At 38.9% G+C, this 117,938-nt stretch overlaps 1 protein-coding gene and 1 pseudogene across 2 annotated transcripts; both read right to left on the bottom strand.

The window, feature by feature from the left end:
* Window positions 1-7,738: 7,738 nt before the first annotated feature.
* On the bottom strand, window positions 7,739-54,658 carry IPO7 (importin 7). The gene is made up of 25 exons (XM_079929178.1): window positions 54,390-54,658; window positions 40,260-40,341; window positions 37,107-37,260; window positions 35,818-35,976; window positions 32,221-32,377; window positions 30,347-30,436; window positions 28,053-28,147; window positions 27,847-27,931; window positions 25,896-26,030; window positions 25,148-25,247; window positions 24,311-24,387; window positions 23,808-23,924; window positions 21,007-21,096; window positions 20,430-20,595; window positions 20,076-20,236; window positions 18,864-18,992; window positions 16,997-17,063; window positions 16,788-16,913; window positions 16,263-16,360; window positions 15,014-15,109; window positions 14,101-14,321; window positions 13,799-14,004; window positions 12,410-12,616; window positions 10,918-11,034; window positions 7,739-9,871 (listed from the first exon to the last, which is right to left on the bottom strand). The coding sequence occupies exons 1-25, from the start codon at window positions 54,471-54,473 to the stop codon at window positions 9,774-9,776; spliced, it is 3,117 nt and encodes a 1,038-aa protein (XP_079785304.1). The 5' UTR covers window positions 54,474-54,658; the 3' UTR covers window positions 7,739-9,773.
* Window positions 54,659-105,475: 50,817 nt separating this feature from the next.
* Window positions 105,476-105,946, bottom strand: LOC307190925 (large ribosomal subunit protein uL23-like; annotated as a pseudogene). Its single transcript has one exon. The product of its transcript is annotated as a large ribosomal subunit protein uL23-like (transcript).
* Window positions 105,947-117,938: the final 11,992 nt, after the last annotated feature.

Raw genomic sequence — 117,938 nt, forward strand, 5'->3', positions numbered from 1 at the left:
AGAACCGCTCGTCCCAGCGCGACACCGCCTCGCTGACAAGTGAATTATGCAGAGTCTGTGGCCCCAGCAGGAGGCGCCATTTTGTAGCGAGGGAGGGAGGCTGGTCCTTGTGACTAGCCGGGAGGGAGAAGGGTTCACAGGCGCCATTTTCCCCACAGGGGCTAGGAGGTGGCCTTGGCGCTCCCGGTGGGCTTGCTGGAGCGCGTTCTGGAGACCGGGTGGGCTTTGCCTAGCAATTGCCGAGTGTCGTCCCGTTGGGAGGGAAGTGGTAGGGTGGGGTAGGACAGGATGGGACGCCTCACCGCTCCCTGGGGGCTCTCGGTGCCAGCTGAGGCCTTTGGTCTTGGGCGGAGGCTCTGCTTTTCCGAGAGCTGCTGTATGCCTGTCACTGGCTGCCAAGTCTCCCTTTGCTTTTCCAGTCGCTGGGGCATCATCATTGGTAGGAGGATGAGCCTCCTGCCTCAGCTGAAGCTCCGGCGTAGCTCGACAGCGGGGTGGTGGTCTTGGACTCTGCTGGGAGACACTGCGGTTGCTTTTGCGCTTTCATGTTCCTTAGGTTCAAATTTTGAAGTCGTCTGTAATGGTGTTGCTAACTTTTTTACTTTCCCTTTTGTGTGTGTCGCAAATTAAAGGAAAGTCAAAAGGCTGAGGAAATCATTGACTCGGTCTCCCCAGTATTAAGAATGGATACAAATTAGTTGTGAAGTTTAGGTAGTGTTTCTTGTAGCTCTCAACCCAGAATTTTTCTTGAGCCATTGGAAATACTAGTCATTTCAGGAGTATTCAGTATGTATTCATATGCTTTGGCAACCAGGCTGAATAAAGATGAGGTAAAGTGTGTAGACTCAAGATTTGTTAAATCTGGTGTTCCAAATGTAGATTTGAGTTACTAAGAGATTGAGAAGGATGGTCCCGTTGTAACTGGAGATTTGTGTCCTGCTTACAAAAGCTGGACAGAGCTGGATGATGTTTGATCTAGTGTCTTTGCATTTCAGGTGATTATGGAATGGCCTAAGTGAGGATAATTAAAGTGTTTTGATTTACATTCGAGTCCAGTTTGAGATTTTTAACGAGACCTTCTTTTAGGTAGGGAGTGAGGGGCAGGCTGCAGACCCTAACCAAGGTATAGCTGCGTAATTGGTGCCCAAATGCCATTGGAAGGAAAATAGGACGTTGAGTGTCGTTTGAATACATAGTCTTTAGAAGTTTAAAGTAGTTTTTATATTTTATGCCCTTATAAGAATAAAAGATGTGGCACATAAAATTGGATTAGGTTGCTTGAAACTGGAGGAATTGGCTCATTCAAGTCTTGTACCCAATCGATAGATTTCCCTTTTTCACAGAGAGTTCAGATGACAAACGAGGTGTTTTAATTTATACTTTCTGTACCTTCTAGATGTTATATCTGTATTTTATAGTCAGAAATATTATTAAAAGAATCAAAATACTTTTATGCAATATAGTCATTTATTACTAAGTCCTGAATCTCTAGTCTGTTAAAACACGGTAATACAGAATCTCAAAAGGAAGTTAAAAATCACCCTGTAATCGTAGTTTGCAGTTACAGGACATCTTTTTATCCCCAGGACCTACTGAGTGGTTGTAAACATTGAATGGTGGTGGTGGATAGGATACTATAATTCTAATCTGATTCAGGGAGAAACCTTAATAATGATTTTGTCATAGGTAGTGGAACTTTGTGTTACAGTATTTACCACTGACTATATATAGAACAGAGTTCAAATGTACATACTATTCAGGGCCATCCAGAATCTTCACATTTTCCCTAAATCACTTCCTATCCCTCATATCTTATTACATGTTAACAAATTAATGGCATGAAAACATTTTACTGCCAATCAGTACTAGTCCATGCTCTTACACAAAGCTGGACCTTTTCCCCAGTTTTCTAAATAGGCTAACTTATTTCTAGACCCCTTCAAAAACTGTTGCCATCAAGGTTTTAAAAACATTTCTTTCAGTAACTAAAAACTTCCTGGAGAATTGGTTGATTTTGGTATATTTGTACAATGATATAACCATTAAAGTATTATATGTATAGGGCTTCCCTGGTGGCGCAGTGGTTGGGAGTCCGCCTGCCGGCGCAGGGGACACAGGTTCGTGCCCCGGTCCGGGAGGATCCCACGTGCTGTGGAGCGGCTGGGCCCGTGAGCCATGGCCGCTGAGCCTGCGCGTCCGGAGCCTGTGCTCCGCAACGGGAGAGGCCGCAACAGTGAGAGGCCCGCGTACCGCAAAAAAACAAAAACAAACAACAAAAAAGTATTATATGTATAGAAAAAAGATACGAAGAGAATTTCCTGGCAGTCCAGTGGTTAGGACTCCGTGCTTTCGTTGCCAAGGGCTCGGGTTCAATCACTGGTTGGGGAACTAACATCCCACAAGCCGCAGGATGCGCCCGAGAAAAAAAAAAACAAAAAAACGTAGAAATAATGCATTCAACTCTTAAAAGTAATTATGTCTAGGAGAAGGTGATTTTGAGTTATCAAATTATTTTCATATAGGTTTATAATAAATTTTTATTATGAATTTGTAGCTTTTGTTTAAACACTGAAGAATTTTTTTTTTTTTTAAACTTCTTATTTCTCTTCTGTTTTTTCTTTTCTGAAAACACTAAAGAATTTAAAACCAACTCTCTCCATTGGAAGTTGTGGCTGTTAGATGTGTCACTTGTCTTACAAACTGTAGCGCCATTTGTAAAGTAGAAACACTTATTTCACAGTGTGACTGGGAGGATATGTGAGAATGTAGATAAATGTAGCACAGTGCTTATCAGAGATACTTTTCAAGTGCTTAATAAATGTTAGCCCATCTCTCTCCAGTCCTCACTTTAATGGTCAACAGCAGTGATTCTTAAGCACTTTGACAACTCCTTTGAGATTCAGATGAAAGCTATGAAAAATATACTAAAGACTGCAGTTTCATAGGACTCCTGGACCCAGAATTAAGAGTCCTTGGTCTGTAGAATAAACTCATTCAGTTAATCAGCTTCCACACCGAAAGCATTAATCAGAGCTTAATTAGAACATACTTTTGGAAGTGTATGAGGAAGTTACTTAAAATGTTCCTTTCCAATCTCAGATATATAGTTCTCAGTATATATGCTGACATAGACATAGGTATAATACAACTGGTAATGTTTTGTTAGTGGCTAATTGCATGATTCTCCTCATTTCAAGCTATCTATAGTGACTCCAGTGTGTGCAATTTTTCATTTTACCAACTCTACCCCTGGACCACGTGTTAACCCCATTCATTCATTACATCTTTGAAAATATCACCCAGTAAGTGAGCTCCAAGGTTACTAGTTGTGGTTAATGTGTGTTAGGTTTATTTTAGTGGGAAACTAAGAGGAGAGTAAACTCAATTTACAAAATGTTATCAATCTAAAGCTCCTGAAGATTCCTCCTGCTACCCACCCAAACTCGCACCAGCTAGGGCTATTTGATAGGGTGATGGGATTTAAAAAACAAATGAGCAGCTGGTAGCAAAACAAAGTATTGGGGGGAAGAATACTTTCCCTATAATAAGGGGATAGCTAGATCTTAATTTGTATTTAATAAATAAACATTTTATGTTACTTTTTAGAGAACTTTAAACAAATTTGAGGCTTAAGAAAACTGAAAATTGAGATAGTCATATATCATAAAATTCGGGCTTCCCTGGTGGTGCAGTGGTTGAGAGTCCGCCTGCCGATGCAGGGGACACGGGTTCGTGCACCGATCCGGGAGGATCCCACATGCCGCGGAGCGGCTGGGCCCGTGAGCCATGGCCGCTGAGCCTGCGCGTCCGGAGCCTGTGCTCCGCAACGGGAGAGGCCACAACAGTGAGAGGCCGGCGTACAGCAAAAAAAAAAGTTTGTAATCTCATGTATCATAAAATTCATCATTTTAAAGTGTACATACACTTAAGTAGTTTTTAGTATATTCACAAAGCTGTTCAACCATCACCATTATCTAATGGAAAACACTTTCATCATGCCCAACAGAAACCCTATGCCCAATAGCACTCACTCTCCATTCCCTCCTCCCTCCCCACCCCTGCCCAGTGTTCCCTAACCTATTGATTTGCTAATTATAGATCTTTCATGTAAATGAAATCCTGTGACTGACTTCTTTCACTTTGTTTTCAAGGCTTATCCACATGTAGCATGTAATTGTACTTCATTCCTTATTGCCAAATATCTGATTATTTAGATATACCACATTTTGTTTATCCATTCATCAGCTGATGGCTGTTTGGGTCGTTTCCTCCTTTTGGCTATAGTAATGCTAGTATGAACAACTGTGTACTAGTTCTTGTGTGGACATATGTTTGATTTCTCTCAGATATATGCATCATCTGGGAGTGGAATTGCTAGGTGACACTATTTTCTACCTTTTGAGGAACTGCCAAACTTTTACACAACAGATAAGCATTTTACATCGTATCAACACTATGAGGGTTTCAATTTCTCTTCTTCCTCACCAATACTTGTAATTGTGCACCTTCTTGATTATAGACATGTTAGTATGTATGAAATATCGCATCATGAATTCTGATTTGCATTTTCCTAATGACTAGTGATGTTAAGCATTTTTTCCTATGATACTGGCCATTTATTTCTTTGGAGAAACGTCTACTTGGGTTCTTTACTGTTTTTAAATGGGGTTTTTGTGTTGTTGAGTTCTAAGACTTCTGTATATACTCAAGATTAACAGATATTTTCTTCCATTCTCTGGGGTCTTTTCACTTTCTGGAAAAGTGTCCTTTAAAGCACAAAGTTGTAAGTTTTGATGAAGTCCAAGTCATCTGTTTTTTATTTTTTTATTTTTTTGCGGTACGCGGGCCTGTCCTGTGGTGCTTGTTGCTTGTCCTGTGGTGTTATATCCAAAAACTATTACCTAATTCAGTCACGATTTACACCTGTATTTTTTCTAAGACTTTGAGATCTTATATTTAAATCTTGAAACCACTTTGAATTATTTTGTATATAGTGTTAAGGGTCCAACTTCATGTTCTTACATGTAGATACCCAACTGTCTCAGAGCCATTTTTAAAAAGATTCTTTCCTACATTGGTTTTGGGACCCTTGTTGAAAATCAATTGACCATAAATTTAAGGGTTTATTTCTGGACTCTATTTTATTCCTTTGGTCAGTATAAGGTATTTATCCTTGAGAATTCCCTGGTAGTCCAGTGGTTAGGACTCTGCACTTTCACTGCAGAGGGCACAGGTTCAGTCCCTGCTAAGGGAACTAAGATCCCACAAGCCGCGAAATGCAGCCAAAAAAGAAGAAAAAGAAGTATCCTTACTAGTACAATCATGTTTGCTTTAAAGATTGTTTTGACTATTCTGAGTCCCTTGTATTTCCATACAGATTTTAGAATGTTTGTCAATTCCAGCAAAAAAGGTAGCTTTTACAAGGATTACACTGAATCTGCAGATCAACTTGGGAAGTATTGCTATCTTCACAATAGTATGTCTTTCAATTCATGAACATGGGATGTCTCTATTTAGGTGTTTTGTAGTTTTCACAGTGTAAGTTTTTCACTTTTGTTTATTCCTAAGAATTTTGGGGATGCTATTGTAAATGGAATTTTCTTAATTTCACTTTCATTTCATTGCTGCTGTATAGAAATACAACTGATTTGGGTATATTGATATTATATCTTGCAACCTTGAAGAAGTCATTAGCTCTTTGTGTTTATGGATTCTTTAGGGTTTTCTGTGACATCATGTCATCTGTGAACAGTTTTACTTCCTCCTTTCCAATCTGGATGTCTAATTGCCCTGGCTAAATCCTCATGTACAATGCTAAAGAAGTGGCAACAGTGGGCATGCTTGCGTGGTTCTTGATCTTAGGGGGAAGTGTTTAATCTTTCATCATTAAGTCCATTAGCTTTAGGGTTTTGGTAGATGCCTTTATTCAGGTTGAGGAAATTCCTTTTTATTTCATTTTGAATTATTAAGAGGATGTTAAAAGAAACTTTTTAAAAAAACTCTGGTAGGAAGCATTTAAATATAGGAAATACCAAGTGTAATTGGCAAATTTCTATCTATACATGAAAGCAGAATCTATAAATACATAAAGGAATTATCACCTGTGCTTTTATTTATTATTTTATTATTATTTTTTTTTTGCGGTACGTAGGCCTCTCACTGTTGTGGCCTCTCCCGTTGCGGAGCACAGGCTCCGGACATGCAGGCCCAGCGGCCATGGCCCACGCGCCCAGCCGCTCCGATGCATGTGGAATCCTCCCGGACCGGGGCACGAACCTGTGTCCCCTGCGTCGGCAGGCGGACTCTCAACCACTGCGCCACCAGGGAAGCCCTCATCTGTGCTTTTAAAAAACCTCGAAGGGGAATTACGTCTCAAAAAGTTACTTAAAATATATTCCTCTCGGGCTTTCCTGGTGGAGCAAGGGTTGAGAGTCCGCCTGCTGACGTAGGGGACACGGGTTCGTGCCCCGGTCCGGGAATATCCCACATGCCTCGGAGCGGCTGGGCCCGTGGGCCATGGCCGCTGGGCCTGCGCGTCCGGAGCCTGTGCTCCGCAACGGGAGAGGCCACAACAGTGAGAGGCCCGCGTGACCAAAGAAGAAAAAAAAAAAATATATATATATATATATATTCCTCTCATAGTAATAAAATTCTGGATCTCCAGCTGGATGTCTAGTTTCCCTTTGTAAAAACCACATGCACCAAAGTGTGAAGTGCTATTATTGCAAGGGTGGCCAACTTCATCAAGGGTAAAACCTAGAATTCAGGAGGGATACTGATAAATATTCACAGATAATCTTCACCAAGATTTAAAATTATATAGAACAGAACTGACATTTTTATAACCAATATGCTTTAATGTAATTTTAGGTCATTCATTTTACAAACACTTATGGAATGCCTACTATGCTTAAATCATTGTGCTAGATCTTCCCAAAGACACGGTTTATATTAATACAATTCCTAATGACTTTTTCTTCATGCTTGCTTCAGGGACTACATCTGGGACTGAATAGCAGCACATAGCCATAGGGCTGCGGTATGGCCACCCCTGCTCTACACTCTGGTCTCTTCTAGAGGTGAACACAGCAGCCACTATCTTGATAAGGTGTGTAGATTAGTAATCACCATTCTGTTACCTGCAGAGAAATAGATTAACATCCTTTATTTAATACTGATAAACGAATAGCTTTTATAAAAATGGATGGCTTAAGTTTACAAAAAAGTGAAGATTTTATGCTAATGTCAGCCATTAAAAAAGACAAAATACTGAAACCCAGACAAAATCAGAATTAACTTGTATAAATTAAAAAATAAGTTATAGGTTAGTGAAACTGTGGGAAAGGCTGTATGTTAAATAAATAAATAAAATCTACATGCAACTAATTACAAGTTTATAAATACTACTCTCGAAAAGTTATCTAAAAGTCCTATAACCTTATTTAAAAACACTGACACATATCAAGATCCATAATCTATAAGAAACTCTAATTTGATGTTATATTTAAGGAAATACTGAAAATAATCGAGGTATATATTTGATGTATTAGAAACTACCATCTGAACAATATTTAATATTAAATATAGTTTAATTTTAAGGTCTTTCATTTCAAAAATCCATAAACGTAGATTAGTTTGGACTGTATGACAGAGGAGACAATAAAACGTGTTCTCAAATACATGCCAATACATTTTCTTGAAACAAAACCTCAGCAAACGAGAATTTCCATACTGTGCATGGGAATAACTAAAACCTTTATTAGATATGGTTTCCAATAACAATGTGAAAATTGGAATTATCAATTCAAAGAGCAGTGAAGTTTGAAATTTAAAAAAGTAGACTAGATATTAGGTAGGGGATAAAAGGTAAAGGAAGACGAAAATGTTTAATACTATTCAGTATCTCCCCTCTGTACACAATGTTGCATATATACAACTACTCCACTTTAATTTTACTGATTTTATATAATAGTGAAATCTCCTGAAGCAACCTAGGGTTTACAGATGGTGTCCAACTTGGGGGGAAACAAATTAGGAACACACTTGATTAACAGTTTTCACCCACACATTTTAGACAGACATTTTTTTTTCTTTTTTTGCCAAGATTTTCATAGTAAATTCATAAATATAGGAAATACTTTCACTCCTTCAGTGTTAAAATAGAAAACCAAACAGTGCCAACAGTAGTGGCTTAATTACTGGCATACAAGAAAAACACACCACCAATGGGTTTTCTTCATTATGCATTTTAAATAATGTGTGCATGTTTCATTTTTACAGTTATAAATTTTCTGGTCTGTTTTGACAACAGCACTTAATAGTCCTGAATCCATTGAGATGTTGCTTTCAATTTGAAATATTGTGTGTATAATGTATATAAAAAATAAACCAATGTATGACTCTTCTGACAGATGTTTCATATCAATAAAAGCTTATTTTTGAACATGCAGTTAGAAGAGAGGGAAGCAAGCCAACCTCTCTACATTGTCTTGTTGCTGGCCTGTTTCTGCAGTGGTATCAATAGTGGTTTTTGGAGGGAACCCTGTGCCTTCAGCCTATCTAAGACCAGATACCACCATCAACAAGAGGGGGAGAGGAGATGGGAAAAGGGAGGTGGGCAGGTGTTAAATGTCAATTTTAAAAGTGTACATTTTGTGTTCTTTCTAGGTATAGCATAAAAACAGATCAATGAGGAAAAAATTTATAATTAGGAAAAAACTGCAATCAAATGAAGACATAAAAGCCGAATTAAGTTCTTTTAATAGACTGCATATATAGATGTTTAGCCATACTCTTTTATCAACTCTTTAAGAGTAGAACTTTATATCCAATTTACATGCTTCAAATATCATCTTTCCTATTTGTTACAGTAAGGTCTTGTATCCAAATATCCACTTGTACACTGAGAGCTTTAAGAAAAAACAGGACACAGAGGGAGTTGCCATTTTTAGCAGCAATGAAATATCACTAACCCCTTTTAACATACCGAATTCAAGTCACTATCAGAGGTGAGTGCACCACAAAGTCACCAGGTACAAAATTGCTAATTCATTTTTAAATTAATAACTTGAAATTACCCCTGCCCCCCACCCCATTACATCCCATCTTTTTATAAACAGCAAACATTTTGCTATTTTATACATAGGCTAGCAGGCTTGTTTCAATATGAAAGTGCTAATTCATTTACAGATTTTTTTTTAATCAGTTATGTAGTGCTACAATAAATGTCCAATAATCTACATAGGAACAATCTTTGATGATGAAAATGATGAAGATTGAATAAGGCTATCGATTACCTTATCTTATTTACATATAAAGAATAGATACCCAATGGTGAGGAAGAGACAGAAATCGGACAAATACTCATAGGTGTAAAAATTACATCTACCTCTGAGCTTATACTGTAAATGAGACATTTTAAATAGTCCTGTAGCCCATGCCTATTTTTTCCTCGGAAAAAGAAAAGCTGCCTTCATGACATCCCCTCTTGTTGCAGATTTCCACAGTGTCACTTGAACTTTCAGTCAGAATCTTACTTTCTTCAAAAAATAAAGAAAATACTCCCTGCCCCCCAGGTTACCTCCCTCCCCCGCCAAAATTCCTCTGGATTCATTTTCAGTGCCAAGTTGCATGATCAGGTCCCACCTCCTGGGTTTTTTTTTGTCCATCTATTCATCAATTAGTTTAGAGTGGATAACATGAACCAGTTCTGGAACCGCTACTAGGAGGAACACAAGCTCTTCACTACAATCACACTGCAGGAAAGTGGTAACTCAATTCATCCCTGGTGCCGGGCCTCCAAAATTGAAAGAACTTGGCACAACTGGAGCACTGAATTTGTATCCTCCATGCTTCTCAATCATTTTGGATTCTAGAAAAACAAATATGTGAATGTTTAATAGAGCATTCGATCACCTTACTGCTTTGGAGAAAAGAAGGAATTGACAGACATTAACAATAGCTTAACCACCAGTACTAGCCAGGAAGTTCCAAACTTTGGCCTCTGTTCTCCCTCCAAATGTATAGAAGAAAGAGTATATTATGTAGAGAAGACGAACTCTCTTGTATGCTACAGACTTCTTAGCCAACTTTCACTTTGCATTGTTTAAAAAGAAAAATCTTTACTCTATTTTGAGTCAAATACTAAATCAGAAGGATCCAATCTCCAAAGGTAATTACAGCTAATGAATCTAATGCAGGCAAATTCGAATTAAATACTTTAGAAAGCTGTGCCTTTTTTATAAGGAGGAACCTCTTTGAATATAAAACTAGTCTGACGCAGTATTAAGACCTCTAGAAAACTACTAGGCTGTGTATTATCTGAAACATCCTGTATTGAAAGGCATACTGAAATGTTTAACGATGAAAAGAAATGATATGTCTTTAATATAGTTTTTAAAAATTGCAGTTTTCAAAAAAAAATTGCAGTTTTCATAACTTTAAAATTCACAATTTTAATGGAATTTTCTACTATCAAACCAGCCCCATGAGATTTAGCGACCTTATCAAAGCTACTGCACACTGAAAGTAGTCTTCAACTATACTTAAAATCAGTAAATTATGGCCAAAACCAAAATTCCTTTTTTCATTTCTACAGATTGGAATGAATTTCTTATCACCTCCAACAACTGTAGCTTTTATGTAATTTTAAATCACTTAATTTAAATTTTAAAGCTGTATCAAAGTCATTAATTGCATTAAAGAGGGGTTGAGGTTGGGACTTCCCTGGTGGTCCAGTGGCTAAGACTCTGTGCTCCCAATGCAGGGGGCTCAGGTTCGATCCCTGGTCAGGGAACTAGATCCCAAGAGTTTGCATGCTGCAACTAAAGATTCCGATGCTGCAACTAAGACCTGGTGCAGCCAAATTAAAAAATAAATATTAAAAAAAAAAAGAGGGGTTGAGGTCAATTAACATACCATGGGCTGCTCTTCTTTGATCAGCTAGAGTTGCTATATCCTGTAACTGTTTTCTTTGTTCTTCATTAAGACCATGAGTCAGAGCCTGATACCACACGGGATTACGATTTTGTATAGCTATCAAAAAGAAAACAAGGGAAAAAAGGGCAATAAGAGAGTCCTGGTAGTTCTTTTCTGTTCTATTCCCTCTACTCCACCTCCAATACTGAAATTCTGATCTAGTTTATATTCTCCCAATAATAATCTAAGGTATTTTAAATTACTTGTGAAAAAAAGATACAGGGGGAAAAAAAATTCTGGTTTAGCATTATGCCTCAAAAATCTAATCATAGTCATAATTCTTATCTCTAGTAAATAAGGATTTAGAGCCTAATCCAATTGTTATATAATAAGTAACAAACTAGGGAAACTAGAAATAAAGTTAACCCAAACCCCTTAAAAGATTAAGAGTTAAAGCAACTTATTTTTTTCTGCATTGCTTATTCTGCATTGCTTATTCAAAAAAACACTTTCTTAGATATATATACTGTCTTTCCACAGAAAGGTGCTCTGCAGTATTTAGTTAAAAATGTTCTCTATAACATGATTTTCTACTTCTACTTTATTGCATTTACTGTGGATGAGCCTTCTATAATAAACCATCCTTTAGGGATTAACATGTGTTTAAGTATACAAAATACCAAGTCATGGACAAAAGCCAGTCAGTAAGTTCTTGGCACTTCAATCAATCCTTACAGCCTGCCATGTAGCTCAGAAACAATTCCTTGTGTTTCTGTAAGCTTGCATCACAATTGCTTTGTCATGGGCTTGGAAGATTAATGCTTTGGTTATCAGAGAATTTATTCTACATCAACGTTCATAATGCATAGGAATGATAAAATAGCACAGTAGTTAACTCTGGAGGGAAAGGATGTTCAAATATAGTGCCGATTCTAATTTTTTAAGTTGGGTTAAAGAACACAGATGTAAAAAACAAAAACTGGCACCTAGTATTCCGTAGCCACACACTGTGAAACAGGAGAAAAGAATAGAGATTCCAAGACCATAAATGTTATATAAATGGTCAAATTCTCAGACAGGTAAGCATGGGTTTAGCCAGGGGGAAAAAAAAGATACACAAATACATAAACGTAAGAAACAGACATAACAGTAGATATTTCTGGGGAAAGCTGGGAGGTTAGAAATTAGAAGTAGGAAAAACAAACTTGTTGTGTAAACTTTTTGAACTATACAATTTTCCTATGACGTGCATATTTCAAAATGACAATCTAAATAAAAGCAAAATAATAGGATGAGGAAAATACACTGAATCTCTAAGGCAACAGTAGAAGTAACTTTGGTTACTCTGCCTAACAATCCTAAATCACATTTTAGTTTGGGTTTGATATACCCAAAACCCCTTCTTTAAGGGGCAGACGTAAATAAGAACAAATTGATTCAGGAAAATGGATCATACGGAGCTATCTGAATTACATATAACAAGTTAACTTACTTTGAAATATAGCTTTAAATATCTGATACTCATCAACAGGGTTATCTTCATCATCAATGATCGTGGAATAGCCTTCCAGGGCAGTTTCTTCAGCGTCATCTTCTTCCCAGTCTTCATCATCTCCATCTTCGCCTGCTTGCTTAGCCAGGATCTCCAAATATTCTTGTCCATCTTCATCAATATCATCTTCATCACTCCCCAGTTCCTCTGCCAAGTCATAAAAAGGTGCTCTTGTTAACACTGGAATATTCTGTTACTCACTGTAACTCAGTGACAGTGATCATTGTTGGTGAATTACAAATCACAACTGAATAAATTCAAGGAAGAGTTCCAGGAATTGGTGTTTAAATACATATTCAGCAATAAACAGAAAAAAAATTCTCATAGAAATCTAAGAAAACTAACCACAACTGTTAGTACTAGAAGTCTGAAAAAGGACTGCATAATATGAGAACCAGCACTTGGTGTGCTGAGACTTATGGTATATACCAAATCAAATACCAACAGTACAGTAGAATAGTTTATTATATCCACAGAATACCTTTTATGAGATTTTTTTTTTAAAGCCTCGCTGGCTAAGATAGTAAATGATAAAAGACAAAAATGGCAAGTGTTATATTTTGAAACCTTTACAATAATTTCTTTTAAACAACATCCTATCAGTTTATATTCTTGTAGTCTATACTGTCTTACAGGTGAAATGTATTAGCCAACATCTAATTAACTTAATTTTACAGTGTAGATATAGCTAGATTTTAGCACTAATAGACAGATGTTTACCAACACTAAAAACCTGCCAACAGGGCTTCCCTGGTGGTGCAGGGGTTGAGAATCCGCCTGCCAGTGCAGGGGATACGGGTTCGATCTCTGGTCCAGGAAGATCCCACATGTTGTGGAGCAACTAATCCCATGTGCCACAACTACTGAGCCTGTGCGCTCTAGAGCCCGTGAGCCACAACTACTGAGCCCGCGCTCCACAGCAAAAGAAGCCACTGCAATGAGAAGCCTGTGCACTGCAACAAAGAGTAGCCCCCACTCGTCGCAACTAGAGAAAGCCCACATGCAGCAACAAAGATGCAACACAGCCAAAAATAAATAAATTATATATATCTATATATCTATATATATACATATATATATATATAAAAGCACACACACAAAAAACCTGCCAACACTGGAACTATATACGCCTAGAACTGCTTTACATAATGGTGATACAGCTGAAAGTTCCTGCCTTCATGGACCTTACACTCTAGTTCTATGAATGAATGAACATGAAAGCATTTGGCTATGATCCCACATTTCTTTAGGAGAAGGGCTAAAAGAACAAGTCCAGTGATATTTCTAACTGGGTAATAAGACTGGCTTTCTCCATCGCAAATCCCTTACCTGTTTCATCATCATCTTCAGCTTCATCATCATCATCACTGTCATTCTCGTGTTCTGCATGGCAGGCATATGCTCTTTTTAATCCATTAAATAAAAGAATAAAAGCTGGCAAAATCTGTCCAGAAACCTGATTTAAAACTTGTGGTATTTGTTCCATATCAATAAGAGCACATAGGCCCAGAACACACATCTTTCTGTCGTGAAGCCTAAAAAATAAAATAAAATATTTCCTTATTTTCCTTTAAAAAAGATTTTGCAGAGTTCCTTACAAAGTAAATAAAGATCCAATATATGTCACTTACCCCAAGAAACAATCAACATCATTAAGCCACTGTGTAATAAAATGATTTGTAACTGGTTCAACATTATTAGGGAAGCGAAGATTTTCTAAGGTGTTGAGAAGTAGGTGTGGATTATAATACAAAGCTGCAATGGCAACTTGCAGGCACATTGTTCGAAGTTCACTTGTCTTCACCTCTCTTGTCAGTCTCTCTAAAGCTGCTTCCACAAATAAGGGAATACACTGTAGAGAAAGACAGCGAAACATTCCAAAACTGTAAGTAAAGCAGCCGTTAACTACCCACCCATATTAACTTTCTTGTTGCCTCAACTAACCCCCCTTCCATTAAATGATCCAATTTTTACTGTTGAGCCAATTCAGTGGGAAATACAATTTTAGAGAAAAATTGGTCCTCACTGAGCTATTAGAGCCCCACCACAATAGCAATATTGGATTCAAAATATCCCTACTGACTAACCTTATTGTGGTAATCATTTTGTAATATAAACATTTATCAACTCATCACACCATATACCTTAAACTTATACAACGTTATCTTTCAACTATGACTCAATAAAGATGGATTTTCAAAGTCCCGTTGAAACTGACCATGGAAATTTAATGACTAAATCTATCTTATTGCAAAGTGATAGTGTAGCAAACAATACTCTCACAATATACTTAAAAAAAAATCTTGTCAAAACTTACCTTGCATAACAAGTAGCCATAAAACTTGCCAGTCATATTTCCATACATATTAAATATACAATCATTATTAAATTGGTTAAATTTTAAATGAACAATTTTAACATGTTATCTAGGTGTCATAATAAACAACATACAAAATATATAGAACAAATGCCCAAAATGAAAAAGTGAAGGGAAAGATTCCCTCTCTGAATCCTCCAACACGAATCATTAATAGCTTCACTGACCTGGTCAATGCCACGCCCTTTGCACTGCAGAATGATGACCTCTAACAATTTTGCTGCATGACATTCTGCATCTTCTCCTGCAACTCCTGTAAGAACCTGATCAATACAAAATATAAACTGCAAGGAGGCATCACAAAACCTTGAATCAGTCTATAGCTGCTGAAGTATTTAAGGTATTCTAATTAATATGAGTGACTGCAATAGTCATTGTACAGACTATAGTCTAAAGCACCCGTAGGATTTGGAGTTATTCGTCTGTAATACTGGTCTACATAATCAAAGCACATCCCATGTAGTGCCATTCTGGACCATAGCAAGTTGACAACCACTATGTCTAAAAACATACTGACAATGGAGAGTGAGATGAGCAGGAAGTAGAGGCAATCTGTTGATGGCAAAGGCTGTTTCCAGACAAGAAATAAAAGCATGGACTTGATGTGCTCATTAGCACTAGAGGAATGTAAGGGTTAAGGATAACGGTTTTGGAATAGGAAAGTAGATGGTATAGACATCTCTGTTTCCAGCGTATTAACATAAACAATATAATTTGGCAATAAATAATAACATAACTAGATGATTATTTTGTGACTAAGTGTTCAGAAAGGAATGACATCGATGAGGACAAACACATCTGAAAACTTCATAAAGCGAAATCATTTTTTAAATGCCTGGTGTTGGGACTTCCCTGGTGGCACAGTGGTTAAGAACCCACCTGCCAGTGCAGGGGACACGGGTTCGAGCCCTGGTCCAGGAAGATTCCACATGCCACGGAGCAACTGGCCCCAGGCGCCACAACTACTGAGCCTGCACTCTAGAGCCCGCGAGCCACAATTACTGAAGCCTGTGCGCCTAGAGCCTGTGCTCCACAACAAGAGAAGCCACCGCAATAAGAAGCCCGCGCACTGCAACAAAGAGTAGCCCCAGTTCGCCCCAACTAGAGAAAGCCCACACACAGCAAAGAAGACCCAATACAGCCATAAATAAATAAATATATTTATTTTAAAAACCCAAAACCCAAACATTTATAACTCCAATTAAATGTCAGAGGGCAGACATAAAACAAATACTTGTCAAAGCCATTACTGAGAGATCTAGAAATCAAAGCCATTTTCAGTTTATAACTCTTAAAGCTCTTATTCTGTCAGACCCGTATAATATGTTCACCATAATGTGGTACCACGTCTCTTCACAATTTTTTACTTTTTATAGCACCAGCCTCACATGCTTATATTAACTAAAAATGACCTACCTTTTTGCACATACTGTATATCATTTCAAGGTACTTGGTATCAGACAGAAGTGTGTCTGTATCAACTGTTACATAATTATGAAGCAGAGGCATCATATCTGTATTAATAAAAAAAGCATCAGTTAAGTATCTTTACTAACATATATGCTGTGTTTCTGAAAAAAATCTCAGAAAAAAAAAAGTCTGAATGTTCTGTCCCTAAAGTTCACTTTTAATTATTCACTTATAATTAAACATAAAAATGAGGCTATTATTAAAGTGCATTCCTTCATATTTAGCAGTTAAAAGATTATACAAAGAAGACTGACAGGGGGCAGAAGGTAAGAATCTGTGTTAAAGAAAAAAATCTCAAGTGATAACTAAATCAAAATGTATAATGGGTCATCTTTGAGCACTAATTGCTACTGATAACTTATCCAAACAACAAAACACTTAGAATATTCAAAAGTTTGTATTCAAGTGATACACTAAAATTGAATACAAATGGGGAGGAATCCTTAGTATTTCTATGATGACTTGACTTACCTGTAAAGTAATCAAAGCCATCTTGCTGAAAAACCTCAAATACCAGAGGTAGTAGCTGCCACATCTGTGGAGACACTTGTTGACATGTCAAACTATGTGCTAAAGAGAAGATCTCCTCGTAGAATTCTAAAAGAGAATACTGAGTCATTAGGACAATGCTTGCTCATATGAAATAGTAGTGTATTCTTAACACAATCAGAGATATATACCTAAGACATGCTGTTGTAAAACAGTTCCAATGACCTGTAAGCAGATTCCTTCAAGCTGCTGGGTTATCTAAAAGAGAAGAAAAAAATCATATGGAATTGTAGCACACTGAATGAATTATTAAATAATGTATAATAATTCAATGCATTTCAATGTAAAGTCAATATTGTGAACAAATTAATATTTTAAACCTGTTTCGAAATGACTCATATTATGAAATTATGAATCAATATAGGTATGAAATTTAATGAAACACCATTACAATGAGACGAAGAACATGCATAGTTTACCTATAAAGTAAAGGAAAAAAAAAATTTCCTGGAAAAATGCAGGTAAGTAAGAAAATAAAGGAGCCACATCATTCTGCAGAGACTAAAATTTTTTTGTGTGTAAACATAGATTAATTCAGGCCAGACATAATAGAGTGTAATTGAGATGTAAATCAGTAGCTTACTGAAAAATTATTTAAAATAAGGCATTATTCCTACCACTCCCAATAATTTTTAAGCCACCTCCATTTTATATAACAGTGAGCTAGGCCCCCAAGTCATACAAGATAGACAGAAAATACACACTCCCCTTTTGTCAGTATGGTCCTCAATTGGATCCCAAATCCCTGGAAGTCATCAGAATGTTTAAAAAGTGGGGGAGAGGAAATGAGATAAAATTTACTAATCAGGGGCTTCCCTGGTGGCGCAGTGGTTGAGAGTCCGCCTGCCGATGCGGGGACACGGGTTCGTGCCGCGGTCCGGGAAGATCCCACATGCCACAGAGCGGCTGGGCCTGTGAGCCATGGCCGCTGAGCCTGCGCGTCCAGAGCCTGTGCTCCACAACGGGAGAGGCCACAACAGTGAGAGGCCCGCGTACCACACACACACACACACACACACAAAAATTTACTAATCAGATATAGAAGCAGGATATCCATTTCGAATACATATACTCAATACATCTTCAACTCTTCAAATATAGTAAGCAATTGATTTGTTAACCGTAAGGATTAGGATTCCTCATGGCTTCTAGCTATCTCCAATTATAATCTACAAAAAAAATCTGAAAGTTTACTGAAACTCTCAGGTTGCAAAAGGCAGTTTGTAGATAATCTGAAAACATGATTTATGGATTTAAATATCTGCATTGTAATTATAAACACCAAATTTAGAACAATGCTTACTTCTATGGGAAGGAAGTAGGGAAATGAGATTAAGAAGTGGTGCCCTAATGGTTTCAATTACATTATCTGAAAATTTTTCTTACTGGAAGTCTAAGGATATACCATGGAACGTTAAAAATCTAATAAATTTAGGTGGTGGGTAAGGGGTACTGGTTAGTTTTCTATGTTTTTTACTCTTTTCTGTATGTTTTAAATAATTCCACTTTTAATATTCATGATTACAATTCGCTTACCTTTCCAAAAGACAACAGTAAAAGAAGAAAACTAGGAAGATGATGGTAATGGTTGCACAACGTGAATGTACTTAATACCACTGAAATGTACACCTAAAAACAGTTAAGGTGGTATATGTTATATGTATTATACCCTAACTAAAAAAAATTTTATTAATAAGGAAAACCAGGAAGAATATGTTTTCCTAGGAATCACCATAATTTTGGATCTGAAAAGGTAACCCTAAGAGGGAGCCAAAACCCAGAGCCTTGAGGGTAAAGATACGGTGATACAAATACCTCCTTCCTATTCCTTCTAAAATATCTGTCAGGTACCTACACAAGGGTACTAGTTAATAGATAGCAAAATCAAGGTATGTGAGAAGATGACCAGAGAATAGGTAAGTCAGAGCCCTCCAAAAAGCATAGAACAGTTGGCTTGAAATTCCCTAAAACCTTTACAACACTGGATCGTTTTCTTACTTCTTTATGATCTTCAACTACACTAAGAAGTGTGTCGATGGTATTCAGGATTCCCATAGCAGTAACTGCTTTGTCATCACTTCCTTCTTCATCTGGCCCAGTCTGGATTACTTGATTAAATGTCATTGCCTACATTCAAGAGAATGTAATTAAGGTTTGCCATTAAAGCAGTATAAACACGTTTTTGTCTAAAACTTTTAATTTTTAAAATGTTCTCACTGGGACAGCACAACCGATCAGCATTTCCAAATCAACTAATATTACTTAAGAGCTTGGGCTCTATAATCAATGGTACTGCTCTGCCACTTACTAGGTCACCTTAAACAGATTACTTGACCTCTTTTTCCTGACATCTCCATAGATACTGTGGGCAAGGCATAGAAAGTGCTTAATATTATGAATAGTTTTATTTAAATTACTGGCTAACATTTGACAATGCCCAAATACTAGTCATCAAGGTTTTTGTTGCCATTGAATTCAATCATTTTGAAAAATACTGAGCAACTGAGCAAAGTCATTAGTTATGAGGAATCATAATAATCAGCTTTTTATAATGCAATATACTTTTAATGAACACTACTACATTTATCCAAATGTCTTTACCCACTTCAAAATCAGCTGTTAAAAATACACACAGCAAATACCAAGAGTTAGATTCTTCAAACCTCAGTATTTAGCAAGAATACAAACTGCACCAAGTAAACCATTGTATAGAGAATATGAATGGATAATTGTTGGGTACATGTCCATATTTTCTATTACCCTTAAATAATTTATGTTGTTAATTCTCAGAAGTTCAGGGCTATGTACAATAGACAAAGGTCAACTACGAAATAACTATTTACACAAATTTCACTTTAAAAATCTATTTATAACGATTATCTCTATCTTTCAGTTGGTCCAAAGCATTCCAGGAAACCACACAAACAAGGCAGTCATGATGCAATGTGAGTACAAGTAAACAGCTCTGCACTGTAGAGGCATACAGCTCAGGTGTGAATCCCAGACCCACCCCTCCTAATTTGAGCAAATTACTTAAACTTCTTATACCTCACATATTCTCTCAGTATAGGAATATTCCTCATAGGATTGTGTGAGAATTAAATGAGTTAAAATATATATCAAGGGCTTAGAATGGTGCCTGACATACAGAAGCTCTGTGAAAATACTGTAATCTAAGTAATGCATAAATGACTGGTTCAGATAACATACCAAATGTTGTGTCATTTCTACTGCAATAGGAGTAACTTCTTCACTATACTCGCAGATCATTTTCTGAATTACATTGGTAAGATCATCATTTTCTGTTTCTCTTATAATATGAAGAAGAGCCTGCATGACAGGTCTGATGAATGGTGTGATGTATTCTTTAGCTGTAAGAGACAGAGAAAAAAACTTTTGGCCAAAACAGCTAAAACGCCTTAAAACCTGACACAATATACACCAAAGAGTAAACAAGAAATCGTTTCAAATAAAAAGGAAGACAATGTATCACGTTTCTATGATTATGCCTTGTACAATTATGCGTAAGCACATTGCACTATTTTTGAGATATAAATCCTTTACCTTTCTCTTGATTGCTGATCAGCACTTGAAGTGCAATGGCAGCTTCCACTTTAACAGGCATTTCCCTATCATCAATCAGACATCTTCGTGTCAGCTCTAGGGCTGTTTGCAGGTTCTGGTCACTTTTGAACTTCACTTCACAAAAATAGTGAAGGACCCAGCAAGCCTTTTTTTAAAAAAAATGCAGTGAGTTACTATAGGTATCTTACATTAAATTCCACCATGTGACAATATCTCTAGTGTCAAAGTGCTATGTGTGGGAATTTGGAGGCTGGCCAGTGGTAGATATGTCCAAAGACACAACACTCGACCAGTACTATGATCCCAACTTACTCTTTGGCTACATGATGTTTGTGTGGATAGCAAGACCTGAATGCAAAACACAGACAGACACTGCTATCAGACACAGATGAAAACTATGCACACATTATGAGCAGCCATTTAAAGACTTATACGAAAGTCTAGAATAAAACATGGCTTTAAAGTGAACATTTAAAAGTTTCCATATAAAAGTCCACACAAGCAGTTATTCATTACAAGACATAAATGTATAAATCAATACAGCTTTAAAACATACCCTCGCTCTCATGTAGCCTAGTTCACTGCTGAAGAGAGGGAATACATGATTCTGCAACATATATTCCATCTGATCTTTGTAGATCTTTTTCTGTAAAAATAAAGTTCCAAATACAATCATCTCAAATGCCAAATAGATACACAAGTTTTAAAAATGACTACTGATGTCAAAACATACATTTATTCTGGAATTTTGAACCACAAGATCCACATCCATTTTCTTATTCTCGAACGTTACTATCAAAAATCACTGGGTACATTTTTTTAGTCCTTTTACATCATTTGTTTAGAAAGCAATTATGCCAAATCTTAACATCAATGGTGTTTAAGTAATGGGAAGAGTGGTTAATTTTATTCCTTAGCTTATTAAACGTTTTTTGTTACAAAACTATTTATATAAAGTTATATTAATATAACTATAAAACGTTAATATAAAACTATTATAGTGAAAGAACCTCTCTGGAAAGGTTCTAAATGAACAATACAACATAGATTGAGAAATAGCCTGCTCTCAGAGTAATAATCTGGATATCTAAAGATACTCCTGTAAATCTTAAAATAGGGTCTTTTCTAAATGGTAACAAGTTTTTAAGAAGAGTTCCTTGAATTGCATATTAGGATCAACATTAAAAATTGACAACACTTTAAAAAACGAAAGTGACTAACGAGACATGATAACTAAATGCAACGTGGGATTCTGGACTGGATCAGGGACCAAACAACAAAGGACATTAGTGGGAAATCTTATCATATGTGAAAGGGGTCTGTAGATTAGTTAATAGTATCATATCAATATTAATTTCCTGGTTTTGAGAATTGCGGCATGGCTATCTAATATGTTAACATTAGAAAAAGTTGGGTGAAGAGTAATGGGAACTATTTTTGCAAATTTTCTCTAAGTATAAAATTTAAAAATATAAAGTTAAAACAAAAACCTGAATGTGAGAACTCACTCAAGATTCCCAGACACAACAAATAACCACGTAATTTACCCTTTATAAACGAAGAGAAGAATGGGTGGACAGATATAGAAAAGCTGAAAGATACACAAAATATACCCACAAGTTAATGGTGATGAATTCAGTGGAGCATCATATGCAGCAAGGTTTCTGGGAGTAGGATGAACTGTTGTCTAAATATTTACTTACACTTTGAAATAGTTATTTATTAACTTTAAAGTGAAAACAAATTTCAGATCTTATGAAGTCAGACGAAATGTGTACAATTAAGGTGAGGTTTCTAAACATACATCTAATCCAGCCAGCCATTCTTTACCAGAAAATGTGTGCCACAAAAGCATGATGTTCCTAGGCTGTGAACGGATATATTCAAGCTTACAAACTTCCTTAAAGATCAATTTTCTGAGTAGAAAAAAAGACTACTTTACAATTGTCTTGCAACATGAAAAGAAGATAACTCATATGCAAAAAGAATTACCTTCAGCTCAAGCAACAGCAAAAAAGTATAGAGGACATTATTTCAAAATCAAATTACATGTGTACTTCAAAGGACATCAGCAAGAAAGTAAAAAGATAATCCACAGAATGGCAGAAAATACTTGCAAACCACAAACAGTTGATCTTTGAATAACGAGGGGGTTGGGGTGCTGACACTCTGCGCAGTTGAAAATCTGCATTTAATTTGCAATTTGACCTGCATATCTGTGATTCCGCATCTGCAGATTCAATCAACTGCAGATCATGTAGTTCTGTAGTATTTATTGTTGGAAAAAAATCCACGTGTTAAGTGGACCCAAAAACAGTTCAAACCTGTGTTGTTGAAAGGTCAACTATATATGAAAAGTTTCTAGTATTTAGAATATATAAAGAACTCTAACAATTCAACAATAAAAAGACAAAAAACCCAATATAAAAATCGACAAAAAATTTGAATAGAAATTTCTCCAAAGAAGATATACAGTGGACAATAAGCATATAAAAAGATTCCCAACATCATTAGCTATTAGGGAAATGTAAACCACAATGAGAGTACCATTTGACACCAACTGGAATGGCTGTAATTTAAAAAGACAGATAATAAGAAGTGTTGATGAGGACATAGAAACTGGAACCCTCACACACTGCTAATGAATATATAAAATGGTACAGCCACTTTGGAAAACAGTCTAGCAGTTTCTCAAAATATGACCAGCAATTTGACTCCTAGGTATGTATTACCCAAGAGAAATGAAAATGTATGTCCACAAAAAAATGTGTACAGAAATGTTCATAGCTCCATTGTTAATAATAACCCAAAAGTAGAAACAAATGTCCACTTACTGATGAATGGATAAATAAAATGCAGCGTATCAATACAATGGAATATTATCTGGCAATAAAAAAAGAATGAAGACTGACACATGCTGTAACATGGATGAACTCAGAAAATATGATAAGTCAAAGAAGCCACTCAGAAAGGACCACATGTTTTATCATTCCATTTATATGAAATGCCCAGAATACACAAATCCACAGAGGAGACAAAAAGTAGATTAGGGCTAGGGCTGGGAGATTTGGGAGAAAATGGGGAGTGATTGATAAAAGGGTTTCTTTTGGGGATGATGAAAATGCTTTGGAATTAGAGTTGACGATTGCACAGCTCCTTGAATATACGAAAAACCACTGAACTGTACACTTTAAATGGGCAAACCATATGGTATGTGAATTGTACCTCAATTCTGTTTTATCTCAACTGCTGTCATTAAAACAAACTAACTGTGCTTGTGCACGCATGCATGCATGCACGCGCGCGCGCGCACACACACACACACACACACACACACACACACACACACACAAGTACCTTCAGAAGTATTTCAGCTAAAGAGCCAATCATATGTAGGGCTCCATCTTTTTTTCGAGGATCAGCATTTGGTTCTGTAAGAATCTGGTAGCAAAATCCCATAGTCTTTTGTAGTACCTAGATTAAAAGAGAAAAGTATGCTTTACTGGATATCCAAACAACCCTTTTAAAACATTGACAACAAAATGACCTATATGGCTACCATTAAAAACTAAATGTTCGGGATTAGCAGATGCAAACTATTATATACAGAATGAATAAACAACAAGGTCCTACTGTATAGCACAGGGAAATCTATTCAATATCCTGTGATAAATTATAGTGGAAAAGAATATGAAAAAGAATGTATGTATATGTGTAACTGAATCACTATGCTGTACAGCAGAAATTACCACTGTAAACCAACTACACTCAATAAAATAAATTAAAAAAAAAAACCAAGTGTATATCTGAACATATTTTAAGTATTAAAGCAAAAGTTATCCACATATTAAATAACCTACCTCTTTCCTCTTACTACAAGCTGTAAACAAAAGTGTCTGGGCAGCAGTGGTAGGAGAGATGAAATCCTCAAACACATCTAGAGAATAAATTTAAAATTAATACAGAAAATAGTAATTTCAATTTTTTCAACAAACATTTTCACATAATTTACAAATGATGCTCTGTAACAACAAAAAAGGACCTTAAATTTTTGCTAAATCTTCACAGAAAACAAGCATGAAAACAAACCCAGATCCCCATATAACTTTGCAAAAGCCTAATTCCTTTTCTTTCCTGTACAAATTAAGTCTTAATCCATCAACTTCTCCCAATGATTATTTTCTTTCATACAAAACCCCACTACTGTGAGAATTTTCACAATGCGGTCACAACAGTACAAATGACTGAAAGTACATAAGATTTTGGTACAAAGAAGGACTAATACTCAACATCAGCCAAATTACAATTCTTTAGTCCCATGCAGAGACTCTAGCTTCCAGTATGCGTCGTCTCCATTTCCAAACACGATGACTGACGTCGAATCCAAAAGTATAGTTTAGACACTTAGTGTTTAAGCTGTAACCTTGAATTTCTAACAGATCTGGCATGTGCCAGAAGCATATCCAATAATCATAACTACTAACACTACTGTATTTGTTTCTGCTAGAAATGAAGATTATCATTCTCAAATGCCAAAACTAATGAATAGCTTCCTGAAAGTCTAAACAATGAATAAATTGCATTAAAACAACAGAAGGCTTTTCAGTTCCTAAGGTGAGGCCTTAATATTCAAAGTTTACTATATACAAATTTAACTACCGACATACTTTGTTTCTAAAAAAGTGAAAATTCGTTACCAAACTTCATGCGTATATATTCATAGGGGTCTTCTTGCCAAAGTTCCTCATCAGCATCTGTATAGCACATCAATGGAAAAATAACATCTTGGATAATGCCCTGCAATTTAAAAGTTAAGATAAGTCGGTCTTCAAATTTAAACTTTCAAATTTCCGTTAAGTGCTAAAACAAAAGTAACTCTCCAGTTTGTGTTTTAAAGCTTAACATCAAACTTCAGTAAAGCATTTAATGCATTCTCAGATCGACTATCAACGTACATATTCTTACCCTCTGTGCAACGAGTCATTGTAAGACATGTGTACATAGGTAGCAATTAAGTATTCCGAGAAAATGCAATATGAAATTTTAGTCCATCAAACCCTACAGTTCTAAATAAAGCAAATAAATTACATTGGAAATAGTACATAAGCAAATTAGCCTCAAAAGTAATTTGGTGAAATAGTCCTTTGCCTATTCCAAATTACATGATGTTAGCTAATCATGTTAAACTATAATCATGATCCAACAGTAAGAACTTAAAAGCAAATTTTAAGATAACAGTTTCAGATTAAAAAATAATCTGAATATCCACAATATACCTTTTATAAAGTTTGTCAGGATGTTGCATCATTTTCCTAATGTACAATTACCAGAACTAGACTAAGTAACATAGGTCAACAAAAAAAAATGCACTTTTTCAACCTTTTGGTAATTAATGTTATTTCTATTACATTTTCTAGAAAAATAGTTCAGATAGAAAATTATTACTTGTATATGAGGCTTCAGATTCTTCCAGGTGAGAGCATGAGAAACTCCTTGATTAATATAATTTAATGTCTGTTGTAAAACTCGAGGAGCCATATATTGCTTCTCCTTGTACTGATACAACACTTTCAATAAAACCTTTGAAAAAAAAATTTTGATCAAAAAATAAAGTTTAAATAGAAAGTTTAACCACTTACAAGCTAGCAAAAACATCTGACACTTCTTACCCAGGTCATTATCATAAAATAACCACCATATTCTTTTTAAAAGAAAGTAATTTTTTAAATTATGTATTGGAGAACCATATTTATTCCCAAAGTATTTAAAATAAACAAACTGAAGTAACACTGTGTGTCAAAGGACTAGTTTCTGATTAAGTATAAAAAGAAGAGAAAACCATATGCTACTTGTGGAACATACCACAATATTCTGAGACAGCACTATATTGTTAAAATCAGCTTCTAGGCAAATCCTACCCAAACCATTCACCTACTTATTTAACGTCTGCCAAGAGTTCTAATTCAACTTGATACTTGAGAATAGCAGTTGTCAAAATATGGTCCACAGACCTCTCAGAAGGTCTGACAGGTCAAAACTATTTTCATAATAATGCTAAAACATTATGTGACCTTTTTACTGTGTTGACATTTGCATCGATGGTACAAAAGCAGTGATGGTAAAACTTCTGGTTCCTAACATGAATCAAAGGAGTGGCACTAAAGTGTACTAGCAGTCATCATATTCTTTACAGCCACATAATCGCAGAATAAACTTTCCTTAGGAATGTCCTTAGTGAACCAGAAATATAAATATTAATAAATGGGAAGTATACATATAGCACTTCTGCTACATACCAAAGTACGATGGTTGGAAGAAAAGCTGAAATAGTAGCTTTTCCCACCAAATATTATCATAAGCATGAAAGAAAAACTGATAGACAAATTATGATTATTTAGACTTTTGTGTGTGGCAGATTTTTTTCTCAAAAATGAACAAAATGAGCCTCTCCAAGGAAACTGACAATATGTTACTGGTGTTAAAATTTGAGCTTTCAAGCAAAACTAGAATTCTCAAAATCTTACATCCACTACTTAGATCCACCTGACAGCTTTCCAATATTTAAAGACAGTTATGAGATCAATGGTGATATTAATGACTGTAATTTTTTAAAACTACATAAGGAAATCTATAAACATTTAGAAAATCGGCATAGACTCAATAAGTCAATATTTTCCAATGACCAGGGCAGTATGTTATAAAATCATATATGGATAAAAGACCCATTCAAAGTGCAATGGATGTTAATATAACAGAAGATGAAATGTTTATTGTTACAGTTTCAAACTCTAAATTACAATTAACCTTTAAGAAAATACCATTGTCAAATGTTGGTGTGATATCAAAAATTTCCCCAATTATATGAAAAGTATATTAAAAGTCTTTCCTTTTCCAACTTCTTATCTTTGAGACCAAATTATCTTTATTTACTTCCATTAAAACAAATTGAAACAGAATGAATACAGAGGTAGACGGGTATACAGCTGCCTTTTATTAAGGCAGACATGAAAGTCGTAAAAATGTGTAACAATGCCATTTCCTCCTGCTAAAAATTTTTCATTTTGGAAAACAATTATTTTTAACAAAAACATGTATTCTGTTAATATGTAATAGGTTTGTTATTTTTTAATAACTTAATACCATTAAATTTAGTTTCAATTTTTAATACAGTACATATCACAAGGTATAACCCCCATAAATGGAAGCTTGTCGATGTTCTCAATAATTTAAGAGTGTAAGGAGGTCCTGAGACCATAACATTTGAGAACTACTACAGTGTTCAAAATGTTAAAGACTGCTACATGCAATCTTTGAATGCCAAAGAAACTAGAAATAAGCAAGACAAATTAACATAATAGTGTCATGTTTCTACTTGGAAAAATTATCTTAGACTTACCTGTTGGACACCAACAGCAAATGCCTTCAGAAATACTTCAGCAAATTCATTATACTCCTTGGAAACATTGCCAGGGCTTCCATATCTAAAAGAACATTCAAATGCCCATCATGTCTTCATAATGCTTTATATCAGCACTTATAAAAAAAAAAAACAAATTCTTGAAAAAAATAAACTCAAATGATCATATATTGAGAAATGCGTACCTTTCAAAAAGCCTTGCTAAGATATGTAAAGCCCACTTCTTACATTTCCACCATGGTAACTCAGGTCTATCATCTTCTTCAACTTGAAGTGTTTCCTTTAAAGAGACATTTATTTAATGATAGACAATACAATCTAAAAGGAATAGTGTGAGTTCAGAACAGACTCACAAAAACATGAATCCTCCTCCAATGATGGCCTTTCATAATAAAAGGCTAGAACAGGAAAAGTATTAACCCTTATTTAAATATAAGAGGCACTTCACTTCACTACTTAGTTACAAAGGACATGCTTTCTCAAAGTCTTATAAAAGTTTAAACTCAAACATTTTAGTCAAGATCCAAATAATATAAATCAAAGTCATGGCAAGTAGCTTAAACTAGTATAGTTCAAATCAAAAGGGCATGAAAAATTTCATTTTAGAAATCCAGTTTCAAAAATATTAGTATACATACATAAATATGTATGTATGAGAATGTTCATTTACAAAACCATTTGTAACAGAAAAAAACTGCCAAGAACTAAACATTCATTAACAAGGGGATGTTTAATTATGCAACATCCATTAAGAGAATGAATTGGTTCATTATATATTGACCTAAGACATCCATGACATATTTTTAAGTTAAGACAGAGAAATGAGACTGTGGAACAACCAAAACTCCCATACACTGCCAGTGAGAGCGGTGGTACAACCACTTTGGGAGTTATTTATAAAGTTAAACATATACATTCATAGCAGCCTTATTTGTAATCTTAAAATCTTAAAACCACCCAGATGTCCATCAACTTGTAAATAAATAAACTGTAGTACATTCATACAATGGGGTACTACTTGTCAATAAAAAAGAACAAACTACCATAGCACAACATGAATATATCATAATATTAAGCAAAAGAAGGTAGATACAAAAAATTACCTTTTTATTAGATTTTAGAATAGGTGAAGTTAATCTATGGTGCTAGAAATGAGAATGGTGATGGTAGGGATGACCAGACCCAGCCACCAGCCAACATTCTAGGTGATGGTTACTCTGGTGAATATGACTCTCATAACCCACTGAACTGTTTACTTATATGTGCATGTTTATGATTACAAATTATACCAAAAAAGGTGCAGAATGTAAGTATGAAAACTCTTAAAGCTGTATTTTATACCTATTAAATGTGTACAGAAAATAACACATCAAACTAGTTTCCCATGGAACGCAAGAAACGTCCTATTTATTTCTTCTGCATTTTTTTAAAATAAAAATTTGAACAATAAACTACAAAACAGGAGGCTGGTCTCACTTATTTCACTAATAAAATTATGTTGGATAAATTACATAACCCTTCCATGTCTCTGTTTAAAATAAATTCAGAAGGAATTATTTTGAGGATTAAATAAGCAAAGTATATAAAAGTACTTAAAACACACTAGGGATTCAGGCATTGTAAATTTCCTACCTCTCTAGAAAACTAGATAATAAAGAAAAATTGTGGTTATTTTAAAAATCGTTATTATATGTAAAAAAATAACATAGTTGGACAACTCTGTATGTACTACTGGAAACCGCTGAATTGTACACTTTAAAATTGTAAATTTTACGGTATTTGAGTTATAGCTCTATGAAGTTGTTATTTAAAAAGCAAGTAATATAACTAACTACAAAGTTTGACCAACTTGTAAATCAAGTTCTACCCCTGTTCATGCATGTCTAACAAATTATTAGCCTAAAATCCAGCTATAGGCTCTTTGTTCCTTTTTGAGAAATAATTGATATTGTTATTAGTTTAATGTATAAACATAATGATTTGACATATGTATATACTGTGAAATGACTACCACAGTTAAGTTTTAGAAGATGGTGAAAAGGTACAAACTTCCCGTTGTAAGATAAGTAAGTCCTGGGGATGTAATGTAAACACGGTGTCTATAGTTAAAAATACTATATTGTTTATCTGAAGGTTGCTAAGAGAATAGATCTTAAAAGTTCTCACTACAAGAAAAAAAATTTCTAACTATGTCAGGTGACATATGTTATGAACTCAATTAAAAGCTGAAGAAACAGAATTAGGATGGAATAAACAAAGATATAATACAAGCACTTAATAATATACAAAATAACCCTTTACAATTTTTCACTTAATATATTCACATATGTAAACAAATGAAATGGTGTCTCTATCTAGAAAAATCTGCCTCACAAATAATATAAATTCACAAAGAATGTTTTAGGAAATATCAGTTAAAATTCTCAAAAGGTAACTAAATATTTAAGCTTAGTGATATAAGAAATACACAGAGACTTACATTAGGTACATCCCTGTTCACAACAGTCTTTAAAATTTCTATCCATTCTGTCAGGTTCTGTTGGTTTATCAGCTCCAGTGGTAGTGTATACTAAATTAAAATCAAGAATCAATATTTTAAAATCCTTACAAAAGAAAATCCAACTTCCTTTTACTCTTCACAAAACCTACAAAAAGTACTTCATTCAGTCCACATTTCCTTTTTCAGTACATAGGCAAATTTCTCATCTGGCTGATTTGGTTAGTTATGTACAATGGTGAACTGTGGCACCGATAGTGGGCATCCTTGTCTTATTCCCAAATTACTGGGAATGTATCTGATTTTCACCATGAGGTATATTTATTGTGATTTCTAGTGAACATTTTTTTTTTTTTTTTTGCGGTACGCGGGCCTCTCACTGTTGTGGCCTCTCCCGTTCCAGAGCACAGGCTCCGGACATGCAGGTTCAGTGGCCGTGGCTCTCGGGCCTAGCCGCTCTGCAGCATGTGGGATCCTCCCGGACTGGGGCACAAACTCATGTCCCCTGCCATCGGCAGGCGGACTCTCAATCCCTACGCCACCAGGGAAGCCCTCTAGTGAACATTTTTTATCAAGGTAAGGAAATTTCTATTCCAGGATTCTTAAGTATTTTTGTTTTGTTTTGTTTTAAAGCAGAAATGGTTATTAAATTTTATCAAATACTTTATCTGGCATCCTTAAAGATTGTTTACAGGTCTCTCTTTTCGTGTAATATAAAAGTTAATCACAAAAACTGGTTTTTTACTCTTGATCCATTCCTGTGTTCCTGGGATAAATCACATCACTTAATAGGCTCACAACATCAATATCCTATTTAGGATTTTAGGACCTCTATTTTCACAAATGAGACAGTACTATATTTTGATTTCAAGGTATGCTAGTCTCAAAAAATTAGTTGGGTCCTATGCCCTAGAGTAATTTATAAAAAGAACTTATTTTTATAATCTAGAAGTTATGATCCTACCAGTTAGAGGGAAAAACAATTAAAAAACAGTACATTGTCTATCCAAATCATTTTTTAAAAAATTATATAAGAAGCAGCCATTAAAAAGATATTAGATTATCTTTAAAGATCTAGCAAGGGCATGAAAAATCCAACCAAACAATGGAGTGAGTCAGTTATAATAATCTTAGTGGAAATAAAGTCACAGGTCTATTTAAAAGAGATTTAAAAAAAAAATAAGTAATGGCATGAATTGAACCAAAGGTCCTGGTGGATGAGATGAATCTTTCTTTGGCTATGTGGCACAAAAAGAGCCAGAATTTTAATCCAAATCAAAAACTCTGTTTCATAAGTAATTATAGTCCACTGAGACTATAGACACAACCATTTCTTTAGTGAGATCTTTTATCCCAGGAAGATTTAGAACAATATACAAAGATAATAAGGCCCATTACAGTGTGCCAGTCAAGCCCACAGTATTAGTATTTTTCTATCAAGCTTAGGAATAGGTTTTGTAATTACTGCGACAATCTATGCATATTTGGCATAACAGAGCATACGTTAGATGTAAACTCTAATCCAGTAAACTGATTTTCAGACTTGTGAATTCTTAAGGTGAAAGACATAAGAAAATTTTACTAATTTTGTAAATAGTATTAGATGGTTTAAGAGAACTTAAGATTGCCCACTTATAAATTAAGATTTATTAGAGCTATTTGTGTATTTGGCAAAGTATGCTTGGTTAGACTTTAATGTATTTGTAATTTTGGCAATTTATATTTGACTAGCAATTTATCCACTTAATGTAGATTTTCAAGTGAAATTATTATTCAGATGCTGACATTCTTTATCATTGTTTAAGGTGGCAAATGATAGACTGACTTTACATATAAAAACTACTTTATAAAATTACCTGAACAAGAGCATAGAAGATCTTGAAAATCTGTTTCTGGATGAGGACAGATTGATCAGACTGATCAGAAAGAAGCTGGATAAAACGGTCCTTTAGAACTGGCAGGAAATGTTGCATTGCTGCTACCAATGGACTCCGTTCCTCTGGTTTCTTATACCTTTGGGTAGGAATACAAACTAATTCTGTGAGAATTTATTCACAATTATATATATACATATAGATAGGTAGGTAGATAAATATATATATATATACACATATCTATTATATATATATTTATATCTTATATAATGAAATATAAATTTAAACTACTTGTCTGTTCATACAAATATAAGCAAATACTTTCTAAGCAATTTTATATTCCTAGAAAGAAGAAAAACCTACTATGGAATCAAACCACAGGCAAAAAGCAACTTGAAAAAAACCTCAAATAATAGTATCTAAAATTTACTGAGCATTTATTATGAGGTAAATAATCTTCAAGGCCCCATTAGTATTCTCACTTCTATAGTTGAGGAAACTGAGGGACAGAGAATTTAAGTATCTTTCCCAGTACAGACATCTAGGTATGAACCTCAGCAGATTCAGGATCTGCCCTTTAACCACCTCACTATGCCATCTGTAACTGTGAATACTGATACAACTAAGGAGCTACAACAATTTGGCTTTTAAACATTAGCAGCTGATCAATATAAAATTGATTACATATAACCATCCTTAAGTAATTTACATACAAAGTGCATTAAGGCAGAAGTGGCATCTATAAAGCAGAAAATATTCTATTTCTAAAAGCACTATAAATCAGAAGTTCTTTGGTAACCTTTTGGCAACAAAACCTGACCTCAACAGGCTATTTATGATCTCTATTTATCCCATCTGGAGTGAATATTCACATATTTTATATCAGATATAATAATAATGTTTGATCCCTGGGTACTGGTACATAGGAGTGTATTATGTGAACCTTGTTACCTTCCTAAAATCTGAAAAATCCTAAATTCTGAATCACATTTTGCTCCAAGGATACGAGTGAAGAATAGCTAATTGAGACATTCCCCCATATAGATTCCTTAGCATTTTAACAGAACTGTTAAAAAGTCTGTTGGCTTTTTTTTTTTTTAATTTTTAAATAATTGATTTTCCCTACCAGACTCCAGTTTTATCTACCGGTAGCCTTTTTGAAGGGAGAAAATGTATCTAAGAATGGAGTATCTTAGCACAGTTTTAAAAGGTAGACACTCTTAAAAGACTGGATTGTTTTTTCCTACTGGGAGAAATGAGAAGCAAAGTAAATTGCCAAGAATAAAAAACACCAAGAGAAATGGTCACGCTAATAATGACTGAGATTATTAAACAATTAACTGACAGACTTCTAAATATTATTTAATGTGCTGAGAAATTACACTTAGCATACATTTTAAAAGGTTACCTGTACATTTCTTTGAGTCAATAAAGCAATAACAATTTACAAAAGGAAGCCATTTGCACTCTCCAATCTGATTAGACAAACTCTATTAATTACTGACAGTATTATCTTTTAACAATAAAGGTGAGGACTATATTATATTATGCACCTCTCTCCATTATCCAACCCAGGTGATCACCCACATTAAGAGGGCTTGAATACCCATTCCATGTTAGATATTGTTCTCTCCTACCTCCTTCTCTACACTAAGTAGTGGACTGGAAGTTGGGTGGTACCATATCCAAACTAATGGGTATGAAAGTAATTTACGCAAGGAAACAAATATTATTTCATACGACCTGAAAGTTCCTGAAAGCGTGAAAATGTGACACTAATAAAAGCCTAGGGAGTGATCAAGATGGTGGAGGAGTAGGATGTGGAGCTCACCTCCTCCCACCAATAAAAGTCTACTACCACAAGGCTGCAGTGTGTCAAACTGGTGAACCATACTCACAGGAATCCTCAAATACTAGCCCATCACTGTTCTGTTAAAAAAAAGTCAACGGTTCATCATGTAAAAGATCACATACAAATCCCCCATCATGGCATTCAAAACCCTCTTTTAACACAGTCCCAATTTACCAATTCAAAATGATCCCCCTCTACCACCAAAAAAAAAAAAGAAGACAAAATGATCCCCGATTTCAACAGAAGTTATCCATACCGTTTAGTGGTCTCCTCACTACCCACTAAAGACAGTGTCACATTTCCACCTCTGTACCTTTCTTTCTTTGCTCATACTATTCCATGTGGTGTGAGATGCATTCCTCTTCAAATGTTCCTTCTATGCTCCTTCACCTGACAAGCATTTCCTGAGGATCTATGCTCCTGAAGGCCATCACAACTTCCAATTTCTCCATGAATTTTCTTAGAACTGCTTCAGTCCACACAGATCCCTTGTGAACACGCTGTGCTCCACAATCGAACACTAGCTGAAAATGAACTGTAATTCCAACACTGTAGCAGCCTATGTCTCCCATTTTAAAAATCCCTGTCATACTCTCTCCTGCTAAGATTAAGGACAGGAGAGACAAACCTCCTCCATGACAATGACAGCTTATTACTGTTATTCTCTCTCAGTTTAGTCACTCACTTACCAGAACTACAACTGGCACTCTGACAGAGGTTGGAGCAACAGCTGGAACATTCCTTAGCAGGAAGATGGGTAGCTGGTGGGAACACAAGAAAACACCAGTACCAATGCTGTAAATGGTTTATTTCTCTCCTGCTCAGAACAAAAGCAGCAGTTCATCAGCTACTTTGAGTTGGGACCCAAAAAGGGTATTGGAGGCTAACTACAAGTCCCAGAATTAGAGGGCTCACAATGGCATCTGTGTAGCTGTTAGGGCTGGAAATAAAGCCACCATCATGGTGTAAGTGTTCCTTCCTCATAATTTGCTAATATCAAAACTTTCAAGTGCCTACCAATTTCATTACTTTCACCACACACTTAAAAGAAAATCTCTGCAACATTGGCTTACTACTTTTAGTGCTATACCTCAACTTCCAAGGTTAGATTTTTTTCTGATCCTTAAGCCCAGGTCTAAAATGATCCCTAAATCTTTCTTACTGATACCAATTACTTACATGAACTATAATTTGCTCAAGTATGCCAACACTGAAGCAGATGACTATGAATCCCTCAAACACAATGATTAAAAATGATCATATGAAATTCCAACATATTCTTCTTAAAAAATTAGAGGTAGGTTCTTGAAACTTCACAAGAACCCAAATTAAGATAAAAATTCAAAGAAAGGCAGAATAAAGAGCTCTAATGATCAATGTACTTTGACCCCCTTCACATCTTAAAATCTTATCTTTAGGCCTTTTATCACCACAAATTGAGGAGCCTATATTGAGAAGTTAGGGATAACTTGGGTTTTGAACAGGGAAACAGATCATGATTAAGAAAAAAGGGCACAAAGAGTTTCATAGTTGAATCAACAGAAGAGACTGCAGAATTAAAACAAGAATGCTATTTCAAAAGGAAGACACAATTAAAATCAACATGTAATTCACTAACTTTAGTATATATACCAAATGAAATTTCAAGATGTTCAAACCAATTAGCTTAAATTTCCCAAGCCTTTTCTACTTCTCAAAACTCTACAGGAATTGAGAGAGATACTTACTCATAATTTTTCACAAGCTGATAGAGGCAAAGAAGAATTCCTAGCCAACATGCACTGTTATCAGACTGAAGGTAAAAGCCAATTTTGTCCACAATGGCAGTCCAGCGACTCGGATAATCATGCTTAATGATATGATGAATGCATGTAGTAAGCTGTACCCTAAAAGTCAAAAATAAACAATAAGGAGGAAGAAATGCTACCTCAAGTTTTGTTAACTCATATAAAGAAAAAGGCTGTTTAGACAAAAATAAGTAAGTCACTAAGCAAAAACTGTTACTACTGACTCAAAAGAAACCCAACAATGTTACAAATGCAAGTGATTTTATTTTTATTTTTCATCCCCATCATCAGCTGACAGGTTTCATTTAGAACATCAACTATTCTCATTAAAAATTCTACAAAATCGGGCTTCCCTGGTGGCGCAGTGGTTGAGAGTCCGCCTGCTGATGCAGGGGACACGGGTTCGTGCCCCGGTCTGGGAAGATCCCACATGCCGCGGAGCGGCTGGGCCCGTGAGCCATGGCCGCTGAGCCTGTGCGTCCAGAGCCTGTGCTCCGCAATGGGAGAGGCCACACAGTGAGAGGCCCGCGTATCGCAAAAAAAAAAAAAAAAAAAAATCTACAAAATCAAGGGTCAGGACAGTAACAAAGACGCAGATATAGAGAATGGACTTGAGGACACAGGGAGAGGGAAGGGTAAGCTGGGACAAAGTGAGAGAGTGGCATGGACTTATATATACTACCAAATGTAAGCTAGTGGGAAGCAGTCGCATAGCACAGGGAGATCAGCTTGGTGCTTTCTGACCACCTAGAGGGGTGGGATAGGGAGGGTGGGAGGGAGACGCAAGAGGGAGGAGATATGGGGATATATGTATACATATAGCTGATTGACTTTGTCATAAAGCAGAAACTAACACACCACTGTAAAGCAATTATACTCCAATAAAGATGTTAAAAAAAAATTCTACAAAATCATACACAATGAGCTTTCAAATATCAAAAGACTATACAATATAAAGTATATGACAGTATTCTATAACTTTCTATACCCTCTTTCATCTGATCATAGTATGTTTCACAAGTTTTACATGAAGTTTTGGTTTTTAATAAATATAAACTGTAGCAAGAAAATAAAACAAAAAAGAATTCCCCTGTAACTGCATTTGTTAAGTTTTGTGCCACAAAAAATGACAGATTTTTATGTTCTGAAAAGATCCCCTCTTCTGCATCCCTCCAAAGCCCGCAAATTATATATCTGCAACAAAGGTTAAGTTTAAAACATATACATACCTGATGAGCTCAGGAGAGTGGATAATGGCTTCTACAATATTTTCTCGAATACAATGTCGATCTTCTTCTGGAATAGTATAAGGGGATATATCCCCTGGTGCCGTTTCCCGATCAGGCCAATACTGTGTTATCATATTTTTCAAATAGATAACACCTAAAATATAGATCAATTTGACAAAAGAAAGTGAAAGCACTGTAAATATCCCTGTGTCTACACCTCAATTTATTTCTGTCAGACCAAACATTGCTAGAAAAGCTAACCTTTTAAAATCAAAATACTATACTCTATAATTTTAAAAGTTGATAAAACACAAGTTTAATGCTCAGCTACAGTAATCACCCACAAAGTTATTATTAAACATACAGTCTAAGAGAACTCTGCAAACTACAAACAAAATTGTTTTTACAACACATTTATACACAACACTTTTCATCCCTGTTTTCTGTAGGAAAGCTGTTTTACCAAATCTGCTTTCTAAATGAAGCCTCTAAAAACAAAACCACACACATATACCAAGTTTCTATAATTAATAACTCTGTCATACAGACTGAATGTATAACCCTAACCCCCTAACCAGAAACCCTAACCCCCAATGTGATGAGGGGATGAGGGCTTTAATAGGGTGATCAGCTAATGAGGGCTCTGCCCTCACGAATGGGATTAATGCCCTTATAAGAGACCCTAGAGAGCTTCTTCCTCTTCTACCATGCGAGGGTCTATGAACCAGAAAGTAGGTCCTCGGAGACCAAATCTGCCAGTGCCTTAATTCTGGACTTCTCAGCCTCCAGAACTGTGATAAATAAATTTGTTGTTTATAAGCCATCCAGTCTATGGTATTCTGTTAGAGCAGCTCAAAGTGACTAACACACACACAGGTTGTTATTTTTAATCATAGAAAAATTACAGTATATAAAGATTCTCAGTCAATAAATTTAAGTATTTCAATCATACACCACAATCATACCAATTCAAATTTGTGTTATTTTATGGGAGAATTTGCTATGTTCAAAAATTACAGACTACTACCTTCTGTCAGTTATCATACTGCCGCCTTGCACATTGCTAGCTCCTTCTGTCAGTTATCATACTGCTAGCCTGCACATTGCTAGTTAACTCTAACTGAACTACTTGGTAATAATGCTTTTTATCCTGACCCCTCCACCCAAATGAGAGAGAAAGAGAATCCTCGAACACAAATGTACAGAATGTATAGGAAAGGGAAATTATTCAAAATTAATTTCTAAATTCTGCAAAACACTGATTCTTCTCTGATTAGTAATTAACACTTACCTGGAGTCTTGTACCTATTCAAACAAGGATAACTGATACAAATATGATTTTTATATTCTACTTTGGTTTATCTTGGAAATTAAAATAATACCCCATCTTACAGCATTTCAAAAAACATTACAACTACATATTAAAATATCCTTCAACAAAAGCTTTAAGATAACCTACATCTACAGTCAAGAACACTGATTCAGCATGTGGGACTGACATATTTCAGATTAATACTATTTTATTCTTTAGTTCCAAAACAGAACAAAGATAAAAATTAAGACTTGATATAGCCCCTATGTCTTCCAGATATAGCCTCTGAGTACTTCTTTCCAACAAAATGCACAAAGGAAGTGAATATATATACTTATTTGTACACTTTTGATTCAGTATTTTTAAAAGTGTTTGCTTGAACAAAACACATAAACAGGTGAGAACTGCACTGAAAGAACCTCGTGATTCACAGTCTACTCCATCCAGAATGCTTGAGTTCTACTACAAAGACAGAATGAATGCATCTTTCAAAGTCTAGCAGATAAAACCATCATATACCATGTACTACAAAATATCATTCAATTATTACAAGGATGTAATAAATTTTAAAGTAATGATTATATTTTGAAAATTAGGACCAATTTCATAGTTTGGTTGCTTCTGGTTTTGTACATACTAATAAACAACTTTCTAGAATTTAATTTTGCTAATACACATAATCAAGTTTCTAATGTGTTAAGGTCCCTCCTAAATGCCAAATGCTTTCAACATCTTAGTAAAATTTTGAGATTTAAAGGCAAAGATTCTTATCTAAAAAAATAACTAAATGGGAAAATGTTAACTTCATTAGTAAAAAAGAACTGACAGTTACAATAAACGAAGCGACCTTTTCCTATTTAACTAGAAAAATTTTTTAAAGATTTACTGCTGACCAGGGTTCAGCAAAATTACTGTATTTTATAGGCACAAAAAATGTCCCATTTTTGTGCTACTTATATACCAATTTAAAAAAATCATAAACAACTTACATTGATTCATTCATTTACTGAGTACCTGCACTGTGTCAGGCAATACCTTAGGCACTGGGAATATAATTGTTAATCAAACAGACCTGAGATTAAATTCCAACAACTGAGAAATGGTTCACTGCATATGGCACATTATTGTAAATTATTTAGCCATTAAAACATAACTTTTAAGATAAACACTATGTAGAGAAAAGGAATGTGCTTACTATACATTAAATATCGTAAGCAAAAAAAATTCTTTTAATAAAACTGGTGTAGGGAAAAAGAACAGCAAGAAATAACCCCAGAATATAACTGGTTTTTCTAGAATAGTAAGGTTATTGGCACTTTATATTTCCTATAAGAAATACATCTGCAAATAAATTAAACAACAAGCATTAAAGAGGTCAATTCCATTATTCTGCAGACTAACAGATGATATCAGGAGCAGTATGCCACATTTTCATAGACTCTGATACTGAGGGAATTACTCAATATTTTGTTGAAACTGGAACTAAGAAACAGTACCTTTTAAATGGTTAAAATAAAATAGTAAAAGCAAACAGCTGGAGGTTTGTATCTTAGAATCATCCATCATGGAAGAAAACAGGGAATATGGAGACTCTTTCAATAAACCCCATCAATTTCTCCTTCCAGCTTCTTTTTTAATTCAGTGAAATATCACATTCCTTTAAACTCTGTCACCAGATATCAAGGCACTTGTGGCAGTTTGTAGTAAACACAAGGGAGCAAACCAATTTTCAGTGAAGAAAATCACTGAAGGGCCTTCCCAGGATACTTCTGCTACTCAACTATGAACCTCTGAAATGATATTATTTACATATATCCAAGAAAATAATTCAGGAAACTTGCCTGCCTGTCTCACAGGTAAATCCAGTTGTTCCGACATAGTAATCTGAAGCAGTGTTGAAACAAAATTCAGAGACTTGTGTGCCTACAAATAAAAAAATACATTTTAAATTTCTGCAAATAAATATTCTCAGTACTCTATTTCACTGCTTGGCTGGCACAAAAGGCTCTCCTCCACAAGTTGATTCCAGCCTTATTTCCTATCACTCACATATAAGGAACTCAAAAAATTCAGTAACCTAACTCCTAAAACTTTTGTATGTTTGCATTTGCCTGTGTACCATTGCACTTCTGACCTACACTGGTGGCAGCAGCTCAAAAACAGTGTCTTTTGTGATACCTATTTCCTCAATTCAGTAATAATTTCTCCAGAGACATTCTATGAAGTGGCTAGACAAAAATTAAACAAGTAAAAATTAACAGCCTGAGGGGCGGTTTCCAAGGTGCTAATAACGTTTCTTTCTTTTTTAAAAAAAATCATTTATTTATTTAATTATTATTTTGAGGGGGGGCGCTGCGTTGGGTCTTTGTTGCTGCGCGCGGGCTTTCTCTAGTTGTGGCAAGCAGGGGCTACTCTGCGTTGCGGTGCGTGGGTTTCTCATTGCAGTGGCTTCTCTTGTTGCGGAGCACGGGCTCTAGAGCATAGGCTCAGTAGATGTGGCGCACAGGCTTAGTTGCTCCGAGGCATGTGGGATCTTCCCAGACCAGGGCTTGAACTCACCATGTCCCCTGTGTTGGCAGGCAGATTCTTAACCACTGCGCCACCAGGGAAGCCCGACGTTTTATTTCTTAACACGTCTGTTTTATAAAAGTGTGTCCAGTTTGTGAAAACTAATCAACTGTATCCTCACGATCACTTTTCTATATGCATATTTCAATAGGAAATTTAAATGAAGAGCTTTGAACATACAATAAAAGTAGGATACAAACTATACGATAATTTAGCAAATATATTTACATGAATATACAATGCAACATATACAAAACACAAGGAAATACACCAAAAATGCTAATAAGTTGTATCTGGGATGGTAAGATTATAGAGGAACTATTGTATATGTTATTTTCTATTATCCAAATTTTATGCTATGATCCTGGGTTACTTTCATTAACAGTATAAAAGTTATTTAATAATTCCTAAATTTGCCATATTTGATTTTGATTTATTAATAAAGAACTGAAATCTCTTCTCATATGTGCTCTCATTCCCTCTCCCCCAATATAACCATTTCCTATAATGTTATCTCCTCCTTCCAGCCCAAGTTTTAGTATTTTTCTGCATGTGTTCGCATGGACACTAGTGATTTTTATTTTAGTTTCTTCCTTACAGACTTTTTTTTTCATATCTTTATTGCAGTATAAATGCTTTACAATGTTGTATTAGTTTCTGTTGTACAACAAAGTGAATCAGCTATATGTATACATATATCCCCATATCCCCTCATCCCTCTTAAGCCTCCCTCCCACCCTCCCTATCCCATCCCTCTAGGTCATCACAAAGCATCGAGTTGATCTCCCTGTGCTACTCAGCAGCTTCCCACTAGCCATCCATTTTACATTTGGTAGTGTATATATGTCAATGCTACTCTCTCATGCATTCTACAAACACATTCTTAGAAACAGAAAAATTTCCCTTTGGATATAAAAAAATGTCTTTCACATTAGACCCAGAGTGATACTTTGCTCATTCAGTCACTCCAAAAATTATTTATTTAGGTGTTCTTGGTGCAAAACACTATGCTAGGAGCTGAAAATACAAGGTTGAACGAGACAATGAATGAGTCTCCATGACCTCATGGAAACTTAACAGTGAAGGAAAACAAGACAAACAGGTAACTGCCATAAAGTATAATGGAAGAAACAGAAAACACTATGGAAGAATCAAAAGTAGAACTTCCTAACCCAGAAGTAATGCTTAAATTTAAGACCTGGACAGGAGCAGTTAGATGAAAGGGAGGAATTTACCCTTTCCAGTACTCCAAATAGATCTGAACACAGTTAACCATTATCACTTTCATGAAACACCCTTCCACCTACATAGTTCATACACCACTCTTCCTGGTATCTTCTCAGGCTCCTTTGCTTGCTTCTCATTCTATGTACAAATGCTAGAACATGGTGCAAGAACTCAGTCACAGGCCATCTTTTCTGCTCCCTAGCTGATTTCATCCAACTCCTGTCTTTAAATACTATCTATTATTCAAATATGTCATTTCCAGTCCAGGACACTCTAACAGACCTATTTAACATCCCTACCTTCACTGTCTCATAGGATTCTCAGACTTACTATGTTCAAATCATTTTTTTCCCCTAAAAGCTGTGACTCTACTTCCTTGTACCACCTCTCCCAACCCTTGTCATCACCATCCTCACAGTTATTCATGTCTGAAAACTGAACGTCATCTTTAATACTTCCCTCCTTTTTACCCCAATACAATATATCAGGCCCTATCAATTCTACATACAAAATGCTTGTATAATTATTATATCCACTTTCTCCATTCCCATTATCACCAACATAGTCCAAGTGACTATCATCTCTCTTGATGTAGCCATCTGCCCATTCTCTATTTAGCAGCCAATAATCTTTAAAATTGTAAACTAATCCCCTTTAACCAAACCTTTTAACAATTTTCTACTCTATCTCCTAAAGCCTAAAAGGCCCTGTGTTATCTTGCTCCTGCCTATATCTTCAGCCTCATTTAAAGAAACCTTCTCGGGGCTTCCCTGGTGGTGCAGTGGTTAAGAATCCACCTGCCAATGCAGGGGACACGGGTTCGAGCCCGGGTTCAGGAAGATCCCACATGCCATGTAGCAACTAAGCCCATGCACCACAACTACTGAGCCTGTGCTATAGAGCCCACGAGACACAACTACTGAAGCCCGCACGCCTAGAGCCTGTGCTCCACAACAAGAGAAGCCAATGCAATGAGAAGCCCTCGCACAACAAGGAAGACCCAAGGCAGCCATAAATAAATAAATAATAAAGAAACCTTTTCACCCCCCACTGCCCCACCTTAGCAGCTTTCTTTAGGTCCTTTCAACAATACACATTACCCCATTGCAGAGTCTTTGTACATGCTGTGACTTTCTACCTACAACACTTCTCTCCAGTGCTCCACCAGAGTTAACTGGTCCACAGCTTCACATTCTTTGGGTCTCAGTTTAAACATTTCCTTAGAGAAGCATTTCCTCACTGATCACACTAGGGCTAAGCAGGGCTCCCTATTACTCTCATAAGCTCCAAGGTATTTTTACTTCATAATACTTATTACATATTTGTAATTATTATATTTGTAGCTGGTTTTATGTCTGCCTCTCCTATTAGACTTTAAGCTCCACTGAGAATAAGGACTTTACTGTATACCCAGTTCCTCATATGTTTGACATTCAAAATACTCAACGAATTTATTGAAAGAATAACAATGAATCAACAAAAAAAGGGGCTTTGGAAGCAGTTCTGATCACCTAGGGGCTGTGCAGAGTGAAAAAGCGTATTTATATTTTTAGACCGATGAGCCCACAAAGACCACTACTATGTCACTTTTTAGGCCATTAATATTACAGTAGGGGGCTTCCCTGGTGGCGCAGCGGTTGAGAGTCCGCCTACTGATGCAGGGGACACAGCTTCGTGCCCTGGTCCAGGAAGATCCCACATGCCGCGGAGCAGCTGGGCCCGTGAGGCATGGCCGCTGAGCCTGTGCGTCCGGAGCCTGTGCTCCGCAACGGGAGAGGCCACAACAGTGAGAGGCCCGCATACCGCAAAAAAAAAAAAAAAAAAAAAAAAAAAATTACAGTAGGTATCTTGTCTCCCACATCAAACTGTGAACTCCTGGAATGAACTGCTAGAATCAGACAGTTATAAACATAAGTGATGTCACTTCCTACATTTTTAACTCTTGAGCAAGTTTGATTCAGCAAATCTAATTCTTAATTACCAAGTCAGTATAACAAAATCTACTTCACAGGATAGCTCTAAGGAATAAACACGGAAAGTATTTTGGCAAATATCAAGACATAACAAATGGGGAGTTCGCTGGTGGCCTGGTGGTTAGGATTCCGAGCTTTCACTACCATGGCCCAAGTTCAATCCCTGGTCGGGGAATTGAGATCCCACAAGCTGCGCAGTGTGGAAACACACACACACACAAAGAATTAGTACAAGTGGACAAGACAATCCTACCACAAAACAATATATGCAATACACCAAAGCACTGGTCAAGATGGGGGAAAAAAATGGAACACAGTGCTGGTAGACGTATAAAACGGTACAACCATTTTGGAAAACTGGCAGTATCTGACATGCACCTATCTTACAACCTAGCAATTTCCCCCTTATATATCCAAGAGAAATAAGTGCTTATGTTCACAATAATACCTGTCCATTAACAAGTGAATGTATAAACAAACTGTGGTACAATTCATACAATGAAATACTATACAATAAATTAAAAAAATAAAACCAACCTACAGAATCAAGCAATAATACAGATCTCAAAAATATGTTGAGAAAGAAGCCAGACTATATCACATACTATGTGATTCTATTAATGTGAAGTTTAACGACAGGCAAATCCAAGTTATAGTTAACAGAAGTCAGAAAAATGATAACCTGAAGACAAGTCTGAAGAGAAAATTCTAGGCCAATGGAAATGTTTTATCTATCTTATCTATCTTCCTACCTACCTACCTATCTTAATCTAGATGGTGGTACCTAGGTAAAAGCTGACTGAGCTGTACATATTTTTGAGCTCTGTGTTATATGTAAATTAACCCTCAATTAAAAGAAAAAGCCAACAACACTACTTTTACTTGAACATTCACAGCATTATTCATAAAAAAGTAGAAACAACCCAGATGTCCATCAACTGATGAATGGATAAGCAAAATGTGGCATATCCATACATTCATGTAACGTTATTCAGTAATAAAAGGAATGAAGTACTGACACTTGGTACAACATGTGTCAACCTTAAAAACATTATGCTGTGTGAAAGAAGCCAGTCACAAAAGACTACAGATGGTATGATTTCATATATATCAAATGTCCAGAATAGGCAAATCTATGAGCAAAAAGTAGCCTAGAGGGCTTCCCTGGTAGCGCAGTGGTTGAGAGTCCACCTGCAGATGTGGGGACACGGGTTCGTGCCCCGGTCCGGGACCATCCCACATGCCGCGGAGCGGCTGGGCCCGTGAGCCACGGCAACGGGAGAGGCCCACGTACCGCAAAAAAAAAAAAAAATGTAGCCTAGGACTGGAGGTGTAGGGCGGAATTAGGAGTAACCGCTTAATGGTATGGGGTTTCCTTTAGGGGTGATAAAAATGTTCTAAAGTTTGTAGTGATGGATGCGTAACTGTGAATACACTAAAAATCACTGAACTGGATACTAAAGTGGCTAAAATCAATAAATTTATTTTAAAAAATCAACAAAACTAAACACTGAAAACAAGCACTTAGTTTATTACCCTATTATTTTAGGTCACTTTGAATGCCTTCATAAACAAACCAGCATAAATCCAAAAAGTACAACTGACCAAAAAAAAAAAAAAAAGTTACTTTCAGACAACAGAGCTAGACTAATGGTAAGAAAGAAAGGATATTTCTGTCAGCAGGAATAGCACAAGCAATCTCAACCTGGGACATCTATCTACTGGCCTCATCCAGCTGAAATCCCTAGTGCAGGTAGCCTTGTATTCTCCCTAAGAAGGTAACAAATGGACTTAAATTAGTACTAAATATTAAAGATCAGGTTCTCAAGAAAATTGAGACAGGAAGTAGGTTCGTAATCACTTAAGACTGGGATGGGGATTAACTACAAACTGCAAAGAGGCATCTTACTGGAATAATGGAAATGTTCCAAAACTGGATTGTGGTAATAGTATTATCTACCAAAAATCACTGATTCCACTTAAAACAGGTAAAGTTTACGATATGTAAATTATACCCCAATAAAGTTTAAAAACGGGAAAAAACCCCCATGGATCTGTACAACTGTAAAACACAGGACAAATAAAGATATATACTAACTATACAAGTTAGGAAAAAACTCTTTCAAGCATTGGGTAATCTCTAACAACTTTCTGGCATTCTTGGATATAGCAAACTATCACATATTTAGAAGAATTCCTATCACATGTTAACTATTACTATATTTATTAACTATCATAAATTTAAAGGTCTTCATGTTTTACACTATAAAAAATAAATTTAAGTAAAAATATCACTAGCATCAATTTTTATCACAAAGTTTGGCAAACACTGATTAGGCTTGAGAAGATGCTATAATAAATCTTTTATTAGTCAAAGTATCTGGCTTCTAGCAGTCAGAGAACCAGGAGAAATTAAGCAACAAATGGGTCATTATATATCATTAAGTAGAGCTAGAACTGCTAATACTCAGGTTTAAAAGCTGCTCACCATAACACAAAACTACCTTTCCAGACAACTTCTTACCTTCTCATGATCTGTCATCATGCCAAATAATTCAACGTTCATCCTTAACCCACCTCATCAAAATTCTTCAATAGCCCCAACTCCATCTCCATCTCCTTTAACTCCACTCCACTTACTAGTACTTACAACATGCCAGATACGACAGAGATAAAAGATCACCACTCTAAAGTAGGTTGGGAAATTAATTCTAATTAGACTGACAGGTTAAGTATTTTAGTTAGACCCTAAAGGATTTAAACCCACAGAGATGGAGAGAAAAGATTTTTAAAAGGAAAAGAAGTATGGGTTATGTTAAAGAGATTACTAGAAAAATGAAAGATAACAGTGGAAGACAAAAATGAATAGGTAGAGACTTCCCTGGTGGCGCAGTGCTTAAGAATCCGCTTGCCAATGCAGGGGACACGGGTTCTAGCCCTGGTCTGGGAAGATCCACATGTCACGGAGAAACTAAGCCCATGCACCACAAATACTGAGCCTGTGCTCTAGAGCCCATGAGCCACAACTACTGAGCCTGTGAGCCTCAACTACTGAAACCCGTGTGCCTAGAGCCCGTGCTCTGCAACAAGAGAAGCCACCGCAATGAAAAGCCCGCGCACCGCAACAAAGAGTAGCCCCTGCTCGCCACAACTAAAGAAAGCCTGCGAGCAGCAACAGAGACCCAATGCAGCAAAAAATAAAAATAAATAAATCTATAAAAAAAATTATTCTTTAAAAAATGAATAGGTATATTGTGACCACATCAAGATCCATTAAGTGTGCACTTTTTTTGCAAGTTTTTACATGATCAGATCTATGCTGCAGGAAGAGTAAGGTCCTGAAGCAGTATGAAGAATATAATTCTAGGATAGATGACTATTAAAACATTACAAGGGCTTCACTGGTGGCGCAGTGGTTGAGAGGCCGCCTGTCGATGCAGGGGACGCGGGTTTGTGCCCCGGTCCGGGATGATCCCACATGCCGCGGAGCGGCTGGGCCCATGAGCCATGGCCACTGAGCCTGCGCGTCTGGAGCCTGTGCTCCGCAACGGGAGAGGCCACAACAGTGAGAGGCCCGCGTACCATAAAAGAAAAAAAAAAATTACAAGTAGAAAATTATTATTACAACAGGTAATAACAGGCCTGAAAAACTTCTACTCCACAGGTAGCTCCCCTTACTCCCCAAAATAAGTCAAACTACAAAAGAAAAAAAAAACGAAAGACATACATATCACATAAACAAATTTCCCCTGACCCTACTACCTTTTTAACCTACAAACTTATTCCTACCCCCTTACTAGCATTTTACTCACTAACTCTGTAATCAGAAATTTTCTCCAAGGTTGCCAATATTTTTAAAGCTCCCCTCCCCTGCCCCCACCAAACTCATTTTGCTTTAACTTCCCTCATTTAGAAATATCAACAACCCTTTCTTTTTCTAACAGCTTTTTTACTTATTACAAAAGGAATTCATGTTCACTGGTAGAAAATTTATGAAATTTATTTATGGAACAAGGAAACTAAACCTACAACCAATCTTCTTACTTGAAATTCCTTTTCTTGGCGCCCTTTGGCTTTTCTGTACAATTCTCCCATCTCCTTTTCCCTATGTTTCTCAATGTCCCCAAAATGGGCATGGCCCAAAGGGTATGCAGCCCTCTAGTCCACCCCACACCTCTGGATCACACTCCCTTCCTCTCAATTCACCTGCAGAAGAAAAATCACTTTTCCGTTACTGCTTTCTCTCCTAAACTTCAGTTCCACATTCCCAATTGCCTACTAGACATTTTCTCCTTGGTGTTTCCAGCTCCTCGAACCAGACAGACTGTAGTCATGCTTTCTCCAATATCAATTTCCCTTCTAGACCCACATTTTCCAATGTAATCACCTAATGTCAATATCTTTTAAAGCTTACTTTAAGATGTAACTTTTTATTAATTCTCACCATTTTGTAATGTAACCAAACAGACCTTCAATTAGTTACTGTACTTTACATCATTTATAAGGAAGAGAGGAGCTTAAGGGCACTATGACATCAGAGTTTACATAAAATGAATACAATCAGGTAATTTCAAGAGCCAAGGAATTTCTACCCTCTGCTTTACTAGAGAAGTTGACAAAGGCAATTACTGTATCTATTTTACCTACATGAAATATGAGGCATAGTGAGGTTAAGGCAGTGTAGTGGTAAAACCGGGACCAGGCTGAGGCTCTTCACTGTGTCCTCCTGCCTTTCATTAAATTGCGGTAATGCTTTCCAACTAAGTAGTTTTTAAAAAACTTAATTATAAATTACTTAGCAACCAAAAAAAAAAAAAAGCGCCCACTTTAAATCAAGCTCATCGTTAACATGCCACTGACAGAAACAGTAAGTAAAATAATGCATGCATCCATTTCTGAAAAAGAAAATTTTCTTACAAATATTAATATGGTGTTACCTTTCTTTCAGATCTTTAACATGCTCTGTCACTGAATAACTTCCTGTCTAACAATCCAAGAATCCAGGAACTTTCCCTCTCCAAAATTCACAACAGGATCTACTTCATGATATTCCTAATTAAAGAATGTTAACCTGCTCAGACTACAAACTATTCTATCTTCCAAAAACATACACAATAACCTCATAAATATTTGCTGAATTTCTAGACTTGCTAAATTGTCCTATACATGTGCCGTCATTTTGCACTTTTCCAGACCTAAGATTTTCACTGATTAAACATTTCATAAGCCTTTAATAAAATAAAATCAAATTAACCAATTATAAATAATCACTTTCGGTTGTAATAGTAACCATCTGTGAAGACAGCAGATGTGACTTAGGTAGTTCGTGAATTTTAAAGATAAACAAAATATCAAGAAACTTATCAAAACTATGTCCTCTTACTTTTTTTCACATAAAGCACGTGAAAAAGCAGCATTTCTGCCTACATAAGCATTTTACAGCAATTAAGCTTAGGAACTGAGGGTTTAAAAGAGATTTAAATGAGATTTATGGTTAGGAAAAATTTCAGTTTAAGGAGGTAAGAGGTTAACAGGAGGGGTGAGCAGCATGAGTAAAGGTTTGCATATAGAAAGGCTTCCACTGAAGAACACTGGCAGCTAAAGCAGGAAGAGAGCAGCGATATTGTTCTCTGTTATAATAATCTGCCAAAACCCTCCAGACATTATTTTCTTTATCTTACAAATGAAAAAAACAAGTATTTCTGAGTGTGTGTGTGTGCGCGTGTACAGATAGGAAAAGACAGTCTTTGTATTCAAGAGCAAATAGTCTGGAATATAAGAAACAATGTTGAATGAATACCAAATGCACATATTTTAGATTAGCTAAACAAATTTTAAAAAATTGCACTTCTAGATATACTAGAATATATAGTATAGAATTTAAATGAGAAGTGACAGATGTCTGTAACACAAACCTACTTTAACAATTCAAAGATGAGTATTCTTAACATTCTTAACATTATTCAAGGGCTTCCCTGGTGGCGCAGTGGTTAAGAATCCGCCTGCCAATGCACGGGACACTGGTTCAAGCCCTGGTCCGGGAGGATACCACATGTCGCGGAGCAACTAAGCCCATGTGCCACAACTACTGAGCCTGCGCTCTAGAGCCCACGAGCCACAACTACTGAAGCCCGAGTGCCTAGAGTCTGTGCTCCGCAACAAGAGAAGCCACCGCAATGAGAAGCCTGCAGACCGCAACGAAAAGTAGCCCGTGCTCGCCGCAACTAGAGAAAGCCTGCATGCAGCAACAAAGACCCAACTCAGCCAAAAATAAATAAATAAATATATTTAAAAAGAAAAACAAAAAAAATTTCTATTATTCAAGTTATTTCTCTTTGCACTCAACAAACATTTACTATAGAGAACCTATAATGTGGCAGGCACTGTGTTTATAAGAGTGCCAATTTTCATGCTGCAATAATGCTATCTACTAGTGAGCTCACTGTCCAAATAATATGTACTTGTGTTCTTTCTCCATCAGTGCTGATCATCTGCCACTGAGATGAACAACTACAAAGTTAGCAGACTGAGGTAGGAAATGAAATGTATTGCATGTCGGATTGGTTAATCAATTGGCACTTAAACAGTAATTCAAATAATCTGGAGAGAACTTAGTAGTTGCCAAACACTTTCCTAAAATTTTTACATTCATCGTCTCACTCAACCCACACAACACAATGACATACCATGCTAACATAAGGAAAATGATGGTTAGAGGTTAAGTAACTTTAACACCCCACAGCTAGTGCAGAAATCTTTAGTTTAAAAAAAAAAAAAAGAAAATGGTTTTCTTCAGTCTTTGAGGCAAAGCTTGTTATACAAACATATTTCAAATTGGGACATGAGAGAGAACAATGGGTTCCAAATTACAGCAGAGGTTCAAAAAAATCAAAATTCGTAACACACTACAGAGTAAGTGGGGAATACTAAAACAGATTTATCTTGAAAATATCTGCCAAAAAGAGTGTCCTTACTGTGGTCTTTAACAGTCTTATGGAACTTTATCTATATGTAACATAAAAAACATATAAACAGGGACTTCCCTGGTGGTACAGTGATTAAGAATCCGCCTGCCAATGCATGGGACACGGGTTCCAGCCCTGGTCCGGGAAGATACCACATGCCGCGGACCAACTAAGCCTGTGCGCCACAACTACTGAGCCTGCACTCTAGAGCCTGCAAGCCACAACTACTGAAGGCCGTACGCCTAGAGCCCGTGCTCTGCAGCAAGAGAAGCCACCGCAATGAGAAGACCGTGCACAGTGACGAAGAGCAGCTCCCGTTCTCCGCAACTAGAGAAAGCCCGAGCGCAGCAACGAAGACCCAACACAGCTAAAAATAAACAAAATAAATAAATAAAATTAAAAAAGAAAAAAAGCACCCTTAAAATCCTTGAAGTGGAGGTGGTATAAGACATCTAAAGCCTATACTGTTCTCTATTATAACAGGAAGTCAGTAAAGCCTACCATTAACAAAGAATTGCAGTAACAAAACACAGTAATTCCTGACCTCATGAAACTCAAAAATTATACTGGGGAAACAATAAGTAAAATACATATGATAAATAAGTGACACAGAGAAAAATAAACAAGTGAAGGGAGACAGGGAGCATGGTAGTCAGGCCACTCCTTAGGGATACGGAGACAGTTGAACAGTGATAGAAGTTTCTGGGAGACAACTGAGTAAAAGGGGTTCCAAGCAGATGGAACAGTTAAGTGCAATAGCTGAGACAAAGGCACTTTTCGTTTTGTTTTTAAACCATCTGCACTCTAATACTTGGATAACATTTACAATTTTTATAGAGTTAGTGATTACTTCACTTAGCTGAAGAGATCCATTCAAATGGCAATGATCTTTTTCTTTTAGCTAAATGAACCAAAATGTAGCTTCAGTTGAATGAGACATCATGGACTGATTGGTTCACCCTATTTTATCTAAAGCAAGAAGAGCTTGCCAAAAATAAAATGCAACTTCCTCCTTCTTACTACAGTAAAGCTTCTTCAAGACTTATCTGGGATCTATTTCCTAAATCAAGGTTCTGCCACAAGAAAGTCAAAGCAAAAAGTATTCAAATGGAAGCACTTCATTAAAATGGAATCAAGATTAGAAATGAGAATAAATATTCTAATTAATAGAAAAGTTGTCTTAGGAAAATTACTAAAAAATCTAGGTGTAATGACAAAGAAATTTGCAAAATGTAAACATTTAACCATCACAGAAATACAGGTCAGATATCAAATTTTTTGAAAGAAAAGATAAGCAGTGTTCACTACTCCAGAGTATTTTAAAACCCTAACAGCAGCTTAAGGGTTAAGTAATAAATGCTTTGAATACTATTTTGATTTATCTTCTAAAAACTAGCTTGTGAAATACTTACCCCAGGTCTCTACCACAAGATGTTAGTACATACAACTGAACATTCAATAACCTGATTGAGGAATAAATGAATTTCTAATTTGCAGAAAGTATCACTTACCCAATTTTTCTACAAGGGAACCAATTCTTTCAAATAACAATTTTTAAAATTAATAATTACACACAAGTATTTTAGTCAAAATAATATGCTTTTAGGGCAAAGTCATGGTAGAAATCACTATGACTAAACTTTTAGTGTGTCTAGGTTTACATATGCATTAGCACATCATCAACAAAATAATGTTCATCTTAACCTGTGTCTATCACAAAACAAATCAAAATAAAAAGCAATCCACAACTCCCTCTATGGTTTAGTAATGGTTCAAAGTGGGAATTTCTTTCAACTCACTATTTTATATCCAAAAGAAATCTATCCTCCTCCCAAGGTGTCTTCGAGCCTAAGAATTTCAGCATCATTTTTGGCAAGATCTAATGGTCTTATTTACATATAAAATAGATTTAACTTTTCATTTTTAAATAATTTTACACTTAATTTGTCTATACTCCGTGGGAGGTCTTAAAATTTAAGTTCCTTGAGGCCAGGAATCTCTAAAACAGCATTGTACACTGAAGATGTTCAATTATCAGTATTCCTGGAAGTCAATATAAATGTTTTTAAATAATTTACCCACCAGCTAAGAAGAGCATAAACTAACTGAATTTCTATTTTAACGAGGGACTTCTCTTTATGTAAAAAAAAAAAGTACACTAAACGTCTCTAAAGCTGGGCAAATTCATAGGAAGGCATAGGAAGTGACAGCGATCCTTTAAAGAAGCCTTTAAAATACTCACTAAAATATAAGTTACAGAAATTTAGAAACAAAGAATGAAACTGAAAAAAGTACAATAAAATACCCACATAATAAGGCTCTTTTCCAAAGGGTGGTCTCCTCCAAAAATATGGGTAAAAAAGAAACCAACGCTCAGAGAGTTGACATGGAGCTTGGCACGTTTCAAGGCACTCTGTCTTACATCGTCTCCCTTGACTGTCACAGCAAACCCTGTGGCCTAATTTTATGAATGGGAAAACTAAGCGTCGAAAGGTTAAGAGACTTGCCCAAGGTCAGTCAAGAAATTAGTGGTACAGCTCTAACTAGAAGGGTGCACTTCACCTGACACCTTGCACTAAATCGCGCTGCCTCCCCGACCGAGGCGTTAACAGAGTAGAAGAGCAGTGAATCAGACTCCCATGGGTATCCCGCACTCCCCGCACCCTGCCTAAGAAGCGGGGGCTCGCCTCTGAAAGCTGTCCCTAGCAGCTCAGCCGGAGAGGAGAAAGTTGTGCAGGTCACCGATCAGCCCAGGGAAGTGACAAGCTGACAGGCACAGCCCCCAGTGGGACTAGCTCTGCATTCCCAGGAGCCCCTCAGAATCCGGCGCCAGCGGGACTGCTACCGGAAACGTCTGAAAAACCTCCCGGTGACTTTCGCCCCCTCCTGGGCGCGAGGAACGAGCTGGGAATGAGCCAGAGGGCGGCCGGCCACCCGAGCCAGCCATGTGTCCAGCCCGTCACGCCCGCCTCGCCCTAGCCGGCTCCTCATGCCTCGACCGCAGCCAGAGGCCCAGCTCAGGATCCAACGCAAAGGCTGCCTTGGCCGCCGCCGCCACCACCGCCGCAGCAGCCTGAGGGCCCCGGCGTGGCACTCGCCGTCAGGTCCCCGCCCCACGGCTCCAGTTGGGCCCCTCAGCGACGCCGTCCCCGCCTCTGGCCAGGCCCGGAGGGCTCGGCCTGCCACAGTCCGCCCGCCCGCCCGCCCGCCGTCGCCGCCGCCAGCCCAGCGTCCTTACTTCATTGAGCTGGCGCTCCGCGGCCTCACGCAAGGCTGGGTCCATGGTGCCCCGCAGGGCCTCGATAATGGTGTTGGGGTCCATCGCAGGGCGGACGCAGTCAAACCCGGAGCTCGGGTGCTACTGGGCCAGGAATAGCGCCCCTCACTGCGCACATGGACCCGCCGCGCTCCGCAGCGGCAACCGGCGCGAAAGGAAAGAGAAGCGCCAAGGCCCCGGATAGAACCTCTTCTCTTCGGCGTGGAGGCGGGAGATGCTCCGGCCACTTCCTGTCGGCGCTCCCGTGGAGCACTTTGGGAGATGTAGTCCACTTGGGCAGTCCGCAGCCCACGTGGCCCTGAGCTGTCGCTCCTACAGACAAGACCTGTTCTTCAGAAAGAGAAAAATGTTCAAACTTCACAGGAAGAAAATTAAAACAATCAGTTACACATAGATTCCACATAATAATATACCTTTGGTAACCATAAGGTAAGGCTGATGCAATGTGTGATGCTAGTAGCTGTGTAATTGAAGGAAGCCTTTTGAAAAGCAATTTGAGATGTGTTACTAAATGCCATAAAAATGTTTATAATCTATGACCCAACTAATCCCATTTATGACACTTTATCCTAAGGAAATAACATAAAGGGTTAAATGACCTTTATGTGTAAAAGGTGTTTATCACATTACATATTTATAATCAAATACTAAAATTATGGGGGTTTTGGTTTGTTTGGTTTTTTTGTTTGTTTTTTGAGTATCCAAATTTTGGCACAGATCACCTCTAAATGCAGAATAAAAGTATAATCCCTATTAAAATCCACCTTCTTTAAACAGGCAAACATTTTCAGAAAGGTTAAATTAACTCGCCCAAGGTCACTTAGTAAGAGGTTTGCCTAGGATTTCAAACCAAGGATGTTTCTGTTTTCAAAGTTTTCATTCTCTCCAATGAATCACTCTGCCTCTCGAAAGAAATGTGGAACCGTAGGGGAATGGTTAAGCAAATTACAGGAATCCAGTCAATTAAATTTTTCACAGTCACCAAAATTACAAATGTAACAACACTAAAATATTTATATATAGATACAGCTTTGTTACATAGACAAAAACTGGGAAACAAGGCTGGCAAATGAAAGTAACTGATTTTCTAGCATGGTGAGATTTTCAGTAATTTCCTTTCATACCTGTTATTGTTGTAATACAGTTATGTAAATGTATTTACTTAAAATGAATTATAAGCCTTCAAATACAATTTGTTAAAAGATCACTTATTGTTTTTACTTTACCAAAAGGAAAAAGGGAGACACAAAAGGCTTTCCCTGGAATAGTGGGCTTTGCAATATTAATCTCTTATGTGCCAGCCACTGTGCCTGGAAGTGAGGTATAATTATTCCTGATTTACCAATGCAGACTCCAGGGCTTAGATTGTGAAAGGTCATAAGGTTTTCATAATATAACCTGTAAGATCTATCATTGTATTGATACAATCTGTTTAAGAATTTCATCTCCCTATTCCATCCCTCAAATGAAAGGGCCTTGAAAATAAAGATTATGTTTTAATTCACTTTTGAATCTTCACCTCCTATCACAGAGCTTGAATATCTACTAGGAGTTCAATAAATATTTTAGTGAATAAATGAAGAAAGGAATGAGTGAACTAGTAATGACTTTTAGTTGTCAGTGGCTGAGCCAGAATTGAAACCTCAGTCTTCATGATTCCAAAGCCAGTCCTCTTTGCATTACTACATAGCTATTTTAGACTCCAGCATTGACTTGTACATAATGGAATTGTGAAAATTACAGCATAACACAATGTATGTAAAAGCACTTGACACAAAGAAGGTGCTCCAAAAATGTTAATTCCCTGTGCCTGAAACTGAAATGGTGAAGGAGTATTGGGGGAAATATGGTTTTTAAGCTATAGTGCTGGGAACTGGGAGCCGGCAAGGTTTGCAGGTCTATAGCTGGAGTGGGGGCCTGTGTCTCATGCTTCAAAGAGAGTATAGCTCATAGGGTACTAGAACCTGTCTAGGGAGCCAGAGTTCCTTTATCCATACAAGGAGCTTGGCTCCACGACCCTTCAGGAGTTTAGTTGGCAGAGTGATTAGCACACCCAAATAATTTGTAGCGTTTTTTTTATTTTTAGCTAGTAACACACAAAATGTGACTTATATGACTGGAAATTTAGATGTCAGCTCCTCCAGGGCAGGGACCATATCTATCTATCTCTTTGTGGCAGACAAAGAAATGAGTGTCTGTTTGGAACTCCCTGGTGGTGCAGTAGTTAGGGCTCTGTGCTTCCACTGCAGGGAGCCCAGGTTCAATCCCTGGTTAGGGAACTAAAATCCTGCATTCAGCATGGTGCGGCGCGGCCAAAAAAAAAAAAGAAAAGAAATGAGTGTGTGCTCAATAAATAAGTGTGTGAAGATTAAAAGAAAAAGCACCATGTTAGGGCTTCCCTGGTGGCGCAGTGTTTGAGCGTCCGCCTGCCGATGCAGGGGACACGGGTTCGGCCCCGGTCCGGGAGGATCCCACATGCCGCGGAGCGGCTGGTCCCGTGAGCCATGGCCGCTGAGCCTGCGCGTCCGGAGCCTGTGCTCCGCAACGGGAGAGGCCACAACGGTGAGAGGCCCGCGTACAGCAAAAAAAAAAAAAAAAAAAAAAGAGGAAATAATTCCATACCAGGCTCCCAAAATTATTCTCAGAATCCAGTGAGGTTGGAAAGTGCTTTGTAATTATAAAGCTCAGTACAAACATAAGTTGTTACTGGTATTAAGGAAAGGGCCGAGGAGAAAGGAAGGTAAGAGGGCAAGGAAGGAAAGTTAAAGAAAGTGAAGAAATGGGGACTTTCTGCAGAGCATCTTTCCCAGCAGTAAGTGTGCACTTTCAACAGTTTGGTACACAGATGTCCTTATAAAGCTTAGTATATGCAAGGAAAGGTAAAACACAACCTTGTATTGATACTGTCACATGAAGACCATTTTATTGCATTTCTTTTAAGTACACTGACCTACACAAAATTGAAGTTTATGACCTAAACCATATAAAAATTTTTAAAGATCAACTTCATCAAGGTATAATTTACATAAAATTCAATGAGTTTTCACAAAGTTATACACCCATGTAACACCACCATAATCGACATATAGATTCTAGCCATTAGCCCTTCCCAGTCACCTCTTACGTGCTCAGCCCTATGACACATATGCTTTCTATTCCTGTCAGATTTGCCTTTCCTAGAGTTTCATATAAATGGAAGCATTCAGTAAGCACTTTTTATGTCTGGCTTTTTTTTTTTTCCACTCACTGTAGCACTTCTGAGATTATTTCTACGATGTTGAGTACATCAGGTCATCCTTGTTGCTAAATGGCAGTCCATTGACTGGACGTACAACAATTATCCATTCATCTGTGGCCCTTTGAGTCATTTCCAGTTTTTGCCTATTGTGAATAAAGCTGATATGTACATTTGTTTACAAATCTTTGTGTGGATATATGTTTTCATATCTCTGGTAAATAGCTAAGAATGGAAAGGCTGGTTTGCATTGTAAGTGTATATGTAACTTTATAAGATACTGCTGAACGATTTCTAAAATTGGTTGTACAATTTTACATTCCCACCAGCCATCATGGACATTTCATTGTTCCACATCTTCATCAACAGTTTGAGTTCTCAGTCCTTTCAAGTGTGTCTAGGGACTTTCCTTTTGGTCCAGTGGGTAAAGACTCCATGCTCCCAATGCAGGGGACCTGGGTTTGATCCAGGGAACTAGATCCCGCAGGCTGCAGCTAAGACCTGGCACAGCCAAATAAATAAAAACAATAATTTTAGTCTATCTAGTGCACTGGATGTGTAATGGTATGTACAAGATGCATTTCTCTGATGAGTTAATAATGTTGAGCATCTTTTCATGTGCTACTATATCTATTTGTATCATCTTTTGAAAAGTAACAGTTTTGCCTGTCTTTTTTTTTTTTTTTTGGTCATGCCACGTGGCTTTTGGGATCTTAGTTCCCCGACCAGGGATTGAACCACCAGGCCACAGCAGTGAAAGCGCCGAAAGCACCAGGGAATTCCCTGTTTTGCCTGGTTTTTTTGGTTTGTTTTGTTTTTAATATTTATTCAGTTATTTATTTGGCTGTGCCAGGTCTTAGCTGTGGCACTTGGGATCTTCGTTGCCACACGTGGGATCTTTAGTTGTGGCATGCAGGACCTAGTTCTCTGACCAGGGATCGAACCCGGTCCTCCTGCACTAGGAGCTCCGAATCTTAACCACTGGACCATCAGGGAAGTTCCTTGACTGTTTTTTTTTTTTTTTTTTTTTTGCAGTACGCGGGCCTCTCACTGTTGTGGCCTCTCCCGTTGCGGGGCACAGGCTCTGGACGCGCAGGCTCAGCGAGCATGGCTCACGGGCCCAGCTGCTCCGCGGCATGTGGGATCTTCCCGGACCGGGGCACGAACCCGTGTCCCCTGCATCGGCAGGCGGACTCTCAACCACTGCGCCACCAGGGAAGCCCTCCTTGACTATTTTTAAAATTGGGTTGTTGCCTTACTGCTCTTGGGTTGTAAGATACTCTGGGTACAATTCTTTCTGTCAAATTTCTGTTTTGTGAATATTTTCTTTCGGTTTGTGTCTTAATTTTTTTAACTGATCTTTCAAAAAACGATTTTCTATTTTGATAAAGTCCAATTTATCAATTGTTTCTTTCATAACTGTGCTTTTTGTGTGCTATGTAAGAAATCTTTCTCACCTTAAGATTGTAAAGATTTTCTCTTATGTTTTCTCCTAGAAATTTTACAGTTTTAGCGTTTATGTTTTGGTTTATGATTCAATGTGAATTAATTCTTTGTGTGTATGGTGTGAGGTAAGCACTGAAGTTAATTGTTTCTGCATATGGATATCCAGTTAGTACAGTGCAGTTGGTTAAAAAGCTTACCCTTTGACCATTGACTTACTTGGCCATTTTGTTGAAAAATCAGTTGCCCAAATACATATGTGAAGATCTATGTTTAAATTATCTATTCTGTTCCATTGATCTATTTATCTGTCCCTATGCCAATATCACAATGTCTTGAGTCTTTTTTTTTTTGAGAAGAATTGTAAAGTCTTTTTTTTATTGTCTCTGCTGAGAGGCGTCTACCATCTGTTAATCTGAATATTTGTGCTTCCAATATTTTGCTTTTTTTTAAATTTAAATCACTTAATTACCAAAAAAAAAATTATAGTCTATGTCTATGAACATTTCTAGACTGATAACTGGGAATTTTCAGTTGTGCTTGTAAGTTTCTTAAATAATGCCAACTGATATGACATCACTAACTTTGATGCCCTATTATTCTTATTTTCTGCTTTAAACAACTGTAACCATTACCTTTTAAATAACCTGAGTCAAGTAACTTAACTGCACCCGATTACAATTACACTCTCAAACTGGGCAAAAGTTTTGTTTAGCTGTTCATACCAACATTTCCTCTACCTTTCCCCTTCCCTACAACCCCTGTGTGAATTCTTTTTTTTTTGTGGAAGTGCAAAGTTCTGTTTACCTTGAGTCCCATCCCCAAAGGCCTGTCCTTCAGAGTCACAAAGACAGAGCCCTAGAACTGATATGTAAGAACTGTAACTTATGTTATATGAATTCCATTGAAACAGACACACAAAACAGTCTACAGGGTGTCCATAAAGCTGGAAACATAGGTAAATATATATAATGCAATTGAAGATATTTTCAAAGTGTAAAATACACACACACACACACACACACACACACAATGCTTCCAGACTTTATGTAGAATGGAAATCAAGTTCCGCATACCTGGAATCCTGTTAAGTGTCACCCAGAAATGTTCATCAGGAGAGTAGGTGTCCTTCGACCACCCAAGTAAATCAATGGCCCTCTGGTCCTGGAGAACAAAATTAGCAAATTCTCTTGTAAGGGCTACATAGGTGGAGCCAAAGTAAACGATGAGATTATGGAGAGGAGACATTTTTCTTATCCAAGTCCACAGCATGAAGGAAAACAATTGGTACTTCTGCTCCAAGTGCATAAATCTGGTTCTTCTGATAATATGAGGTGGAGGCAGCACCCCTGGGGTGACGTTTTTCCCTTTAAATCCTCTTATATACTGAATGATCTCCCTGTTGGTTTTCAGGGGGAAGTCTTTTTTTTTTTTTTTTTAATATATAGGAGGTTCTTATTAGTCATCAGTTTTATCCACATCAGTGTATACATGTCAATACCAGTCGCCCAATTCATCCCACCCCCACCCCCACCCCCCCACGGCTTTCCACCCTTGGTGTCCATACGTTTGTTCGCTACATCTGTGTCTCAATTTCTGCCCTGCAAACCGGTTCATCTGTACCATTTTTCTAGGTTCCACATATATGCGTTAATAAACGATATTTGTTTTTCGCTTTCTGACTTACTTCACTCTGTATGACAGTCTCTACATCCATCCACGTCTCAACAAATGACCCAATTTCATTCCTTTTTATGGCTGAGTAATATTCCATTCTATATGTGTACCACATCTCCTTTATCCACTCATCTGTCGATGGGCATTTAGGTTGCTTCCATGTCCTGGCTATTGTAAATAGTGCTGCAATGAACATTGGGGTGCATGTGTCTTTTTGAATTGTGGTTTTCTCTGGGTATACGCCCAGTAGTGGGATTGCTGGATCATATGGTAATTCTATTTTTAGATTTTTAAGGAAGCTCCATACTGTTCTCCATAGTGGCTTTATCAGTTTACATTCCCACCAACAGTGAAAGAGGGTTCCCTTTGCTCCACACCCTCTCCAGCATTTACTGTTTGTAGATTTTCTGATGACGCCCATTCTAACTGGTGTGAGGTGGTACCTCATTGTAGTTTTGATTTGCATTTCTCTAATAATTACTGATGTTGAGCAGCTTTTCATGTGCTTCTTGGCCATCTGTATGTCTTCTTTGGAGAAATGTCTATTTAGGTCTTCTGCCCATTTTTGTATTGGGTTGTTTGTTTCTTTAATATTGAGCTACATGAGCTGTTTATATATTTTGGAGATTAATCCTTTGTCCGTTGATTCGTTTGCAAATATTTTCTCCCGTTCTGAGGGTTGTCTTTTCATCTTGTTTATGGTTTCCTTTGCTGTGCAAAAGCTTTGGAGTTTCATTAGGTCCCATTTGTTTATTTTTGTTTTTATTTCCATTACTCTAGGAGGTGGGTCAAAAAGGTCTTGCTGTGATTTATGTCAAAGAGTGTTCTTCCTGTGTTTTCCTCTAAGAGTTTTATAGTGTCCGGTCTTACATTTAGGTCTCTAATCCATTTTGAGTTTATTTTTGTGTATGGTGTTAGGGAGTGTTCTAATTTCATTCTTTTACATGTAGCTGTCCAGTTTTCCACCACCACTTATTGAAGAGACTGTCTTTTTCCATTGTATATCCTTGCCTCCTTTGTCATACATTAGTTGACTATAGGTGTGTGGGTTTACCTCTGGGCTTTCTATCTTGTTCCGTTGACCTATCTTTCTGTTGTTGTGCCATTACCATATTGTCTGGATTACTGTAGCTTTGTAGTATAGTCTGAAGTCAGGGAGTCTGATTCCTCCAGCTCTGTTTTTTCCCTCAAGACTGCTTTGGATATTCGGGGTCTTTTGTGTCTCCATACAAATTTTAAGATTTTTTTGTTCTAGCTCCGTAAAATATGCCATAGGTAATTTGATAGGGATTGCATTGGATCTGTAGATTGCTTTGGGTAGTATAGTTATTTTCACAATATTGATTCTTCCAATCCAAGAACATGGTGTATCTCTCCATCTGTTTGTATCATCTTTAATTTGTTTCATCAGTGTCTTATAGTTTTCTGCATACAGGTCTTTTGTTTCCCTAGGTAGGTTTATTCCTAGGTATTTTATTCTTTTTGTTGCAGTGGTAAATGGGAGTGTTTCCTTAATTTCTCTTTCAGATTTTTCATCACTAATGTATAGGAATTCAAGAGATTTTTGTGCACTAATTTTGTATCCTGCAACCTTATCAAATTCATTGATTAGCTCTAGTAGTTTTCTGGTGGCACATTTAGGATTCTCTATGTATAGTATCATGTCATCTGCACACAGTGACAGTTTTACTTCTTCTTTTCCAATTTGTATTCCTTTTATTTCTTTTTCTTCTCTGATTGCCAAGGCTAGGACTTCCAAAACTATGTTGAATAATAGTGGTGAGAGTGGACATCCTTGTCTTGTTCCTGATCTTAGAGGAAATGCTTTCAGTATTTCACCATTGAGAATGATGTTTGCTGTGGGTTTGTCATATATGGCCTTTATTATGTTGAGGTAGGTTCCCTGTATGCCCACTTTCTGCAGAGTTTTTTATCATAAATGGATGTTGAATTTTGTCAAAAGCTCTTTCTGCATTTATTGAGATGACCACATGGTTTTTATTCTACAATTTGTTAGTATGATGTATCACATTGATTGATTTGTGTATATTGAAGAATCCTTGCATCCCTGGGATAAATCCCACTTGATCATGGTGTATGATCCTTTTAATGTGTTGTTGGATTCTGTTTGCTAATATCTTGTTGAGGATTTTTGCATCGATATTCATCAGTGATATTGGTCTGTAATTTTCTTTTTTTGTAATATCTCTGTCTGGGTTTGGCATCAGGGTGATGGTGGCCTCGTAGAATGAGTTTGGGAGTGTTCCTTCCTCTGCAATTTTTTGGAAGAGTTTGAGAAGGATGGGTGTTAGCTCTTCTCTAAATGTTTGATAGAGTTCACCTGTGAAGCCATCTGGTCCTGGACTTTTGTTTTTTGGAAGATTTTTAATCACAGTTTCAATTTCATTACTTGTGATTTGTCCGTTCATATTTTGTATTTCTTCCTGGTTCAGCCTTGGAAGGTTATACATTTCCAAGAATTTGTCCATTTCTTCCAGGTTGTCCATTTTATTGGCATAGAGTTGCTTGTAGTAGTCTCTTAGGATGCTTTGTATTTCTGTGGTGTCTGTTGTAACTTCTCCTTTTTCTTTTCTAATTTTATTGATTGGAGTCCTCTCCCTCTTTTGCTTCATGAGTCTGGCGAACAGTTTATCAATTTTGTTTATCTTCTGAAAGAACCAGCTTTTAGTTTTATTGATTTTGCTATTGTTTTCTTTGTTTCTATTTCAGTTATTTCTGCTCTGATCTTTATGGTTTCTTTCCTTCTGCTAACTTTGGGTTTTGTTTGTTGTTCTTTCTCTAGTTCCTTTAGGTGTAAGGTTAGTTTATTTATTTGAGATTTTCCTTGTTTCTTGAGGTAGGCTTGTATGCTATAAACTTCCCTCTTAGAACTGCTTTTGCTGCATCCCATAGGTTTTGGATCATCATGTTTTCATTGTCATTTGTCTCTAGGTATTTTTTGATTTGCTCTTTGATTTCTTCAGTGATCTCTTGATTATTTAGTAACGTAGTGTTTAGCCTCCATGTGTTTGTGTTTTTTACGTTTTTTCCCCTGTAATTCATTTCTAATCTCATAGCATTGTGGTCAGAAATGATGCTTCATATGATTTCAATTTTCTTAAATTTACTGAGGCTTAATTTGTGACCCAGGATGTGATCTATCCTGGAGAATGTTCTGTGTGCACCTGAGAAGAAAGTGTAATCTACTGTTTTTGGAATGTCCTATAAATATCAGTTAAATCTATCTGGTCTATTGTGTCATTTAAAGCTTCTGCTTTCTTATTTATTTTCATTTTGGATGATCTGTCCATTGGTGTAAGTGAGGTGTTATAGCTCCCGACTATTATTGTGTTACTGTTGATTTCCTCTTTTATAGCTGTTAGCAGTTGCCTTATGTATTGAGGTGCTCCTATGTTGGGTGCATATATATTTATAATTGTTATATCTTCTTGGATTGATCCCTTGATCATTATGTATTGTCCTTCCTTGTCTCTTGTAACGTTCTTTATTTTGAAATCTATTTTATCTGATATGAGAATTGCTACTCCAGCTTTCTTTTGATTTCCATTTGCATGGAATATCTTTTTCCATCCCCTCACTTGCAGTCTGTATGTGTCCCTAGGTCTGAAGTGGGTCTCCTGTAGACAGCATATATATGGGTCTTGTTTTTGTATCCATTCAGGAAACCTGTGTCTTTTGGTTGGAGCATTTAATCCATTCACGTTTAAGGTAATTATCAATATGTATGTTCCTATGACCATTTTCTTAATTGTTTTGGGTTTGTTTTTGTAGGTCCTTTTCTTCTCTTATGTTTCCCACTTAGAGAAATTCCTTTAGCATTTGTTGTAGAGCTGGTTTGGTGGTGCTGAATTCTCTTAGCTTTTGCTTGTCTGTAAAGCTTTTGATTTCTCCATCAAATCTGAATGAGATCCTTGCCAGGTAGAATAATCTTGGTTGTAGGTTCTTCCCTTTCATCACTTTAAGTGTATCATGTGACTCCCTTCTGGCTTGTAGAGTTTCTGCTGAGAAATCAGCTGTTAACCTTATGGGAGTTCCCTTGTATGTTATTCGTTGTTTTTCCCTTGCTGCTTTCCATAATTTTTCTTTGTTATTTGTTGTTTTTCCCTTGCTGCTTTCAATAATTTTTCTATGTCTTTAATTTTTGCCAATTTGATTACTATGTGTCTTGGCATGTTTCTCCTTGGATTTATCCTGTATGGGACTCTCTGCACTTCCTGGACTTGGGTGGCTATTTCCTTTCCCATGTTAGGGAAGTTTTTGACTATAATCTCTTCAAATATTTTCTTGGGTCCTTTCTCTCTCTCTTTTCCTTCTGGGACCCCTATAATGTGAATGTCGTTGCATTTAATGTTGTCCCAGAGGTCTCTTAGGCTGTCTTCATTTCTTTTCATTCTTTTTTCTTTATTCTGTTCTGCAGCAGTGAATTCCCCCATTCTGTCTTCCAGGTCACTTATCCGTTTTTCTGCCTCAGTTATTCTGCTATTGATTCCTTCTAGTGTATTTTTCACTTCAGGTATTGTATTGTTCATCTCTGTTTGTTTGTTCTTTAATTCTTCTAGGTCTTTGTTAAACATTTGCGTCTTCTTGATCTTTGCCTCCATTGTTTTTCCAAGGTCCTGGATCATCCTCACTATCATTATTCTGAATTCTTTTTCTGGAAGGTTGCCTATCTCCACTTCATTTAGTTGTTTTTCTGGGGTTTTATCTTGTTCCTTCATCTGATACATAGCCCTCTGCCTTTTCATCTTGTCTGTCTTTCTGTGAATGTGGTTTTTGTTCCACAGGCTGCAGGATTGTAGTTCTTCTTGCTTCTGCTGTCTGCTCTCTGGTAGATGAGGCTATCTAAGAGGATTGTGCAGGTTTCCTGATGGGAGGGACTGGTGGTGGGTAGAGCTGGGTGTTGCTGTGGTGGGCAGAGCTCAGTAAATCTTTAATCCGCTTGACTGCTGATGGGTGGGGCTGGGTTCCCTCCCTGTTGGTTGTTTGGCCTGAGGCAACCCAACAATGGAGCCTACCTGGGCTCTTTGGTGGGGCTAATGGCAGACTCTGGGAGGGCTGACGCCAAGGAGCACTTCCCAGAACTTCCGCTGTTCTTGTCCCCACAGTGAGCCACAGCCACCCCCCGCCTCTGCAGGAAACCCTCGAAAACTAGCAGGTAGGTCTGGTTCAGTCTCCCCTGGGTTCACTGCTGCTTCCCCTGAGTCCCCATGTGCACACTACTTTGTGTGTGCCCTCCAAGAGTGGAGTCTCTGTTTCCCCCAGTCCTGTCGAAGTCCTGCATCAAATTCCACTAATCTTCAAAGTCTGATTCTCTAGGAATTCCTCCTCCCATTGCCAGACCCCCAGGTTGGGAAGCCTGACGTGGGGTTCAGAACCTTCACTCCAGTGGGTAGACTTCTGTCGTATAAGTGTTCTGCAGTCTGTGAGTCACACACCCAGCAGTTATGGGATTTGATTTTGCTGTGATTGCGCCCCTCCTACCGTCTCATTGTGGCTTCTCCTTTGTCTTTGGATGTGGGGTATATTTTTTGGTGAGTTCCAGTGTCTTCCTGTCAAAGGTTGTGCAGCAGCTAGTTGTGATTCTGGTGTTCTCACAAGAGGGAGTGAGAGCTTGTCCTGCTACTCCACCATCTTGGTTCCCCTGTGTGAATTCTTGCTCTTATACATAAAGACACCAGAATTCCTATCCCCTGATCCTCTCTCCAGCCTGTTCTCTTGGTGTAGGTTTGGTTATCCCAAGAAAGGACCACTCTTGTAGCTTCAATCTCAGGGCACCAAATGCCACACGTCTTGAGTCTTAAAATCAGGTAGCGTAAATCCTCCAACTTTGTTACTCCTTTTCAAAATTTTTAGACTATTCTAGGTTAATTGCATTTCCAAATACATTTGGAAAGTTCAGCTTGTTGATTTCTAATTTATAAAAAGTGTGTTGATTAGAAAAAAAAAAGTGTGTTGGGATTTTGATAGATACTACATTTAATCTATATATCAGTTTGGGTAAATTAACATCTTAACAATATTGAGTGTTCTAATCCATGAACACGGTATATCTCTCCATTTATTTAGATATTTAAAATTTTTCTCTCAGTAATATTGTTAGTTTTCCAAGTACAGATCTTGTACATATTTTCTTAAATATATGCCTAAATATTTCATGTTATTGTTAATCATACTTTAAAATATCATTTTCCAACTGCTTGTTGCTTGTATCTAGAAATGCAATTTATTTTTGTATTTTGACTTTGCATCCTGCAGTTCTGCTAAGCTAGTTTATTGATTTTACTAGTTTCTTTTCTATGTTCCTTAGAATTTTCTGTGTACATGATTAGGCCTTCTGCAAATAAAAACAGGGTTTTTCCCCCCATTCTTTAACCACTGGTTGTTCACTGATTCTCTTTATCAGATTTTAAAAGTTCCCATTTGTTCCTAATTTTCTTAAAGTTTTTAACGTGAACATGGTGTTGAATTCTGTCAAATATTTTTCTAGAGCTATTAATATCATCATATGGATTTTCTTGTTTATTCTGTTAATGTGGTGAGTTATATTATTTGATTTTCACATGTTGCTTTCCTGGAATAAACCTCACTTGGTCATAATGTATTACCATTTTTATATATTGCTGTACTCAATTAGCTAAATTTTTTTGGAAGATACTTACATCTATCTTTGTGAGGCATATTGGTCACTAGTCTTTTCCTAAATGGCTTTACCTGGTTTTAGTACTGTTTGATGGTAACACTAGCCTCATAAAATGTCCTCCTTTCTCCTTTGTTTTCTGGAAGAATTTGTGCAGGACTTGTGTTATTTCTTCCTTAAATATTTTGTAGAATTCAACAGTGAATCCATCTGAGCCTTGGAGTTTTCTTTTTGGAAAGATTTTCAATTATGAATTTAAGTTTTAATAGATATAGGAATATTCAGATTTTCTACTTTTTCTTATGTCAGTTTTGGCAATTTATATCTATCAAGGAATTTGTCCCTCTCATCTAAGTTGTCTAAATTATTCAAATAAAGTGGTTCATAATATTCACATGTTACTCTTTTAATGTCTGCAGTATCTGTAGTGATATTCCTTCTTTCATTCCTGATATTAGGAATTTGTGTCACATTTTGCTACTTCTTGCCAGGTCTGGTCATTTCTTTATTGGATGCTAGATATGGTAAATTTTATGTTATTGACTGAGTGAGTTTTCTTGTCTTTCTTTAATGAATGTTGAGCTTTGTCCTGGTAGGCAGTAAGTTATTTGGGGTTCAGTGTGACACCTTCAAGCCTTGTTTATAAGGTTTCTAAGGGTAAGTCTAAGTTAGCATTTATTATAGGGCTATTTTACAGTAAAACTAAGGTGTGGCCTTTTGGGGTTCTATTGATGTCCCAAGTGATCAACAAGGTCTTTGCAGTCTGGCTGGTGGGAACTCTATGGTCCCGGCCCTGTGTGAACTGTAAGAACTATTCAGGTCACAGCTTCCTGGTTACTATTTGCCCAATCTTTGAAGTTTCACCCTATGTATAAACACCCTGGGACTTCCCTCGTTCTCCAGTGGGTAAGACTCCATGCTCCCAATGCAGGGGGCCCAGGTTCAATCCCTGGTCGGGGAACTAGATCCTGCATGCATGTCGCAACTAAGAGTCCACATGCTGCAACTAAAACCCGTTGCAGCCAAAATTAATAAATAAGTCTTAAAAAAAAAAAAGATTACAATCCTGCTCCTTGTTTGAAGTCAGAAAACAGTTGTTTCATATATTTTGTCCAGTTTCTAGTTGTTACAGCAGGAAGTGTTCACTGTTACTCCAACATGATTGGAAACAGAAGACTCTCTGTGCAATTTTTAGCTACTATGGACAGGTGAATACTCTCTTTATCACATAAAGTAGTCAGGATAACCATGAGGACCAAAAGAGATTATTATTTTAATTCACAGGGGAAATTTTCCTTTTACCTGCTCACTCATAATGTGGGGGAAATATGCTACTTACTTTGCACAGTCCTTTTATATGCAGATCAAGCCCAACAAGCAGATTGAAGGGTGGAAAATAGAATACATGTGAGTTAGCTTTGGCCCCAGTAACCAGAAAACTCTGACCTGAGGTCAGATTACCCCATTTGTTGGGAAAGAGGTCTGTGGTTTGTTATTTGGTAGACTTCATTTTCCAGGAAGGCAGTCTAATGGAGAGCTGACCCAGAAAGACCTAGCTCTTAGATGGCAAAAATTATTCCAGTTAGTCATAGAGCTTCAATACCATTATGGTTTAGTAGGAGCATTAGTGTCAAAGACAAACAGACTTGGGTTGAATCTCGAATTTTGTTTACTTATTTTAGTTATTTATTTTCAGCTTTGTTGGTTCTTCATTGCTATGCGCGGGCTTTCCCTAGTTGCAGCGAGCAGGGGCTACTCTTCGTTGAGGTGTGCAGGCTTCTCATTGCGGTGGCTTCTCTGTTGCAGAGCACAGGCTCTAGGCACGCGGGCTTCAGTAGTTGTGGCACGTGGGTTCAGTAGTTGTGGCGCATGGGCTTAGTTGCTCCGTGGCATGTGGGATCTTTTGGGACTAGGGCTCGAACCTGTGTCCCCTGCATTGGCAGGCGGATTTTTAACCACTGCACCACCAGGGAAGCCCCAGACTTGGGTTGAATTTTGACTCTACATCTTCCTAGTTTTGACATGACTGAGGACCTCAGTTTTTTTTTGTTTTTTTTGCTGTAAAATAGGAATTTTATCATTAGATTGTTGTAAGGTCATGTATATCAAGCAATTAGTACAAGCCCTGCACACAGGGTACACAGAGTACAAGTAACTCAGCTAATGGTAATTTGAATAGACACCTCACCAAAGAAGATGCACAGATGGCAGATAAGTATATGAAAAGATGCTCAATATCATGTGTCATTAGGGAATTGCAAATTAAAACAACAACAAGGTGCCACTGTACAACTCTTGTTGTATATGGCTAAAATCCAAAACACTGACAACACCAAATGCTGACAAGAATGTGGAGCAACAGGAACTCACATTCACTGTATGGCAATGCAAAATAGTACTGCCACTTTGAAAGACAGTGTGGCAGTTTCTTACAAAACTAAACATATACTTACCATATGATCCAGCAATCACAATCTTTGGTATTTACCCAAAGGAATTGAAAACTTATGTACAAACAAAAATCTGTACATGAATGTTTATTGTAGTTTTATTCATAATTGCCAAAACTTGGAAGCAACCAAGATGTTTTTCAATAGGTGAATGGATAAACAAACCAACAGTAAATCCATGCTGTGGAATATTACTCAGCAATAAAAAGAAACAGGCTATCAAACCACAAAAAATATAGAGGAAGCTTAAGTGCCTATAGTTAAATGAACAAAGCAATATGAAAAGACAACATACTATTAATATATGATTCTAACCATATGACATTCTGGAAAAGGCAAAACTATGAAAAAAAGTGAAAAGGTTAGTGGTTGCCAGAGGCTCAGGGGAGGGAGAGAGGGATGAATAGGTAGAGCACAGGGGATTTTTAGGCAGTGAAACTATTCTATATGATACTGTAATAGTGGATATATGTCATTATACATTTGTCAAAATCCATAGAATGTACAACACAAAGAGTGAGCACTAATGTAAACTGTGGATGTCAGTTAATAATATGTCAATATCAGCTCATCAGTTATAACAAATGTACCACACTAATGCAAGATGTTGAGGATAGGGGAAACTGTGTGGGGAGAGGTGAAGGGATATATGGGAACTCTCCATACTTGCTGCTTACTTTTTCTATTATCCTAAAACTGCTCTAAAAACTAAAGTCAGTTTAAAAATCAATAGGGCAAAATGATAAAATTATATAAGTGGAGAACAAATTAGTGGTTATTAAGGGTTAGAGATGGTGGTGGACAAGGGGGAAAAGAAGTAATGTGACTATAAAGAGGATAACACAAGGGTGATGTGATTATGGAATAGCTCTGTATCTTGATTGCAGTGGTGGCTACATGAATCTACACATTGGATTATATGGCATAGAACTATACACACACACATTGTACCAATGTCAATTTCCTGGTTTTAATATTGTGCTAATGTGAGATGTAATGGGGAAACTGGGTGAAGAGTACACAGGACTTCTGAAGACTAACTTCGCAACTTCCTGGGAATTTACAATTGCATAATAATAAAAAGGTTTTTTAAGAATAAATATCATAACCAAGAGGAGTCTAAGTAAACATGAATGTTAAATGCCATGTAGCTGTACCACAATGTTCAATGCAGCACTATTTACAATAGCTAGGACGTGGAACCAACCTAAATGTCCATTGACAGATGAATGGATACAGAAGATGTGGCACATACATACAATGGAATATTACTCAGCCGTAAAAAGAAATGAAATTGAGTTATTTGTAGTGAGGTGGATGGACCTAGGGTGTGTCATACAGAGTAAAGTAAGTCAGAAAGAGAAAAACAAATACTGTATGCTAACACGTATATATGGAATCAAAAAAAAAATGGTACTGATGAACCTAGTTGCAGGGCAGTAATAAAGATGTAGACATAGAGAATGGACTTGAGGACACGGGGTGGGAGGGGGAAGCTGGGGCAAAGTGAGAGTAACATCGACATATATATACTACCGAATGTAAAACAGTTAGCTAGTGGGAAGCAGCAGCAAAGCACAGGAAGATCAGCTCGGTGCTTTGCGATGACCTAGAGGGGTGGGATAGGGAGGATGGGAGGGAGGCTCAAGAGGGAGAGGATATGGGGACATATGTATGCATATGGATGATTCACTTGGGTATACAACAGGAAGTAACACAGTATTGTGAAGCAATTATACTCCAATAAAGACCTATTAATAAAAAAGTGCCATGTAGCATCCTGGATGGGATCGTAGAAGAGAAAAAGGACATTAGGGAAAAACAGGACATCTGAATAAAGTATGGACTTTAGTTAATAATAATACATCCATAGGGCTTCCCTGGTGGCGCAGTGGTTGAGAGTCCGCCTGCTGATGCAAGGGACACGGGTTCGTGCCCCGGTCCGGGAAGATCCCACATGCCGCGGAACGGCTGGGCCCGTGAGCCATGGCCGCTGAGCCTGCGCATCCGGAGCCTGTGCTCCGCAACGGGAGAAGCCACAGCAGTGAGAGGCCCGCGTACCGCAAAAAAAAATAAAAATTAAAATTAAAATAAATAAATAATACATCCATAGTGGTTTATTAGTTGTGACAAATGTACCATACTAATGTAAGGTGTTAATAATAGGGGATTAGATGTGGAGTGTAAGGGAAATCTCTGTTCTATCTTTGCAGTAATTCTGCAAATTAAAGTTATTCAAAAATAAAAAGTTTATTTAAAAATAATAAATAGGGCTTCCCTGGTGGCACAGTGGTTGAGAGTCTGCCTGCCGATGCAGGGGACGCAGGTTCGTGCCCCAGTCTGGGAAGATCCCACATGCCGCGGAGCGGCTGGGCCCGTGAGCCATGGCCACTGAGCCTGCGCGTCCAGAGCCTGTGCTCCGCAACGGGAGAGGCCACAACAGTGAGAGGCCCGTGTACCGCAAAAAATAATAATAATAAATAAATAAATAGTGGCAAGCTAATAACATAAGTCCAAGTACATAATGACATATCCAGAATATATAAAGAATTCCTACAAATCAGGAAAAAAAAAAAAAAGACGGACAATTAAAAAATCTACAAAAGTCTAGTGGCTTCCCTGGTGGCACAGTGGTTGAGAGTCCGCCTGCCAATGCAGGGGACACGGGTTCGAGCCCCAGTCTGGGAAGATCCCACATGCCGCAGAGCGGCTAGGCCCATGAGCCATGGCTGCTGAGCCTGCGCGTCTGGAGCCTATGCACCGCAACGGGAGAGGCCACAACAGTGACAGGCCCGCGTACCACAAAAAAAAAAAAAAAAAGAATCCACCTGCCAATGCAGGGGACAACAGGTTCGAGCCCTGGTCCGGGAAGATCCCACATGCCGCAGAGCAACTAAGCCCGTGCGCCACAACTACTGAGCCCGTGCTCCGCAACAAGAGAAGCCAGCGCAATGAGAAGCCCACTCGCCACAACTAGAGAAAGCCCACTCGCAGCAACAAAGACCCAACACAGTCAAAAATAAAATAAATAAATTTATCAAAAAAAAAAGTTTGGGAGTTCCCTGGTGGTCTAGTGGTTAGGATTCCGGGCTTTCACTGCTGTGGCCCTGGGTTCAATCCCTGGTTGTGGAACTGAGATCCCACAAAGCTGTGCAACGTGGCCAAAAAAAAAAAAAAAAAAAAAAAATTTTACAAAAAACTTAGACATCTCACTACAGAGAAAAAGAGTAAAACAAAATGAACAATAAACTTATGAAAAGGTGTACAACATCATTAAAGTCATCAAAGAAATACAAATTAAACAACCATAAGGTAGATTGACCCATGCAAAAAATGTCTAAAATTTAAGTGATTGACAATGCAGTGTTGGTGAAGATGTATAACGACTAGAACTCTTATGCATTGCAGGTGGAAGATAACTTGGTACAATCACTTTGAGTAAATGTTTGGCAGTGCCAACTAAAACTAAGCATTCATATGACATTGGATATATACTCTAAAGAAATTAGTGTTTATGTCTATCAAAAGACATGCACAAGAATGTTTGTGGCAGTGTTCTTTGTAATTTCTCAAAACTGGAAATGACCCAAATATCTATTAATAGAATGAATAAATAAATTCATACACTGGGATATTACACTGAAATGAAAAAGGACAAACTATTGATACACACAATATGGAAGAATCTCCCTGAGAATGTTGAATGAAAGAAGTCACACACAGATACAGTATGTATTGTATGACCCCACTTATATTAAATTCAAAAGTATAGGGACTTCCCTGGTGGTGCAGTGGTTAAGAATCTGCCTGCCAATGCAGGGAACATGGGTTCGAGCCCTGGTCCGGGAAGATCCCACATGCCGCAGAGCAACTAAGCCCATGCACCACAACTACTGAGCCTGTGCTCTAGAGCCCATGAGCCACAACTACTGAGCCCACATGCCACAACTACTGAAGCCTGCACACCTAGAGCCCATGCTCCGCAACAAGAGAAGCGACTGCAATGAGAAGCCTGCACACCGCAATGAAGAGTAGCCCCTGCTTGCCACAACTAGAGAAAGCCCACATGCAGCAGCAAAGACCCAATGCAGCCAAAAGTTAAATAAATAAATAAATAAAATTTGAAAATAAATAAATAAATTCGTGCGCTGGAATACTACACTGAAATGAAAAATAACAAACTATCGATATACACAATATGGAAGAATCTCCCTGACAGTGTTGAATGAAAGAAGTCACACACAGATACAGTATATATTGTATGACTCCATTTATATTTAAATTCAAAAGTATAGGGACTTCCCTGGTGGTTCAGTGGTTAACAATCTGCATTCCAATGCAGAGGACAGGGGTTGGATTCCTGGTCGGGGAACTAAGATCCCACATGCCGCAGGGCAACTAAGCCCAAGCACCACAACTAGAGAGCCCGTGAGCTGCAAAGAAGAGCCTGTGCGCTTCAGTGAAAGATCCTACATGCCACAACTAAGACCCAATGCCGCCAAATAAATAAATAAAATTTTTTAAAAATTCAGAAGTATACAAAACTAATCAATGGTTGTAGAAGTGAGAATAGTGGTTACCCCTGAGGATACTGACAGGGAGAGGGAAAAAGAAACCTTCTGGGATGATGGAAATATTCTATGTATTGGTTTGAATGGTGGTTACAACAGTTATATACACAAGCAAAACTTATCTAGCTCTTCACTTAAGATTTGTGCACTCTATTATATATGTTATGCCTCTATTAATCTTCCCTGGCAGTGCCCTGGTTAGGACTTGGTGCTTTCACTGCCAGGGCCCAGGTTCAATCCCTGGTGTGGGAACTAAGATCCTGCAAGCTGCGCAGCACAGCCAAAAAAAAAAAAAAAAGAGAGAGAGAAATAATAACATTCACCTATGTCAACCACAGCCAAGTAGAGAAGATAATAGAAAATAACATACGACTCACAATAACACCATATTGCCTTACCATAAAAACCATAGCATTAAAAGCGTGTATGTATGTCACTGGCTCAGAAACAGACAAATAGAGAAATGGAACAGAACCAAAAGCTATAAACTGGACCCTCATATAAATGGGAATTTCATATACAACAAAGGGGACACCTTAAAGTAACTGGAAAAGTACAGGTGGTTTAGTGGGTAGTTTTGGAAAACCTGACTCTTTTTAAGGACAGAAATAAAACTGGATCCCTACCTCACACCATATACATAAGTGGATCCCAGATAGATTACATACTATTTTGAAAAGCACAACTGTAAGGCTAATAGAAAAAGTGTAAGAGAATTTTTTTTATTTTATTTAGATGAAGGGAAAGACTTTTAAAATCAAATCCAAAAATGTATCTACATGAAAATAAAGATTTCTATCCTATAAAAGATACAACAGACTAAGTTAATAGAGAGATAGCAGACCCTATAAAGATATTTACCACATCTGAAACCCACAGAGGGGAACTTCCCTGATGACACAGTGGTTAAGACTCCATGCTCCCAATGCAGGGAGCCTGGGTATGATCCCTGGTCAGAGAAATAGATCCCACATGCATGCCACAACTAAGAGTTCCCATGCCACAACCAAGGAGTCCACCTGCTGCAACTAAGACCCAGCACAACCAAATAAATAAATAAATAATTTTTAAAAAGAAGTGTCCAAAAGTATTTGATTGATTGAACCAAACGCAGTACTCAGTGACAGTAAGGCCAGTCTCCTGCGTGAGACACTAGATTGCCCTACTTGTAAAAAATAAAATAAAATGAAATAAAATAAAACCCACAGAGGGTTATTATCAAGTATATATGTAGAATTCCTTCAAATCAGTACAACTAAGACTCCAAAGAAAAATGGAAATATATTACTTAGAGGCAATTCATAGAAGGGGAAGCTTGAATTGCTAAATGGGATATAAAGAAATGCTCAAGGTCACAAGTAATTAGTGAAACATAAAACAATGAAATACCATTTTTATTCCACTGGAATGACTAAAAATAAAGTTTATAATACCAAGTATTTACAAGTATATGGGAATATTGGCACTCTTGTCCACTGCTTATGAAAATATAAACTGATTCAACTATTCTGGAAAATAATCTGTTAGTATTTACTTAGAAAAATCAAATAATGCTTACACACTATAAGGCAGTACTCCCAGTCCTAGGTCTACATTTCAGATCATATTCTTCATGGCTTTTTGTTTTAGGGGGAAGTAGGAGGGAACCCAGATATCTATCATTAGGGCAGTGGAAAAGACAAAAGTAGTAAATTCACACCTTGGAACACTATGCTGCAGTTAAAAGCAACAGTCTCAGTGCACCTACAGCAATATGAACAGATCTGAAAAACACAGTGTTGTGTGAAAAAGGAAGCAACTTTATGAGATTCATAGCATAATGACATTGATGTAAATTACAAACCTATACACATGCCACTTCTGACCATAATAAAGTAACTACAGGAATAGCCATCTCACTGTAAACAACTATAAAATTGGGAATTCCCTGGTGGTGCACTCTACGCTTCCACTGCAGGGGCAGAGTTTCAATCCCTGGTTGGGGAACTAAGATCCCCATAAGCCATGTGGTGGAGCCAAAAAAAAAAAAAAAAAATTGGATAAAATATATGAAGCATCCATTTTGAGGTAAAGGAAAAGAAAAAAGTATAAGACTGTGATCCCCAAGAGAAAGGGAACTTACAAAGTGAGCCCCATGATTGTCCATCTATCTGTCTTTTTTAAAAAATTTATTTTATATTGAAGTATAATTGAATTACAATGTTGTGTTAATTACTGCTGTACAGCAAAATGACTCAGTTATACATATATAAATATTCTTTTTCATATTCTTTTCCACTTGGTTTATCATAGGATATTGAATATATTTCCCTGTGCTGTACAGTAGGACCTTGTCGTTTATCCATTCTATACATACAAGTTTGTATCTGCTAATCTCAAACTCCCAATCCAACCCTCTCCCACCCCTTGGCAACAATCAGTCTATTCTGTCTGAGGATAATTCCTAACTACAACTTAAGGAAGAGGGTTCTGGAAGAACACCAGATCTGAGGAGGCAGAGATCAGAGTTCAGGACAGGAGAAATTGCTGGAATCATTGGGGTGAGATTTCCTAGAGGAGGGAGCTGTGTAGAGGTGAGCTGTGGAAGTCTGGGTAGTGGTGGTCTCCCATGAGAACATGGCTGAGGGTTGTGCTGTACACTCACAGAGTGAGACCATACAAGGCTTGCTAGATAGAAGCTCCCAGGAGCTGGAGAATGGACCAGAGATACTAGAGATCAAGCAGTCTGGGAGTCACAGGAGTTCCAGTCCCGTCAGAGTGAAGAGATCCCATTAAACATCTCTGGACTTCAGATGAGACACTAGAAAATCTATGCCTTAGGAATAAGGACCATATCTTAAAGAAAAATCTATGCTAGATTCAACTTGATAAAATATAAAAGCAAATCCTCAAAGATGACCCAATATGTTTTTAGGAAATACACATAGAAGAATTTAGCATTAAAGGGGTATCATGTGAGCTGCTCTCACTTCTGAGAATGACTGCATTCTGCCTATAAAATGAGTATCTCTCTAATTAAACTCACTTTCAGGACTTTCCTGATGGTGCAGTGGTTGAGAATCTGCCCTGGTCCAGGAAGATACTACATGCTGCATAGCAACTGAGCCCATGCACCATGTGCCTGTGCTCTAGAGCCCGCGTGCCACAACCGCTGAAGCCCACAATCCTAGAACCCATGCTCCGCAACAAGAGAAGCCACCACAAGGAGAAGCCCGCGCACCACAACGAAGAGTAGTCCCCACTTGCCGCAACTAGAGAAAGCCCGTGCGCAGCAACGAAGACCCAACGCGGCCAAAAATAAATAAATAAACTCACTTTCACTTTAAAAATAAATAAATAAATAAATAAATAAATAAATAAAGGGGTATCATGTCTGCAACTTACTCTCAAAAAAGAAATATATGCAGAGAGAATAATAAAGCAAATGTGATAAAATGTTAACATTTGAGAAGTCAGGGTAAAGGGTATATGGGAATTTTTGTACTCTTTTTATAACGTCTGAAAATGAAAATTAAAAATAATAACAAATACAATTTAAAAATTAAATTAAAAGTTAAAAAATAATGAAATAATAACCCATGTTGTCACATTCCCCCACACACACCCGCCCCAAGCAACATAAATTTATTTTCTCATAGCTCTGGAGGCAAAAAGTCCAAGATCAAGGTGTCAGCAGGATTGGTTTCTTCTGAGGCTTCTCTCCTTGGCTTGGAGATGGCTGCCTTCTCACTGTGTCCTCACATAGTGTTTCCTCCATGGACATTGTGTCCCTGGTGTCTCTTTTTGTGTCCTAATCTCTCCTTATAAGGACACCAGTCAAGTTGGATTAGGCCTTGCCCTAATGGCTTCATTTTTTTTTTTTTTTAGTTTATTTTTGGCTGCGTTGGGTCTTCGTTGTGGTGTGCAGGCTTCTCATTGCGGTGGCTTCTCTTGTTGCAGAGCACAGGCTCTAGCTGCGCGAGCTTCAGTAGTTGCAGCACACGGGCTCAGTAGTTGTGGCTCGCGGGCTCTAGAGCGCAGGCTCAGTAGTTATGGTGCACGGGCTTAGTTGCTCTGCAGCATGTGGGATCTTCCCGGACCAGGGCTCCAACCTGTGTCCCCTGCATTGGCAGGAAGATTCTTAAACACTGTGCCACCAGGGAAGTCCCCTAATGGCTTCACTTTAACTTCACCTCTTTTAAGGCCCTATTTCCAAATATAGTCACATTCTGGTAGTTAAAGCTTCACCATATGAATTTTGGTGAGGACACTATTCAGCCTGTAACATCCTCAGTCCCGCTTTTTCTTTCCTAATTCCTCTTTGTTTCTTCAAATATTTGAAAAAATTAAAATCACCTATGATTGTGGATTTCTAAATTTATTCTTATAATTCTATCAGTCGGTTTGCATTACATATTTGGGGCTATGCTATTTACGGAGGAACTGAAACTTCTATCATTATGAAATGATTCTCTAGCTCAGTAATTTTTTTCATTAAAGTATATATAAATTTTTTTTTTAATTTTTTTTTTTTTTTTTGCGGTACGCGGGCCTCTCACTGCTGTGGCCTCTCCCGTTGCGGAGCACAGGCTCCGGACTCGCAGGCTCAGCAGCCATGGCTTACGGGCCCAGCCGCTCCGCAGCATGTGGGATCTTCCTGGACCGGGGCACGAACCCGTATCCCCTGCATCGGCAGGCGGACCCCCAACCACTGCGCCATTCTATGTCCCCTGCCTGTGTGTCCCAAGCTTGTGCTCCGCAACGGGAGAGGCCACAGCAGTGAGAGGCCCGCGTACCGCAAAAAATAAATAAATAAATATCGGGGTATATCTTTGTGATGCCCAGTGCATAGGATATCATGCTGACCTAGATATCGAGTAAAAGCTGGATCTTGCATTCAGCAAACATATATTGAAATTCTACTACGTGCAAACCAGTTCTGGTTCAATGCCGTGTTCTTAAAGATAGATGACACCATGAATGAACTAAGACTGAGAAATGGGGAGAAGATAGGCAACGTATCAATAGGAGAAGTAAATAATTAAACACCTATTCTACGCATGGCTTTATGTTTAGCTCTGCTATGAAGGTAACAGAGATGAGACAGTCATTGTATTTACTTCAAGGTACTCATCTAATAGAGGTGATGTTTTTCTATAACAGAGTTGGGAGTGAGAAATATTCTTAAAAGAAGTAGAAATGGGAGCTCCAAGGACAGAGGAAGCCATTACTTGCAGCTAAGATAACAGGATGGAGGAGATGGTGTCCGAGCTGGACTCTGGGTACATAACACTGAGTCGTGCAATAACGAGACCGTGGGGCAGAACATTGTAAACAGAGGAAACGGCAGAGGCACAGAAATGGGAGAGCATGATTTGGAGAAGCTGGTAGTTGGGATCTTTGGTTGCAAAGATCATATTACCGGGCTTCCCTGGTGGCACAGTGGTTGAGAGTCCGCCTGCCGATGCAGGGGACACGGGTTCGTGCCCCGGTCCGGGAAGATCCCACATGCCGTGGAGCGGCTGGGCCCGTGAGCCATGGCCGCTGAGCCTGAGCGTCCGGAGCCTGTGCTCTGCAATGGGAGAGGCCACAACAGTGAAAGGCCCACGTACCGCAAAAAAAAAAAGATCATATTACCTTAAGTGATAAAGATTTCCTCCAAGGCTATGTGGGAAAATAAAGAAGACAGGAATCTCAATCATGTAGGACTGAGGCCTTGTGGGGGATTAAATTCCATCTGGGAACGGGAAAGTTATACTAGATCCAAGGCAGCTCAAGGGAACAGGTATTTTGTGTGGACACCTCTCTAAGGCTGCGCCGCTGTGTAGGGACGCTCGTTCTGCATCCGTTGCTCCTGCTCCTACTACTTCTCATTTTGCTTCTGGGTACTCAAGACGTCTGTCTACTCCTGCATTATGCTGTGTCATAACTTCTGGTTACAGCCTTTTCTCTGTGTGTCTTTCATCTTCTGACCCTGCCATTAACTAATTGCCTGTCTGGGTCTCAAATTCAATCTTTGCAAGAGAAAATTTGATTGATCTGGTTAATTATTATCATTCCTATTGAACATCTCTCTTGGGCAGTTGGACAGACTATGAATAGACTGGTCAATTAGATGTGGCAAAGTTGACAGAGCCCAGTGGCATAGGACAAGGTGACCTCAGAGCATTGGGAATAGAAGGCACTGCTCCAAAACTGGGAATATCAAGTGAAGCAACTTGGCCTGATCCTAGGTATAGCAAAGAGAAATAAACCTGAGACAAGACAATGATGGCCATAAGTGCCAGGATGAGTCATTTAGATTTATTTGACTAGGCCAGTTGTTCTCAACCTTATCCGACCTCTTTTTGTAATGTCCTCTATGCTATTCTTAAATGAGGTCTATAGATACTATAGTCTAAATACACATATTTTTAAAGAATCAATATAGTGCTTTAACTATAATACAAGGAAGAAATAAAAGGAAAGTGAGGGGGCTTCCTTGGTGGTGCAGTGGTTGAGAATCCATCTGCCAATGCAGGGGACACGGGATCAAGCCCTCGTCTGGGAAGATCCCACATACCGCGGAGCAACTAAGCCTATGCACCACAACTACCGAGCCCGCGTGCCTGGAGCCCGTGCTCCGCAACAAGAGAAGCCACTGCAGTGAGAAGCCCGTGTACCACAAGGAAGAGTGGCCCCCGCTCGCCACAACTAGAGAAAGCCCACACGCAGCAATGGGGACACAACACAGCCATAAATAAAAATAAATAAATTTATTTTTAAAAAAGGAAAGTGATTTACAATAAAATAATCTGTATTTTAATATGCAGTTGTTCATGGACAGCTACACTAGAAGTCATAAAGCAGTAGTCAGATGCTTGCAACAATACAAAAGCACAAAATTATACAAGTACTGGCTACAATTCAGACCAATATAAGTGCGTTGTGTTGGTGACTCAGATGCCATCAACAATATTGGAACCAGTAACGGTAATTTTTTGAAATGATGTCGTCATACCCTAGCATAGTGTCCAGTACTCAGTTAGATTTAGAGTTTTTTGAGATAAATAAAAAACTTTTCAAAAACAAAAGAGATCCATTCAAGATTTTTAAAAGAGAAGTACCTGGATCAGAATAATCTTCAGGAAGATTTAAGACCCTAAAAGATAATAAGCTTCAAGGTCTGGGTTGTTTTTATATTTGGCTCATCTCCCACTCCTACCCCAGTGCTTATAAGCAGTGGGTACTCAATACATGATTTTGAATTGAATTGATTTGAATCAAAGAATTTCTCCAGCAAAGTGCCCACGGAGCCCTTTTGTATAACATTAGCTTTGGGCAGAGCTCCAGAAAAGCAGCGTTGGCGGAAGAGATTCCCTTACCACAGGGCCCAAAGTTAGTCCTATCTCTATTTCATATGTGCAGGATTCTGGAGTCTGAAATAGAATGTTCTAGGTACAGCTCTATTGCAAAGAAAGCTACATTCTGTCAGATCATCTCAAGATTCACTAGCAACAAGCGCAAGGACCAACAATCACAGAAGTCTTTAACAAAAAATCCATTCTATGTAGCTGGCACACATGTGTTTCAAACTTTGGTTGCCTGTTTGAGGAATGTCTTCATTACCAAGTGTAGTGCCTGGCACATAATAACCACTTAACGAATATATGTTGAATGGATGAATGAATAGCAGCAGTTGAAAACAGTGCCTAAGATAGAAAAATGGAGAAGCAAAATTCTAGTGTATGTTACACCAGAACCACATCCGGGACTCCATTAGTTTTCAGTTTGAAGAACCATCTAACAGACTGACTCAAAAGCAAGCATTTAGGCTACACATCCAAAACAAAACAACAGTGAAAAAGTAAGTAATATATGTGCATGGTGACAAAGTAATGCAGAAGAGCCTAAGATGAAAAGTAGCAGCTGCTTCTTTTTTTAAAAAAATAAATTTATTTATTTATTTATTTAAAATTTATTTTTGGCTGTGTTGGGCCTTTGTTGCTGGGCGCAGGCTTTCTCTAGTTGCAGTGAGCAGGGGCTACTCTTCGTCGTGGTGTGCAGGCTTCTCATTGCAGTGGCTTCTCTTGTTGCGGAGCATGGGCTCTAGGTGTGCGGGCTTCAAGAGTTGTGGCATGTGGGCTCTGTAGTTATGGCTCACGGGCTCTAGAGTGCAGCCTCAGTAGTTGTGGCGCACAGGCTTAGTTGCTCCGCGGCAATCCCACAGCAGGGCTCAAACCCGTGTCCCCTGGCAGGCAGATGCTTAACCACTGCGCCACCAGGGAAGTCCCAAGTAAGAGCTTCTTGATCTTCTCCCCACACCTTTCAGTCTCATTGCCCCAGATAGGTCCAAGTTTCTAAAAGTAAAACTTTGTTCAAAAGATCGTATGACATTATACACCTATTTTCAGCTTAAGCCATTTTCTCTAACTATGAAACTACTGATCTGATTAAGAAGACTTACACATGGAGTTGATTTTCAAATGGTGGGTAAAGTTTGCAAGGAAACACTTATACCATTTCAACTTTGGTAGCCATGGCAGATGCTGTCTGTCATTACTCAGTATAAAGCCATTGTTCTCTTTAATAGCAGAAAGACAATAATATTTATTTATAAGTAAACATTTGTTGAGCATTATGTGCGGGGATTCGAAGCACTCACTTTACAAATATGATCTCATTTAATTCTCACAATTTATGAAGTATGTACTATTATTATCCCAATTTTTCAGATGAGAAAACTGAGATTGAGGTTAAATAACATGTTCTGAGTCATACAGAAGACAGTAAACAGTGGCACTTGAACACAAACTGCTTGAAGAAAATCTGAAAATGTCTCACAACACAACTCTGAATCCCACTTCTGTCAGACTCCTGGAAAGTTCTGGTCTTTTAAAATGTATACCTTACAGCATTAAAGAAAGGCTGTGATTATCCAAGTGGGATAAAATATCAAGACTATTTGGGAAAATGATGCGAACTCTTAAAAAGAAAATAAGCTTTCCTGTACTGAAATGGTTGGCAGCCACTTTTCCTCATAAGGGTCCTCATTTTGCCCAGTGAGAACGTTTCCAATGGAGGACAAAGGCTGACAATCAGAAACAAGTAAAGAGCAATAAACAACCTACAGTCAATAAAACAACCTACAGGGACTTCCCTGGTGGCACAGTGGTTAAGAATCCACCTGCCAATGCAGGCGACATGGCTCTGACCCCTGGTTCGGGAAGATCCCACAAGCCACGGAGTAACTAAGCCCATGCACCACAACTACTGAGCCCGCAGTCCTCAACTACTGAAGCCCGAGAGCTCTAGCACCCACGCACCACAACTACTGAGCCCGTGAGTGGCAACTACTGAAGCCTGCGCTCTAGTGCCTGTGGGCTGCAACTACCAAGCCTGCGTGCTGCAACTACTGGAACCCGCAGGCCTAGAGCCCGTACTCCGCAACAAGAGAAGTTACCACAATGAGAAGCCCACGCACCGCAACGAAGAGTAGCCCCCGCTCGCTGCAACTAGAGAAAGCCCGCGCACAGCAACGAAGACACAACACGGCCAAAAAAATTAAAAAATAAAAATAAAACAACCTACAAGCACACCAACAGGAGGATAGCAGTTTATGTGGTGAGCATAATGCAGTTATTTAAAACAATGATCCTGAAGATCTGTGAGCCATGGACCAATGTTTACATAACATTACCTGAAAACAGTAAAATAGAAAGTGATAGCTCTATTGTAGCTATGTAAAAATCTCTTCTTTGTGAACATTAAGTAAAGAGAGAAGCAAAAGTAATTGTGGCTTCTGGGGCCACCCTGGTGGTGCAGTGGTTGAGAATCCACCTGCCAATGCAAGGGACACGGGTTCGAGCCCTGGTCCGTAAAGATCCCACATGCTGCGGAGCAACTAAGCCCGTGCACCACAACTACTGAGCCTGTGCTCTAGAGCCCGCGAGCCACAACTACTGAAGCCCACGCACCTAGAACCTGTGCTCCACAAGAGAAGTCACCAAAATGAGAAGCCCGTGCACCTCAGTGAAGAGTAGCCCCTGCTCACCACAACTAGAGAAGGCCCTCAGGCAGCAACGAACACCCAATGCAGCCATAAATAAATAAATAGTAATTGTGCTTTCTGGTTGAGGGACTGTAATTAGGTGTAATTTCCAACCCCCCATCCCCCAGCAATTTCTATAGTATCATTTTTAACTAAAAAATAAATTTGAGCAAAAACGATAAAGCATTATTTTACTAAAATGGGTTCTGGCCTCACTATTGTAGAAGTGGGGAGAAACAGGAGAAAGACCTTGGGATCACGTTTATCAGGGATCTCTAGAAAGTTCCCTCTGCCACACTCCCATCTTGTTTAAACTGTCTCAGAAACCAAGGTTTATTTTCTCTTGGAATTCTAGAAGTTTTGCTCTTGCATTAAAAAAAAAAAGTGAGTGTTTTGTTTTCATTATTATTTACTAAATTTGGGAACTGGGTCAGGCAAACCAATTCTGTTCCTGGGCAAGTCCCTTTGATCTTCAAAATCCACTCAGTCTTTGAGACACACAGCCTGTCTCCTTTCACAGGTCAGGAGCTTCCACTGAAACCTGCACAGAGCATCTGTTGCTTGGGGCGACTTCAAGATGTCAAATTTCGGTCTCAGATTCCAGTCCCGGGGCGGGATATTCGAAAACTTGCGCCTAATCTCTTCTGGGCCGTGGTGCCGGGATGGCCTGGGATCCGCAGGCGCAGCCCTCGGCGCAGGCTGCCCGGACGCGGCGCGCAGGAGCCGAAGGTGCGGGGGTCCTGCAGTCGCGCGTCCGCCCTCCACACAGGCCTCCGCGGGCGTGGCCTGCGCTGACTCGGCCTTTCCGGTCAGTGGTGGCTCCCCACTGCCCCGCACGTGCGGCCGCCGAGCGTCACAGCTCACTATGCAGAGCCGCGGGCGGCCGGCGCTCTCCGCGCTGACCTCGTTCCGGCCCCGCTGTGACCAAGCCGCTTCCGCCTCGGGGACCGTTCAGCTCCTGCAGCCACTGCCGCCGCTGCCACGCGCCTTCTTCCGCCCGCAGCCGCTGGGCTCTAAGGTCCCGACAGGGCTTGGCAGCTGGATAAAGCATCCCTGAACTCCAGTGCCCTCTGCAAGGCTCTTAGTGAAGAATTGAGGAGCTGAGGCCTCAGGTCGGGAAAACGGCCCTCACCGCGCAGTGCAGAGTGGGTGACTGGGGTTGAGGCAGCGGAGGCCTCGGCAGCCCCATGACCTGCGTTGGAAGCTCAGCATAGCTGCTTGCTTGCCGGGTGTGAGACCCCCTAGAGAGTCGCTCAATCTGACCAAATCTCATTTTAAACATGGGCGAGATGGGGATAAGACCATACCCACCTTGGTGGTGTTGGCCCAGCCTAGCAAATAGCGGGAACTCAGCAAATCTAACTTTTTGTATTATTTCTTTTGAATTTACCTTTTGGATGTAGTTCTGTCTCTCCACGCCACCGCAACCATCTTGCACTTCTTAACATCTCAGTGCAGGGTCACCGCGGGTGACTTCCTAACTGGTTTAGCCACATTCCCATCCGACTCTCACACAATGACCTGGCACATTTTTAAGGCACACTACATTCTTCAAACAGATTGCCCTGCTTCAAGAAAATGGCTCACCTCCCTGTTGTTTTTGGTTTGCGTAGAAAGTCCCTTTTCTGGTATTTAAGCACTAGAGTGTAGCCTGGCTCACCCAAACCCTCATCCCTCCTATAAATATTTATGCTTACTCTTCATCCTACATTGTGGCTCATAGATTCCAGCCCTCTCAGAGCTGGGGTGTGTGTGTGTGTATACTATGTAATAAATGCTCTCATCTAAGTGCGAACAAGAAAGGAAGCAACTGAGAGAATAGACGGGGATGAGAAAAGGTTTCACGGAGGAAGTAACATATAGGGGTGTGTGTGGTAAGGGCAGTGGCTCGGTGGAGTTTGCCAGCACTGTGATAGATAATATATATATCAGTGTCCTGGTTGGTGTAGAACCCGGACATCAAGTTGGGCTCTGCACTGTTGTGACAGGATGCTTGAAACACCTAGTCCCTTCCCTTGATTTTCTTGGGTCCAGAAGAAGTACGTAAAATTTGAGTTTTTAAAATTAACATCACCTGATGAAACACAGGCTGTGGAAAGTAATAATGGATTCCTTAAGGGAAAAATCCCCTACTGAAGAAGGAGTTTTCATAGAGGGTAGAATCAGCCACAGGGCCTGAATGTTAGAAAAGGGTGTTTATGAAGATTTTATAAAGCTGTATTTGAACCTGCTCCCTACTCAGTCCTAGGAAGGAGAAGGCTGTGTACTAAAACGGAAACAGCCGACTCACCAGGAGCCCAGGTACCCTTCTGGATGGCTTGCTGAAAGAACTGAATTGTTAGGAACTCAGCTGTGAGATCCCCCATGAAAAGAGCTTTGCATAAGAAAGGGACAGGCATTTGCCTACTGACCAGAGAGAGAAGGGCAGCACAGATCTGCAAGTTGGCAGAGACAGACTCGAGATGGCAGTAGCAGAGAGAGTGGATGCTCCAAGGGACCTCGGCGTTCTAGGACACCTCCGTGACACGTTGCAGGTAGCCCAGGTAGCATTGATTGGGTACTTGGAGAGAAGACAAGGAAGCAAAGTGGTGGCAAGAGGAGCAGTTTACACAGGGACTGCGATTACAGTCGATCTTAAGTTCTTTCTTTTGATGTTTCTGAATTAAAATCTCCATCATGAACATGTTTTAGTATCAGAAAAGGAAACAGGGGACTTCCCTGGTGGTCCAGGGGTAAAAAAATCTGCCTTCCAATGCAGGGGACGTGGGTTCGATCCCTGCTCGGGAAACTAAGATTCCCACATGTCACGGGGCAAATTAGCCCAGGTGCCACAACTACTGAGCCCGCCTGCCTCAAGTAGAGAGCCTGCGTGCCACAAACTACAGGGGCTGCAACTACTGAAGCCCGCGTGCCTAGAGCCCGTGCTCTGCAACAAGAGAAGCCACTGCAATGAGAAGCCCGCGTACTGCAACGAAGACTGGCCCCCACTTGCCGCAATTAGAGAAAACCCATGTGCAGCAACAAAGACTCAGCGCAAGCAAAAAAAAACAAAAACAAAAACCAAATACATCATGATGCCATTAATATAAATTTAAGAATACACACAATAGGGACTTCCCTGGTGGCGCAGTGGTTAAGAATCTGCCTGCCAAGGCAGGGGACACAGGTTCAAAGGGGACACAGCAACGAAGACTCAATGCCAACGCAGCCCAAAAATAATTTTTTTTAATAAAAAAAAAAACACACAACATCACAGTCCATTGGTGATGGATACATATGTGTTCGCAGATAAAATTACAGGGAATGGAATGGAAAGATGCACACCAAACTCATGGTGGCAGTTTCCACTGGACATTGAGAGCAGAAATGGGACTGAGTGGGAGAGTATGTGGTTAAAGAAGACAATAAAATTATCTATAATGTTTTCCTTCCTTTAAGAAGGTGAATGCAGGGACTTCCCTGGTAGTCCAGTGGTTAAGACCCCATGCTTCCATTTTGGAGGCCGTGGGTTCAATCCTTCATCAGGGAACTAAGATCCTGCATACTGCCCGGCGTGGCCAAAGGGAAAACAATATATATATGAATGCATATCCTGTAATAACCTATAACGGAAAAGAATCTGAAAAAGAATATGTATATATACAATATGTATATATACACAACTGAATCTCTTTGCTGTACACCTGAAACATTGTAAAGCGACTATACTTCAATTAAAAAAAAGAGAAAGGGACTTCCCTGGTGGTCCAGTGGTTAAGGCTCCGCACTTCCAATGCAAGGGGTGTAGGTTTGATCCCTGGTCAGGGAACTAAGATCCCACATGTTGTGCAGTAAGGCCAAATGAATAAATAAATAAAATAACAGATTTAAAAAAAAAAAAAGAAAAAAACGAATGCAAATATGAAGCTTAAAAATTGGTGTTTCTGGGTGGTGGGAAAATGTGTGATTTTTATTTTATTTATTATATTGTTTTTAAATTTTTGATTTTTTAAAAATAAATAACTGTGGGGACTTCCCTGGTGGCACAGTGGTTAAGGCACAGTGGTTAAGTGGTTAAGACAATGCAGGGGACCTGGTTTCCATCCCTGGTCAGGGAACTAGACCCCACACGCATGCCACACCTAAGGAGCCCGCCGGCCGCAACTAAGACCCAGCGCAACCAAATAAATAAATAAATAAATAAATAACTGTGGAGTCTTTTTTAAAAAAGCAAATTATGCATGACTAAAGAGAGATATAGGTAAAGTTCTATGGGAGTTCAGAATGCAGAGACATTATCAAAGGCAGGGTGGGAGAGAGAGGGGTTCAGAAAAGGCATCTGAACTATGCCTTCAAGGACGGAGAAGATGAAGATAGATGAGAAAGGAAATGTGGAATGGTACTCCAGGCAGAATGAGCAGCATGAAAGAGGCATGGAGACAGGAAAGCAAGGGACTCTTGAGTAGTTGCTTGGCTGGACTAGAAAATACCTGATGCCAAATAGCAGGAAGCAAGGTTTAAAAGATGGCTGCAGCCTCATTCAAAAGGAGCCTTCTATGGGAAATCAAAGAACTTCAGCCTGTTCTGTAGATAGTGGCTTGTCATAACGGGTTTTGGAGTTGGAATGAAAGCATCAGGACAGGAAGATTAATCGGGCCATGAAATATAAAATAGTTTGAAATGGAGCAGGACCAGAGGCAGAGAAAGCAGCTAGGAGGAAATGACTATAAGGAGTCTAAGTGAGGGATGAATTCAGGTCCTTCCCCATCACCTCCCCCCAACTCCTTTTTTAAAGCAGCTTTACTGATCCTGGTGCCCTTCTGACCACACACAATAGTCTCTGAAATAGTGTTTCTGCCTCTGGGATGATGTTTCCCAACCATTGTTCATGTTCCTGGCTGAGAGTTATAACACGCACTTCTCAGTTACAGTGGTTCACTGAAGCAGGGGTTCTAGGGACATCTGGTTGAAGTATGTAGTTTGAAAGAGGATCCAAGTGATTTCTGATCAATCATAACTTTCATCTTGTACAAACACTATCCTAAAGCATTCAAAGGTTCCCTTTGTCTCGTTCTATTCGAAGGTTCTATTCCCTGAGAATACAATAGAAGCTCCATGCCTCAGCATCCCACCCCCCACCCCAGGTCTGGTAGCAGCTAACTTCTGCACCTTCTCCTATATGGATACCAACTCTAGCCATGTTGATATGCTCTGTAATTCCATAGGCATAGCCATGCATTTTGTCATTCCCCCAACTCTTTTATTTTTCTGGGACGCTCTTCCTCCCAATCTCTGCTTATCAAAAATTCTCTTCACAGTCCAAATTCCACTTCTTCCACGAAGCCTTTTTTGTTCACCCCAGAGGAAATTATCTCCTTCTTCTCAGTTATCAAGGTTTCTACCTGTCACATGACAGCTTATTTTCTCTCTCTTTCTGTCTCTCTCTCTCTCTAACATTATCTCTTCCTCTAGTTAGATTTTGAATCTCTGGAAGTAGTGACCAAGTTTTTTCACTTTTCTTTTTGTTTTTTAAATCCCTCTAAAATACACTAGCCCAGACTTCCCTGGTGGTGCAGTGGTTAAGAATCCGATTGCCAGTGCAGCGGAAACAGGTTCGATCCCTGGTCCGGGAAGATCCCACATGCCACAGAGCAGCTAAGCCTGTGTGCCACAACTACTGAGCCTGAACTTTAGAGCCTGCGAGCCACAACTACTGAGCCCATGTGCCACAACTACTGAAGCCTGCACGCCTAGAGCCCATGCTCTGCAGCAAGAGGAGCCACTGCAATGAGAAGCATGCGCACCGCAACAACAAAGAGTAGTCCCCACTCGCCGCAACTAGAGAAACCTGCGCACAGCAAGGAAGACCCAACGCAGCCAAAAGTAAATAAATATAAAATAAAATGGAATGGTTGAATGAATGAAAGAATACATTTTTGAACACTTTTTCAACTGGCTTTTCTTTGGTGTATTTCCTTCCTGGAGGTTTACCCAGCTGGTAAAGCAAAAGGAAATACCAGTCAGTTTTTTTTGCCAGCTGTATTAGTTTCAAGTAATAGAAAACCAACTCATACTGACTTACACAATAAAAGTAAATCTCTTGATTTATAAACCAAGGAATCCATTGGTGGATTGCTGGCATTAGGATTGGATCAATGTTGTAACAATTTTTCCTTTCTCTTTCAGTTTTGTTTTCCTCTAAGTTGACTTAGTTACCAGGCAGTCTCTTCCTATGTGGTGTCCAAGATGGCACACAGTAGCTCCAGGTTACATTCTATCAATTTAGTAACACCAGCAGAAAGCACTTCTTTTCTGATAGGGCGCGTAACATTTCCAGGTAAGACTGTCATTGGCCCAGCTTAGGTCACATGCACATCACTGTAATCACTGAGTCCAAGGAGTGTCATGTTGCTCTGATTGGCCAGGGGGTAAAGCTGGGGTTTGGGTTAACCCTACCAGAATGCTGGATTGAGAATAGGAAAGGAAAAATTATGGTACCAGACCAGAAGGGATGCTGAGCAGGCAAAATAAATCTCCATTAAACACACATTCACTTAACTAGTACTCAGCAGTCTCTGATCCAGGTTGACTGTGCCTGAGTAGAGACTGCAGGTGACTCCATGATCTGTCCTCAAATGACTCACTACACAAGGCTGTTCTGATTTGGTCCCAAGGGTTGCACCGTTCTTCAGAGCAGTTATATAATAAAACATCCTACTCAGGGGAAATGGTTCATGCCTGGCTTGAGTCCTATGATGGCCTAGGGCCACTGAGAGGAAAAGACTGCGATCTGATACCACCAGGGGACACAGTGTCATCTGCAATAGTACTGGGCAGGCCAAATCTGCCATTGGGAGGGCACAGGAACAACCAACGAGCAGTAGCATGGGCAAGCAGTTTGTTCCTGGGGCCAAACGGGACCTGACAGGTCTTAATGGGAGAGAGAAAAATTCTGAGATAGGAGATACTCAGGCCTTCAGATGAACAGATAAGTCTGGTCAGCAGGTAGCAGGACTCCAGCCACTGGACTAAATTTCAGGGATAGTCCAGTCTCAAGGAGTGAGGAATTGAAAGGGGCACGCGTGTGCCAGTTGCAGGGGGATCAGGACTCGGCAGAGTATAAGGATTGGATCTAAGGCACTAGGCTGAAATCCATGGACTAGGTCTGGAGTCCACAGCAGGGCTGAGTCTCAAGAATAAGACTGAAGGTCAGTTAACAGATAGGACCGGGACGTAAGTGCAGATCAGCAACAGCCTTGGTAAGAACCCGTAGAGTGAGGGATGGAAGTGCCATAAATTCCTCTTGCCTCTGCTGAGAATTCTGTCCAGTGACTAGATTAAATCTGGGCCTGCAGATGCCACTGAATAGTCTCTCAGCTGAGGGGAAGGAGGGAGACAGAAGTTGGCCCACAACAGGGTCTAACCAAGTAAAAAAAATTGAGACGTGTTCTCATTGGAATGCATAACCTAATAAAAAATCAAATTGAAAAACTTACAGCTGGAATGTATTAAGAAACAAAGCCACCTGGAAAGAAATAGATACAATTGTAACAAGATGTTAACTGAGATTTCCCTCTTTTCTTCTTTTCACAGCTTAGAATAATAGATGGCAAGTACCCTCATATTATAAGAAGACATGTCAGATGGTGTTTGCATGACTTGCTCAGGGGGTGGCCCCCAGATTGGTTCTGAGATCTGTAGCCTGCCACTCCCACTTTTGGTCTGAGAAAAGATGATCAAGAGGAGAGGTTTAACAATGAGGTATCACCTCACATCTGTCAGAATGGCCATCATCAAAAAATCTACAAACAATAAATGCTGGAGAGGGTGTGGAGAAAAGGGAACCCTCTTGCACTGTTGGTGGGAATGTAAATTGATACAGTCACTAAGGAGAACAGTATGGAGGTTCCTTAAAAAACTAAAAACAGAACTACCATATAACCCAGCAATCCCACTACTGGGCATATACCCTGAGAAAACCATAATTCAAAAAGAGTCATGTACCACAGTGTTCACTACAGCACTATTTACAATAGCCAGGACATGGAAGCGATCTAAGTGTCCGTCGACAGATGAATGGATAAAGAAGATGGGGCACATATATACAATGGCATATTACTCAGCCATAAAAAGAAACGAAACTGAGTTATTTGTAGTGAAGTGGATGGACCTAGAGTCTGTCATACAGAGTGAAGTAAGTCAGAAAGAGAAGAACAAAGACTGTATGCTAACACATACATATGGAATCTAAAAAAAAATGTTCTGATGAACCTAGGGGCAGGACAGGAATAAAGACGCAGATGTAGAGAATGGACTTGAGGACACAGTTGGGGGGCAAGGGTAAGCTGGGACGAAGTGAGAGCGTCGCATGGACTTATATATACTACCAAATGTAAAACAGATAGCTAGTGGGAAGCAACTGCATAGCACAGGGAGATCAGCTCGGTGCTTTGTGACCACCTAGAGGGGTGGGATAGGGAGGGTGGGAGGGAGACGCAAGAGGGAGGGGATATGGGGATACATGTATACATATAGCTGATTCACTTTGTTATACAGCAGAAACTAACACAACATTGTAAAGCAGTTATACTCCAATAAAGATGTTAAAAAAAAAAAGAGGAGACGTTTAAGAAGTGAGGATTGTTTTGAAGAGAACTAACAGAGCGCTGTGGTTTTCCTCTATCTTTGGTCAAGGGAAAGTAAAGAATAGGGACCTGCCAAGAAGGGAGACTGACATTGCAGGTGGATGTGTGCTGAATGGAAGACATGCCCTGAGGTGGCTGGGACCTGGAGCAGAGTATGGTGAGAGAGTTCTTGGGACAATCTGACCTGAGTCCCCTGAGTTGTGGTGTAGAGAGACTGATACCTTTTCTCACCTGAGAGCTAGGTGAGAGGCTGGCTGGAGGACCAAAGATGGTAGGTTAAGGGGCTGGGAAGGGAGAGTTGACAGAATGAGTTTGAAAGGCAGTAATAAGAAAGAATAAAATTATTCCTTCCATTGGTTAAAAGGTAAGAAACCTGAGCTCTCCTTTCAGCTCTACCACAAATTAACTGTGCTACCCTAGAAAACCGCTTGATCTCTCTGGATCTCAGTTTTCTCTTCTATAAAAGGAAGAATCGCATTAAACTGTCTCTAAAGTACCCCGAAGGGACCTTCCATGATTTTCCAATTCTATGGGAGTATTAGGCTGAACTCCATGGTGACTTGTGGAGTGGGATGGGTTATGATGCTGCATATATATACATCCCATTACACTATGCCCTAGACATTCAGGTCTCAAAGGTGCAGCATTCTCTTTTTCCCCTGCCCCATCTTCTCTTAACAAGTACTTAAAAGATAAATTATTTTAAATTTTTTAAAAGAAAAAGTAACTCATAATACCACTAACCTGACACATTACTAATTATCTTTTGGCTAATTCCTTTCCAGATCTTGACCACCTATCTGCATATTTGCCCCAGTTGCAATCACTAGCACATACTTTTTGTGTTCTTACAGAGCCCCCGGTTCAATACACTATGCATGACCAAGAGGAGTAAAAGCTTGCGTGCTTCCAATTATTGCATAATAAGAGCAGGCAAGGAACAAGGTGGCCTTTGATAAGACAGTCTTTTGGGGCACAGAACTACTCTGGTGTGGCCTCTCTTCCTCCTTAAGTCTCCTTCCCCCCTCCCCACCCTCACTTCCTGATCCTCCAGCAACAACAGGAACTCAAGAGGTCCGGTAGAGCTAAGCTAACACAGCCTCTGATCTACATGACACTCACTTTGAGTTTACTTCTGGGCTAGAAATACCAGGTGATCCGTGTAGCAGATATCACAGCAGCCACCAGAGAGTTATGTCAAGCCCCTAAAATCACAGAGAAAACCAATATCAAGGGATATAGAGATGTGCTAGTGATTCTGCTGTTGTTAAGACAGGAGTGAGGGGACTTCCTTGGTGGCACAGTAGTTAAGAATCCACCTGTCAATGCAGGGGACATGGGTTCGAGCCCTGGTCTGGGAAGATCCCACATGTCTGAGCAACTAAGCCTGTGCACCACAACTACTAAGCCTGTGCTCTAGAAGCCACAAGCCACAACTACTGAAGCCCGCGTGCCACAACTACTGAAGCCTGCGAGCCTAGAGCCTGTGCTCCGCAACAAGAGAAGCCACCACAATGAGAAGCCTGCACACTGCAACGGAGAGTAGCCCCTGCTCACCACAACTAGAGAAAGCCCGCGCACAGCAACAAAGACCCAAAGCAGCTAAAAATAAATAAATAAACAAATAAAATTTTTAAAAAAAAAGACAGGAGTGAGGAGGTGGTCACAGAGGATCAGCAAGGTGATGGCAGTCCAGCCACCTTTTATTAAAATTGAAGTATAGTTGATTTACAACGTTTTATTATTTCAGGTGTACGGCATAGTGATTCCATATTTGGATAGAGTATATTCCATTTAAAATTATTATGAAATAGTGCCTACATTTCCCTGTGCTGTACAATATATCCTTGTAGCTTATCTATTTTATACATAGTAGTTTGTATCCCTTAATCCAATATCCCTATCTTGCCTCTCCCTCCTCTTTTCCCTCTCCCCACTGGCAACCACTAGTTTATTCTCCATGTCTGTGAGTCTGTTTCGTTATATACATTCGTTTGTGTTATTTTTTTAGATTCCACAAATAAGTGATAACATAGAGTATTTGTCTTTCTCTGTCTGACTTACTTCACTAAGCATGATACCCTCTGTGTCTGTCCATGTTGTTGCAAGACACTCCACCCACCTTAGTGCCAACTCTTGTGTCTCAGTCTCTATGACCTCAGTCCTACTGACAGGAGCACCCCTGAGCCCAGCCCCAGCAAAGTCAAGCTTTTTGGAGAGGTCTTTGTGCATTCTGATCTAGGCAGAGATGGAGATGGTTCAGTCTGGGCCTTGAAATGCTGTTCCTAAAACTTAGTCTGGTATCGTAGAAGCTTTAAGAGCAAGGTGACTAGTAAAGGGCAATGGGCCTAGAGAAGCAGGTAGGTAGGGCTTGGTTCATGGAGTCCCTGGAGTCTGCAGGGGAGGAGGAGCCTCAGATAATTTGCAGCAGGGATGTGACTTGCTCAGATCTGTTTAAGAAAGATCCCTCTGGTAACAGTGTGGGGAATGATTTGAAAAGGACGACTGGAGCCAGAGACCTGAGCTTATTAAAATTTGGTTAAGACATTACAATTTTTAGAAAAACATAGGATTTAATCATTAGAAGATAAAAAGGACAAAATGCACTAGATGATAGAGAAATACTATACCCTTGAAGAGCTCCATAGGTAAAATATCTTTCTTTTTTGTTGGGTTGCATTTTTCTTTTTCTTTGGCATTGAACATTTTAAAGAAATATGTGTTTACATTTTTTTTCTGATTACAAAAGCAACCCATAATTACTGAAAAATTTCAAACATTTCAGAAATATTTAATTTAGGAAGTAAAACTTCTACACAATCCCATCCCCCAGAGGTAACAGCTGTTACTAGTAAAATACCTTTCTCACAGTTGGAAATCTTGCTCTTACCAAAGGACTTGACATGCCTCACAACCAGATCTCAAAAGGCAATGCAAAAAATAAAAAAAAAAGGCAACGCAATGCTTGAATTCCCTGAAGAATAAATGATGAAAGATTATTCAGAGCAGAAAAGGTATACAGAAATAAATGGGTGAAAAAGATTAAAAGCTAAAGGATCTAATTCCCAATCATATTTTCTGCTCAGGGGTTCATTTGCCTGAAGCTATCCAGGATGCTTGACTAAGGGGTGGCTAGAGTTTACTGCGGTGGAATAAATGAGCTCTAGAAGTTAACCTTCGTTCTTGGTTAAGTATTCATATGTTGCAGTTTTTTTTTCTTTTTAAAAAAATTTTATTAGAGTATAGTTGATTTACAATGTTGTGTTAGTTTCAGGTGTACAGTAAAGTGAATCAGTTATACATATATCCACTCTTTCTTAGATTCTTTTCCCATATGTTGCAGTTTTCTTTTTTTTTATTATTTAAAATATTTATTTATTTGGCTGCATTGGGTCTTAGTTGCAGCACGCGGGATGTTCATTTCAGTGTACAGGCTTCTCTAGGTGTGGCGCATGGGCTCTAGAGCACATGGGCTTAGTTGCCCCATGGCATGTGGGATCTTAGTTCCCAGGGACCGAACCTGTGTCCCCTGCATTGGAAGGCGGATTTTTAACCACTGGACCACTAGGGAAGTCCCTGCAGTTTTCTTTTTAAAAGGAAAAGTGCTGTCTTGAGGCTAAAAAGGGTTTCCCATTCCTAGCAGGCCTCTTGACATGGTGGATAGCAAAAGAAAATAATTCAGTATTTTTGTGCCCATTTGTACCTGTCAGAATGGGATAATAACATCTGTCTGCCTCCCCAGGGAGATGATGAGATGATTGATTTCTTCTTTGTTACTTGCTTTTGAAATCAGAGGGAAAAATCTAGACTTAAGGGCCCTTTAAAGGAAAGAACTGTCCTTTCTAGACAATTCTTGGAGAGTTTCTTTAGAAAGAGAGCCTTTCTTGGAATGCATTCTGGGGCTTAATAACTTTTACCGTCAAAAATTCTGAACTCTTCAAATGCATATGATAGAAACCCAATTCAAACAAGGTGAAAAAGATAAGGTTATTGTCTCATTCCTCTAAAGCCTGACAAAGGTGGAATTGGCTTCAGGGATACAAGTTCCATCAGGACCTATGATTGGATTTGAGAAATTCTATTTCAGTATCTGCATGTTGCTTGAGTGGAGAAGGTGCATTCTCAGAAGCTGTGGAATGGCCATGTTTAGCCATATGCATGTCAAAACACTGAAAGCTAGGCTTCAAAGACAGGGGATACCAAAACAGCTGTGCAGAGAGAAACAGAGATGAGAAATAGTGAGAGAACTAACAGGATCACAGTTCTTGATGGTTTTCCAGATTCTCTTTCCTTTCCCTTTTTATACTGGCTACCTTGGGGCTTTGCTAAAATGCCTTCTCCTTGCACTAGTTTAAAGTGAATTTCTCTTTCTTGCAACCCAAAGAATTATGACTATTATGATCTGAATGTTTATGTTCCCCCCAGCCCCTACTGTGACACTATTTGGAGGTGGGGCCTTTGAAAGGTGACTAGATTTAAATGAGGTGATGAGTGTGGGGCCTCCATGGTGGGATTAGTGCCCTTCTAAGAAAAGGAAGAAACACCAGAGCTCTCTTTCTCTGCCATGTGAGTAGTCAGCAAGAAAATAGCGATCTGCAAACCAGGAAGAGTCTTCACCAGGAGTTGAATCAGCAGACACCTTGGACTTCCCAGCCTTCAAAACTGTGGGAAATAAATGTCTGTTGCTTAAGCCACCTAGTCTATGGTATTTTGTTATAGCAACCTGAGCTGACTAGGACAATGACTGAGACAACTACTATGAAAATTAGTGATGGCTTTTGCTGTATACTTTCTGCAAGATGTAGAGAAGCATCTTTCTTATACTGAAACTTCCCTCTCAAAGGTCACCAATTTCTAAGTGCAAAACCCAATGACTTCTACTCACTTTTCATTCTTCTTTGCCATGTTGACTGTCTTTGCCTTCTGGAATCTCTCCTCTCTTGGCCTTTGTGATCCCCCCTCAATGGATTCTCCTTTTACTTCTCTGACAGTGCTTTTTCAGTATCCTTCACTGTTTTCTTTTTTCCACTTGCCCTATATAGGTGATCTCTAAGATTCTGTTCTTGGCTGCCTTCTCATCTTGCTCTGCCCTCTTTGCTAAATACGTTTATCTACTCCAACGATTTTCTCTTGCACTCATAGGCTGATGACTTCTTCATTTATTATTCATAGCCTTAAAGTTTGCTGAGCTTTAGGTCCCAATTTTTACTCTCCTGGTGAATATCCCCACCTAGATAATGTGCAAACACTGCAAAAATGTCCCAAACTGAACTTCTCCTTTCCTTAACCTGGTCTCAAGTTGCTTTTCTAGCCACCAGTCCCTTCCATACTGAACTTCTCTTGCAAGCCACACTGTCTTCTAGTCTCCAGCCCAGCTTTGTAGACTTCCTTTCCGGATACCTCTTCTCTTCTCCCCTAGGCTCCTTTTCGGTACTCCCTTCCTACCACAGTGTTGCTCCCATTCTCACTTTCTTGTCTAAATCTTGCCTTGTCCCGGAGCTGGTGGTGGGATGAATTGGGAGATCGGGATTGACATATATACACTAATATATATATAAAAAATAACTAAAAAAAAACAAACAAAGAATGACCAGAGAAGGCCAATAAAGTAGCCTTTAAAACTTGAAAAAAATAGGGCTTCCCTGGTGGCGCAATGGCTGAGAGTCCGCCTGCCGATGCAGGGGACGCGGGTTCGTGCCCCGGTCCGGGAGGATCCCGCATGCCGCGGAGCGGCTGGGCCCGTGGGCCATGGCCGCTGGGCCTGCGCGTCCGGAGCCTGTGCTCCGCGACGGGAGGGGCCACAGCGGTGAGAGGCCCGCGTACCGCAAAAAAACAAAACAAACAAAAAAAAAACGTAGAGTGAGAGATGGGGCAAAAGTTGATTAGGGCAGATGCCCTCTTAACTCCTCTTGGTAGGTGATTGAATTTGGCCTTTATCCTACAACCCAGGTGGGTCTTGCCTTTAAAAATGTCTGCTTGGGGAATTCCCTGGCTGTCCAGTGGTGAGGACTCAGCACTTTCACTGCTGTGGCCCGGGTTCAATCCTTGGTCGGGGAACTAAATCCTGCAAGCCGCGTGGAGTGGCCAAAACAGACAAATAAAACAACAACAAAGTCTGCTTGGAATAGTGAAGATTTCTTGAAATTTGTATCTTGAGAGGTTTTGTTCTTTAAGTAAGCAAAAGAGAGAACTCTGCACTGACACATTATATGGTCTTGATATGTGATGGGGCCCACATATGTGAGTAACTGGTTTATGAAGAAATCTCAACCTATCACGGCATAAGAAGCAGTAAAGCATGTTGGTCAGGGGCTTGGCTCTGGAGTGGGACTGCTGGGGTCTGAATTAGGCAAATTAACTTCTCTGTGCTTCAGTTGCCTCTTGTGTCCAGTGGAGATTGTAATGGATCTACTTCACAAGCTTATTATGAGGATTAGACAAGATAATATATGTAAAATTCTTTTTTTTTTTTTTTTTTCGGTATGCGGGCCTCTCACTGCTGTGGCCTCTCCCGTTGCGGAGCACAGGCTCCGGACGCGCAGGCCCAGCGGCCATGGCCCACAGACCCAGCCGCTCCGCGGCATGTGGGATATTCCCAGACCGGGGCACAAACCCGTGTCCCCTGCATCAGCAGGTGGACTCTCAACCACTGCGCCACCAGGGAAGCCCAATATATGTAAAGTTCTTGAACAGGCTAAGCACATAGTAAGCACTCGGTAATTGTGAGGTATTATTATTATTTTAAATAAACTTATTTATTTTTATTTGTTTATTTTTGGCTGCACTGGGTCTTCATTGCTGCGCGTGGGCCCTCTCCAGCTGCGGCGAGTGGGGGCCACTCTTCATCGCGGTGCGTGGGCCTCTCACCGTGGTGTCCTATCCCGTTGCAGAGCACGGGCTCCAGGCACAAGGGCTTCAGTAGTTGTGGCACACGGTCTCAGTAGTTGTGGCTCACGGGCTCTAGAGCGCAGGCTCAGTAGTTGTGGCACACGGGCTTAGTTGCTCTGTGGCATGTGGGATCTTCCCGGATCAGGGCTCGAACCCATGTCCCCTACATTGGCAGGCAGATTCCCAACCATGGTGCCACCAGGGAAGCCCGGTATTATTATTTTTGATTACCACTTTCAAGTATGATGTGGCAAATCCCCCTCACCTGTATCTTAATGACATCCTGGGCAGATTCTATGACTTGACAACTAAAACTCAGTTCAGTCTGGTTTAAAATGTCAGTCTCGGGGGCTTCCCTGGTGGTGCAGTGGTTGAGAGTCCACCTGCCGATGCAGGGGACACGCGTTCGTGCCCCGGTCCGGGAAGATCCCACATGCCGCAGAGCGGCTGGGCCCGTGAGCCATGGCTGCTGAGCCTGCGAGTCTGGAGCCTGTGCTCCGCAACGGGAGAGGCCACAACAGTGAGAGGCCCGCGAACTGCAAAAAAAAAAAAGAAAAAAAAAAAAGAAAGAAACAACAAAACCTAAACTGTCAATCTCATGATTGGTTCGAAGCTCTCCACCTGCCCCAGTATAAGCTAGACTTACGGCAGAGGAGATCAGTGGACTTTTTTAAATCCTCCTCCCACTCTAGTGCCCTAGATGGCAGGTGGAGGCTGAGTCATACCCTGGGACACCTTGTCCCCTTCCCTGTTCTCAGGAAGGGGTCAGAGAGAAGGATGAGGCACTCAGAGGTCTTCTCATGTAGCTAGTTGCCTCTTGTTGGAGAGGCATCCCTGAAATTACTGCTCTGGTTCAGTTTTGTCCTGCTACTGCTGTGGCCTCTGATGGAGTGGTAGTCTCGACCCAAATGGGTTCACAATCTCTTTATGCACGTGTTCAGTTTTACCCCAGATACCTCTTTAGTGATAGATTACTGAAGCACAATTGGTGCTGGAGAGGAGACTGGAAATGATGTTTGATTTTGTTGTTGTTGTTATTGTTCTGACAAGCAGGGACAGTTCACAATCAGAACAAACTCTTATTTCCCACAGTGCCTGCTGAGTAACCTCCCAGGAAGGATGTGTTATAGAGCTAAGAGTGGCTGAAGCAGATCAGAGACCACAAGGCCAGATGCTGCCCAAAGGGCTTCTGGATTTCAAGTACTTTAAAAAGAGCAAGGGGCTTCTCTGGTGGCACAGTGGTTAACAATCTGCCTGCCAATGCAGGGGACACAGGTTCGATCCCTGGTCCGAGAAGATCCCACATGCCGCGGAGCAACTAAGCCCATGCGCCACAACTACTGAGCCTGCGCTCTAGAGCCCACGAACCACAACTACTGAAGCCCACTAGCCACAACTACTGAAGCCCGCGTGCCTAGAGCCCGTGCTCCACAACAAGAGAAGCCACCGCAATGAGAAGCCCGCGCACCGCAACGAAGAGTGGCCCCCGCTCGCCGCAGCTGGAGAGGGCCCGTGCGCAGCAACTAAGACCCAACGCAGCCAAAAATAATAAATAAATAACATAAATAAATTTATTTAAAAAAAATAGCAACAACCCAAAATGATATTTATTGGATATCTACTAAAGCTAGGCACTTAGTATACATTATCCATTCTATGTGATAAGGATTATTAGCTCCATTTTACAGACGAGGATAGTGAAGGTAAGAGGAATTAAATCAATTGCCATTATTTTGAGGGCCCTGTTTCTTACTTAATTTCTATAGTCAAAAAAAAAATCTAGTTAAGATTTCAGAGAGGCAATATAAACAAAAGTCATATTTTGGACATTTAGGAGATAGCTCTGATTGCTAATGTTAATTTTTTTCTGATGCAAATATATGCCTTTACTTTGTGTCAATTCACAAGAGCCATAAAATGTCAATTAAAAAAAATGTCCGTTTTTGCCATCCTTACAGTTTTTTTCACTACAGAGAACTAAACAAAAGAATGACCTTATTGTTGTTAAGTTCAACGGGGACTTTTTCTATCCTTTTAAAATGTGTCTTCTGTATTCATGTGTATCTCTTCACCTTAATTGAACGAACTTTTTCATTACTAATTTACATATTTCATTGAATAACAGCGTGTTTTAGGGTGACTCTTCCAAGAGCTATTGAGGAAAATATGTGTAATGGTTAATCTATGATTTGCTAATGACTTTTGATTTCCTTTGATCTCCGATCCAAGTGGTAAAATGCACTGTGTGTGATAGACTCACACCTGGTACAGAAACCAGTGCTAAGGGCATAATTAGAAGTTGACAATGGATGTGATAATCCCAATTCATTTTTCTTTTTGGCAAGACAGTAATTGGCTGGAAATTTAAAATTCTCTTTTTAAATCCTTAAACAAATCACTCCTCCGAAGTTTTACGCTTAACCACTACCATCTATCAGCCACCACCTATTCAATTATAAATATGTACAAAAAGCCTGTTGTATACCAGGAACTATTCAAGGTGCTGGAGTACTGTGGTAACCAAGGCAGACAGGGCATTTGCTTTCATGGTGCTTAGGTCTCATCTAGGGAGACAGACAATAATCCAGTAAGTAAAATTTCAGATGCTGTATTGTGAGGAAAATAAGACTAAATGTCATGAGACAGAGTCATGGGAGGAGGGCAATATTAAATAGGATAGTCAGGAAGGACTGACATTTGACTGAAACCTGAATGATGAGGAGGCAGCTGCTCAAAGATTTGGAAAAGAGCCTCTCAAACCAAGGAACCAGCCGGTGCAGAGGCCTGAGGAAATGTGTGGCAACTTTTAAAGTTTTGGGTACTGAGAATGCAGGCCCTCTCTACAATGAACTCCCCGCCCCTGCCCCAGCTCCCCACCACACACACACTGATAAGAACCCAGCAGTAAGTACAGTGAGAGATTGGAATATTTTACTTAACTTCTGGACGGTGAAAGATCTGGTAAGGAAATAAGCAGAAGTCAAGAAGAAAACGAAGATGAATTGGAACCTGAAAGGCCTACTAAGATTTTTCTATCATTAAGGTGGATTCTAGGAAATTTAGTTTTGTTGATTTAGTTTTGTTGATTCAATAAAGTTACTGACTAGCAAGGAATCCACCCTAAGTCACTCTTCTTCTATGCTTAGTGCATCACTCTATTTATAACTAAATGTTTCCTGAAGTAAAATAGAAAACAGCCACTTTGTTCCCTGTATTTATGCTTCTCAACAGAGATCCCATAGTAGATTTTCTTACATTTGTGGTAAACTATTTTTAACCATGCATCAAGGCAATATAAATAGTTTTCATGTGATTATGTCTTTGGAAGTCTGGCACAAAATGTGATTTCACTTAGAGAGTGTGGTGTGACAGCTGTAAATCGTCACATTCCAGCTTAATGCTTCAATATTGTATTTTCAGTGTGACTGAATGGCTGGCTTTTTCCGGCTTTGACTGCCTTTTCTATAGAGAAGCTGGCACTCAGACAAATCCCCTGAGACACCCTCACAAAGAGATGCTGACAGATGTCTGTCTCTCAGAGGTTCTAACTGGGCAACATTCCATGCAGACATGCTGGGCATGAGCGTGGGTGTCTGTGTCTGTTGGCCTATGGGACAGTCTTCTCATTCTGTCTTGCCAGCAGCCAAAAGGCATGGAGAGCCCTTTGGGATGGGAGTTCTGCCCTGGGGCCAGCATGCTCAGGTAGAATGGCACTGAGCCAGTTTAACAGGGCAAGGAGTCTTATTCAAGAAAGCCAGAAGTAGTGCAGCAGGCTGGAGAATCAAACCTTTCTCCTCATTATATGGTTGGGTCATAGATAAGTGCTTAATAAATAATTGGTTCCTGTTCAGGCACTCTCCTCGATACGTGTGATATACAGATGCTTAACTCAAGGAACTCACCCTAACTTGTTCAGGGAAATAGCCTATAGCAGCCAACTCTTTTTTTAGCCACTCCACCCCAACTCCAAGACTGCTTACAACTCATTCAATGAATTTTCAAGTAGTTGTATCAAGTACTTTCTTCTATGCCAGGCATTGTGGTCTGCTTAAGATAAACAGAAATAAAAAGATTGTTCTAGGATTAATATTATATACACAAAAATGTTATAATGGTTATCTTGGGAGAGTAGAATTAGATGGAGATATGGACAAAGACTCAAATTTTACATTTTGAACTTTACTATTTGAACTTTTTGTAACATTTTTTTGGCAGTGATTATTTTTTGTAACTCAACTAAAATCTTCTGTTTGTGCCAGGCACCCTTCTGAGCTTTGAGAAGACAGCAGTGAATGAAGCAGAAAAAGTCCCCTGTCCTCAAGGAGCTTACATCCCAATTGGGGAGTAATACAAAACAAAAAACCTACACAAATGTGCTATTATAATATAATAAGTGATGACATGGCCCATGGAAAAAATAATTTTTAAAACTAAAAGTGTTCATTTTTAAAAGTTATTCTATTCTGACTTGTTCAGATAATCTTGACTTTAGAGACCAGGATTCTTTACTGGCCTGGGCAAATAGCAGCACTGAGAGAAACGGGCCAGAGGGCCAAGCCTCAAAGCCTTGAACCATTCGGACTCTTGCCAACACTCTCTCCATCCAGCACAAATGAAAAGGCAGTTTGAGATGCCTGCGTTCTTTTGGCACAAGAGTGATGTCAATCCAGAGAATTTGACCTGGCTGGTTGTTCTTGACTGGAGCCCAGCCCTTTTCTCACTCAGTTTGGGGCCAGAACTCACTGCTGTGCCAGTATATGAAGGTGCCAACCCTGCCTACCCCACATACATAGCCTGCTTCTTCTTTCCAGCTTTACCAGCTGGTTTCCATTGGCTTCTGGCCTGCCTTGTCTGACAGCTGCCTGAACATTGGGACTTAAAAATTAGTTCTAAATGCCTGAGTCCAGCCACCACATTCCAATCTATTTCTAGGACAACATCTTCTTTCTTTGGCTCCCTGAGAAACTACTCTTCTTTTTCTGTTTCTAAACTGTTTCCATTCCTAGTTCAGGCTGAGGTCTCCTCACCTGGAAGTGTAAAACTTAGGGGTTCCAGTTCCTGCTCATAGCCAAGGAGAAGATGCTGTTTTCACTAAATTCCTCTAGTCAAAGAAGAGGTAAGACTTGATATGATATTAAAGAAACACAATAAAAATTGTATGCATACTAACATTACGAACATTTAAAAAATCTTCTTTGTTTTTATTCCAATCATGAAGGTAACACAAGCCTGTTGCAAAAACTTTAGAAAATACGGTAAAAATAATTTATACTTTAATAAATTATTTTCATTTTTATCTATTCTTGTGCTCATATGTTTATTGCTGTTATTGGTTAAATATATTATTCATGCATTTGGGACAAAATTTCAAAAGTAAAATCTCACTGTTTCCCTGCCACCCAGTTCCTCTCCCTGAAGCGAACTGTTCATCACAGTATCCTCTTTTTCTTTAGTGAAAACTTTTATATTTAAAATTACCAACTGGACTCAGTTTAGATAACCCCAGTTTTGTTGGCAACTTCCAAAGCATCGTAATCAGGAGCCAGTTGAACATACGCTTCTTCTCTCCATCAGGCCCTATCAGGGTGCTCACCTTGGCCACGTCAATGTCATAGAGCTTCTTCACAGCCTGTCTGATCTGGTGCTTGTTGGCCTTGATATCCACAATGAACACCAGTATGTTGTTGTCTTCTGTTTTCTTCATGGCTGACTTGGTGGTGAGGGGGAACTTGGTGATGCCATAGTGGTCAAGTTTGTTTCTCCTAGGGGCACTCTTCTAAGGACATTTGGGCTGCCTTCTGAGCCACAGTGTTTTGGGCAGTTGGAAGGTGAGTGATGTCCGTATCTTTTTTCGTGGCTGTGGATGCCTTTCAGCACTGTGTTCTTGGCCTTCAAAGCCTTTGCTTTGGCTCAGCTTTGGGAGGGGCAGGGGCTTCCTTCTTCACTTTCAGCACCGTCTTTGTGAAAAGTCACAGTATTCTCTTATAATCCTTTTCATTTCTGTAAAATCTGTAGAAATGTCCTACTTCAATAAACCTTTCTCTGCTTCAAACTCTGATGTTTCAGTTTATTTGGCCTCACTGTGCATCGGGCACATGAACTTTGGTAACAATTTCTTTTCTGATTTTAATACTTTAATTTTTCTTGCTTTGTATCTTAGTCAATCTAGCTAAATATTTGTCAATTTTTTTTTAAGAAAAAGCTCTTGGTTTTATTGATTTTCTCTATTGTTTTTCCATTCTATATTGTATCTGTCTCCATTCCGTTCTTTATTACTCCCTTCCTACTGCTAGCTATTGTTTTAGTTTGCTCCTTTTTCAAGCTCCTTAAGGTGTAAAGTTACTTTATTGATTTACTTTGCCACTCTCTCTATTATGTCAATGAAAAATCAAATAACAATCAAGCTAAGAAGAAAGAAAAGAGAATATTATTCAAGACAAACTGAGGATTATAACCCGGGAAACAGATTCTCAGAAACTCTGAGAACTGCTCCATTGATCAGGAGTTAGAGATACAGTTTTATACATTTTTGAGATAAAGAATTAATGTACCATATTGAAAGGTTAGCATTGTGCACACAGTTCATCAGTTTTTTTGTTTTTAGTCAGTTATGCACGTACAGAACAAGCCCTTGGTCAATGTGACCCTTTGTATGAGATGAAAAAGAAATATTAATCATAGAATTACAATGCTGGCGTCTGAAGAAAGGGACCAGCTTTTTCTCAAAGTTTGATTTCATCCTCCTGCTTTGAGAAGGTCTGGGTAATGTATAATGTAGATGCACAGTGCACATTGGGAAAGGCCTACCATAAAGGGGTCATGTCATTTTTTTTTTCCTTTTTGTCTTAGTTTGATTGTCCAGCCATAGAAAATTTAAGATTTTTCCTCACCAACTATATATGTAGATATTATTATTTACTATTTTATTTAAAAATTATCGTACACTAACACAACGTTGTAAAGCAACTATATTCCAATAAAAATTAATTAAAAAATAAAAATTATTATACAGTATAACTGATTCTTTACAGTATTGTTCTATGAATATTAGCAAATATACACATGTGCATAACCAATATCACAATCAGAATACAGAACAACTACTTGTTCTGTTAATTACTAAGATAAGTGGTAAAATCTCCGACTATAACTGTGACTTGTGTATTTATTTCTTTCAGAATTGTTGCCAGTAGTACAAAGAATTTTTTTCTTGAATCATTTGAGTGGGATATAAAGTTACTCTTTTTCATTTTGTAATTAATCAATATTTTATGATAGATATTTCAAAACTATGTAAATATTCTATTTTCATCAAACTTTAAATTTATTCATTGATTTTTTTATCAACATAAATTCATGATTTCATATTTTATCCAATGAGTTATAGTCTGTTAATATCATTATTTATTTTGGGACCGCCCTGGTGGCACAGTGGTTAAGACTCCACGCTCCCAATGCAAGGGGCCCGGGTTCCATCCCTGGTCAGGGAAATAGATCCCACATGCATACCACAACTAAGAGTTCGCATGCCACACTAAAGAGCCTGAGTGCCGCAACTAAGGAGACCACCTGCTGCAACTAAGACCCAGCGCAACCAAAATAAATAAATGAATAAATATTTTAAAAAATATATCATTATTTATTTTGCAACTCAAGCTATACCCAATTTGGCCACTGGAGCCTCTTCAAGCTGGCTCTTGTCCTTTTGATATGTCCCTGTCATTCTTTGAGCACTTCCTTGTTTCTTGTACAAGATGCTCCAGACTCATCTTGTATTTTTCCTTGCCTGTAACTAACCCTGTAATTAGCCATTTCTCCAACAACTGAAAAATATTACTTAGAACCAAGATCTTAACACTAAGTATATTCATTGTCCTTGAGGTGTCACTGCTCCAGGCCCATTTGGTAGACACACTCAATTACATTTATATTCATTCTTACTTCCATCTATCTATTGAAAACCATGAGTTCAGACTGATACCTCCAATTTCAATATCCCCAACATCACAAGTTTCAGTCTACTTTTCTCCCTTCACATGTTTTTAACTCTAATGATGGTAAGAAAATCCAGGCCACTATTATCGTAATATTGTTACTTATTTTTTATCAATGTACCAGTTTGTAACCAATCTCTTATTGCTGCACCCTTCTCTCTCCTGTGTAGATGCCCACCTTATCCCATTTGACTCCAACACCTTGAACCAGGTTGCCCTAGATGGATGCATTTTTCACCCAGTTTTGACTCTGACTCCCAGTACCAGGCTAGTACCATCACAGCCCCCTGCATGGACACTCTCCTCAACATTCTTTGGCTTTGAAAACCTGCTTTGAGCTGCCCCTCCTCAAGGATACCCTTGTCACCTGATGTGCAGAAGAGTTAATATAGAAGGCCTGAGACTGCTATTGCTAGAAGGGATTGTGTACAAGTTTGGTCCTTGGCTGGCACCTGGTACCTTGGATTTCAAGAGGGTTCCCACCTTCCCCATACTGATAAGAATGGTTCACTGTGCCCAAACTTTTTGTATAAATAATGTGGTTTATCCTGAACAACTTGCTTTCCTTGTGGGAATCTGGAATTTTTGTACATACAGGCATGGAGTACCTTTGTGACCAACTTTTGATAAAAACCTTGGGTTCTGAATCTTATGAGCTTCCTGATAGATAACATTTCACACATGTTGTCACTGTTTGTTGCTGGAGGAACTAAGCATGTTCCCTGTGATTCCACTGAGAGAGAACTCTTAGAAGTTTGTGCCTGGTTTCCTTTGAACTTTGCCCCATATGCCTTTCTCTTTGCTGATTTTGGTTTGCATCATTTTGCTGTAATAAATCATAGCCATGAGTATGACTGTGTGCTAAGTCCTGCTAGTTAATCATTGAACTTGGGGGTGGTCTTGGGACCTCTGACACACCTGGCTTGGGCTCTGAAACTCCACACTGGGCTGCTTCTCTATAAGGACACCCTCCCCACTCTGCTTGGGTTTTAAACCCCTATGCTGACCGAGTCTCCTCGTTCTGTCCAGGCTCTGACACCCTACACTAGCCCACCCCATTTCAGGGACAATGTCCTCACACTACCTGTTTCCAGTTTTTAGCTATCGTGACTAAAACTGCTGTGAATATTTGTGTATAAGTCTTTTTCTGGACATGGACATGCATTTTAAACTATACTTAAGAGTGACACTGCTGGGTCATAAAATAGGTGTTTGTTTAGCTTTATAAGAAACTGCCAAAACTTTTCCCAAAGTGGTTGTACAATTTAATACTCCCACCAGTGATATATGATTACCAATTATTCTGTAAAAACTATATAATGAAGAAAAAAGTCTTTTATAGTTACCCATCTATTTTTGGCACTCTTCATTCCTCTGTAGGTCTGCATTTCCTTCTGCCATAATTTTCCTTCAACATTTCTTGTATTTTAAGTCTGCTGATGACAAATTTCTCAGTTTTTGTTTAACTGAAATATCCTTCTTTCACCTTTGTATTTGAAGCTATTTCTGCTGGATTTAAAATTCTCAGTCCACAGTTTTGATTTTATTTTCTTTAAGCACTTTAAGGAAGTTGTTCCATTTTCTTCTTATTTGCATTATTTTTCTATAAGAAGTTTGCATTCATTCTTTTTCTGTTCCCCTGAACGAAATGTGTTTTTTCTCCAAAACCCCTCTGGCTGTTCCAAAGATTTTCTGTTCATCTCTGGCTGTCAGTATCATCATGACAGGTCTAAGTGTGTTTTTCTTTATATTTATCCTGCTTGGGGTTCAATTAACTTTTTGATCTTCGGGCTTATTGTTTTCAACAAATCTGTAAAAAAAAATTGACCATTATTTTAAAAAGTACTTCAAATATCCTAATTTTTCTCTTCTTTCTTTCTGAAGTTCTAATTAGACATATAATATGTTGGACTCTGCCTTTTTCTCTCTGTGCTACAATTTGGAAGATTTATTTTGCCCTGTCTTTAAGTTCACTGGCCTTTTTTTTGTAGTGTCTAACTTGATGTTAAACCCATCTAGTTAATTTTTCACTTCAGGTATCGTATGTTTTAGTTCCAGAATTTCTGTTTTGTTCTGCTTTACAGGTTACATTTCTTTAGTGGTATTTCTTGTTTGTCCCCTTATTATGTTCATGGTTTCCTTTAAATCCTTAAACATATTCATAATAGCTTTAAAAAAAAAAGTCATTTCTGGGTCTCTATTGACTGATTTTTCTTCTGATTATAGGTCACCTTTTCCTGAATCTTTGAGTGCCTAGTAATTTTAGATTGCATGCTGAACATTGTGGATCCCATGCTATAAAACTTCTTGATTTTATTTTCTTTTTAAAAAAAATTAAGCTGCGGCACAGCAAAGGAAATCATCAACAGAATGAAAATGCAACCTACTGAATGGGAGAAGATATTTGCAAATCATGTATCTGATATGGAGTTAATATCCTAAATATATAAAGAACTCACACAACTCAACAACAACAAAAACAAACAATTCAATTGAAAAATGTGCAGAAGATCTGAATAGACATTTTTCCAAAGAAGACATACAGATGGCCAACAGGCACATGAAAAGATGCTCAACATCACTAATTATCAGAGAAATGCAAATCAAAACCACAAAGAGAATGACTATTATCAGAGAATGACTACTATCAAAAAGATAGGAGGGCTTCCCTAGTGGCGCAGTGGTTGAGAGTCCGCCTGCTGATGCACGGGACGCGGGTTCATGCCTCAGTCCGGGAAGATCACACATGCCGCACAGCGGCTGGGCCTGTAAGCCATGGCCACTAAGCCTGCGCGTCCGGAGCCTGTGCTCCGCAATGGGAGAGGCCACAACAGTGAGAGGCCCGTGTACCGCAAAAAAAAAAAAAAAAAAAAAAAAAAAAAGACAAGAAATAATAAGTATCAGAGAGGATGTGGAGAAAAGGGAGCCCTGTTGGTGGGGATGTAAATTGGTGCAGCTGCTATGGAAAACAGTATGGAAGTTCCTCAAAAAATTAAAAAGAGAACTGACATGAGATTCAACTATTCCACTTCTGGGTATTTATCTAAAGAATACAAAAACACTAATTTAAAAAGATAAATACACCCCTGTGTTCATTGTGGCATTATTTACAATAGCCAAGATATGTAAACAACCTAAGTGTCTATGATTGGATGAATGGTTAAAGATATACAGATTACAGTGCAATACTATACAGCCATAAAAAGAATGAAATCTTGCCACTTGCGACAACATGGATAGACCTTAAGGGTACTATGCTGAGTGAAATAACTCAGGGGGAGAAAGACAGATACCATATGATTTTACTTATGTGCGGAATCTAAAAAACAAATGAACAAACAAAACAAAAACAAACTCATAGATACGGAGAAAATATTGGTGGTTACCAGAGAGGAAGGGAAGTGTGGAGAGGATGAGATGGGTGAAGGGGATCAACTGTGTGGTAATGGATGGTAACTAGATGGTAACTAGTGGTGATCACTTTGCAGTATATACAAATATCAATTTATAATGTTGTACACCTAAAATTTATATAATGTTATATATCAATTTTACCTCAGTGAAAATAATTGAATTTTGTTCTGTAGACGGTTAATTTACTTGTGCATCAAATCAATCCTTTGAATCTTGTTTTTAATCTGTATTAGTGTATGTCTAAAGCAGCCTTTTCTCTAGGGTTAGATTAGCCCTAATACTAAGGCTTTGCCTTTCTGGTGTCTTTTCTGAATGCCAAACTTGGTCACGAGCTTTTTTCACTCTGGTTTAGTGGAACTTTAATGTCTTCCAGTCCCATGTAAGCTCTGGAATCTCCACACAGCTCACAGCTTTCCAGTATCCATTATTTCGCGAGCATTTTTCTTTGCTCCACCTCATGTGGTCTTACGCTGGCTTGTGCAGGTTTTCAACCAAAAACCCAAGGAGATTCCTATGCAGCTATCTGGAGCTTCTTCTTTGTTCCTCTCTGGTCCTGCCCTGCAAATTCCAGCCTTAATGGTAGCCTTGAACTCCCATCCTGTTCTCTTTGGCCTAGTAATACCACTGTGCCCTCTTTGGGCTACCCCTTCTTGTGCTGTGGTTCAGAAAGTGCCTTTAGGCAGAAGACCATGTAATCATGAGACTCATTTGTTTCTCTTCTCTCAAGGATCATAGTCCTTGACTGACTATTGTTCAGCATCTAAAAACAGTTGTTTCAGATATTTTGCCTAGTTTTCTAGTTCTTTGTAGTGGGAAGGCTGGTCTGGTACCAATTACTTTGTCATGGCTAGATAGGGAAATCTCAAATTGGCTTTAGGTTTTGCATTATATTTTAAGAGGCTTTTCCAGTGGTTTCTCTTGGGGAGGGTGAATAGTGACTTGGAAGGAAGTATTCGGTATTCTGGGTGTTGGTACTCTTCTGTCTCTTGACTTGGAGATGCCCCTCTTGAGTCTGTGAATATTCAGCAAGCTGCAAACTTAAATTATGTCCATATTTCTTTATGTAAAATATATTTTAATGTCTTCCTTATTCCAATATTAATTTTAGATCCTTAAAAAAGCTTTTCAACTTTTATTAGATAAATATTTGCTATGCTTGCACAAAGGCTAGACCTCCAGGGCCATCAAGTCAAGACTGAAAGCAGAAAAGCACTGTGTTTGCTCTAGAGATTAGGAGGGGGGAGAAAAAGTGAGGTGCTGACAATAAGAGGGAAGAACAAAAATGTCTAGAAGAATTTATTAACTGTCTCTCTGTTTCTCTTCAAACAATTCAATAATCTCTACATTATTCATTATTGTTTTGTGGAGTAGATTTTCCTTTGGGTGTGTGATGGGTGCTAAATTCTGTTTTAAATTTGCACAGGGATAAAATCAGAGGCTTTCTTATAGGTTATACTAAGAAAGGTCTTTCTGCTCAAGATAATAAAAATGTTTTTTCTATTTTATCTTTCTATACTTTCATAGTTCTTATTATTAAATTTAAAGCTTTAATATCATCTGATAATTAATTTTGTATATAGTATATGATAGATATCTGATTTTAAAAATTGGTTAGACAATTATCCTAGTACCATTTATTAAATAATCTATCCTTTTTTCTTCTGGTTTAAAATGCCTCCTTTGAGTCATGTGGGACCCACCAGCATGCACTGAATTGATCTGGTTGTGCCTTATACACACACACACACACACACACACACACACACACACACACACACGCAGAGGCATAATGATTGATTTTTTAGAATGAGTTCCTCTAGGATAGCCCTTTTTTCCTCTAAATTAGTTTTTTCTTTAAATTTAACCTTCAGTTTTGAGTCACTTAGTTGCCTGTTGCATCAAATGATTCTTTGGTTTTACAGGTTGTCTCCCAGTGATGCCAGATGGGATCAGCACAGCCCCAGGTGCTAGTTGCTAATGCCTATAAAATAACCCCCCCACACACAAAGGAGAATCATTTAAGAGTTCTTTGGACTTCATCTTCAAAAGTAGCCAAAGAATTCAAGCGACAGGTTATCCCAGAAAATTTTTTGCAGTTAGTGAAATTAGGCTATAACTAAGAACATTCAGAATATCACACACACAGTTTAGGTATTCTTGGTATAGTGGTGGGACAGCAGTGATTATAAAATGAAAGTAATTAACATGTGTATGCTCTGTTGGGGGGAGAGTAAAGAGAAACAGGTGTTCAGCCTAGAAAAACATTTCTCAGTGGATTTCCTATGAAGTCAATGTGTCTTGGGTTTAACTTTGCAACAAATTAAAAATTTTTTAAATTAAAAAAAAATGCCTCCTTTATCATATACTAATCCCTATGATTATATGGGTCTACTTGATCTCATTTGTTTACCTACATTTTTCCTGACCCAGTACACCCCTGTTTTAATTACTTTATAATATTTTTTATATCTCCTGATACAGGTCTACTCCTCTCAGCCTTCTTTTTTCATTTGTGCATTTAACTGTCTAGTGATCATATGCGTTTGGAGAGCTTTCATGTATCTCAAAGGCATTCACTGTACAAAAACATATTGAGAAAGGCACCATGCTGAATCACGAAAGGGGCTTATAGTCTGGTTGCAGATAATAAGTAGACAATTAGGGGACTTCCCTGGCGGTCCAGTGGTTAAGACTCCACGCTTCCAATGCAGGGGGCATAGGTACAATCCTTAGTCAGGGAACTAAGATCCCACACGCCATGTGGTGTGCCCCTCCCCCCCAACAAAGTAAACAATTAAATATAATTAGATAATTACTAAAATAGAGTCAATCCAGGGGAGGAAGTGCCTGTCATGATTGGTAGGTACCTTTAGGACAACTCTTCTAAGATAAGCAGTAATTGATCATAGAGAAACACTGCGGGGAAGACATTCAAAGCAGAGGGACAACTATTGCAAAGGCACAGTAGCACAAATGAGTATGGTGTGTTCAGGGTACTATATGTGGTCCGGAATGGTTTCTTTTATTCATTTATTTGTTTATTCGTGTTAGATTCAGAGTCAGCTAGACCATTTGAGCTTGTGTCAGACCATGAAGGGCTTCAAGATTGTCTCTCAGAGACCACTCTAGTGGTAATATGGAAAATTGCTTAGAGGTGAGTGAGAAGAGAGGTCATGAGATCTGAATGAGGAAGGTAAGGAAGAGGAGATGGAGATCTGACTAGACCCAGTGTTTGGATGTGGTGTGAAAGACAAGAGGAATTCATTCATTCATCATTCATTCAACAAGTTGAATTTAATGAATGTTAAATGAGAGTTCTTAGGTTTCTGGCTCAAGCATAAGGGGAACTGATGGTGCCATCTCCCAAGACTGTGAATACAGGAAGTGTTTAAAGTTTGGAAGGATAAAGTTGATTTCAGAGTTGGATATTCTGAGTTTGAGGTGCTTGTGGTACACCCTGGTATAAATGTCTAATAAGTGTTATGTGTATAGTTCTGGTGTTTGAAATAAAAATTTGTTATCTATGTATGTATAAGTGGTTATTGAAGTCATGGCCAAGATTGCCTAGAAAAAGTTTGTAGACTGAGAAGAGAGTGGATATCTAGGGGAGATGCCAGCTTTTAAGGGAAAGGAAAAAAGAAGTTTCCCCCAAAAGAGTTTACTAAGTGGTCAGAGAATTGTCATGGAAACCATGAAGGAGGGAGCAGTTAATGTATTAAGCAATGGAGAGAGGTAGCAAATGACTAAAAACTGAATCCAATGAAAAGAAGCTCACTGGTGACTATAAGGAGAGGAGTTTCAGGTGAGAAAAGATGATAGAAGTCAGGAAGCAAGGAAGTATAGATAGACAGTATCCAGAACAAAATTCAGCATCTTTCCCTCCAGTGTGACTCCTCTTCCTGTTATCTTAGGCACAAATATTCCACTCAGCCTCCTAAACCAGAAATTCCTTGAACACCTAATCCCTTCACTCTCATTTAATATCCTTGTCTAATTAGGGCATTACTCCCCTAGATTCAACTTCCTTAGTTAACATTTCTAATATTCCAGAAGGATAAATCCCAAATATCATGATTATCTATGGATGGTGTTATTAGAGATGATTTTTATATTTTTGTTTGTTTTTTCAGTTTTTTTTCTGGAATAACTAGTATGTATTTACTCATGTAATTAAATAAAAGTTTTAAAATAATTTTTCTCACATTATCTCATATCTGACATCATCTTTGTTTCCAGTCCACTACCCTGGGTCTAGCTGGGATTATTACAATAACTTCTTAGCTTCTCTTTCTGCTGCTAGTGTGGCACTCCTCTAATTCTGTCACTGGGCAGTAAGGAGAAGCTTTGTAAAATACAAATCTTAATACATCTCTCTCCAGTTAAAAAAGTTCTTCAATGGTTTCAGATATCTTTCAGGATTAAGTTCAAACTTCTAGCACTTTGTGATAATGCCCTTGTCTTCTCTCACTTTTTTCCATTCTCCTATTCTTTGCTTAAAGCTCCTTTTCAAAGATAAGCAGTGGTTAAGAATCCGCCTGCCAATGCAGGGGACACAGGTTCCATCCCTGGTCTGGGAAGATCCCACATGCCGCAGAGCAACTAAGTCCCTGCACCACAACTACTGAGCCTGCACTCTGGAGCCCACGAGCCACAACTACTGAGCCTGTGTGCCACAACTACTGAAGCCCACACACCTACAGCCCGTGCTCCGCAACAAGAGAAGCCACTGCAATGAGAAGCCCGTGCGTTGCAACGAGTAGCGTGCAGCAACGAAGACCCCATGCAGCCAAAAATAAATAAATAAATAATAATAATAATAAAAAAACAAAGCTGTTCACAAAAGCTGTTTTCTCCTCCTTTCCTTTGTTAATTCCCTCTCATCCTTTAAATCTGTTTAATAATCATTCTCCTTAGGAGACCTTCACTGCAGCTCCATTCTAATTTAGACACTCCTCTCTTCTGCTATTGCAATCTATACACCTCTCAGTGTCATCACACTGTATTAATGAACTTGTTCATCTTTTCCTAATTTGTTGGCTATTTAATTTTTCTTCTATGAATTTATTATTCATATCTTGTCCACTTTTCTGCTGAGTTGTGCTTTTCTTATTGATTTGTAGTAATTCTTATTTACGTGACAAATATTTTTTCTCAGTCTGTTCCTACAGTTTATTTTTTGGTGCTTAAAAGGTTTTTTTTAGTAAAATATATCAAGGGTTTAAGTTAATAGTTTTGCATCTTGCTCAAGAAGACCTCTATTCCAAAGATATAAATTTACTTGCTTATGTATTCCTTCTAATATTTTTGTTTTGTTTTTTATAGTTATCTCTTGGAATTTGTTTCTGAATAAGCATCATCCACATTATTAGTCTCTGGGTATTTTTTTTTTTTTTTTGGCTACATTGGGTCTTCGTTGCTGCATGCGGGCTTTCTCTAGTTGCAGCGAGCGGGGGCTACTCTTCATTGTGGTGCATGGGCTTGTCATTGCAGTGGCTTCTTTTGTTGCGGAGCACAGGCTCTAGGCGTGTGGGCTTTAGTAGTTGTGGCACATGGGCTCAGTAGTTGTGGCTCACAGGCTTAGCTGCTCCGTGGCATGTGGGATCTTCCCAGACCAGGGCTTGAACCCATGTCCCCTGCCTTGGCAGGCAGACTCTTAACCACTGCGCCACCAGGGAAGCCCCTCTTCGTCATTTTTTACGGTTGAAAATCTATTCAACATATTTATTGAATGCCCTCTTAGGTGTTGGCACTGGCATCTCCTGGGGGATACAATGGTGGACAAAAAGACAAGGCCCCTTACCTTAATGGAGCTTACATTCTAGAGGTGGAGGCAGACAATAAACAAGTAAAATAATCCAAATAATTATTGCTTTTAATAACGACCATGAAGGAATTAAATGGGAAGCTACCTCTTAGAGTGGTCACTGAAGGTGTTAATATAAGTAGGCAGAGGATGTGTACATAAAACAGTTCCACTGAATGGTTCTCCCATCATTTACCTAACCATTCTTTGGTGTTGGGTTTTTAGATTGCTTCCCCATTTACTATTATACTAAGAAATAATCCCGTTAGGAATAACTCCCTCTGCATGTTTATTCCCACAGAATAGCTTCTTAGAAATTTAATTACTGGATAGGAACAATCAGTATTTTTATACACATTACCAAGTTACTTAAGAGGGAATTCCAATACATTCACCAGTGAGTAAGCTGAATACTGCTCTGAGAGGTAGGAGTGGAAAAAGTAAACGCCAAAAAAGGTACGTTTGGGATCTGAGAAAGGAAAAGATAAATATGCTGACCTGGATTTACAAATGAGGGGTGGCAGGGCGATGACGTGGGAAAGCATTGGCTTGGGAACAAGAAAACTGGATTCTAAACCGATTTCTGCCACCCTGTGACCTTCACAGATTACGGGCTCCTTGAGCCTTAGTTTCCTGAATCTCGGTGGATTCGGCTCAGGCTTTATGTTTTCCAACATCTTCAGAGCAAGCATTGTCTAGCCCCTCCAGATTCGAGACAGATTCTCGAATTGGTAGAGAAGGGAG

The sequence above is a fragment of the Stenella coeruleoalba genome, assembly GCF_951394435.1.
Source record: "Stenella coeruleoalba genome assembly, chromosome: 8".
Lineage (NCBI taxonomy): Eukaryota > Metazoa > Chordata > Mammalia > Artiodactyla > Delphinidae > Stenella > Stenella coeruleoalba.

Coding starts and splice junctions, on each gene's coding strand:
- IPO7 (XM_079929178.1), bottom strand. CDS start 54,473: ATGGACCCCAACACCATTATCGAGGCCCTGCGGGGCACCATGGACCCA. Junction 16,361..16,787: donor TGGCTTTGATTACTTTACAG/GTAAGTCAAGTC, acceptor TTATTAATACAG/ATATGATGCCTCTGCTTCAT. Junction 15,110..16,262: donor TATACAGTATGTGCAAAAAG/GTAGGTCATTTT, acceptor TGTATTGATCAG/GTTCTTACAGGAGTTGCAGG.